Source organism: Lontra canadensis, unplaced genomic scaffold (assembly GCF_010015895.1).
Source record: "Lontra canadensis isolate GAN:19392208 unplaced genomic scaffold, GSC_riverotter_1.0 scaffold6, whole genome shotgun sequence".
In the NCBI taxonomy this organism is placed as follows: Eukaryota; Metazoa; Chordata; class Mammalia; order Carnivora; family Mustelidae; genus Lontra; species Lontra canadensis.
In genome coordinates this window covers 8,725,554-8,857,124 of record NW_022631000.1, presented here as the reverse complement: position 1 = coordinate 8,857,124, position 131,571 = coordinate 8,725,554, and the positions used below count along the sequence as shown (strand labels likewise).

Here is a 131,571-nt window from a genome sequence, read left to right as displayed (position 1 = left end):
ACAATTTATAGGAATGTTCCAAAGAGAATTGCATAAAAGAGGTTTGAACTTCTTAGTAAACAAAGAGATACAGATTATTTGGGGTAACTTTTTTTTAACCTAGAACAATGAAGATTAAAAAAAGTACTTAGTGCTGACAGTTCAGGTGAACAGGCATGAACAATGTTGACGTACAACCTTTTCCAGAAGCATTTTGGAGATAGGATTCAGAACCTCGAACAAAGCCCGGAATTTTCACCCAATGAGGTCCTGGAAACTTTTCAATAGAAAAGTCCAAAAGAAATAATTAGAAACCTAAAGACGTTCACAACATTATCTTTAACGGCAAACATTAGCCTAAATGCTGTACAACAGGAGAATGGTTAAATAAAGTATAGTGTCTCCTCAAAGGAAATAGGCAACGATTAGCAATGGTGTTTTCAGAAAGTATTTATTGTTATGAGAGAATGCTCACACTAAATTAAAATCAGGATACGGCAGGATCAGGATATGGCACAGTTTGGGATTTGTAAAATATATGTATACACACAGAAATCCAGAAAATTTCACAAAAGATGTTGAAATGTTGAAACAGTGACCTGTGCAATAGGACCTCACGTGTGGCTTTTCGTTTCTCCTTTATTTTCTTCCAAAATTTCTAAATTTTCTTATTTTATAAAAAAAAAAAGTAAGTATTTTTTGAGATAATAAAAATTATCTCCAATAGAGGGGCAGGCATTTCCTGTAACCCAGTGGTGCTGGGTCACAAAGGGTGCCCTGTGGGTTGCTCACGTCTCCCAGATTGCACGGGATCTCCCGGTTTCAGCACTGAAATGGCTACATCCTGGGAACCCTCTCAACCACAGGGAAAGCGGGGACCATTGGTCATTCCACCACTGGGCCTAAAAGAATCACTGAAGTGGAAAGATTTCCCAGCTGTAAATTGCAACAGTGGTCTCGAAATTTCTTCCGTCTCTCAGTAGAACTGGCTATTTTGACCTTGCAGATTCGTGAAGCTTTTTAAGTAAGTCACGTCTTAAAGAGCTTGTTGAAAGCAAAGTAGATCACATAAATGCTAAACGGACTGTTTAAGCGACCTTGTGCAAGCTCTGAATGTGTACTCAGATAGGTCGGGAAACACGAACTACCTCTTGTCTTAGGGAAGAGAAGCCTCTTCATCTCTCATTTCGTGTTCTGTGCTGTACATATTCTTTTCCCTTTGCAAGAGCGGGAGTGGCAGGTGTATCACGTCACCGGCGGAAAAGTGAGCTCTGGGGAATCAGCTTAGAGGGTGAAGCCAACTCCTGGTTCAGGCTAAAGCTCTGTGGAAGAGCAAAGAATCGGGCTGGAACTGCTTTTTTACCTGCCTTTCTTACCCCGTCAGGACTAATCCTCTCCCGGGCTAACTCTACAGGAAGTTCTTCTGTATCTTCGCTTAGGAAAATATTTTGGAAATGTAATAGAACTACAATACTGCTGAGCACGCTGACGGCAGTCTCTGTGTCACGGAGGAGAGCTGCGGGGACTTATCAGGAAGCGGCAGGGATGTCACAGGCCTGTGTCAAGCCTTGCCTCTCTGAGTATCGTTAGCCAGTCCTGTAGCCCCTCGCCGTGCCTCAGTTTCCTCACGTACAAAATGCAGACGCCAATAGCACCCACTGTGAGGATTCCATATGTTCATGGATAATAAGATCTTGGAGCAGTACTGGGCGATGGGCACACAGCTGGTGTACTGGGGAGCGCTCCTAAAATCAGCACCTGTGTAGCAGAAGGAAGGAGGAAGCACTAAGCAGAGGAAGAGGAGGAGCTGTGACAAAGTCTTGAGAGAGCCTCAGTGGGGACAGCCATGGATCTGCCCTGGCCTGCGGAGGGAGGGCCCTTGGCCCTGATAGCCTGCAATCAATCAGATGATGACCTCCCGGAGAAGGGGTCATGACCGTGATGTGGCAGCTGTGAGTCTCCTCTCAGGTGTCCTCCCACAGATCCAGGTGCTGGGATCTGAAATCCAGCCCTGTGTTTATGTCTCTAGGGATGCTATGTCCCTTCCTCAGAGGTTGGGGATGGATCTGAGAGCTGATCTCATCTGCAGACACCCCCCCTACCCCACAGCCTTGCTGAACCTTCTTTAGATTTTATGGCCATCTAGGATGCTTCCACGCAGGCTTCTGTTTCTTTCACTTTTACTTAGGATCAGATTCCTTAATATTTGCGGTGAACACCGTGATGTGCTCTAACTTCCCTTCAGGAGCAAATTTTAAAGTTTGCTTTTCCAATCCGCTTTATTTTATTTTTTGAATATGTAAAACTTTATGTGATTTAGAAGCCAAAACTCAAAATAGTAAACAAACACACAAAAATATTAAGAATATTCGGAGAATTCAGATGGCCACCCTGAAAGTCAAATACAGGATAGAAGACTTGTTCTAGGCTAAGAAACTAAAAAATCATAGTGACCAACTGGTTCAGGGGGAAAAAAATCTTATCAGCTATAGCTTGTTACAAAAAACCCAATATGCTAACAATTGTTGATCTGGATAAAGAACGCTGTACTATTCTTTGAGTCTTTCTGTGGATTTTAGAAGTTTTCAAAAATATAAGTTCTGGGGAAAGGAAGAAATCTCTCCTTGTTGAAATGTCTATTCCTTGGGTACTTATTTATTTGCAAACACATTAAAACAGAAAAGACAATCTACATGTCCTGAAGGGGAGCAAATAAGTCAGACACTAAACTATGCCCTAGTTTCTTATAGGTCAAGCAGGAATAAATAGAGGGAGATCTCTGGGTTTTAAAACACTCTTTAATTCTCAATGAAATTCTGGAGAGAAATCCATAATCTGTGTGCACTCAGAAAGGAAAGCAATGATCACTAGAAGACAACATATGTTCATGAAGAATAGGTCATGCATAATACACGTTTCCCAGTGGGGAACATCAAAAGATATAATTTAATTACAACAAAGTATTCAAAAAAGCCCATCAGACTGGCTGTGTGATTAAAATGGAGAAAAGTAAGCTGGGTTGTTACCTGAGCTTTCCTTCCCATCCATCATTCCTTCACCCCTTCCCTCACTCATTTAGTATCAATCATGTGTCCAGCACTGGGCTAGACAACCACCCTATTGAAATTAATGAAAACATTACTGTCAACTTAGACTCAAAGGACATTTCTAAAAATGCTTCTAAAGTTGACCTGGGACCAAATTCATCAGGAGCACATGGGGTGCCCATTAGAAATGCACATTCCTGGAGTCTCATCCCACACTTACTAAATCAAAATTTCTGGAAATGAGACTTGGGAATCTGCATGTTACATAAATGTCCCAGATAATTCTCTTGTACACTAAAGTTTGAGAACCACACTACAGTTCTCTACCCTCTGTTCTGAAATCTTAAACATTAATCAGCGAATTAGGTGAACTCCGATATAAATTTTGCCTATCTAATTTGTAGATGACACATAGTTGAGGGAAAATCTGATAAACCACATTAAAGAATCAAACTTGAAAAAGACCTTGACAAAGGAGAAGGATGGGATGAAATTAACAATATACAACTTAATAGGGTTAAATGTTAAGTTGTGCATCTAAGTTCAAAGAATCAACTACTTAAATACAAGGTAGGAAAGCTCTGGACTGACAGCAATTCACTTGAAAAAGATTTGAAGTTCAATGAGAGTCAAAAATGTGATATTATTTTTAAAAACTTGTACAAATTTTAGGGTGCATTAATAGAAACTGAAATTAAGGAATGGAGAAGCAAGGTTGCACCCATCATATTTTGCATTGGTAGAGCACATCTATTTTTAAAGTATTTAAATTTTTAAAAAGACATTGTCAAACTACAGTGTGTCCAAGGGAAGGTAACTAAAAGGTAGTCTAAAGGGAAGGTAGTAAATTGTTTTTGACCCACGTCCTATGAAGAATTAAGAACAGGATATGTTTCACATAGTAAAATGAACATTCCCAAGTCATGAGAGCTGACTTTATGAGACTGGAAAGCTACTGAGTTGTTGAGGAAGGAACTGATCATTCTGTGCAGTTCCCCAGGACTGACCTGAGAACATTGGGACAAAGTTATAGGAAAGTTCTTTTTAGTTTAATGCAAGAAAAAATTAATCTAAATATGGTATGGGCTGTTCCTTTTAGAGATGAATTCCAACAGTAAGTTAAAAGAGAGGATTCCAATTACTAAATCAATCAAGGGAGGTCTAGCATGGACCAGTGGTGGGGGTGGGCTAGGAAGTAAGGAGTATGTTTAACTCAACCCTCTGTAACTGAAATAAAAAAAAAAAATTAAGTTAAAGGAAAGTAAATAAGAAAGGATACTTGCCTTACACAGGTGACCCTTTCAAAGATTCCATTCTTTAAATTTCTATATAAGTTTACCAAGAACTTTGGTTGCCATGAAAAGCCTTCAGACTTTTATCTGGTTATATCAGTTATTCATCCTTCCAAAGGAATCTGTTTCTGACATCTTTTAGAGGGACTGGTTTGGAAAAGGCAAGAGTCAGAACGGCCATCTCACAGTTCCACAGTCCCACAGAGAAAACCCAACCACGGTGAATCCTTAGGCTGACATAATTTCACTCCTTATACTGTGTCATTCCACTGACACAACAACAGCCAGCCTCACCAGAAGTAGAAACTGAACTCCAGGGAAAACAACACGGAGGTTGGCTGGTGTTCTGGGAGGCAGCTTGTCCCAAAAATCTATGTCAAAATAGAGACCATGGTCATTAATTGAAGGGATTGTATTCCCTCTCTGGGGGAGTTTTATATTTAATACACAAACCAGTTTGGGCATTTGGAAGATGGAGCAGAGGCAAACGATACACAGAATGTAAGCCGTATAGGCTATGAAAGACCACCAGATAGACCTAAATTATCAGTAGGCAAAAGCCATGAGGAAGTAGAAACCAAAAGATATGGCAAGGAAGGAGGAGCACGGTTGGCTGGTGGGAGTAGGAACTGCCGAAACAGACATACTGACCCTTTGCCAGAGTGATACCTAAGAGCAGAAGTGGAAGCATTCAGTTGTTGGGGTAGGTCAAGGTCATTCATTTGCCAGAGCTGTCTGGGATGTTTTCAGCTAACTCTGTTCTTTGAACAACATTCCAATCTCGAACAACAACCATTGTGCAGCTCTTACTATTGCTCTTATTTCTATGTAAATCCTACACAATACCTCTCTGACTTTTCCATATAACAAAGAAACCGAAAAGAAAAGAATGTACTACTAGCAGTCTGGGACCCAGCCCAAGCAGTTTATCATCAGTTCAACATTCCTTTGCCGTCCCATGGTATTTTTATCTTTAAAATTTCATGAGAAATTTGCATTCTCCTCCTTTAGAGATCTGTACTAGTTCCTACAGCAAAATAAAGCTTAACCCATTGGTTTAAATTAACAACTTAGGGAGATACAGCACTTCTTATTTTCTTCGTTCCTTCCCATAACTCCTGGCCAATAACTCACATCATCTTCTGAGGTAGGACTACCTCAGTTTGAGAAACACGGTCTTATCATAGACTTATATTAGCTGAGGTTATCTGAATGTTCCCTGAGAGTCTAACTAATGCAGCAGTTTCAGGGAGATATAAGTGTGTGTACATGCATGCATATATGTGTGTGTCCCATTCCAGAATCGCTTCTTTAAAAAAAAAAAATCTTTATTTTTTTATTTAAATTCAATTGCCCATGATATCATACATCATTAGTTTTTTGATATAATGGTCAACGATTCATCAGTTGTATGTAAGACCCAGGGTTCATCACATCACATGCCCTCCTTAATGCCCATCACCAAGTTACCTCTTCCCCCACCGACCTCCCCCTTCACAACCCTCAGTTTGTTTCTGGGGGTCAAGAGTCTCTCATGGTTTGTCTCCCTCTCTGCTTGCTTCCCATTCAGTTTTCCCTCCCAACCCCTATGATCCTCTATGTTATTCCTTAGTCCACATGAGTGAAACCATATGATAATTGTCTTTTTCTGATTGACTTATTTCATTTAGCATAATACCCTCCACAACCCCTTCTTAATCACAAAAGCTAGAACAGACAGCATTCTAGATGTTTTAAACATTGGTTAATTTATAATAAATGCATGCTACACAGAAATGGAATTTCATATTCAAACCCAAATATGTTTATTTGTAGATATTTTTATATCTTTCTGTGTATTAAAAGTAACCATATTTTGCCTCTTTTTCTGAAGTCAATGATGATTTCCCTTGCTTTACCGTAGGCCTCAAGAAAGTCCACCTTCTTTCACAGAAACCTCACTGAAGAAATAACAGGAAGAAAAAGAAGAAAATCTGAGGATATGAGCAGGACAAAGAAAATCAAGGATAAAGAATAGACCTAAAACCTGATGAAAGTGTAGAGTTATAGGTAGAGTAATTTTTCCACCACAGTTTATTTATAGATTAATTATGTTAAAAAGTGCTCTTACATGAAGTGCCATTGGTAGATACTAAATGCTATTACTTATTTAAAAACTCTAATAAAAATTAGATTTTATATTAAATATTGGCTCCCAATAAACTAAATTCAAATTAAGCCTAAACTTTTTGAAGTTTATTTATTTATTTTTATAGTAATCTCTACACCCAATATGGGGCTTAAATTCAGGGACCCCAGATCAAGAGTGGCACACTCTTCTGACTGGACCAGCCAGGTACCCCTAAATAATTAAACCTAACGTTGATGGTGAGAGATTACAGGAGAGGAATAAGACCATTGGGAAACCCACTTTTCATAAAAACTTTTATACATAAATAATCTGTTAAGAGATTGTGATTTTCCAAGTCACCTTTTTGCCCATTGCTAGTGTCTACTTTCTTTAGAAACTGGTTTGTACTTCCCAGGTACTGTAACCATCCCATAAAATTTACCAAGAACCCACTAATAACTATACACACCACTTCAGTTCAAAAGCCCTTCCTGGACAGCAATGGGCACCACACAGAGAGGAGAGTGCTAAGATACAGGTCTGTCCTTCAGGAGTGCACAGCCTGCAGAGAGGGAGGGATGTATATACACATGATTGTAGTGCAACATGACACACGCACGAGGGGAAGTGTGTATGGGTCAACCAGTCAGGAGGCTCCGAAGAGTCTTCACAGATACAATGGGTAGGATTTTGACAGAAAACCAGGGAAGTCTTTGACAGCTAAGTATCCAAAAGGAAGGTTCCAAGCGGTACTACTCAGTGTGTGCAGGAAGGGTGGTACAGCATGGGGTGGTAGAGGGACAGCTGTTACTTCAGTGGGACTGGGAGAGGTTAAAGGAAATGAACTATAGCATGAATGAGAAAAGAAATGGGGGTATCAAGGCTAGATTTGTCATTTCTTCTCTCTGGGTGACCTTGGGCAAATTACTGGACCTCTATATGCTTCAGTTTTCCCATTTATAAAATTTCTTCCTAGGATTACTGTGAAAACAGAATGAGACAAATTGAAGACTGTACTCAAGGATGGGCCCCCAGTGCTCAATGAAGACTAGCTGTTCATAATGTTTACAGAGTTTGACACAATTAAATACAAGATGCCAGGCCCACGACCTCACAGGACCTCCTCAGACTCACTGCCATGCCAGTAAATATGAACTGTGGGGGGAGGGGATATATTAACCCTGGGAAGCAGGAAATTTATTCCACCTGTGTCTACTTCTCTCTGACACCCAGATGATTATAATATTTAAGTCACTTTCCATAATAAAATAAATATGTTCAAACTGCCCCCTTTCTTCTCATCTTGGTTTGGACAACCATGGAGCTTAGAGATACTGCCCATGTTTCTTGTCTACCTCGCTCAGAAATCCACTGGAGTATGGCAAATGAGCATAGCTGTCCAACTTAGGGTGAAATACAATCCACTGTTTTCCAAACCATTTTATTGTGGTGTGACGGACACACAAAGAGGTGTCCATAATTAATGTGTACTTCATGATGACTTTGGAGATATGTATATGTATCCATGAAACCATCTATGCCATAAACATATCCATTACCTCCAAAAGTTTTCTCCTGCCCTCTTATTATTATCTTTCTTTGTGATAAGAACAGTTAAGAGCTACCCTTTCAGCAAATTTTTAAATGTACAATTCAGTATCATTGCCAATAAGCCCTTGGCTGTACTGTATGTCTCCAGGACTTAGTCATCTTGCATAACCAAAACTTTATGTCCCTTAATATTACCTCTCTGTTTCAGCCTCTCCCCAGCTGGCAACTACCATTCTGCTCTCTGTTTTATGAGTTTGACTCTATCAGATTCCTCATATAAATGGTATTATGGATTATTTGTCTTCCATATCTGGCTTACTTGGCTTAGTAAAATGCCCTCCAGTTTCATCCATGCTGTCGCAATGAAAGCATTCCTTCCTTTTTAAGGCTGAAAAATATTCTATTGTCTGTTTATACCACATTTTTTACAATGTAGTCATCCGTCAACGGACACTTAGTTTGCATCATGCCTTGACTATTGCGAATAATGCTGCAATGAGCATGACGGTGCTGACATCTCTTTGAGCTCCTTATCTTAGTTTCTTTGAGATTATACTCAGAAGTGTGATGCTGGATCATATGGTAGTTCTATTTTCAATTTTTTGTGGAAACTCCAAACTGTTTTCCACAGTGGCTGCACAAATTTACATTCCCTCCAACAGTACACAAGGATTCTCTTTTAGCCACAACAAAATACACTCTTAAAAAAAGCCCTCACGTCAAAGTCCAGTTGGCCATCTTTCTGTTTTTTAATAGGATAGGCACCCTCATTTCATTTATCCAAAAGCCAATTTCCCTTAACCTTGGTCCTACACTTGCACTGCCTCCTTTGCTCCCTGTGCTGGTCCATGGCATTCCATATCCAGCATTCAGGCCAGGAACTTGCAAGTCTTCCTTGATCCCCCTGCTCCTTCGCTACCCACACTCAGTCAGCTCCTAAGGCCCAGTAGACCTAACTCCAAAGAGCAAGCCCGTCTTCCTCCTTCCACTTCTCCCATGGCTTCTTCAGTTCAGGTCCTCCTTATTTCTATGTTCAGGCAGCATAATTGCAAAGGCCTCCTCACAGACTCCCTGCAGCCAGCAGCGCTATCCCACATGGTGCCAGAGAGCTCTAACATTTTGTACCTCTACTTAAACTCCTTTCGAGGTGCTCTTTCATCTACAAAGTGAAGTATGAACAGGATGGATAAGGTCTTAACTGCTCTGACTGCCTTCCTCTCTAACCTCATCTCCTACCACATGACACTTTGCACTCTGTGCTTGACGATATCAAGTTACTGGTTGTTTCCCAGAAGAGCTCTTCCAAGGCTCCATACTGTTGTACCTACAAATCCCTTTGTTTAGAACTTTGTTACTCAAAGTGTGGTCCGTGGACCAACAACATCAGCATCACCTGGGAGCTTGCTAGACATGCAGGTTCTCAGGCTTCACCCAGACCTACTGATGCAGAATCCACATTTTAACAAGATAGCAGGTGACTCTTGCACTAAAGTTTTAGAGTACTGCATAGAAGCCTCTTTCTGCCTACTTTGTTCATCTCACTGGTTCTTAGGCTTAGAGACCCAATGCCCCCATTTTATGTATTGAAAAAAGTAACCTGCCCTTTTTAAATGTTGTGATAATGTATCTATGCTAATAATTTAAAAAATCCAATATAATACTTTAACAATAATGTAAAAAAAAGACAAGTAACATGGAATAAAACATATAGTTTTGTATGTTAATGGTGGGGCACAATTATTCTCAAAGACATAACAAAGTAAAGAAATGTTTGCCTAGAATCACTGGGGACTGACCCATATAAATGAAGACCAATTCAGGTGTATTGTGTTGGTATCACAAATACCATGAACAATGAGAGAGTCAGTGATGTGACTTTTCAGGATGGCGAACAAACTCTTGGCAAAGTTCCAAAGAGCCCAATCTTCCTTTGACGTATAAGGGAGTCATGTTTTTGGAAAATTCAGTTTTTATTAAAACCGTGCAAAACATACTTTGTGTTCACACATGACAAGAGTTAGGTTTTAGGCTCAGATAATTATAACCAGATTTTCATCTACATGACCGTCTGGTGGGACATTCAAATGTGATGTTGGATGCAGGCCAATTCTTTGTCATACAGGACCAACCCATGCACAGCAGGACATAGAGCATCTTTGGCCTCTGTCCACTAGGCCCTCCTCCTATCAGTAACCATCAGTAATCCCCCACCCCCACCCCTGAGATTTCTGAAGTTCCTGAGGGTACAACACCTCTCCTGCTGAGAGCTGCTGGTCTGCCAGATCCACTCCAAGCCTTCCTTCAAACCTCAGTTTACTCAGTCTTCCTCTCCATCACTGCCATTACCCTGGCTCTATCCTTCAACAGTGCTCTCTCGGCTCCCCTGAACATAGTTCTGGTCCAGTCCTTTGAAGTGCAGGAGGGCAGGTGTGTAGGGCAGAATTGTCTCTTAATCACCTTTTATGTCCTCCAGGGAATCACCCAATCTGAAACTGAGTAAATGCTCAGTAAAAGTTGTTAAGTAAATAACAAAAAACAAAATTAAAAAATGGCTCTGGGAGCAGCTAGATTCGAGACACTCCCATCCATAATAACTGAATGTTTTCTAATATACCTATCTCACCCTGTAGACAATAGGATAAAAATGGACATTTGGTAATCTTTCTTTTTTCTTCTTTATAACTGCAACTATTTCTATAGTCTTTATTCTTTCATTCGATGTATTCAGTTCCAATTGTATGTCAGGCATTAAACTGAACGTTCCTTTGAGTAATCTACAATGCGTCATGAGAAAGAGCTAAGTACAGAACTTGGTATATTTAAATGCGACACTATGTCTCCCTGGTGGCGCCAAAGGAAGGGGTGATTAATTCTTACCAGGTGATCTGGGACCCACATCTTCCATATATCATAGGGCAACAATGCACATTTTGGGACTCTCGTGTAAAGGCAATATGAAGAAATGTATGATTCATTCATTGATGACGCTTCTCAAAATCTCTCAAAAGAAACAAAACAAAACCCCACAAACCAAAAACTGAAGACTGGCATTTCCTCAAAGTTTCACTCTCAAGAGTACGCCTATCTGCCCCCTGTTGGGTGACTTGGGGCCCTTATACAGCCTACCTGACATCCCCCATTAAAATTGGCCTCTCCAAATGGGCTGACTTCATCATGGTACTCTGCTCAAACGGGCGATTTGGAATTAATGTGATTTTTTTCTCCACTAACATGCTGAATTTGGTACTTAGGCCCTGAGGAAATTTACCACTAAAAAATATACTTCTCCAGTACAAATAGTTAATAGAACAGGTCTTGCATATATTTGTATCTTTAAGGGTTGGTTGTAGGAATGGTGGTAAAAAATTAAGACTAAAATACTTTTGACAGTTCTAATAGTTAAGAATTACAACATATATATCTTCCTGGTTCTTCTCCATCCCAGAATATTCCACGACTCCTGGCATGTCTGAGGCATGTAACAAATGTTTGTAAAATGAATTAATCCATGCGTACATAAATGAATGGTCTCTCTTTCCATTTATTCTGAGCTTCAGAATTTTTTTTATTAAAATTACTCAGCTTTAGGGAAGTCACAAATGTTAGGGAAAGCAACTGCAAAGGTTTTTTCCTATTCCAGACTGAATGCAGACTTTGAGGCCCTGAAGATTCTTGGTCAGGGAAAGCTGTAACCTCTCAGACCTAGCTCAAAGGTGGCCTTTCTTTGTTTTCCTCCTTCTCTTTTCTGGTTTCACAAGCTGGTGCCAGCTGAGTCTAGGAGGCACGCGCTTTACACTTGAATGAAACACTCCCTGCCCTCAGTTCTGGGAGCTCCACTCTGCTGCCTCCATCTGCTGCTTCTGATAAATGCTCATATTCTAAATATATTACTATCAGCTCACTCCCAAAGTGGTTTGCCGGCTCTCCACGCAGCAAACAACCCCACTGGCACAGAGCCACTTCTTGGGTAGAAAGAATTTGGGCAGACAGAAGACATATCTCTCGGTGAGGAGAGATGAGAAAGAAGAGGGAGGAAATGGCCCGGAGAAGCCAATAACAAAGACCTTGTCTGTGTCCTGCAGGTCTCCGGGGGACCCTCCAGAACGGGCCTGCACCACCAGCTGGGGCTATCTACACGGAGGGGGGCGGTGAGCAGGTCTGAAGTGTAGTCATTCTGAGACAGCAGCGGAGGTGAAGTTGAAGACGATCCTTTGCTTTTTTTCCTGAAAATGAGCTGAACATTCTTAGCCTGGTCGGCTGACAACCCTCCATTATGAATAACCTCCAGGAAACTAAGATTCACAGGCATTTGCCTCCAGCCCTTTAACGCCTCCTCGGGCACATACACCATTTAAGCTGCTCTTCCAAGTCTCCCTGCTGGTTTCAGCTGCCAGTTGCCTCCCTTTCAGTGTTTCGTCCTTCCAGCAACTGATCTCTAGCCAGCATAATCACCAATTGCATTTGGGAAAGATGGAGTAATGCAGCGTGGAAGGTCTCCCTGAAGACCAGGTTCACAGCAGAAGCCACTGGGGTAGATGTTAATTCCCTCACAGTCATGGTATCATCGAACATTAGAGCTGGAAGGACTGTTAGGGAACAACTAGTTCAATTCCTTTATCCTAAAGGCATCTTCAATTTTCATGTTCCAAGGACTCCTGATACCCCTCCCCCACACCCCTCTTCCCCTACCAATCCTCCCTGTCAGTTAGCCCACTGTAGTAGTGGCACCTACGTTTCTCTAGTTGCTCAGGCCCAAACCCCTGGAGTCATCTGGCCACACCCAACAACTGGCCCCAAGGCAAATCCCCTGGGCTCTACCTTCCAAACAGAGTGGCCATCTTCCTCAACACCTCCATTGCCACAGCCCTGGTCTGAGCCACCTTTGTCTCTCCAGTGGACTCCTGCAGGAGCCCAAGGATCGGCTTGTGCCAAACCTGGCCTGCCATCTGCTTTTGTAAATAAGGTTTTTACAGGGACACAGCCATATTCGTCGGGTTACCTTGTGCTCCAACAGTAGTATCAAGGAGTTACAACAGAGATCTCATGGCCTGCTGAAGGCTTTTACGGTATCTGGAACAACCCCTGAAATAGCCTACTAAAGTGAAAGGTGGATAATACCATTGCCCTGCTCGAAAGTCTCTCACTCAGACTCCGAGACTTAGCCCCATGTGAACCGCCCCTGCCGTGATGTTCTGCCCTCATTCCCTGCTGGTCTGCCCTGTGTTCACTCTCCCATGGCCACACTCTCTGCTCCCCTGCTCTTATACCTCTCTTCTTCCCCCAGCCCCCACTCTTCCTCAAATAAGCCAGGCGGGCTCCTACAGCAGGACCTCACACACACTGTCCCCTCTGCCAGAAAGGATATCCATGTTGACATTTGCCTGGCTTGCTCGCTCTTTACTCACTCTTTATTCAAATATCACCTTCTAGTGAGCCTTCTCTGACCACCTTCTTTAAAATGGCACTGCCTCCCCAACCCTCCTCACCACTTAGCTTTCCCTCACAGCTTCTACCTCCACGTAACTTACCCCCGTCCCTTATTATTTTGCTTGTTGTCTCTCCCTGCCCTCCCGCTAAGATACAAGCTCTTTGAGGGCAGGGCTTTGTCTGGTTTGTTTTCCTGATACACCCACAGTGCCTAGGCATGTATTAGGTATTCAGCAGCTGTTTTTGAATAAATAAATAAATCCTTAGAAGGAGTGATGCCATGGCAAACGTGAAATGTATTGGTGTCTCAGCCAGGGTTTCTATAAACATGCCTGCTTAGGAGAGACTCACTAGGGAGGTCAGGCAGAAATGACCTCTGCACTTGTGGAGGGCACTTTATTTTCCACTAGCCCACTTTCTTTTTTCCACCTTATTTCTCACAATGTAACTAGAGGACTTCTGCTATTCCTTGAGTCTCTGGTTATAGTTTCTGTAGTATTTCAGATCTCACTTTTTTCTTTTCTGCCTATCATCATTAAAACATATCTCGCTGGCTTCTATTACCAAAAGGCTCTGGCCTGTTCTCTTCTAAGCTTATAAACTCATTAAAGCCCAAATATTAATGAATAATAATGTCTCTACCTCCTAGAAAATAATTTGCATTTAAACAACTTTCAGTGCCTCAATCCAAAGAGGCCAGTGATGTGGGAATTCCCAGCAGGCAAAAGGCCTGGGCCAGCTGGGGTAGTCATGGAAAGGTCCCTCCAGCAAAATCAAATCACAGCCCATCAGCAGCTGTCCACTTTGCCTCTATCGGAGGAATCCAGCCATGTATATCCCCTTCAGATTATGTGTGCACACAGATACACAGAGTGTCAATTAGAGGCAGTGAGAACATCTTAACTTGCATGGAAATGAGCCTGTCACTAGTGATATATGTACACACTTACATATATTACTATCAATTCCTTCCCTTAGTGCTTTGATAGCTTTTCATCTAGCTTGCAGTCCCACTGGCACAAAGCCACTGCTTGGGGAGGAAAAGGAAACTGGATAGGCCTAGTACTCAGTCCCCAAAGAGGCGAGACAGGGAAAGGAGATGACTGTTGGAGCACAGATTACAAGCATACTCCATTGGTCTTCTGGGGCCATATTTTCAATGCTCCAAAATACAGTGAAGTTTCAGAGAGAAGGAAAAGGTTGAGAAGGGCAAACTTTGCACCAAAAAATAATACCAACGACAACAAATGTCTGATTCATAAGAATCTGTGCTATGCAAGGGAAGCAGTAGACATTCTTAGGCCATCCAGGACAACCAGACACAATGAAGAGCATCTTCTCAACAACTCTTCCTTTAGCAAAGCTGACTGGCTTGTCCGTCAAGAGCCCTTCTTCCATCTCCAGAGGAAGGCGCGTTCATGCATACCCCAGGGGTAAGAATGCTGCTTATTTAACCTTTCTAGGATACAATAGATTAAGATGATTCCCTACCTCAGTGTATCAGAATCAGCTCCAGGTGGTCCAGCCCATATGGCTGTCAAAAATGAACAAATAAATTTCTTTTGAATGATGGTAGAGTAGGACTTGTTTCTCCCCTGCTCCACATACTGCTACGTAGCTGTCTCTGAATTTGTCATCTGGTGAAATGGATACTGATCTGTCATTCCTCCAGGGAATCCCCGACTTCATTTACTTCCGTCTCTAGACAAAGAGACACAATTATGTGACCACATGGAAGACTTCTATGTTTTATCAAAATGGCATCTCTTAAGTGGAAATTCACAAAGATTAGCCCAGATTTCAGATACTTAATACCCTGATGGACACACAAAAAGGCTTATAAACCTACCAAGAAACCAGTTTCTTATGCTACTTGTAAACCTGCCAACTATAGAACTAAGGTGACCCACAAGCCACTGTGAAGTTCATGTTGCTTTTGATCAGAACGGAGGTAGGATACGCTGTGAGATGTTAAGAGAAACCCTGCTTCCACAGGATATGCGTCTCTTGCAGCTGTTGGGTTGTCTTCCGGGCACAGCCACAGCCAAGGCCAGACCAACATGTGTGACCTGCAGCTAATACAAAATCCCCCGCAGGCCAGGAGATGACTGGGGTTCCCAGGGATTGTCTACTGTACTATGGGCAAGTCTTTCCCACCAAATCCAAGGAGAGAGAGCAGCTGATGTAATGTTACCAAGATGGATTACCTCCTAGGAGGACCACCTGACTTCCAAGGTCAGGCCCCGAGCCAGTGGCTCTCATTCTTTAGTATAAGCCAGAATGGCCTGAAAGACTCCCTGAAACGATGATTGCTAGACCCCACTCCAGAGTTTCTGGTTCAGTAGGTTTGGGATACAGCCTATGAACTTGCATTTCCAACAATTTCCCAGTGGCTGCAGCTGCTGCTGATCCAAATGCCACACTTTGAGAACTATCCCTATGAGCATAGTGTTTCTATAACTTTCTCCTTCCCTCCTCCTGTTTTGGTTCATGGGGCCTATGGTTGGGGAAGAGAGGGTAGAAGTCGCAGCTGCAAAAGCAGTACTTGGCACATGGGAGCCTTCAAGTCCAGGCTGCCATTCAAGACAGACAGATACGTGAGGTCACAGGCGCATGGAATCAGGCAACCTTTCTCAGGATTCCAAATATGTACATCTGTCTTGTCTGGCAGTTTGATCCTAGTTTATCCACTCCACTTTTAAAGCCCATCTGATGATAGTTTGAGTCCGCTGGCCCACACCCATAGCAATTAGGCCAGTATTAGAGAAGAGCAGATTGGCAGATGTACCCAGAGAACTCATGTAGCATCAATAAGCAAACTTCATGAGGCACGGCGTCTTGAGTGATATTGCACAAGTGGCCATAGACAGGCAAGGGAGGGCACACGTGGAGAGCCCTGGTTTAGACAGAGAACAAAGCTTTCTTAGCAGGCCTTCCTGGCTACTGCAGGTGGGGAACCCTTCTGAAACTGGAGATGAGACTATCAGCTTGAAATGCAGACAGAGACTCTGCAGCTCATTTCAAAGGACATTCACAGACCCTAGCCTTCACTCTCCCCTCCACTCCACCCCCCGAAAACTTGTCCCTCTAAGGATACAAAAGACAGTGTTTGAAATCCATTTCTTTCTATACCTTGCCCACAGAGGAATAATAGTGCATAAAATGTTGCCAGTGGAGTTGGGACTTGGAGTGTTTTGGTTAATGCCAGTGTTCAACAATGTTTTTATACGTAAAAAAGGAAGTGGGGAGGTACCTTAGCTGCTGGAAATATTTCTGAAGAGCTTGACTGTGTCATTAAATACTGTAGATGGTATCTATCAGGAGACAGGACACATTTATTTATATTCTTGTGTATTCTTTGTAGGTCAGCTAGGGCTCTGCTTTGCCTCATCCTTACTCGAGGACCCAGGCTGAGGGAGCAGCCACTGTCTGGAGCATTGCCGATTGCCATAGAGGAGGGAAAGAAAGAATGGCAAATTACATGCTAGGTTTTATGCTTTTGTCTGGAAGTGACACACTACGGGCAACAATGGGTTGAACAGTATCCCCCCCAAAAGTCATATCCACTCCTGGATCCTCAGACTGTGATCTTACTTTGAAAGAGGATCTTTGCAGATGTATTTGTTTAGCTGTTTGGAAATGATAGCGCACGGGATTTAGAGTGGGCCCTGAATCAAATGACTGGTATCCTTATAAGAAGAAGAGGGCCACAGTGATAGAGAAGGCCATGGGAAGACGGAGGCAGAGATTAGAATGTCCCAGGTCAAGCCAAGGAACCCCAGGGATTAGCAGTGACAAATTGAGGGCAAAGCACAAGCTGACACCTTACACATCCCTTCTCCCCCAGGTGGAATATGTGTGACATTCCTCAGGCCTTCCTAGCTGCTCTAAAACCAAGGGAAAGGTAAAAAGAAACCAAAGGGTTAACTGATAGAGATCACAGTGCTACAGGGGATTAGTCTCCATCAGTTTACAAACATCTTTTTTTTTTAAGTTTATTTATTTATTTATTTATTTATTTGACAGAGAGAGAGAGAGATCACAAGTAGGCAGAGTGGCAGGCAGAGAGAGGGGAGGAAGCAGGCTCCCTGCTGAACAGAAAACCTGATGCAAGCCTCGATCCCAGGACCCTGAGATCATAACCCGAGCCAAAGGCAGAAGATTTAACCCACTGAGCCACCCAGGTGCCCCACCATCAGTTTACAAATGTCTTAGGGATTTATAAGGCAAAAGCATTTTTATCAATAGCCTAACTTTCAGAAACCCATAGACTCAATTTCCTGGAGTCCTAACATCACCACCATCCCCTCCAGAGTGGTGTGGAAAACAGAGACTGAAAGGAAGGTAAATAAAATTAAATTTCTTTATAACCTGCAGCCCATTGACAAATAGTTGAAATAGACAGAGAATATAATATTCCCCAGAAGACTAACAACTGCTTAATGTTAATGCCTTACTAGTGGGAGGTGGGAGGGAACACTTTTGCTTGGCAGTAGCCAGGCCTCCAGTATCTCCAGAGTCTTCTTTAGCATATGAAAGTCCTTTTAGACACCTCCTTTTGTCCTTACCTCCCCTCAACTCTCAGGTATGTAATCAGTCACTCCTCAGAAGCCACATGCAGCAGCTGCTTCTGCCCATGGGGCCTGTCTCCACGCTTTAATAAAACCATCTTTTTCCATGCCAAAGATGTCTTAAGAATTTTTTCTTGGGCGTCAGCTCTGGACCCCAACAACACTCCATAACCACATCACCAGGATCCACCAAAACCTAGAAAGAGGCAAGAAAGGATTCTTAGCTAGGCCTTCAGAGGAAACATGGCTCTGTTGACACCTTATTTTCAGACTTCTAGCCTCCAGAACTATGAGAGAATAAATTTCCCCTGTTTTAAGTCCCCACGTTGTGTTTGTAGCCCAAGGATACTAGTACACTGGGCAAAGTAAGTGACATCCTCATACCCAACTGCAAGGGGATGGGGAGGGACAGTGCAGCAATGCTGGGTCCTCTCCCTCAGATCAGTTCTGCTCTGCTCTGCACCTGGAAAGCTAAGCTTTGAGAACCATACAAATGGCCTCCTTTCCCTCTGATTTCTGGTTGAACTCCAGCAGGAGCTCAGAGGGTAGGAGGAGAGTAAAGTTGAAGCACTTACTTTGTCCCCATTCCTCTCCGCAAGGCTGGTGGTAACTACGTTCCTCCACCAGGGGTGTCCTGCCAGGCAGCCCTCCTCCAAGTTCTCCTTCCTCTCAGGTAACCATTTCTTCCCCTTGCACCTCCAGACCAGGCACCTTGGGGGGCAGGGTACAGCTGTTGTTAGCTAATGGCATTTGGCCATTCCTTGAGCCCTGCCCACACTCTTGTATATTAATCTACTCTAAATCACTGTATTTGAGGATGCCATCAGTTTTCTTGGAGACCCAGTGACTACATGTCTCCTGTACCTGGGAGGAGAGCTGGAAATCTGGTGGACACCTTGGTGACACCGTAACTAGGCTGAGAAGCAGCACTCAATAGGGGGAAGTGCAGGGACAGCGACAGTCACACACCTGCTTTGCACTCTATACTCCCTCACTCCAGAGGAAGGAGCGTGAGCTCCGAAGAAAGATTCAAACCCCAGTCCACCATTTTTGCCTGTGATATCAATCTCTCCAAACTTCAGATTGTTCATGTACACAGTGGGTATGAACAATGCTTCTCTTACCGGGCTGTTACGAAGATTTCGGGAATAAATAGGAAAAGAACCTAACTGCGGTACAGAGCAATGCCTCCCAAAGGTTGCCAAGCCCTAATTCCCGCGACTCTGTGAATATGTTGCTTTACATGGCACAAGAGAGTTTGTGGATGTGATTAAGGTTACAGGCCTTAAAATAGCGAGATTATCCTGGATTACCCCTGAAGGCCCAATCTAATCACTCGAACACTTAAAAGTAGAAGAGGAAGGGAGAAGAGTCAGTTATAGAAACGTGGCACAAGAAGGGGAGGCAGAAGAGACATGACAGCATAAGAAGGATTTAACATACCGCTGCTTGCTCTGACCTGTTCAGAGACCACATGCGACTACACACAATGGCCCAAAAGAGGCCTCTAGATGCTAAGCAGCATCCCCAACCCCCAGACAGCAGCCAGCAAGAAAATGGGGACCGCACTGAATTCTGCCAACTGCCTGAATAAACCTGGAAATGGATTCTCCCCTAGAACCTCCAGAAGGGAAAGCAGCCCAGGCAACGCCTTGATTTTAGCCTTGTGAGACAAGAAGCAAAGAAACCTGCTGAGTCCGGTGGACTTCCGACCTACGGAACTGTAAGATAATAAATGGGTGTTGTTTTAAGCCCCTAAATTTGTGGTAATTTGTTCTGGTAGCAATAGAAAATAAATTCACTAGTACAGTAAGGTCTTGCTGCATAGTATGTGCCCACTATATGTTATCTGCCCTCAAAGAGGAGAGTTAGGCAAGATATGGAGGGGCCTTCCCAGGACCCCAAACATTACATGCTCTCAAAGAAATAAGCCTGCTGTGATTTTACAACCTAACCTAGAAGCTGGCTTTCTCTAGTGCTTTCCAGCTGTCATGAGTGTGGGCCCCCTACATGAGTAGCCTCCAGCAGCAACAGCAGGAGAAGGAGTAGGAGCAGGAAATGCTGTGTTTCCCCTGACTTAGGCAAAACAAGCCTGTGCACTTCTGACATCCAGAAGGAAATTTACACTAGAGCCGACCGTCATCTCTCTGGTAGGATATTTCTTACCTAGAACCCTCAGTCCTGCCGCCCTCCTACCTGGAAGCAGTTTCTATTTCTAATATTTGCTTCTAATTGAAGCACAGGCTAGGAAGAAGATCATTTCCTGCTGCTAAAGCCTTCCTTCTGTTTCTCTAAGCCAAATCCATCTCTCCAGCCACATGTCAGTATCTTCCAGTTGCCTAACCATCCAAACCTAGTCCTTAACCAGAGAGCACGGACCCTCCTTGTTACACTACTTTATTTGATGACTGGAGCTCCTATGCTTTAATAACTAGGTCAAGTTGAAATAACACCCTAGGACACTGGGCCTGGAGCCAGGTGTCAGAGATGTGGGCCACTCAGCATTCAGTCACTAACAAAGTGTGCAGAAAAGCAAGAGGATTAAGGGCTACCCACTGGGCACAGACATGTGCCTCTAGCTTGAATCAAACTGTAGACACTCCGCCAAGTCCCAGTACTTCTTTAAGGCTCCAGACCAGCAACTGGTGATCTTTTTGACAAAAATCTTCATTGCCGTTTCAGGAGAACCACCTCACTATAAAGAGATTGTAATAATAAGAGCTAATATTGTGCTCACTGTAGAGCAGACACTGCTCCATGTAACTGTAAAAGTGTTCACTTATACTCTCCAGGCAATTCAGAGTTAATTTCTATCATTTTTATCAGCTAGCTTTACAAAAGAGGGAACTAGGGCTTAGAAAGGTTAAATAACTTGTACAAGGTCACCTGGTAGTACATGGCTAGAGCTGTAATTCAAACTTAGGCTAAATTCTTTTATATGCTACATACCACACTGATTTCTCTTGATTGAGCCAACGTACACAGAACCTTTAGGTCTCAACCAGGAACTGTACCAGACCCTTGGAGATGCAAATACACCTAGGAAAAAATTCATTTTCTCCAAGCTGACATGATAGAAGAGGAGACAGTTTTGTAGAAAGAAATATGTATTGACACATTTTATTAGCAGCATGAACACAGTTTAATGGAAGAAGTAATTGGACCCTCTAAGTGGTGGAGAATTATAGGAAAGAGGAAAAGTAAGATTGAGAAAGGCTTCTTGGAGGATGTAAAAAACAGGACAAGGAAGATAGATGTAAGTGAAAGTCGGAGAAGTATCACATATAAGTGTGGGCAAAAAGCTCATTAACCCTCTTTCCCTTTGTTTCCTCATTGCTAAAATGGAGATCATAATACCCATTCCAAGGCTGTTACAAAGATTTACTTAGGTGATAAATCCAATGTGTATCACCTCTGTTCAAAACATTCTAATATATATTACTCTCTTGCCTTCTACCCTCCCTTACCCCACCAAAAAATAAAAAACAAAAAAACCCTTATATAAAGATCAGATGAACTCAAAATCCAAATTAAAATGCTTGGGAGCATTAAAGGGGAAACATAAATGTAAGGTGGTTATTAGATACTGGAGATAGGAGCCCAAGGTTGTCTAAGACAGATCTGGATTCTCTCTCCTGGAATAGGCCTCCTCTTGCTCCACCATCAAAACACATTCCCAAGAGTAGAGATGTTCACCCAGGTGGCCTCTCATTCACCTGACTTAAGCCTACTGCATTTTCTGCACAGAGCTACATTAAGCACACAGCCTCAGCGGCTCCCAGTATGAAACAGAGCATCCCTCCGTCTCTACCTCTGAAGACTGGGGATAGTCCTTCCAGTCACTCTTCAGCTTTAGGGGTTCGGTTGGTCCCAGGGACAGCTGACAGCCTTATTTAGGCAACCAGCTGCTCTGTGATACACAATGTCCTGAATGCTCAACGTCTGGTGGATGATTCTTTTGTATCCATATAAGCAGCAGTTGGAGGAGAATCCATCAGTCCCTTTGGTAGCCTCAGGGTGTCAAGGCTGCCATTCAAATGATTACCACCATAATTATTAACCATTGTTTTAGTGAGATATCTGCTAGGCGATTGTTTTTCTTTCTTTTTCTAATCATTAAAAAACAATCAAATTTCACTGGAACAACGGTTGCCTCAAGTCACATCCACACATTTATTAAACCCCTTCTGTTTTCACAGCTCAACAGGAAGTCTTAGAGGAGGGAATACTTAAAATGTTCTCTGATTTCAAAGAATTGAGGTTTACACAACAAAATAATTATAGGGAAAAGTCACACAAGTATACAACATACCAATACAGTGTCAGAGGGGGCAATTTTATTTCCTGGATTTTATTACACGGGGATGGGGTGCAATGGAGCCGTCACCACGGGCAGAGGATTTGGAGACTTGGGATATTGTGGTGGGACACTGCTTTCTTTTCCACCACGTAAGAGAAAACCAACCAAGGGAGCAGACAGATACGCACTCCATTAGAGTAGCCGCCGGAGCCTGACTTTTTGACAAGAGAGTTCATCATTTAGGCTAAGTGTTAAAAGTAGAGCTTTTGCTTCAGGAAGAATGATGTGTCCTGTGTGATTCAGGGAGACAAAGTCCCTGTCCACATTTCGAACCCATTTTTCAAGCATGCTAACCCCACACTGTAGAGGGCTGTGGAGCTGCTGTCACTCACTAGACTCCAGGAGGGTCCTGGAAGGGATGTCCTGAGTGTGTCCGTGTGTCGGCCAAGGTGTACAATCATGCCTGATTGCCCCCGGGGGCTCGGGAGCTCGGCGTTAACCACACCCAAAAATGTTTACCTCCACGGCCGAGCTGTTTGAGGAACCCGGTTCAAAGGAGGAAACTACTAACGGAAAAGGCGAGAAAGAGCGCTGGGAGCCCACAACCGCTGCGGAAACAACATCCCAGGGGGCGGCAGGAGCCCGCTGAACCGCGGACGGCAGCCCCGCCCCCCGCCCCCCGCCCGATGCCAAGCGGGAGCTCGCTGCGGACAGGCCCGGCCGCCGCCCGGCCCTCAACGAAGCCCCCGGGGCTCCCCGACCGCTGGGAGGCGTAGCGACGTCCCACGCGATATGCGCCCGGGGTCGAGGGACCGTGTTTAGGGGGCGCGGCCAGAGGTGGGGGCTCGGGCGCTGCAGGGTCCACGCGCGGGCGGACGTCGGACCCCGGAGGGGAGAGAGCGCGGGGACTCGCGCAGGCCGAGGCGCCCAAGTCGGAGGGAGCAGCACCGGGTGGCGCTCCTGAAGCGTGAGGGTGGGAGTGAAAGCGGGAGAGGACCGGCGCACGGAGGATACGGGCCCGGGACAGTGTGAGGGGCGGGAGGGATCCGCGGACAGGGCGGGTGCAAGGAAGTCCCCGGTGAGCGTTCGCACACACGCTCAGCCCTCAGCCTCCAGTGGCGGGCTGGCACACAGAGCGCAGGGCTGGAGGCTTGGGGGGGATGACGGGACGCTACCGGCGAGTCCGGCGCGTGCCACTGGGTGGGACTCGGATCCAGGCCTCGTCGGAGCGGACTGGAGCGGAGACTGGAGCCCGCAAGGCAGGAGGGCGTCGCGTCAACAGTCCCGGCGGCGGGGCGGGGGCGCGTGCGCGTGCGCGGCTCGCGCGGCGGGAGAAGCGGGGGGAGCGGGCGTGGGGTGGCAGGAGCGCGCGTGCGCGCGGCCAGGCAGCCTGGGCGGCGGGTCCTTCTTGTGACGGACGGCGGCGTCCGGTCCTGCCCGTGACGGCGGTGGCGGCCGATCCTGCCTGTAACAGCTGCGGCGGCTGCTCGAGACACCTGCGGCGGCGCCGGCGGCGACCCCGCGGCGGCCGCTGAGATGTTGCCCCTGGTGGTGCTGCTGCTGGGCTCGGCGAGCTGCGGTGAGTGGCCCCTCTCTCCTGGCTCGGAGGCTCGTCTTTCGCCGCCCCCGAGGCGCCCCCGCGGGTGTGTGGGCTGCGCCCCCGCTGGCCCGGCGGCGCTCTGGAGAGGGTCGTCAGAGCGCGGGACGCGCGGGCCCTGCTTGCTCCGGGTGCGAACGTAGGAGGGCCCGAGGGTAATCCTGCGCCCCCTTCCTTCCTTTCCCTCCTCTTCCTCTTCCCTCAGGGTGCGAGCGGGGTTTATCTCCTTCCCCCGTACTCCACCTCCAGATGCACACCGAGGAAGATTCTGAGCCGTGCATCTCACGCAGAAATTAACTGTAGAGAGAAAGGGCGCGATCAGAGGCGAGGGTTGGCAACTGTTAGGGGCCCCCCTCTTTTGCACCCCTCTTCCTCCTCGGTGCTCAAACGCATTTGGGGATGAAGGAGGGAGAGTGGGAGGGCCCGGGCCTCTTGCGATAGAAGTGCGCATTTTGGAGAAGTCTGCAAGACGGGATTTCTCCTGTTTGCCTTCCTACATGAATATAGAGTTAAAGAAACGTAAAGAAACAATTAAGTTGCAATTCCAACCAAGCATTTAATCAGAAGAATCTTCTGGCCGCTTTTTTTTTTTTTAAACCCTAGAAATAAGCTACATGGAAACTCAACTACCCCCACGCCCTATCAACCACTTTAATATAGTCCAAATGGTACGTTCAAATTTTTCCACTTTATTTGGGTGAACCGTTTTAATAGTAATCCAGATTTCGCTTGAAATATGAAGACTATACCTCCAGTCAAAACGTATTTGCAACAGAGTGGGATTTGGTGTCTTTCAATACCAAAGGCGGTTGGCCCCCCCATTTGGAATCCATTATGCTTCCCCCCCACCAACGTGTGCTTCGTCTGTAAAAAGTAAGGAATAGGAATTTTCGTGGTTCTACAGTGCTTGTCATGCTTTACATCTATACAGTCTTATGTGAACTTTTTGTAAGATTCAGTATTGAATTTGAGTAGCAGATGCAATTGTTACATTTAATTCTAAAATGCTTACTTAATTAGATTTTAAACTGATTATCAGCCTCACTGTGCCATTTATAAACGCTTGTGATTTCAAGCCATTTCCATTATGCCCTTAAATCTTTGCTTACCACTTTCTCCAATCTCTGAAACATCCTGGGTTGTTGGAGTTGTTGATGATATCTTTATTATAAAGAGCTGATCATTAAATAAGGTACTATTTCTTGTCATCATCATTAATGGCTTGTTGCCATTACTATTACTATAGCGAAAATACTGCTTTCAGAAACCTGTTGTATGATCAGAAAGTCTACGTATTGGACCAAATTACAAATTTGTAATAAAATATCACGAATTCAGACTGTTGGCATCAAAGCTAGTCTGAAGAATAAAAAATGTAAATCATATATTAAAAAACAGTGGTCCTGTTTTCAAGCAGATGGGAAAGAACTGCTATAATGGTACTTTTGGGGCTAGGCCTTATTTAATAATAGTTAAGTCACATATAATTGGCACTCATTTACATGCAGTATTAATGTGCTCAATTCCCTACATAGTCACAGAATTCACAATTTATAGTATTTCATTGTACTTAATAATAACCTGAAAAAAGCAAAATAGAAGCATTATACATTTGAGTTCTGTGAAGTGTTGACTATAAAACAGAAAGTGATTGCATTTGTTATAAGATACAGTGGATTTTGTGTGTTTAATATGTAGTTTTTAAAAAGGCAGGTATGAAAATACCATAACCGTCTCAGAACACAAGTCATTATCAACCAGGGTATTTGAGAGACTGAATTTAGAATTCAAAATGAGTAAAACAGTCACAGATGTGTGTTTATTTGTCCTGAAGTTTGATTTTGCTTTCAGTTTCATTTATAGATGATTGGTAATCAAAGGCATTTTTTGGAAGCCACTCAGTTTCAGTTGACCTTTGTGGCAAAAGAAGTTACCTGAAATGCTCCTTCCGTCTACTTACAGGCAAACTGCAACCCCCCCTATTGGTTTATAAGCTGCAGAATGAATTACTACGTTCCTTTCCTCTCCCATCCCCTATAAGTCCAATTATACTTTGTTTAAAAGCACATTGGTAGTTTCAGTAGTTTTTAGTAACTGGCAAATAAAACTTGACTTAAATAATGATGGTGACATGGACTGTTTTTTCACTGGTTGAATAATTTTTCTTTGTTGGAAGTGAGTTTTTAAAATCAAGAGTACACATAATTAGAAAATAGTTTTATTATATAAGCCCGGCAGTGATTTGTCTTGCTTAAACGAAAATGTTTTCTTTCCTCTTAAGGAATGTATTACTCTTAAACACAAGTTGCCATTTTAAGGAAGTGAATGCCTATTTAAAAGTATTTATTTATGGGGCCACCCCAGCAGTCTAGAGGCAGTGTGTTAAAGCATTACACTAAATGCCTACCATTAGGACACTTGCTCATGCTGTCATCTGTATTTTGGCAGATGTTTTATCTTTGCCACTGAGTTGTTAATGAAGATTTGAAAGGCCAGGTTCTAAAGAAGAAAAATAGGTGTTTTTCCTAAGTTTGATAAATATTCAAGTCCACAGTAATCACTCTTATTATTAAACCAGTTTGCATTTCCTATAGCCAAATAAGCATTGCTTTTAATACTCTAATGTTCTTTTTGTGATATAGTTTTCATATAATCATTTTAGCCATCTTTAAGGTTTTTGCTGTTAGCCTTTGTATAAAAAAGATATAAATTTTATATAAAAAAAGATAAAAATCTCCATATTTTGACACCTTGTATCTCAGCCTAATATAATGTACTCTTTCTTGCGTAGTCATAAAGTAACTTTTACATTGTGTCCTAGTGCGGATAGTTCTTCCATGATAAAAGAACAAGAATAATAGTGTAGAATCAATTTTGTTAAACTTATTGTAGTACTAAAGTAAAAAAATATGGAGCACCCAAGAAATTTGATCTTGATATTCCTAGACTGAGGCAAGAGAACCTGGATTCTTCTCCTTCATAGTTACATAGAGTTGAAACAGAAATTATTGTTATACCTTCCTCTGAATATTGCATTTGTTATCTATGGGACAGTTAGGTAAGACTCAGAATCTGATTAGCCCCAGGTTTTGAGATACAAATTAAGAGAATAAATGTGCATATTTGAATACATGTCACTCTTACCAAGGCAAAGCAGGGCATTTGGCAAGTGCAGGGTCTGTCGAAACTGCTTTTTCCGTTGCAAACTAGTATGAGCCTATGCTATGTTCTAAGCAGCGTGCAAGGCCCTCCTGGGCATAACAGATAAATTTCAGACCATATGCCTCTCAGTAACTTAAAATGTAGTTTACAAAGAGTAAGCATTTTTGTTTGTTTGTTTTTATCTCTTGGACATCTAGTATATTTTAAATGCATGGTAAGCCCATAATTCTGGATGTTACTGACTTGAAACTGCTGTCTCCCCTGTAATTCTAGGTTTATCACTTCTGTTCTTATAAGGCCACTTTAAATCTAGTAGGGAATTTGAGTCAGAACTAAACACCTTGTGGACATGCCTGCTTTACCCTAGACCTTATTTGGTCTCTATTGAGGAGAGAGCTGTCTGAATCTCCCTTTTTGACCCTCATTGTAACCCGATTCAGTTTAAGACTCTAGTTCTTCATAACAGGGGCTTAATCTGATGGCCAGAAGTGGTAGGATTCTCTTTCAGCAGGTATCTTTGTTCATGAGCTTTGCTTCATTTACCTCAGTGACTGTTGGGCTTCTTCCCCATTCCTGAACATCCATTTCAAGCAGCTAATTAACTTCCTACTCTACTGCAGAAAATAGTGATGTGTGGTGTGGACTCTCTCAGCTTCCCTCCCACCATTACTAAACTTATCTACAATTTCTTAAGCAACCTTCTCATTCTCTTTCCTCCCTCAGTTTCAGAAGTGTACCTATTCACCTTTCCAACAAAAGGTTCGCCTGTCTACAGCTCTTTCACTTTCACCATTTTGGAGACCTGCCCAACTCAGCTTAATTCTTCATTCTTTCATCTTAGATCTTTCCCTCTCCATGGGCTCCTTTACTTTAGCTTGCACACATGCTCAAGTTTTACCCCATATTACAAAACAAACTAGAAGAACTGAAAAACCTTGCCCTGGTGCCTATACTTTTGCTGCTGCCTTCTCCTCTGCTTTCTTACACTGCAAAATTAATTCAAAGAGAATGCCTCTTCATTCTTCCCTCCTATTCACTTCCCAAATGCAATCTGACTTTTGATCCCACCAGTCTATTGACATTGTTGTAGGTAAAAAAAGATAATGATGCAGTTTTCAATCTAGAGGCTCTTTTTACTCATACTCTTTAACATCTGTTTTGTCCACATGAAGACCCTTCTTTGATGTCCACAGTGGTATTTTTTGCTGCTCTCACTTCATTTTCTCACTTCCGTGGTTTATTCCTCTTTAACTGTTTTCCCATAAATATTGGTGCTCCTCAACATTTTATCTCTGGTTCCTGCTGTGTTTGCTTTGTAGGGACTCTCTGGGCAATCTTGTTTATGCTCACAGTTTCACCTGCCAGCTGTGATCTTGGTGATGCCCAAGTCTTCATAGCTCTGACCTTTCTTCTTAAATTCAGATCCGTATGTCCTGGGGTCTACTGGACATCCTTATTTCATCTTACCACAGGTAGTTTAATACTCAGCCTATTAAATATTGAAAGATTATTCCCCTGTAGATCTCCAAAAATCTCTTTTCTCTATAAAATCCACAATCTAACCAGTTACTCATACTTTAATAAACAACTTTAATTCTTTCCTCCTCTTCTCCCTTACTTCCCACATCCAACTTATGTTGATGTTCTTGGTTTTTTACTGTAATATTTTGGCCTTCTCTCCAGGTGTCAATTACCTGGACTATTACAGTGATCTCTTGATGGGTCTCCCTTTCCCATCTCCCTTCGTGCCCTTAGTTCACCCTTCATGCTGCTGTTTTTGTTTTGTTTTGTTTTGTTTTTGTTTTTCTTAAATGCAAGTAAATCCACATATTTTGCTCTTGCTTATATTATCAAGTCCCAGTTCTTCCGAATGGCATTCAGGGAAGCCTTTACACTATTTCTTAACCATCCCTTTTTCCTAAAGTTCACTTGAAGAATCTTCTGCCTCCAGTTACTCACTTTTTCTCATTCCTCTGCACATGTTATGTACTCTGCCTAGAAAGCCTTTCCTTTCCTATATAATTCCTACTCATCCTTCAAGACCTAGTTTAAACATCATTCTCTAGGAAGATCATTCTTAAACACATTCATGTAATTTTTAAGAAACTCTTCCATGCAATCTGCAACTGACGTGATAGAGATTTTCTATTAAAATATGTAGCTTCTCCATTCTATAATCAGGTCTATTGAAGTGAGAAGTAGTGGAGGATTTTCTTGGCATATGGAAGAAGAGTGAATCCTCTCTGACACAATTTTCCTTTCTTGGGATTCATACTTTAAATGTTTTACATTTATAAGGAATGTACTGATTTGTGCTTGCTAGACCCTGGATCCATAGGATACCAAATGAAGACATTATCCTTGTTTCTTTACCTTTTGAGCCTAATGGTGAGATCAGTTAAGTAAAACAGTAATTTCAAGATTCAGTAGTAGGTGCAGTGACAACACTTGAAAAGGGGACAATAGGAGCAATAAGGAGGAAATGAATATAATTGAGCAGTGGTAGGGAAGAGGAATAGGATTGAACATCTCCCTTGCATTCTAGCAGGAAGAACCAAAGTTAGCAAACTGTAGCTGCCATTTATTGAACATTTCCTATGTATGTGAAAATACTGCAATAAGAAGTTAATATTTATTATCTCATTAAGTCTTCAAAGAGTCTCTATGAGGTACACACTACTTCAATTCACACTTTGTGGATGAGGAAACTGAGCTACAGAGGATAAATAACTTGCCAGTGGTTATACAAAGAGAAAGTGCAAGTCTTGAGCCAGGTCTGATTCCACAGTGTGTGCTCTTACCTGGACACTGCATGAACAAGTGTTTGCCAGCATGTCCAAAGGCATGGATGGAGATGAAGGGCATTTGCATATTCATAGAATTGCAGGAAGTCATTATGATGGGAGCTTAGTTTGGAAAAGAAGGAGTACAGGAGGTGGGGCTGGACAGGATCTTGAAGGACCTAGTTTGTATTCCATGCTAATGCACTTAGAATTTAGCTTGAAACAGGGAGAGGGGTGTTGTTAAAAGTATATTAGGCAGGAGAGTTCACATTTGCATTTAGAACAGTTATTTTGAGAACTGTGGAAAATACATTGGGGCTGAGATGGGAAAACATTGAGGCTGGAGGTAGGGAGCTAGTTAAGAGGTTATGGCAATATCTCAAAAGAGAGATGATAAATGTCTAATACATACAGCAGACATTGGATTGAGGAATCATTAAATAGGTTGGGCCTACTACAAATTCTTTATAACTAAGGAGAGGGAGGAATCTAGCATGATTCTTATTAGGTCCAGGTCTGGTTGACTGATAGATAATAGAAAATACTTTGGATGGTGAGGTTTGGAGAGGAGGCTAGGAAGAGGGTAAATAGGTTTTTGGACATGTTGACTTTGAATTAACTGTAGTACCTCCCAGTGGAAGTACACAGCAGACAGTTGACTTTCCAGGTCTGCAGTTAAGGAGAAAGTGGGGCCTGGTTAAACAAAAAGTGTGTAGGTAGTTTAACTGTGGAGTAAGAGAGAATGCTGGGCGTCGGGGGTTGGGAAGAGGGCACTGCTGTATATGGAATTTTGAGAACACTAATATTTATTGTGAGTCAAGGACTAGATTTCAATGAAGAAAGAAAGCTGTTATGGGGTGGACAAAGCAGTAAGAGGAAATTCAGAATCAAGAGCTATCAGAGGCCAAGAGATAAGAGCAAGAATGGAGCTGCCTATTGGCCCAGGAGCTATAGAATATTTGAGATAGAGAGTAAACCGTGCACATTCAGTTTCTCACAAGGGATTATTGGCAGCTTTGGAAGGAACTGTTACAGCGAGGAAGAGGTAAAGGCCAGGTGGCAGAGACCTAAGAAGTGAATAGGAGGTGAAGAAATGCATTTAGATTATTGTTTTAGGATGCTCGGGAAGAGAGAGACAAGTACAAGTAATTTTTTTAAAGTTGACTAATATTTAAGCATTTTTTATATGTTAAAAAATAACCTGTGAATGGCATGGGGGATGTTAAGAAGCTAATAATCAACTAGGGAAAGTCCTTGGGGTGACTAGTGGGTGTGGAGGCAGAAATGTAAACTAATGGATGAAGGAATACAATTGTGACGAGGAGGAAGGTGAAGAGGGTGTGGATAGTTGGGGTTGCAGGTAAATATATAGGTAGGAAGTATTGGAAGCTTCTGGCTTCTCATTTACAGGGCTCAAGAAATATGGCTGCTTTGGAGAGTATAGGATAAGCTTTTGCAAAAGGGGAATGATTTAAGGGTTACAAAGGAGAGAGAAAGGTTTTGCATGGAACATACACAAAGATAAATGATTGAAGGCCCAGATGGGTGGGAGCTGTGACAGTCTTCTGTTGTTCCCCTAGTAGCAATGCAAATTTCCTTAGAATTCTGTAAGACTGATTACTCTCCTGCCCATCTATAGCACTTTGTTCATACGGAAGGATAGCACTTAGGACTTCCTGTTACAAAAAGTATGTATCATAGTTCCAAATGAGAATTGAAAGCTTCCAAAAGATAATTGCCTCTTTTTTCTGTCATTGTATCCCCTCGTCCTATCACAATGTTTCAGATCAGGTAATTCTCAATAAATCTTTTTTGCATTTGTACATTTCAGAGCTAGGCTTGTGTGCTGTGACTACAATGTATTGAGCCTTCTCTGCAACATATAATAGCTGTTTTCAGTTCTCTGGTCGGAGATGGTTTCAGTTGGTGGTCTGTATTTACAGAGGTTGTGAAGTCCAGTATTTTTGGCAGTTTATATAAAATAATTTCCCCATTTCATTTGTTAATTTATCTGTAGCTCTTGCATCACTGATGATTACTTATATTTATCTATTCCTATCTGATTTAGACTGCTAGAGGCATATCTTGATTATTCAGAGTTTCCTTATTCATGTTAATTATCTATGTGCTTTTATTTGCTCTCTATGTTTTAAATCTTTTTTTTTTTCACTTTGATGTTTCATCAGAAAGCATTAGGCAAAAGATAGAAAACCTAAATCAGATAATTTTACTGTTTAATAATTTGGGTTTTATTTTTTTAATAAATGTTTATAGAGGATGAAGCTGTCATTAACAGCTGGTGGAGTGGCATTTTTGGACAACCCTTATTTATTAATTAGCACAAGGGTTATCAAGTTATGGCTTATCTAGGTCAGTTTTACTTTGAGTTTTATTGATAGTATTTATTCTACTTAAATTGGTCAGCTATGATTGTTCTATTGCAACAAAAAAATGCAGTGCAATTAGTGCTTTCTGATTTTTTAGAAAATTCATTCTCTAAATGTAAGATGAAATTCTAGTTTTCACCAACCCCTTCTTACTTAGAGCCTTCTGAAAAAGTTTGCTAAGAAAACTGAGCTCTTCACTTGTATCTCTTTTATTAAAGGGTAATTTTTAGAAATAATTTTTTAAATCTTGACTCAAAACAAATACAAAATGACCACATATCAAAGGTTTTATTTCACATGTTAATTAACAAGTAAACCAGCAAGATGGTAAAACCATCTCAGTTTTAAAATAAAATTGAGAGAACAGACATATTTATAGGCTATCAGAAATGGTGAAATGAATTTTCAAATAGATGCAGTATTATCCTCAGGGCAATAAAACATGATTTTTTTGAAATCTCTTCTTCCACCAGGGAGAAGTGAATTGCAGAACAAAGTTTATTTGTATCTCTATGGATATGATTCATTTGCATTGCCATCAGTTTTGCCAAAATTATAAAATAGCTCAGACAGATAAGCACAGTGAAAGTCATAGGCCCCTACAGAATGAGATAGTCCCAAGGAATTTGTCACACAATTTCCAGTACTCCATTGAAAGGGCACTCAGGAATCTTTCTGTCCATTTCAAAACCTTTCACTATATATTCTCTTTTCTTTCTGATTCCAGCATCGTACTTTTTTCTTTCCTTTTTTAAAAAAAGATTTATTCATGGGTGCCTGGGTGGCTCAGTCATTAAGCATCTGCTTCAGCTCAGGTCAGGATCCCAGAGTCCTGGGATCGAGCCCTGCATCCGGCTCTCTGCTCAGCAGGAAGTCTGCTTCACTTTCTTGCTCTTCCCCTGCTGCTGCTCATGTGCGCTCGTGCACGTGCTCTGCCTCTCTTACTCAAATAAATAAATAAAATCTTTTTTTAAAAAAAGGATTTATTTACTTAAGAGAGAGGTGGAGGGGACAGAAGGAGAGAGAGAATCTCAAGCACACTCCCTCCTCGGTGCGGAGACCGCCATGGTGCTCGATCCCACAACTCTGAGTTCGTGACCTGAGCTGAAACCAAGAGTTAGGACACTCAACTGACTGAGCCACCCAGGTACCCAACTTCTCTCCTTTTCAAACACTATAGTTCCTCCCCTCTCCACGTCCAGCGCTTCTTGCTCAGGGATGACAACTCACAAGCCCAAGCTTTGAAGAAATAAAAGTTTGGACCTGCCAATCAGAGGAGGTCCAGATCATTACCTTAAAATGCTGTATCACCTAACTTGTATAGTATTGCCCCTCATGTTCATAGCATGCTATTGTTAGAGAGCCCTTGCCCAGGTCTTTTCTCCTTTGATGCTCACCACAATTCTGCGAAGTACCAGTGTTCGTTTTTGATCCTCTTACAGAGAGTAAACCAAGGCATAGAAAAGTTAAATGAACTGCTTAATTTGTCCTCAGGCTTTCTGATCATTGTCCACTTCATATTCCACTCTGCATCCTAGCATTCAACGCATGGGGCAGTTACTGAATAATAATTATGTTCCTGGGACAATAATACCTGATGCTCCTGATTTTTATTACCATTTTACAAATGTAGAAAGAAGAAATCTTAAAAATGAACTACGGCAGTTGATGTTTTATTTGCATTTGTTAGTGCTTTGTTTTTTGAGGGAGAAGCCTGCTAATTACTGAGGTAAAAGAGTTGATAAATGGCTGAACAGTGTGGAAGACAGCTATAATTTCTCCATATTCTCATACATGTTAGATGAAAGGTAAGTGATTGTGTGTCCTTTTCCAATCCCTCTTTTGTAAGGCAATGATAGTTTATTCTCCAGAGAAGGATAGAATACAGTAGTCCACATGACCTGTAGGGAATATATTCCAAGACTGCCAGTGAATGCCTAAAGCCACAGAGAGTACCAATCCTACATAATTTTTTTCTGTATGTATCTATGATTAAATTTAATTTATAAATTAGGTACAGTAAGAGATTGACATTAATAGCTAATAATAAAACAACAGTTATAACAATGTGCTATAATAAAATTTATGTGAATATGGTCTCTCGCTCTCTTTTTCAAAATATCTTATTGTACTATACTTACCCTTCTTCTTACGATGTTGTGAGATGACAACATGCCTACTTGATGAGATGAAGGCTGTAGGCAATGTGATGTGACCTAGAGTTAGGCCACTATAGATTGTCTGACCATGTGTTAGAAGGAAGATAATCTGCTTCTAGACTGTGGTTGACCAATGGTAACAGAAACCATAGAAAGCATAGCCATGGATAAGAGAAGACTAGTATATACCCTATTTATTAGCAGTATCTGCTCTTGGTATTAACTTGTTTCTTAGCTTTTTTTTTTTTTTTTTTTTTTAGTGGTTTATGGTTCCTAGGAGGAAAGAATACCTGTAATATATATTTGGAAATTGTTTTCCATGATTTCAGTGAAATATAGGGGTAGGAAAATGCTTTTCTGTTGGATATAATACTTCCTAATACTTACATACAAAATGACTATTGCTGTCTGTATTTTGCAGTGGGAAAGTAGCCATGGAGAATGTTTTTCTCCTTAGCATTCTGACTTTCCATCCTCGTGGAGAGATGTGAGGTGATTCATCTGGCTTACTTTTTTGTATTAAAGTATAGTAGACCCCATCATCTTTTTTGGAAATGCAAGACAAGCATAGAAATAAACTTTCTCTTAGTTTAGCAAGTTCTATATGGAGGAAGTATATACCAAATATAATATTTAGTTTGATTTTCTGTTAAAATTTTTTTCATGGTTTGGACAGTATTTTTCTACATATATCAGTAGGCAGTAATGATTACTTCAAAGCTTCCAAAGCTAGATACTACACCTGCATGTTCCAACAGGGTTGCTGAATTTATTCCCAAGATATATGGTAATGTATACTTTGTATTACTGAGATTGAGTAAGGAAAAGTTACAATGTTTTCTGCCAGCTGTGCACATTAATATTAAAATAATTTGGATTTTTTTCACCTTGCCTGTCTTCTCTGTAGTTGCACTGTTTGCTTAAATGAACAAGTGAAACATTGCTCTTTATCTGAAGGATTTGTAACAACTTGAAGTATAGAATTCTATAATGAAATGAAACAATTTTCTTTTTCTTTTTCAGGTTCAGCTCAGCTAATATTTAACATAACCAAATCTGTAGAATACACTGCTTGCAATGAAAGTGTTATCATCCCATGCTTTGTTAATAACGTGGAGGCAACAAACATTAATGAGATGTATGTAAAGTGGAAATTAAAAGGAAAAGACATTTTCACCTTTAATGGAGCTCTGCAGAAGACCACTCATGGTGATAAGTTTAAGAGTACAAAAATCATACCACAAAAATTACTAACTGGCATTGCATCTTTGGAGATGGATAAGGAAGAAGCTGTTGTAGGAAACTATACTTGTGAAGTAACCGAATTAAGCAGAGAAGGCGAAACCATCATAGAACTAAAATACCGAATTGGTAAGATTTCTACAAAAGCTTCCCATTTATTTGTCTTGTAGTATCCTGGTCTTGTTAGAAAGGGGGCAAATGGGCCTAGATACTCCTTTGAATCAAAAAGCTGGCTATTAATAATAAATGCTGATGTAATGTTTAATAGCTTTAAGATCATGCGTTTTGTATTATTTCCTTTTCTACTTTTTAGAGTGAACCTCCTTTGTGGTTGGTTAATTTGTATATTGTGTGCTTCTCAAACTTTTGGTCTGAGGACTATTCTGTTGGGGTGCAGTCCTGAGGTCACCTACTCTGCATTTCTGTTTGCTGCCATCAAGAGTACTTTCTTGCATGTGATTAATTTTCCAGTCTCTTTCCAACTGTTTGGCCTTTTTTTTTTTTTTTAACCTTACACTTCGATCAGAGGTTGACAAGTCTCAGCCATGTCCTGTTTGCAGACAATAGGTTAGAAGGAGAATCAGGAGATTAAAAAATCAGGTTATCATGGATGAGTCCTTGAGGTTTCCTGTGCTTAGCTTTGCTTTGGTGTTTTTTTCACTGGCCAAGATTTAGAAAAACTAGAGATCCAATTCAGTGTATTTGAATTCAGCCTTGATTATAGCACCATGATTCTGCTCTTTCTTCACAAACGTGGTTTGGTGAGTTGTATAAAGCAGTCATTAGCTGAAGTAAACAGACTGCTTTCTTTTCTATTCTTTCTAGTGCCAGTTGATTTCTTCAACTACATACAAGTGCATTATGACTTTCTGTTTTGAAATATCTGTTTACAATCACTAGACATATTACTGATTTTAGGATTAGACCATGCTTTGAGAACCTCTGCTTTAGATGGAACCAGAATAATTCAACTGGATCAGCTCTTTGCCTTCTATTCTTCTAGTGTTCATGGTTATAAAATGTCTGTTACCAGATTGAGAGTGGGCTGTTTAATTTGATGGAATATTTTGACATGGTTTAGGATTAGGAATCAGAGAGTCTGAATTCTGTACCCTATTCTGTAACTTAATTATTTGCCTATGTGATCTTGAGAAGTTTATTATCTGGGTTCAGGTTACCTTATTTATGGGATGGGGATGAAAATAGATCCCTGCTTTTATGTGTCCTGCAGTGTAATGAGCATCAACTAAGATCTCTTTCATGTAAGTTCTACGTCAGCCATAGTGCTTTGCAAATGTTGGTTGTGTTCCTGGGATGTTTATTTTGTGAAGTGAGATAACAAGTTGCTGAACCTGGCCTGGGGTATTGGGAGAGGGATTTCTGTACAGTGAGAAATAGGTAGGATGTAGCTTAGAGCAGGTTGGAAGAATTTGGAAAACATTTCTGCTAGAAAAATCTCTTACACTGTAACTTTTATTTTATATTTATTTGGACTAAGGAGCTTTTTTTTTAAAAAAATGCAAACCTTTCAGCAGGGTCTAATTATTCAAACACAGTGACTGGAATTATATAATCTGATACCTAGCTGAAATTTTTCTGAAGGAATATATACTTTTGTGGGAATGGATAAGTAAGACCAGGGAGAATCAGTAATTTTGGAGTGCAATGTCAGTCACTGAGAGGCAAACTGTTAAGCACTAGATATGAAATTTGAAAGACTTGATGCTGGAATGAAGATGGTTGGGGAAGAAGTACCAATATCTGGGATGAAGACAAAATTTATAATTTTATAAAAGTGTGATTATTTTATTTTATTTTTGTTTTCAAAGTACCCTGTAAAAAAATGAAAAAAGTACCCTGTAAAAAAATGGCCTTTTGGGCCATTAAAATGAGAAGATACTGTTTTGTCGCAGATAATGTAGAAAACTCTATCAGAGGTCTCAGACATTTGACTTTGCACTCAGTTTTATTTTTTGGAGTAATTAAAGGTTCATAGGAAATTACAAAGATAGAACAGAAAGGTGCTGTCTACTCTTTGCCCAGTTTCTGCCAGTGATTACTTCTTGTGTAACTATAGTAAAGTATCAAAACCAGCAGGTTCACAGTGGTACAATGTGTGTATGTTTGTCATTTTATCACATGTGTATGTTTAAATAACCATCAACACAATCAAGATTCAGAATTACTGCTGCATTGACACAAAGATCTCCCTCATGCAGTCTCTTCATAGTCACCTCCCTGCCCCCTCCCCAGCTACCCCCAGCCTGGCAAGCATTAACATGGTCTCTGTGGCTGGCTGTGATTTTGTCATTTTAAGTGGAATCATACAGTATTTTGAGACTGGCTTTTTTCAGTCAGCACAGTGCCCTTGAGAACTATACAAGTTGTGTGTATCAGTAGTTCGTTCTCTTTCTCTCTCTCTCTCTCTTTCTCTGTGTGTGTGTGTGTCTCTGTCTGTCTCTGTCTCTCTTTTGGCTAAGTAGTAGTAGTCCATGGTATGGGTATATCACAGCTTGTTTAACCATTCACCTATTGTAGGACATTTTGGTTGTTCCCAGCTTTTGGCTATTACAAATGAAACTGCTGTGAATAATCGTGTACAGGTTTCTGTGTGGACACAGTCTATTTCATTTCTCTGGATAAATGCCCAGAAGTACAATTACTGGGTTATACGTAAGTATACACTAGGTTTTTAAAGAAACTGCCAACTGTTTTCCAGAATGATTTTTTCATTTTACATTCTTATCAGCAGCACATGAGCAATCTAGTTTCCCTGCATCCTTGCCAGCATCTGGTGGTGTCTCTGTTTCATACCCATTTTTGACTAGAGAAAGAAAGAAACCTCCTCTGCTCAAAAATGTTAATTTGGGGCAGGACTCTTACTGTGGAATACAAAGTTACTGTAGTAGAGATACTTACCCATCATGTGGACTTTGGGGATTTAGGCAGTAGAAAACATTCTTACTATGTTGTGCTTTTTTTTGCAAATGTAGGCATAAAGGAGGAATAGAAATTACTTAATAGAGAATTCTATTTAGTGGAATGTGGGTAATGGTGACCATTGTGTTCTTTTTTTGAGCACTAGGATGGAATATGTAGAAGAACTGTATATGAATTAGAGCTGTATACGCCTGTGGTGTCTGTGTATAGTATCATACCATGGAAGGAGCATAGGACTTGAATTTAGAAAGCTTTTTCTATACTTCACCATTTTCTAGTTTAAGATAACTTGTTTGAGAAACTCAGCCTATGTGGTCCTCAGTTTTATCTGTAAAATGGGGATACTATCTTCATGACAGAATTGACATGTGTATAAGTTAGTATCTCTCTCTCTCTCTTTTTTTTTTAAAGATTTATTTATTTATTTATTTGACAGACAGAGATCACAAGTAGGCAGAGAGGCAGGCAGAAAGAGAGGAAGGGAAGCAGGCTCCTTGCTAAGCAGAGAGCCCGATGTGGGGCTCGATCCCAGGACCCTGAGATCATGACCTGAGCTGAAGGCAGAGGTTTTAACCCACTGAGCCACCCAGGCGCCCCTAAGTTAGTATCTTTTAAAAAGATTTATTGAGTACTTACCATGTGTCAGGCACTGTGCTAGACATTACGGATCTGACGATGACTAAGACACGATCTCTACTTTCTAGAAAATGAAAGCAGTATAAATAAGAACAGTAAAATAACAACATTTGTTTGAGAACATAGCAGATAATTCATATATGTTGTATCCTATGATCTTCTGAAGAACTCTAGCAGATAGACATAGGTCTTACCATTTAACAGATGAGAAAACAGGTGAGATTTAAACTATTTGTTAAATATTTAACCTAGATCTGTCTGTCTTCAAAACCCAAGATTTTTACCACCATGCTATATGGTTTCTTTGAAAACACCTTGAAAATAACCAAATACTAAATGTAAATAATAGTTACAAAATTTGTTATTAATATCTATATTGATACTAATAATACAAACACTTGGAGGCTTAAAATTTTACATTTCTCTAAGTAAGTTGTTGAATTTTTTTTTAAAAGGTTATTTCAAATTCAGTAGAGTTGCCATTTCCGTCATTGTCAACATGATATACATTATGCTTATGATGTTGGCATGAGGGTATTGGAAGATCTTGCAATAGGTCTCTAGTGCTGTGTAACAAATAACAAATGTAGTGGCTTAAAACAGCATCCATTTATTAGCTTACAGTTTTGTAGGCCACAGTTCTGGTCATGGTATAACTACGTTCTCCACATGAAGTTTTACAAGGCCAAAATCAAGGTGTCCACTAGGCTGTGTTCTCATATGGAGTTCAGGGTCCTGTTCCAAGCTTACATGATTGTGGCAGAATTCCCTTGCGACTGTAGGATGGAGGTCCCTGCTCCTTTGCTGCACGTCCACTAGGGGCTTCTCTCATATCCCAAAGGTTGCCTCATTCCTTGCCACACAGCCTCTTCCATATGTAAAGCCGGCAAAGAAGATCCTTCCTCTGGTAGAATCCCTCTCACGTATTGAATTCATTTCCAGGGAAAGCACAAATGTAATCATTTGATTACACCAGCCTTCTCTCTCTCAAAGGCAATTGCTCCTTTGTGAAGCCAACAGGTTGGGCACCTTAATCACATCATCAGAATCCCTTTTGGCATATGACACAACATAATCACGGGGATGAAAGCCATCATATTCACTGTTCCATCCCTTCTTCAAGGGGGAGGGAGTTACAAATGGCTGATTGCAGGGAGCAGGGATTTGGGGAGCTCCTTTAGAATTCTGGATTATGTAAGTAGCCTAAACAAGCCAAAACATCAGGAGAGTCATCACAATCCTGAAACATCAAGTAAAAATTTGGCTTGAATTTTAGTTTTGTAAATTTTATTGTGATCTTCTTTTGTGGAAACTGGTGTTCTTGAAGGTTTACCATGTATGTATTTGAAGGAAAAGCACACTTATGTTGATTAAAGTGATCTTTTCACTTTTTCCAGTGATATCCCATTTTGTACACAGTGATAAAAGAAATGAAGTACTTGGTTTTTATAACACTTAGGCTGGGAAGAATAATTCAAACACTCATTCATAGGCCACACCCTCATAATATCATTTCTTTGCTTTTCCACTAATGAGTTCATCTTCCTGAGAGCCTCACTACCTGAACAGGAATTGGGGAAGAGAGTAATGGGCAGAGTTGTCAGCCGTAGCGTGAATGGAATAACATTGCCTTGGGTTATCTTTCTTAATCCTAAAGTGGAAAAATATCTGATATTGTTCTTAGTCCATTTTAAGCTTTTTTCTTAGTGCCAAAGACATTCAAAATTGAGAAGGACCTTGGAGAAGTATCTTGTCTCTTTTCTCCCACTGAGGAACAAGAGTTAAAGTCATCTGACAGTAGTACCAAAACAAATCAATAGCTTAATGGGCATATAAGTGGTTTTATATAAAACATTGGCTTTCCCCCCCCCAGCATCTCATTTGGTTCTTGAATGTCCAATTTGGTGATCCTCAGATTCTCCGCCTTGACAAATTAAAGAGAGAGAACACATTCATGCCAGTGAGAGGAGATAAATTATGGCAGGTGTACAGCAGTGATTTTGAACTGAGAGAATGATGGAACATCCCCTCCATGAATGTGCACGTGCAAGCGCGAGTGCGTATACGCACACACACTCTTACTATGGAGAACATATTAAAATCTTGGGGTGGGGGCTGAGAGGGGAGAATGTGTGAAGTTTGAATAAACCTTCTGATAAGTTTCCATTAAGAATCACTTAGACGATGGTATTCTTTGTTTTATTATCCCACCTTCTGCATGTCACTGAAATATCTCTTAACACTTCTTATTTCCACAGAGAGGTTTGGAATCTTCCAGGAGTCATTTAGTCTCTCGCTGTCTAATTCATGAATTACTTCTATCACACCCCAGGAAGTTAGCATTCAAACTTCTTACCTGAACCCTTGACATGAGGAAACTCTCACTTCCCAATGGATCTCAGTCTCTTAGTAGGCAGTTCCAGTTCTAACTTAAGTCAGGCCAGACTTTGCAGTCCTACAATTTCTTTCTCACAAGAAGGGCTATGGTATTTCCCTCCCAAGCTTCTGTTTTTCCCTAAGGTTGAAATCTCCAGTTCTTCCAGCCATTGCTAATGGTTTCAGGATCCCTGTTCTAGTCACCTTCCTTTGGAACAATTTCCTGTGTGTCTTTAAGTGTTATGAGTGAAAATGTACTCGCGACTGTGTTTGTGGGTCACACAAGTTGCCTTCCTGCCACTACCCAATTGCTGCTACAACTTTCTGATTGATCCTCCTTCTGTAATCCATTCTGCACATTGCTGGAGAAGGTTTTAAATGAATCATGGTCATTTTTCTCCCATTTGAAGCTTTCCAATCAGTTAGCATTACTCTTAAAATAAAATCCAAACTCTCATAACAAGCTGTTAAGACCCAACATGATCTTGTCCCAGCAAGATTCCCATCTCCTCTTGTATCACTAAATTCTAGCCACCATTTATTTTCTTGAACTTGCTGTTCATTTGGTGTCTCTTCTTCCCTATCTTCATGTGGCTCAAATCCAGTTCCTCAAAAGTCTGATCTTCAATTCTTCCCTCTCCTTTAGCTCATGGTCCCACCTGCCATGTTCACTAGCAGACCTTACATGTCTAGAATACCCTATCCATGGTGTGATTTCAGTAAATATTCGTGAAATGAAAAATGAGTGATCAGACCATGGTCAGACACACCTCATATTAATAGGTTTCTATCAATATATCCTGAGATTGTTTTGTTGCATAGGGAGAGAGGTCAGTGAAAGAACATTTAATTGTCAGCTCATCTTAAACACCTACTGATTATTTTGATCAGATACTGGCTGTATTTTGAATGTAGAGCCCGTAAGATTTGCTGTGGGACTGGCTGTGGCATGTGAGAGAAACCAAGGAGTTATGGATGACTCTAAGGTTTTTGATCTGAATAATTGGGGAAGACAGCACTACTAAAATGGGGAAACCCAAGAGGGGAGGTTTGGTGAAGTAGGCAGAGGGGCATCAGAAGTCCATTTGGGGCATGAAAACTTCAGTACTTATAATCCTTGGTTCATTATAGATCTTGGATACCAGCCCAGGGAGGGAGGTGGGGGGATGAGGTAACTGGATGATGGTATTAAGGAGGGCATGTATGGTGATGAGCACTGGATGTTATATGAAATTAATGACTCATTGAACACTACACGAAAAACTCATGAGGTGCTATATACTGGCTAATTGAACATAATAAAAATATAAAATTAAAATTAAAAAAGATCCTTGGTTCACTGTGCCTCAGTTTCCTCAGCATTAAGGAGGGGTTAGTAATTCCTCATACAATAATTGTGAGGATTTGAGGAGTTAATATAGACAACTCAAAACAAAATAATAGAGAAAATGGCTAGGGAAAATAAATTGATTGGGAATAGTCCTCAGATCATAGAGCTTTTACCAAATCCTTTGGGCATTAGATTTGAAAACCTAAGCATAATTTAAAAGAATTTTTCCTGCTTAGATTTTAGGCCAAATTATAATAGGTTTTCTTTGGTGTAGGAAGATACTCAGTAATACAGTTTGAAATTAAGGTATTGATTCAGAATATCTGAAAAATCTCTCGCTGGGTAGGGATTTGTGAAAAAATGAAACGCAGTCCTCCATTCACTCACCAGCTTACCTCATGACTGTTAGAACCTTCAACAGCAAGCCTATTGAGTCTCTGCCCTGCTCAGGGCGAAATGCTAGGTTCTGAAAAGCTAACAGCTTTAAGACAGAATTTATAATGTTGTTATAGTCTGTATATTGGGAACATTTACCAGGTTTGAACATAAGGTTAATACAAGAAATATGTCTTTATGGTAGGAAAGTCCACCAGGTTCTTCACATGCCGATACGAAATGGCAGAGCCCCGGAGGATTTGAATGAATAGGGTCGATTGCAGAGGAACACCAGTGCTTGCTTTGGGCAGTGTTGAGGAACGCTCTTCAAACAGCAAATCCCCCATATGCAGGCAAACTTCGAAATTTCTTTGACGCGTTTATTTGGCTTTATTTTTAAAGAAGAAAGTTCATAGATAAAATCAGTGTTCTTAAGTGTTAAGATGAAATGAATCTTAATGTTTTAAAAGTTCCCAAGTTATTTGAAATCTTAAGGTTACAGTTTCCTTCAGATAGACTGTGTGGCTCTGTTTTTACTGCCTAGGTAACATGTGACCCACTTAACAGAAACTTCCTTAATACCTAACGTTACAGCCATCGTAGTGAAGGTTGACTAAGTATTTGGTACATAGCCAAGCTTTGTTTTAAGCCCTTTTCTTTTTTCTTTCTCTCTCCCTTTTTCAAAGATTTTATTTTTTTATTTGATAGAGTGAGAGGGAAAGCACAAGTTGGGGGGAGGGGCAAAGGGAGAGGGCGAAGTGGACTCCCCACTGAGCAGGGAAACAAGGGTGGGACTCCATCCCAGGACCCCGAGATCCCAGGAACCTGAGCAGAAGGCAGGTGCTTAACTGACTGAAGCACCCAGGTGCCCCCGTTTTAAGTCCTTTTCACGTAGTAGCTTTGTTAATAGTTGCAACAGTCCTTCAATGGGTAGGTGCTATGTTGTACTGGTTTAACAGTTGAGATCTATAAAGAACAGAGAGGTGTTAAGACTTTGTCCAAACCTCCAAAGCTCGTAACGTAGAGTTACGTTTCAAGCTAGGCAGTATGGCTGCAGAGCCCTATTCTCAGCTCCTGTGTCGTATTGTCTCTTTCCATAAATCATAGGTTAGGGAAAATGTGGGAAAAAACACTTAAACGAGCTTCTTGTTTCAGAAGTAGAATTTGCTGTATAAGTAAACTGTGTAATTTGTAATTATTTTAAGGCCACAGCTTTAATAAGTTATTTTTGTTCTCTGTCTTCACAATAAATATATTGTTGACTATCAGTGTCAGGACTTAACATGATTATAGTAAATATTAATTGTGATTTTTGTTTTCTTCCTAGTTTCATGGTTTTCTCCAAATGAAAATATCCTCATTGTTATTTTCCCAATTTTGGCTGTACTTCTGTCTTGGGGACAGTTTGGTATTGTGAGTAAGTATTTATCTTTGTTTTTCATGTATGTTTTAATGATGAAAATGTTATTTCCGGGAGGTAATATTAGTGAAATATTTTATCTAAGTTGTATTAGGAAATGTGATAATGTGATAAATAATAATGTATAGTCTTAATATTCTTCTTGAAGTGTGTATTTTCCCCCCACAATTTACTACAGTTCACTTTTAATTCCTAAGGTTTTTCTTTTTTAAACTTCTTAAGAACGAATAGCGGAAGTCCTAATAATAATACCTTTAACTCTCTCTACATAGGGTTTTCAGAGCCTTTACACACATCATTTTGGTAGAGATGGTCACAGCCCTGCATTAGTGTCATGGCAGGATATTGTACTTTTGAGCATTAAGACTGCCCTCTCTTTGTTTTCCTAGTTTGCACTCATCCATGTGCCTGTGTTCATCCTAGGAGAAGCCCCATCTGAACCATGTTTTTGTCATCCTTACCATGATTCTGCAACCCCTAAGGAAGTAGCCATGGATGAATTGTGGTTTTTAATCATGTTTTGCTGTGATAATCATGTGACCAAACTTCTCAGAGTTTTAAATCTTGTTGCTATTTCAGATTTAGCATCAACAATGTGGAATTGCCACTACTAGGTAAAAAGGTAATATGTATTCTGGTTGATACTTAGACTCAACCATATTTCCCTACCAGTTTGGTAAAAGAAATTTACTACAGTGATGAAGTTCTGAGGTGACAGTCTAAACAATTAAACTTCTAACATGTAAGATTTATTCCTTATCTCCCTATCGTGCAATGAAATGGTCAGTCATTGAAGGACAGTGAACATTTATACAAGGCAAGGTGTGAATACTGCTGATCTCGTTTATTTCATTCTGCAACCTTTAAAAAAACGAAAGCTAGTAAAATGTTGTAGTGGATTGGCCTATTGTATATTTCATGAATTTTACTTTTACTCAGAAATCTAAAGTGATGAAAATGGAGGAGAGATGACTGATTATATATTCTGTGGGCTCTGCTCAATGTGTGGCACTCTGGAAAATGCTCTGTGATTTCAAAGCTGTTCTCAGCTTTTGTCTAAAACAAACGAAAGGGAAGAAAGGGCTAACAGTGACAACTGTCAAGATATTTCACAACTTTTATTTTCAAAAAAGTGTCTAGACTTCTTGTGGAAATTTTCTTAGAATTTTGGTAAGCCTTTTATATCACAAAAAAGACTGATAGAGCATCAAGACCTATTCAATCTTTCCTGGTGTTGGAGAAAGCCTTTATCTCTATTGGCAGACCCAGGCCTTAAGCCCATGTCATATGATTGAGGTAGAGAATAGCTTTTTCTTAAGATTATGAAATTATTTCATAGTAGTGTGATTTGTTGCATTTAGATTGGTTGAAGTTTGCTGACCATGCTATTATCATTAGTGACATTGTTTTTATTGTCTGAACCAGAAAATATCAGCCATATTTTTACAAAATAAGCTTTATAATTTTTCTGACTTAAAGAATAAATATCACTTTAGAACCCCTTATACAATATAAGAAATTATGGAACAGAAACAAAAATCTGAAGTTCCCCAACATGGAAATAAATTATTGGTGTATTCTAGTGTGTTTCCTCCTTCCCTTTCATTTTTTTTCCTATGTATTTTCGTTATGTTTCTTTAAAAAAGAAAACTGTAAACGGACATATAGAACATATATGTGTGTGTATATATATATATATATATATATATATATATCTCCTGAATTTCCCCCTTGTTTTCAGAAATCTTTTTATAGCTGCCTATACTCTAATTTACTTAACTCTCATCTTGATAGATATTAAGGATGTTTCCAAATTTTTTGATACTATGGAAATAATTCTGCTAAAGATATGTAAGACTGGAAATGGCAGAGATATTTTAAGGCTCTTGATACATACTGCCAAAGTGTTTCTTGAAAGTTTGTATCAGTTACTGCAGATGAGAATATCTGTTTTTCACCTCATAATCCTGACATAATTCTAAAATCTTTGCTAATAACTTGATGGGAGAAAAAAAATCTTGTTTTAATTTTCAGTTTGTGTTAGGTTGAATGCTCTTTAATATTTATTCCACTGATCATATTTTAAAGAACATGCTTCTGAAGCCAAAAGAATATCTTGGTGGGAATTTTTTATTTCAGCTCTCCTTAGAACAAGTAAATGTGGGGAGGCAGGGTGGAGGCGGGCCTCTATGCTTGATTGACTCAGTTTGGACTCCCACTGGAAGGTGTTAATGATAAGAGTACCTACATAATTGTGGAACCCTTGCTCTTTATAATGGATGCTGGTAGCACTGACCTCTCCAGTCACATTTACAGCTCATAGGAACTCAGTGGGAGTAGGTGCCATCATTATCATTCCTGTTTTGTAGATAAAAACCTGAGGTAGGTTTGACAGTTTGCCCACAGTCTCCCAGCTCTTCTCTGGTAGTACTGGGATTTGAACCAGTGCTGTTTACCACTACATTGTACTACCTCCCTAGTTTATTTTGAATTTATTTTGAGAACTTTTTTTCCCATGAAGAGTGAACCTATATCTGGGTACACATTCTCAGTAGATGAAACTTACTGACAGAGCAGAATGTAGACTTACTTTGTTTAGTTTACTCAACAAGTATCTATTGACAGGGTGCCTGTGATTGTTAAGCACGGGCTTAGAGCCTCAAAATGTGGAAGTGAAATGCATATTGCCCCTGGCTTTGTAGCACTCGCATTTCAGTTGAGGAAACACGTAAGTGTGCATGTTCTGTGGCCTCTGTCCCATTTGGAGGATAGTCATGGATCTAAGTCTACCTTTTTGGGGGTACCCTTTCTAAGAGACCTCCTGTTTATGGCCTGGGATTCCACCAAACAGGAGAGCCCTTCTCTTTTCTACTTGTCATTCAGTGATGTGTTTTTTAGAGTGTAATTATCATAAAGCCCCTGAGTTATTAATAGTAACTTATACCCATGACTTTCACTTTCTGGATTTCTAGTTCTTCTTAACTGTTTCAGGTTACCAGATTACCATTTATGGTCTGTATTTGACCACAGGAGGCTTTTCTAGTTCTAGTTCTAATGTCAGTCTTTTGGTGGTTCAGGATTCAACTTGGACTTTCCATAGGCTAACCGTATAGTAAAGAACAGGTTATGCCTTTGTTTTTAGGAGAATGAGTTACTTTCTACCAGAAATATATTTTGAACTATATCTCAGGATGCCATTGATCCTACTGAAGCCCAAGAAGATTTTTAAACTCCTGAAGCCAAGGCAGGACTTGGTGAGCCCTAGACCATGTTTTGAAGACAAAGGTTTCTTACAGGGAAATGTTCCTAAACATCTTTGCCTTTATCTTCAACTTACAAATTTTTAAGCAGAATCTTAATGCTTAACAAACAACTCAGAGAGAACTTAGAACCAAACACTGAGTCTTAACCAAAGTCACAAATCTCTAGTAGTATTACATTTTGGGCACTTTCTTTTTGTTCTTAAAACTATACCAACTCACAGTTTCCCACATCAATGACAATTGAGTTACTGGCAGATTTCCAGGGTTCTTCTTCCTCAATCTTTGGTAGTACCCCAGGTAATTTCTGTCATTAAGATGTTTGATAAGTGATTTCATGTGTTGCCCACCAAGATCTCTAGTTCTTATAGTTTTAAGGGACTACAACATTCTGAAATTCTTTGAGTCAGGCATATCTATTTTACTTTTCTTCCTTTGAACTTGTCTTTACACAAAACTGTGAGACCATAAACATGACCAAGTAAGCGGAAATTCTGCAAAGCAATCTACAATAAATGCAAAAAAATTACTATTGCTCCATGACCTTTAAAATTTTGGTCAAAACATTAAAAACCCTCTTACTGTCAGTAATAACACTCTTAGGAAATGGGAAAAAAAAAAAGTAAAACCATTTAGTACATGGTAAATTAAAACATTAGAAACACTGAGAATTAAAGTGTTCCATCAAGAGTAGTTTGAATGGTGCTTGCCTCCTTCTTGTTACATAACTTGGAATACAGAGCAAGCATCATTTTTTATGCCTCAGTGAATTGTCATACTCCTTTTTAGGTTTGGATCAGCTTCCAACATTTTATCCTTTGCATTTATAGTGTTATACAATATCTCCAAGAATTTCTTTAAGTGAAGTTTTTTGCCAGAGTCACCACTTCTGGGACATCTGCATTCCTTTTGTCACAACCTACTCACTGTCCTCATTTATGCCAATAAGTTCACTTTTACTGAGTTTCTCTGACTATATATCTAGAATCTCTTGAATGGCAGTGTGTTGACATTCTCACAGTCAGCTATTTTGTGATGTCATTTACATTTTATTTGAATCTCACTTCCAAAATTATTACTTTATATTTCGTCATTCTTTAATCTTTGCTGACCCCGTTTCCTCCTTTGATAATCCATCATAAATGTCACATTGATTTATTACTGGGAGACCTGAAGGTCCCACCACATGTGCTCTGCTGTCTGTGCATGAACTGAGTAAGAGATGCTCAGTGGGTAGTAGTCACCCGCAGTCTTTGAAAGAAGTGACATGATTGGTCACTGATCATGTTTCACATCTGATATTAACAGGGTGATTTGTGGACTGAAGAGAGAGCAGTGAGGTTTGTGTCTCATGCAAGTACTCATGTAATTCATTGTGGCATCGTGGTAGCTGAAATTTGTGCTGTGATTTGGGGGCATCTGGGTTATTTAGCTAAACGATGGTAACTGAAATTCAGAAATACTGGAAGTGGACCAAGCGAGGACTGCTGTAATTTATTTCAAATTCATGCGTTCTAGGCATCCTTCCTGTCCTTTTCTAACTTTTGTAATCCTTTCTCAAGGTTATTCCACAAAGATTTTGGTTACTGCTCAGAGGCATTTGGTTTGTATGTTCATGTAGAAATCATTGTTGGGAAATTCAAGGGAAAAATTCCTCACAACAGCCTTGAGATCCTACTAGGTCCTTGAATCCAATTTTTAGGACTAGCTTTTAAGTACTGAAAGTAATTAGATCATGAGCACACATAAAGAGAATGTAAAGGGACAGGGAGTGTCTTTGTAGATTAGGAAAATCATTCTGAAGAAGTGAGGATGTATACTGACTTGCACCAGGAAAGTTCTATCCAGGAAGGTAAAATATCGTCACAATAAATAATATTACAAAGAGTCATTCTGTGGCCTGGTTGATGGATTCTATTAATAGGACTTTGTTATTAAGTTTACTCTGAATTCTGTTCAGTAATCTTGAACTTTCAGTGCTTTCCCTTGGTCCTCACCACATAATTATCACACTTATGTTATTAAATGTTGTTATGCCCTGGTGTTATTGTAGGAGGAACTGAACAAAACTAGAGCTTGGCAGTGTACTCTTGTAGGAATACAGTTGTTATTCCTTTGGGCTTTTCCAAATGCAAACGTACCAACTTCCTGCATACATTCTGAACTGATGGCACCATCCACAAGACCAAGTGTATATTTGGAACCAAGAAAAGGAAGTTAGTGTGTTGGACATCTTCTCCTTTAATCTTCTGTATTCAAAGTACTTACTGCATGGTGCCTGGGCTTTTTTTTTATTTCTGGGTCCTTTGACCAGGCATGTGTCATTATTCATATTTACACAATTGTTTCATCAAAGCCAGTTGGGTAGTGTATGGAGTTTATTGTAAGATTCTTTTACTTGTCTTTTGGCAAGTAATCAGCATTAATGTTCCTTTTTCTCCAGCACCAGATTTGCAAAGCCTTCATTGTTTTGTTTTGTTTTTTTAATGAGCATGTTAAATTTTATAAAACAGTAATATAAATTAAATCTTAATTTAATTTAATTTGAAATTAAATCTAAATTTAAAACTTTGAAATTGTAATTTCACTTTGAAAGTGACCAGATGAGATTTACTGATTGAAAAACAACATTGATTTGCAACTTAACAGATACCAAAGAGATCCGACAATTACTCTCCTAGAGTTGTCAGAAAATAGCACTATAATAATGAAATCAAACACATCTCCCTTTATGATTTATTCTTAATCTGGTATAAATAGACTGAGGTCTGTGTAGACCTATATGGGCATATTGAATCTCATCTTTAGGGATGAAAGGGCATGAAAACTAAGGTGGTAGATTTTATTTGATTTCCAGGTTGATCTGGTAATTTCACTAGATTTTGTCACCCACAAACCTACATTTTATTTTATATGTCTTTTATATCAGTTACAAGGAGACAAGAAAACTTAATGGAGTATCTATTTATAACATTAGCTGCTACTTCAGGTAGTAGACAGACTGTCATTTTTTTATTCACATGAATTTGAAGATTAAATACATAAAGGGGCTTTTTTAGGCTAGGTTAGACACATACTTTTTATTTATTGAATTGGGAAAGAACATCAGGGAATGTCATTCCATCCTCACTCCTGCTCCTTGCCAAAACACACACACACACACAAATGTAAGGGCCTTGAGGCAGGAGTATTTGGATTTGGTTATTTTGTTCAATGCCAGGATTTAGAATAGTGATTATCACATAGTAGGTGCATAATGAATTATTGTTACGTAATCCTCTGCTTGTGCCTTGATTTAGTTGGTATGATTTGGGCTAATAAAGTGGTCTGCCTCATTGTAGGTGCGTAGTAAGTATTTCTAAAATGAATGAATTAATCAACCTAGCTCATTTCTGAGAAGTAGCTTGCTATACTTAATTATTTTATAGAAGGTGTAAAAGGGGAAAATTTTAGAATTCCTAATTTGTTGTAAAAACTATGATTGTTTCCTTACATATTTGCTGTTCCTTTGTGGCAGCATTAGGGTTATAAGTTTGTGTCAAAAATATACATGCCACCAACACCAAATGCTGGCGAGGACGTGGAGCAGCAGGAAGTCTCACTCACCACTGATGCGAATGCAGAGTGGTGCGGCCACTTTGGAATACAGTTTGGCAGCTTATTACAAAACTAAGCATATTCTTTCTGTATGACCTGGCATTGTGCTCCTTGGTGTTTATCCACATGGAGTTGAAAACTTATGTCCATACAGAAACCTGCACACAGATATTTATAGCAGCTCTTCTGTTGGGCAGTAGGTGAATGGATAAATAAACTGCGGTACACCCATGCAGGGGACTGTTAGCAGTAAAAAGAAATGAGCTGTCAGGGCATGAAAAGGCATGGAGGAGACTTAAATACATATTAAAAGAAGTCAGTCTGAAAAGGCTACATGGGTGTCCTTATACACTTATTCAAACCCAAGAGCATACAACATGAAGGCTGAACCCTAAGGGAAACCAGGGATGTTGGATGATTATGATGTGTCAGTGTAGGCTCATGCTTGGTAGAAAATGTACCGTTCTGGTGAGTGATGGTAATAATGGGGAAAGCTATTGTATGTGTGGGGATAGGGGATGTAGCAGATTCCCTGTACCTTCCTCTCAGTTTTGTCAGAAACCTAAAACTACACTAAAAAAAATAAAGTCTTAAAAAAGTGTAAATAGTGTTATTGCTCATATTTTATTTGCATATCGATTTAAGTACTTTTGGCTGAAGATAAATCTTTTAAAGCGTTGCTGATTTTATTTAATTAATTAATTAATTTATTTATTTATTTTTACTAACTATCTATCTATCTATTTATTTATTTAAAAATTCTTTTTAGAGTGAGTGCAAGCAGGGGGTGGGGGCAGAATGAGAGGGAGAGAATCTTTAGCAGACTTCACACTGAGCATGGAGCCCAACGCTAGGCTTAATCTCACGATCCTGAGTTCAGGACCTGAGCCAAAATCAAGAGTGGATGCTTAGTCGACTGAAGCATCCAGGCACCCTAAAGCATACTGTTTTTTTAAAATTACATAGATTGTCTTGCCAAACAGCGAGGGGGTTTGATAAGAGCCAGCAGTGAAGGGCGTGTTATATTATCTTTATCTTAATGCTAAGTGTTTAGGAAATTACTTGAATTTATTTTCTTTGTTACATTTAAAGTTTTGATAGATTTGATAAATAAGGGTAGGTCTACTTAATAATGGACTAGAAAAAAAATCACCAATAACAGATTCTTGAGATTATTGAGTTCTCTGGCATCTGTATCAGATTTCTGACCCTTTAGCTATACTGAAAAATTGACAGCTGACTTAGCAACATGGTATCTTCTCCACACTTACTGGGGGACCTACATAAGCAAGAAAATGAGTTAGAAGAAACTCTTTTTAAAGGTTCACTAAAGAAAACGTGAAGATACTCTTTGATTGCCTATGGTTGCATAAGTTAGACCCAACTGATATATCTGATAGAAATGGTTGCTTAATATAAGGAAGAGGAAGGTAGCCTTGAGAAGAAATAGTAGTTGAACCAATGAACAAGAACAGCTACCTCCAACATGGAGTGTATTTATATGCCAGCATTTGGTAAAACACTGCCAATAGTAGCATTTGCTGGTGGTTTATTTTTGTGGCTATTGTTGTTTATTTTGTGGCATTATTTTTCTCCTACAGCTCTTCTAAGTCTGAAAAGGCAGAATTTTATATGAAGTTCACACTCTGATTTTTAAGAATGATATGTCTGCCTTTTTGCGTGAACGTCTACTATACTCCAAGGTGGAATTTTTGCTGCTTGATTTTAGTAGCTCTTCTGTGTGTTAAATTAAACCTGGAAGAGTCTCATAAATGTTTTATTGATTGTGAAGTACATTTGAAGCACAGCTTCTATTTTACAACCCCTTTGCAGAACTTTCAAATTCTATTTAGGTAATAGTATGCGTAGGTGTAAATGGAAAGCCTGACCTATGTCTAGAGAAAGTTTTTTGTTTTTTTTTAACTGTATTTGTGCCTTTTGTGACCTATACTTGGAATTTCATCCTAGACAGTGTTTGAGCTTAGAAAATAGGAAAGATGTGACAATCTGTGCCCTATAATAAGTCAGGAACATGACTGAGTCATAGTCATATAAGTTTCAAGCCCGGATGGATCAAATGAAAGTTTGGGGAACTTGCCAAATTGATTCTCACTCTTTTCTGATGAATGTGGATTCGGTTACTCCACTTCAGGGAGGATTATTGCTTAGTCCTCCATCTCCCCCTAAAGAGACTAAAGTTGAGGTTAGAATCTAAAGGATGATTGCCCCCTAAAATAGGTGGAGATGTAAAAAATCTCCAGGTGCCTGCATCTTACCTTAACATCTTTAACCATAGATTACAGTGGAACCTGAGGTTTTAATACCTTATATGTAGATTTTGTTAGGGTCATTTAGGGGTTTATTTATTCTTTTTAGTATTTTTGACCTATTTGTCATTTTAATGGAAACAAGTTAAATGCTAAATACAACAGTTAAAAATTCTCCCCCTCAGGACACTCATTGACTACTGGTGCAGAAAATATTGTGTATATGAAACAGCAGAATTTCAGTCATACACTCTGCTACTCAGTCTGCTTTTAGGTTGCTTTTATCAGCTTTCTTGGTGAAAGATTAATTTTAATATTAACTAAAACAAAACCTAGAAGATGATTATATAGGAAAAGGAATACAGTTAACTCCTGAATATGATTTTGAATTCTGTAGGTCCACTTATATGTGGATTTTTTATGGTTCAATACTATAGATGTATTTTCCCTTCTTTATGATTTTCTTAATAACATTTTCCTTTCTCTAGCTTACTTTATTATAAGAATACAGTATCTAATACATACACAAAATATGTGTTACTTTATGTTATTGGTAAAGCTTCTGGTCAACAGTGGCTGTTAAGTTGTGAAGTTTTGAGGGAGTCAAAAGTTATACTCAGATTTTAAGGGGCAACTATAATATAATATTTTTAAGCTTATCTATTATATTGTTTCAGGGAAGGTACCAGATACTTGACAGTAGAGCTAGCATCAGAAATAGTAACATGTATGACTAGTGCTATTATTTGTGGTTTATTTTCAAGAAATTATTTTAATTGAACAATTAAGCATCTTTTACCATCAGGATATCAAGAGGGTATGATTTGTCCAGTGTTTATTCTGCTTTTTCAAAACAAAATTATCTAGAATTCCAAATGCTTTCCTAATTTTATAAAGGTGAAATAAAGTTCTCTTTTTCTCAGTATTATTAAATAGCCAGTTATTTCTCATCAGTGTTATGTATATCAGTTGTAAACCTGAGACAGTTTTCCTCATCAGGGAACATTTAATAATATCTGGAGATTTTTTTGATTGACAGCACTGGGGCGCTGTTGATGGCATATAGTGAGTAGAAGCCAGCGATATTACTAAACATTGTATAATACACAGAACGGCCCCCCTCCCCCTCATGCCCAAGGAGTTATCTGGCCCAAAATATTAATAATACCTTAATTGAGAAAGCCTGATATATATAACTTCATTCCTTAAAGTGTAGGAGAATAAAGTGTCACCTTTAAATTCAGTTTCCATATGTATACTACCATGACAATATTTAGACATTGACTTATTATGAAAAGGATTTGAGGTGGCTTGACATGATATGAAGGAGTTGTTCCTGAAAGATTATTCAGTTATAGTAAGTTATCATCTTGTCGCTGCACTTTATAAGTTACAGAAGTGGCTTTACTTTTTGTGATTTGGTTCATGTAATTCTTTGTTTTCTTTTTAAGCAATTAAATATAAATCCAGTCTTGTGAAGGAGAAAACCATTCTTTTATTTGTTGGTGGACTAGTGCTCACTATAGTTGTCATTGTTGGAGCCATTCTTTTTGTCCCAGGTAAGAAACGCGGTTATCTGAGGGAGACAGGATTAATGGAGATGGCCAGGTTGGGGGCGGGGAGGTGTTAGTTTCCTAGGGCTGCTGTAACACATAACCACCAAGTGAGTGTCCTAAAACAGTGGAAATTTTCTCACAGTTCTGGAGTCCATAAATCTGAAATAAAGATGTCATCAGTGCCATAATCCCTCCTGAGGCTCTAGGGGAGAATCCATTTTTTGTCTCTTCTAGCTTCTGGTGTTTGCTGGCAGTCTGCAACTCCTTGGCTTGTGTTGCCATAATTCCAGTTTCTGCCTCCATGGTGTCTTTGTCAAATCTCGCTCCGCTTCTGTCTTACAAAGACACTTGTCATTGCATTAGGGCCAACCTGGATAAACCAGGGTAAACAACTCCTTTCGGGATCCATAACTTAATCATCCTTTGCTATATAATGTAATATTACTCTTTTGCCACATAAGTTAATATTCACACATTCTGGGGATTTGGAGGTAGACATATCTTTAGGGCCATCATTCAACCCACTGTAGAGGCAAACTTCATTTGCCAAGACATGGAAGTGGGAATGAATGTGGGAAGTCTGTCCGAAACCACTTGTGTTCAGAGGATGGGAAAGGGAGTGGAAAGAAAGGGTATGTTGCACATGGAGAGATGGCAAAGATAGAGTGGGACCCACAATGTAGACTGAAGATAGCCATTGTCATTTTTTAAAAAAATATTTTATTTATTTATTTGACAGAGAGAGATCACAAGTAGGCAGAGAGGCAGGCAGAGAGAGAAGAGGAAGCAGGCTCCCTGCAGAGCAGAGAGCCCGACGTGGGGCTCGATCCCAGGACCCTGAGATCATAACCTGAGCCAAAGGCAGAGACTTTAACCCACTGAGCCACCCAGGCGCCCCGCCATTGTCATTTTTGAGCTAAATAGAGTATAGATATAAGGTTTAGGCACATAAGTTTGGCAGCTCTGTTTGCCTCTGCAGTTAGAACACAGGGAGGAAGGAGATGAATTCAGAAGATCACTTGAGAGAACAACTGTTTTGACTTTGGGACAGATTGAGCCCAGAAAGTGAAGGGAGTGGCAAGAGGTGACTTGAGAGTTTCTCCCTGGAATTCTGTAAGGTAGTTGAAGAGGCAGAGCCAATTCAAGATTTTGACATGTTGAGACTTAGATGTTGGTGTTCACATGTTTTAAGTTTGGTCTTAATCTGAAAATAGTGATTTTGTGTGAAGTTTTGGGAGAAATATATTTTTAAAACTTTTTAGTTTGTAAGAGAAGTATTGGGACTAATACATTTAGTAAGTTTAAGTAATTTAACTTCCTGCAGAGTAGGAAGTATGTAGGATAATATTTTAAATATTATTTTTATTAACAGGTGAATATTCAACAAAGAATTCTTGTGGACTTGGTTTAATTGTAATTCCTACAGTGATATTAATATTACTTCAGTACTGTGTGTTTATAATAGGTGAGTATTTGTTATAGCATGATTTTGTCTGCCTTTTTCATTTTAAAATACTTCGGTTGAAATAGTTCTTATATATTTTTTTTTACACCTCAATTAAAAATTGGCTTATTAAAACATTTTCCAAGCTATTCTTAGTGACATTTTCCCTGTATGGATTAAATTTAAGGTTAGCTTTGGTTTTCAAAGCATTCTGTTATTTTGTAAAAAGTAATTTTCATGTATCTTTGATGCTAGGCAGTGGATTTATCAAATTATGTTATATAATTTCTTAATGATTATCTTCATATATTTATTTCTGCTTTTTCAAATTATAAGTAGATATTCAACATATTTTTTTCTTTTTTGCTAAGCCTCTCTGTTAAAAAAAATTAGTTCTATAAAATAAGGCTATTAATTGAAAATAGTAGAAATATATTTCTTTTTTAGTTATTGGCAAATCTTAACATTGTAATTTTAAAAGATGATACAGATATCCAACCTATAGTTGATAATAATCTTCATTGCTTTTTTGGAGTCAATCACGAACATATTTTTGTCATTATTACAGTCCGTTTTTTTCTATTTGTACATTTAACTCTTGGTCTTAGAGTTTATCCCTGGCTTGATTAAAATTTATTAATTTGTTACAAAATTGAAGATCTAGCACAAAGACAGAAGTTGTGATGTTTACAATGGCCTGTTTGCAGAACAGTTCTCTCCAGCAGAGCAATTTATGTGCATGTGGCAAAGTCATCCATAATAGCCATTCATACTGTAAAATGCCCAAACGTGGTAAAAGCAGCACTGTTCTAAGATTTTGGGTAAAAAGTACCAATCCAGCTGAGCTCAGTGTGAAAATAAAAGACTGCTGAACGTATGAATCTGTAACTAACTACTTGTGTGAAAAGGCGAAGTTTAGACCATTGGGAAAGAAGCTACCATCTGACAAGGAAATCCAGAGTCAGTCTTTGGTCACTGGATGTTATTTCTGACTGTACAGAATGCAAGGAGGTGTGATTGCTTCTTACATGCTCTCAACCCATTCTTTTCTCCTCCAGGTGTTTGGATGTCTCCCTTCACCATTGCCATACTAATACTCCAGGTACTGGGCTATGTGCTTTCTGTGGTTGGACTAAGCCTCTGTGTCTCAGGTAAGGGTTACGTTCTTCTCTAGTCCCAGTTTGTCTTACTGGGAATTTCTCTTAGCGCTCTTCTTCCTCGTCTTCTTTATCCATTCACCTGCTGAAGGACATCCTGGCTGCTTTTCTCTTTTTTGATTATTAAGAATAAAGCTACTTAAAACATGTGGGCATGTTTCAGTGTGGACATAAGTTTTCAACTTCATTTAAGTAAAAACCAAGGAGTGTGATTGCTGGATTGTTAAGAGTATATTTAGTTTTGTAACAAATCACCAAACTGTCTTCCAAAGTGGCTGTGCCATTTCGCATTCCCACCAGCAGTGAATGAGAGTTCCTGTTGCTCCACATACTTGCCAGCATTTGGTGTTGTAAGCTTTTCTTTTTTTAACTCTCATTTTTTCCCCCACTGAGAATATAGTGTTTTCCATATTGCCATGAGAATACTGGCTGTATATGGCTTGTGGGCTGATTAGACTAGCAGCCAAACTGCTATGCCTATATTTGTGGGAGAATTTTTTTTAAATGACCAAGCTCCAGTTGGTTAGAACATCTAAGTTTTATACACTATTTTCCATTAGTCTTGGTACGATAAGGTACATGTTAGGCAAATGAAAAATTTTTTCTTTTAATAATTTGGAGTCATTTCACTGACTGAGTTAATAATGAATTTATAGAGATAATTTTTGTTTCTTAATAATTAGAAAAAGAATTATTCTCCTTAAAACTTGATATATTACTGTTATTGCTGGGTCTTTTTAAAAGTTCACTTATTGGGGTGCCTGGGTGGCTCAGTGGGTTAAGCCTCTGCCTTTGGCTTGGGTCATGATCCCAGCGTCCTGAGATTGAGCCCCACATTGAAATCTCTGCTCAGCAGGGAGCCTGCTTCCCCCTCTCTCTCTCTGCCTGCCTCTCTGCCTACTTGTGATCTCTGTCAAATAAATAAAATCTTTTAAAAACATTAGAAAAAATAAAAGTTCACTTATTTCATGTAGGTTTCTAACATGAAATTTCACTTATTTTTACAGAGTGCACCCCAGTGCATGGCCCTCTTCTGATTTCAGGTTTGGGTATTATAGCTCTAGCAGAATTACTTGGATTAGTTTATATGAAACTTGTTGGTAAGTCAATCTTATTTTTGTTCACCTATGCCAAGAATTTCAAATATATAATTTGGAAAATTCTTTTGATTTGATCTTATAATTTATGACTAAGGAAATTCATCACTGTTTCCAAAAATGAGAAAATACCATGAATGCAGCTGTATTTTTTAAATAATAAAATTGGAATGATGTGGGGGTGATGAAAGAGGATAGAAGTAATAAGAATTAATGAAAAGTTTACATTATAAACTAGTTTAAAAGAAAATGGCTTTTGTTTAGAATGTATAGACTTTTTTATACCAACTAAAAAGAGAGAATGTTGAGGATTCAATAGGAAAGAAATTTTAGTTGACCCATTGTTTTTATGAAAGCTAGCTCTTTCACAGAGACCTGTTTGTTACTTGCTGTTCTTGCACACTCTTTACAGACCTTGACACCCCTACGTAGACAGGTTGAAATTCAAAATCTGTCACTTTTGTTAAAGAACAGTGTCTTCTGAGTTTACTTGACTTTAAAACATTTTTAGTTAAAACTAATATAATAAAGATATGGAGTTGTAAAATTTAGGGGCTTACTACCTTTTTAAAATTTTATTTATTTAATTGTTTTTAAAAACCAGTATAATTAACATGCAGTGTTATGTTAGTTTCAGGTGTACAATATAGTGATTCAGCAGTTCTATACATTGTGCTCATCATGATGTGTGTCCTTTTTAACTTTCATCCCCATCACCTGTTTTACCCATCCCCCCCACCCCCCTCCCCTCTGGCAACCACCAGTTTGTTTTCTATAGTTAAGAATATTATTTTTTGTCTCTTTTTCCTTTGTTTGTTTTATTTCTTAAGTTCTGCATATGAGTGAAATCATATGGTATTTGTCTTTCTCAGACTAACGGACTTCATTTAGCATTATACCCCCTAGATCCATCCATGTTGTTTTTACTACTTTTAAAATCAGTTATTAAGAAGTGGGGAATTAGCATATTGTTTCTGAACTTTATATTTAATCTGTCAGTTTTCAAATAACAGATTTCTATATAAATTCTTATTTTATATATATAGAAGCAGGTGCTAGTATGTTTTCTTCTTTAAGCTAAAAATGTTTCCTATAATTGGTTTACATTAGTATCCCTTTAAAAAATTGTTTTTGTATTTAACAAGTAAAGCAAACTCTTAAGCATTTGTCAAAATAATCTAAAGTTGCCAAATAATGGAGTAAAAAAAATCAGTGTTTCTGCTTTAGGTGGACTTTACTGTGTTTCCAAAAATTAATATAAACCTTGAATTGTTTTGGTCAAATAATTTTCCATACGACTTATGTAATACTCTCAAAGATATTTTACCTTTGTTTCTGAACTTTAGCTTTTGCTGATTGATAATATGTAATTTTGTTACATATTCTTTGTCCCTATTTAGTTAGTGCTTACTAGATAAAAAATTAAAATACTTAACTAAAATCTCCCTATCTTTGGTTCATGTGTTTCATAAGTCAGAGTTGTTACTTCAATGAAATTTTCTTAGTTCTTAACTCCTAAGTCCATAAATCACAGTGAAGACTTCTCAGCAGAATAGTGTTCATTTGGAGCTGTCAGAAGCATCACATTATGAATGTTGATACATACTCTTTTTGTTGAGTTTTCAGATCACTGTTTGTGTGGTTCTTAAAGATGACGCTCTGGTTATGTTGCTTCTTAAGAATGAGTGCTTGAGAACAGTATGTGTCCTGGAGCGTGATGTCATATTAGGTGTCTTTGAGTGATAGCTCATTGTTCTTTTTATTCCTCATTATGTGGATCGAACTCCCTTACTCCCACGCTCCCCCCAAGCCTTCCATGTCTAAAGAATGATGCTCAGTAGAGTTGCCAACAGGTGTGGAATGCTGACTCAGGTGGAAATAGGCATCGTCTAACTGCCACCTCCTTGGCCCTGCTCTCTCCCTTCTCCATTGTTTATATCCCAAAGAAGGCTGTGAAACCACTGTAGTTATACACATACTGTTCTCACCTTAAAAACCAAACTGAAAGTGAAATCTTGAAAAGTTCCCAAGATTACTTTTTCTTTACCATAGTTTAGCATATAAACATATCATATGTAAGTTAAGTTAGTCCAATTTTATTGACATTTTGAGAATATTCTAAGTTAACTTTCCAAATCAACTTGTCTGATGCCAGAATTCAGAGGCACACCTTCGGTCAGTTGAAGGGCAAGAAGAGAAAAGGTACAGAAAACTTGCTCTTTAGATAATGTGGTAGAATGGGAAAATTGATGTGTTTTTCTTAAAATAATTTTAATGTATAAGTGTGAGTATAACATTAAGGTTTCAAATTTTAGCATTTTTATCAAGAGGTAAAAATTGTAAATGTTTCCAAAATAAATTTTACTCATTGCTGATGCTCTGTTTTGGAAAAGCTTAATGAATGTGTCTTGACTTAAATGCAGTAAAATCCTCAGGGTTTTTTTTTTGTTGTTGTTGTCTTTGTTAAAATCCAAGCTAACTTTAAGAGTAAGTTAATGACCCTATGAGAAATTTTACTTTTCTTGTTTTTATGATTTCCAAGCGTAAATTTGTAGCCTTAATGGTTGCTCTAGAAGTAAGATTTCTAAATTTCATTTCCTGTGGTCTTTTTAAACCATGTTGCATTTCATTTTGTTTCTGGAAGCATCTAAGTTTTGCAAAATGAAATTCAGGCTAGAAACAATAACAGTGTGAGATCATACAGAAAATTAAGTAGAACTTACTAAACTCGCGCTAGGCTTGTTGTTTATACGTGACATCAGTATTCATTATTTATAAGTCAGTGCTTGTTCATTTTTTTTTAAAGCCATTACCACTTAGTTCAATAGAAGTGCATCTATATATGTTTTGATACAAATCAACTTAGTAGTATACAGAAGCCACATTTACCACAACATCATAGTTGTTTTAGAATGTCATGGAATATATATATATATATATATATATAATCCAGTGATAGTTTATAGCCCATTGTTAAGGAAAGGTGAGTCTGATATCAGTAGGAAAAATATTCCTGAAAATTCAAAACCTAGAAATACATTTATACTGTGTGGTCAGGTGTTTCAGGAAGAGAAGAATAAATCAAGAAGAAACTTTGCAAGGGAGCTTATATGGAATCCGTAAGGCTTGTGGTTTAAAAATAAATAAATAAATAATATAAATATATATATATATTATATACAATAAACAACTTATATATGATACATGTATTTATATTTAATAAATATATTATGTATATATAATATAAATATACATTATAGAAAGTATGTTATATAATGTGTATTTATAAATATGTATAAAATAGTTTACATATGTATTTATATATATTTAGTATATGTTTAACTACATACATATGTGTAGCTGTCAGTGCCTTAGAACCATGATAGTAGCAAGTAAACCACAATAATTTTGTCACAATGATCATATGTCTATGGAAGAAGATTAACTCAAATGAAATGAACTTCGGCACTTTTGGATCTTACAGTATTGGAGGAAGCACAGCTGACTCTTTTCCCTCTTCATCACTGTTCTTTAGGGAGGTCTTTTTCAGAATGGTCTAGACAAACTGATATTCCTTGGACCTGAGAATTGGGACTCAGAAACTATTCTTTACATATTATTAGACAGAAAAGGAGTTACTTGGAAGTTCTTAATAATAATTCTGATAAATAAATTTATGATCTCAAAAATGTAGATCTAGAATCTTAACCTCTGACCCTTCACACGACCAATCAGAAATTTTCGCAGCTGTTTTCTTTTCCTTGATAGAGCATAGAGGGCATGGTTTAGTTGAAGTAAGTTGTATATACACGTAGCTACAATGATGATCCTTAACGAAGTTCTGTAATTCTTCCTGGCTTCTTCGGGAGGATGCTAAATGTGACTCACCCACATTCCCAACCTATTTCACTCCCTACTACTATTTTTTTTTAAAGATTTTATTTCTTAAGTAATCTCTACACCCATCATGGGGCTCGAACTCAGAACCCTGAGATCAGGAGTCACATGCTCTACTGACTGAGCCAGTCAGGCATCCCACTCCATACTACTTTAAAAAGTGGTTTTCTTGTTTGGCTGCCAGGATCATAACACTCCCCAGGGGCATCTAGCAAGGGAGCTTTATTTTAAGGCAACACGTGATACTAACAGAGAAGGGAATCTCCTGAGAGCTGGGACACAAGCAGGCTTCACCGGGACTAGAACAGGAAGCAGTTTAGGAATTGGAAGGATCAAATGCAGTTCTAAGAACTGAGCCATCATGTCGCCCTCTAAGTAACAGGAGTTAGTGCCCATCTGTCGGTTTTATTATCATGTTCCTCTGATTCTTTCCCTACAAGCTTATCCTCCTCTTTATGGCCTTATCTTGTATTTTATTCTTGTCTTCTCACTGATAGTTTCTGTTACCTTTGTCTTTAAGCCTTGAGCTCCTCTCCTGGCTTGCTGTCTCCTTGTCACCTTTCTTTCCATCTCCAGCTTTCTGGTCTTCTTTCTGTTTCTTCTCTTCGGGCTCCAGTGGGAGAGAGAAGGTTTTCGGGCTAGTCAGTTGCTGTGGTCTCTGAGAGAGTGTCTCAGCTTCTGGCTAGTTTGTACACTGGCTGCCCTTGGGTAGGGTCTCACTTCCATTGCCCATCAGTTTTGGAAGCTGGGTAGGGGTGGGCATGGAGGAGGAGGAGCCATAAGTAGGGAGCACAGAACCCTGGAGCAATCCCTGGGGCTTGCCTGAGTCTGCCCACAATCAAACCCAGGCTTCCCTCCAACCCCCAGGATAGTATAATTGACTTCCCATAGCCCTCACCCTCCTACCGACTGGCTCACAGGATGTTGCTGGTTGATGCTTTTGATTACGTAGGACTCATTCTGTATTTAAGACTGGCTTGAGCTGCTCTGGGACCTTCTCACTTGGCTTTTGTAATGAAGTTCTTTTCCCCTATTCATCTAGAGTAATATTTTTTTCCGTTTGTCACTTTCTTCATGCCCTGTATTCCTTCATCTCCATTAACCAGTCTGTTCAGAAGCAGTGCCAAGGGTAACTTGGAAAGCTGAGTAGGAATACATAGAGAAGAAGTTGATTGTGGCTAAAACTAGCTGCTTAGAATAATTCGTTAAAATCGGAAGGATCTGAATATTTTCTTTAGTTTGTTAGCTATTTGGAGCTTTGAAAATGGAAAGCTGGAAGCAGAAGAAAAGACTGGGCTACAAGGAACAAGAACAGTGAGCTAAGGGCAGGCAATGAAGTAGCCGGTGGAGATTGGTCATTGCCACGTTCTGTCTACTTTCTGGCTGGGCTGAGTAGGGAAGGGTGTAGAGTCCACAGTGGGGGCAAACAGATGATAGCATTTTTCAACAAGAAGCGTAACAAGTGGCTGATTTGGGAGAAAGACAACATGTACAAATGAAAGAAGGTAGATAGATGTTCATTCTTTGATGTAGATGAATCATTTGATCATTTTATTCTATCAATGCATATAATCATTTGAAATTAATCATTATATGGTCATTGAAATGAAACATTATATTGCCTTCATTTGTATAATTTATTCAGTTTATTTTCTCAATTTTTAATTACATCAGCTTCCAATCAGAAGACTATACAACCTCCTAGGGTAAGTTAAACTTTCTTAAGTGAATTGGGAATGATCACTTGATGGTTTTGACTGAGGAATGGTCATAGAGATGTTGAAGACTTCTGCTCTCTGTTTAGTTATAACATCGGAATAAGAGAATATAGAAGTCATTTCATGACTTTGCATGAATAGATCCAACTCTGTTTTAAAACGTGTTTGGTCACGACAGTTGCAATAGACTAGAATCAGTGATTCCTTGAGACTGTGCTGACTATTCAAGTGACTTCTCACTTCTCAGAACTGGAAAGTTCATGTGTAAGAATAATGGTTATTATCTCTGCTGAAGGAAGCTGACTGCAGTATCCTGCTCACCCATTGGCTCCATTTGATGTGCATATACAACATGATATTTCAGGCTTTAACATGAGGGAGAGAGATTTGTTTGAAATTGATTTCATTAAAAATAATCTATAAAATAAATGTAGATATTTCTGGAACAAATCTGTTCTGAATTGTAATTTATTTCCCTTCTTCTCTCATTTTGTAAGTATTTTTTTTCTTCCTCTGTACTGTACTGTAATTTTCACTATGTCTTGGATACCTTTAAAGCTAAGAAAATTCCAAGAAAAGGAGCAAATTTAAGAGATAAACTGAAATAGATAAATGAGCATGTGAAAACAAACAAACAAACAACAACAACAACCTGTAGAGACTGGTCATCGGACAGGCCCAAGAACTATTTTCTTGAAAGAAGGTGTGGAGAGGTCACCTTCTAGAAAGCAGTAATAGCTCTATCTGGAAGGCCAAAATCAAGACTCCTGTCTGTGGCAGGAAGTGGAGATTACATATACTCCTTAGGCCTGATAAGCCTCAAAAGTCATGCCTGAGAGGCAAGGGGGGCCTAGAGGTGAATCTTAACCACAGGTGTTTCCGCTAAAAAGATGGGTGCTGTGGCTACATTGGTCACCAACAGCCAGCAGTATTTAAAGTGCCTCTGTTGGAGATAATCCAACCATTGGACCCTTAAATCTTAACACATTTTCTTTCCTCGTTACTGAATTCAGTTTGCATGATTTGAAAATGATTTTGTTTTGGTATCACCTCTTATTTAACTCTTTCATTTATTTTTGTATTGCTATTTATGTTTGCACTTTTTGGGAAGTTAGAATTTCTTAAACTAAAAGAAGCAGAATGGGTGGGAAATTCTGCATAAGATTAATACAGTTATTATTAAACTATTAAATAAACTTGGCAAGCTTTGTTTTTTTAACTTTTATTGCCTTATTCTGTTTTCAGACTGTAAGATTCACTCTTTACTATAGTTTAAATGTTAGCATATATAAATTTTAGTATAAAAGGACATGAAATAAATTCCATTTTTACGTAAATATATTTTAAATATTTTCCAGAAAGCTGTAGAGGAGCCCCTTAATGGTATGTGGTTATTACAAACTTGTATATTTTTCTTGATCTACCCAATCATAATTTGATTAGCCTCCCAAAGCAGTTAGAATGCCCCATCTATGCCTTGGGAGAAATCTAGGTTTGTTTTGTTTTGTTGTGTTTTTGCCTTGACCCCTCTTTTCTTGATTATTCAGAGTACCGTGTTGTACTTCTGAGAAAATGCACTGTTCATTATCTCTCCAGAGTTGCTTGCTCTGGCCAAGCAATATTTGGGCGAGGGGACATTTGTCTTATATTAGCCAAGATGAAGCATAACACAACAGAGAAGAATCTCAATTAATTTCACTTTCGGATTTATAAGTTTCAGATTCAGGCTGTTACCAGGGAATGAGACCAAGCATCTCACTTTCTTTCTCCCTAAATCTAGATCTGTGTTCCCAACTGACTTTGTTTCCTTTGTGGAGTCTGTGGGTATGATCCACAGAAAGGCTTTTGTAATAAAGTAATAAACTTAAAATTAATTTGACTTTATAGCTGTGGAATAGTTAGCATGATATTACTGCATATTTACTTATTTAGAAATGATTTCTAATTGTGGAATCTTACTAACTGCCTGCTTGGCTTGTTACTAATTCTTAGCATTTAAAGAATCAAAAGGAATGATGAATGATGGTAAGTATAAAATGCACCTACAATTATAGATTGGTTAAAATAAGAACACTGAAAAGAAATAAAGTGGCTTCTTGAAAGTATGCTCTTTCTTACATGTAAAAGGGACACTGTCAAATCATAAAGGTCTGCATGTCTTGATTTGTAAAACTTAAATCTCTTCAAAGTTGTAAGACAAGTGCAGGAAAAGCTGTCGGATGTCACTCATCCGACCCTCCAGTCATACTGTTTAGACAGCAAAGAGGAATTACTGCTTTTTCAAAAAACATTTTTCACCGGCAGTATCTGGTGCCTGTAACTTTTAAATGCTTTTTAGAAGACGAATAGATAATCTGGCACAAATCTTTATCATCTTGACAGAGTTTCTTTTGTGCTTGTGTCCGCGACCTGTTGCATTTAATTCATGGGGACTTAGCATCTCTGCTTTTGTAGGCAGGACTCAGTTCTGTCCTTTCGGGAGAGGATTTAGGAGAGAAATGTTGGGTCACTAGAGCTTTTGCTTCTTGTTTTGGAACTCTGGGCTAATAAAGTGTAATTTTTGTTGACTATTTCAAGGGCATATTTGTTAGTTTTTAAAAATAATAATTAAGTCTGAGCTATTGAGTGCTAGAAGTATTTATTTTGATTGTCCCTTAAGATTCTGTGATACTTCAGTTCTGTTAACATTTTAATAACTTTATGTTTTTACCTTATCAAAAATGTCTTCATACCTTTGATATTTGTCAATCATGTAAATAGTTTGCTATTTTACTGCTGTAACATCCATGACCTACCTCTTCACATCTGGGGCAAAGTGCAGCCTTTAACATGAGGGGCTGCGTTCCCCTGAGAGCAGTTAGTTTTTGCATAAGATTAAAAACATGCGGATTGTGTGTTGGTGGACAGAGTTTAAAACAAGGCTTAGTCCGTGTCCAACGGGGAATCACAGAGTGATTCCACTTTTGTAAGTTTGTGTCACAGCCGTAGCCTTTATTAACAAAGATGTATGTTTTGTTTGCCGACCACCACCCTCTGAAAAAAAAAAACAAAAAATTGGAGTTGGTAAGAATAAACTAAGTGATATTTAAAAAAAGAACTGGTCCCTGGAATTATGGCATGGTTTATCCATGTTTACATTCCCGTGGTTTATTTTTTAATTTCCTTGCTCTCTTCCTGCTGTGGTGTCACCCTTCTGCAGCTGTATGAGGAAATGAAACTCCTCTTCTCTGTTTTCAGAAAACTAGTACAAGAGCCTCAAGTATCTCTTCCTTTCTTTAGAACCACTGTAGCATAGAGTAGTTCTTTTGTGTTCATAGCACACAAAATCTGTGATGGCCTTTGAAACTCCCTTAATTTTGCTAATATTTAGCTGTTTAGAATTTGTTGGTTTAAAAAAACAAGCAAACAAACAAACCTGTGTTTCTGGTGGGCTTGAAGCTCACAGTGTGTCTGCCTGGTCAGTAAGTGAGTTTCAAACTAACATTCTATTGACCACAGTACCACTTTCTCTTCCTCCTGGCCCAAATCAACATTTTATTTCACTTATATGATATAGGTCTGAAATGAATGGGATAGAACATTACTCTGTGATCAATATATTTTGCTTTGAAAAATCAACATCTCTTGGCTTTTCAGCTAACCCAGCAAACTGAGATTACCAGACTTTGTTGATTTTTATTTTCATTTGGCATTGACTGGCCTTTTACTTACTACAACTAAAAAGGCTGATGATTTGCCAGGTTTATGTCTGTGACCTTTGCAAATCTAAGATTAAATACTTTTCCTTTATTTTTAGATATCGTATATGTGACAATTCCAGTTTTTTAAAAATACATCAACTTGTTAATGCATAGAAAATAGACATGAGTCGTGATTACATGTTCATTTTTCAATTTTCCAGAGTAACTGAAATGAAGTGATGGACTCTGATTTGGAAAGTAGTAAGACGTGAAAGGAATACAATTGTGTTTGAGCACCATGGCCTTGATTCACTGTTCAGGAGAAGAAAACAAGAAAAATAACTGGTTCTCATCTGTGGAAAAAAATTAATCATTGACCCTTAAATGATTATTGTTACAGTTACGTTTTTATTCAAAGCATTTGTAATGTAGTTAATAAAAGAATTATTATCTGTGTTGTGTGCCCAATTGAGATCCAGTTTTTTGTTGTTATTTTTACTCAGTTAGGGGCAAGAGTAGAGTGGCCAACTTCCAAGAATGATGCCTTTCAGATCCTCGGGCCTCTTGACTTTAGGTCACCAGTTTAAATTGGTTCAAGGTGAGAATTACCTGGCGCGACCCTCGTGGTTTCCCAGAGAGGCTTATGAAGAACAGTGGCTTCCATAGAACCTTAGCAATCCCAGGTTCACAGCCAGGTTGGCAGTTATGGCTGGTGTTAGCCGGATACCGTTTGTACCACTTCTGGGTCGAGGGAATTGAAGTACAGATAGGAGCTCGCTTGGGAATGTCTTGAAGGCTGCCTCTGTGTGCCGCGATCCGGCAGGAGATCACGGTCTTCATTCTTGGGGGTTGCCATTCACACATTCTTCTCCGACATACAGTGTAACGAATCCTTTCTAGGTTTAGGGTAATTTTATTGATGGATGTGTTTTTCTTTTATTCACACAACCCTTTAAATCCTCTCTTGTCCTCCTGGTATTTGCTTCTGCTGTGCAAGATGTGGCACTTTTTCTCCTCTTTGAACATGGTCCAGTGACACGGTAGCATCATTGCAGAAAGGAGCCAGACTTATTCTCAGAGAACTATGGTCACACTTTTCAGCAAAAATAGCGATGGTTGTAACATATGTATTTCCTTCCTCGGATTTGAAGGCACAATCTACAGTGTTTCTTCACTTCTTTTCTGATCTGGGGCATGAAAAACCAAGATTGAGATTTGAACTATCAGTCTCCTGCATGGCAACATAATGTGTGTCCCCGTCAGGCTGACAAGCCCACCCGATACAGGGTGGTTTTGTTACTGTTGTGTCTGTGTTGCATGATAAACACTCATCATCTTCCTTGTGTAGTCCTGCCTCCGTAAGCCCCTCACTCTGAGATCAGAAAGTAAGGCAAACCCTCCACATTTCCTACCCCCATTAGAAGATTAACGTTCTGACAGTCGTGATCGCCTGGAGTACTTTTAGCTTCTTAGCACTCATTTTCTTCCTTTGTGTGGGTGTGTGTGTGTGTGCGCGTGCACGTGCTCACGCACATGTATAAGATAGGCACAAGCATCTTCTGTATGGACAACAGTGGGGTACCTACAGGAGAGCACATGTTAATTTCATGCTTTTAGTAACAACATTAAAAAAGATCTTTATTGGGTGGGATTATATTGGATGCGACTCTGTGATCACTTAAAACTTCAAAAACTTCTAGGTAATTTGCCAAGCTTTTTGACTGCTCACAATACCCTCTAAAAATACTAGTAATTCTTCCTGTCTGTATAATAATAAGACATTCATATCTGTAGTTACATAACTAATAGTTATTTCTTAGTCCACTGAATGTTCCCATGTGCCTCTTTTATGCCAAATTGTCATATTTCATGTTGGGACCAAGTGGTTTGCCTCTGGCAAACCTTCTGACCTGCTGATGCTTCTCAGAAAACTGAGCAGACTATGAAGACAGCTCTTCTTGGAAAAAAAAAAAAAAAAAAGTATTTTCTTCCCTAATTGTGTTGCTGTCCAAAATATCATCATATGTAGAGGGAGCTGTATTCCTTTATATAAATCTGATGGCTCTTGCTGCTCTTTTTCCCTCTGACAATATATTTTACTAATACTGTTTGTTACTTTAGAAATCAATTTTGATGAAAGGGGGAGAAAAGCAGATGGACTTGAAAAAAAATCCAGATACCTATTCTCTATTAAGAAAAAGTAGGGCATGAAAATCTTTATAGCAAACTTTTTTATAAACTCAAAGTTGTACCTTTTAATATGCAGTAAGGTCTCATTTATTTGGGGTTCAGCCTTGGGACCCATCCACCACCCTTTGTGTTCTCTTAAACACTGCCTGTCTTTGGAGGCACTCACTGCCCTAGACAACGCACAGGGAAAGCAGGAGAGAGATGCCAGGTGACATCAACTCTTGCTCGTACTAGTTGTCAGCTTCTCTGGAAAAGGGACCACAGCAGCAGGAACTCTCTTGCTTGGGCATCATTGGGCCAGTTCATTCCCTTTAAATCGGACTTGCAGTGGCTCCCAATTTTTTGTTACGCCAAAGGAGAATTGTTAACAGTTTTGAGCATCATGTATCCGTCCTCCACCCCGACAACCTGCTTTTTACTCAGTGATCCCAATTTGTGCCATTGACTCTTTCGCTCGATTTTATTTAGTGTGCACCCTCTGGTGCCACTTGTCATTTTTGCAACAACTTTTCCAATGTTGTTGGTCAAATCCAATTTTCTGTCTCCTTTAAAACATTGTCTTCCGCCCCTCCCTCCCCTCCTGGCTCTCATCTGTAGCGTAGCCCCATCCGTGTCACTGCCGCTTTCATCTCTTACACACCTTTCTTAGTACTTCATGTGTGTCTGCTGAGTTCTGTCCATTTTTTTGTCTTGCTTCTCTCAATTTTGAAACTCTATTATGGCGAGAGCCTCCCCTTTCTCTTCCTGCAGTGTTTTGCATACATTAGATGTTCAGTGCATAAGTTGGATGATTGGAAGTTGGCTATATGCAGATTCCCCACTATTTTCAGTAGGGTGATCTAGATAGTTCTCTTTTTTTGACAAATTTCACGTGCCCTGAAAACCTTAAAAGAGGATGACTTTTCTCCTGGAAATTCCACATCTGTTTTGTTTAAATTTCTGAGAATGTCAAAATGAAAAAATGGGGCCATCCCAAGAAATGACAATATTGCTCATGCCAGGATGCTATAATCAATTTAGTAAATGACCAAACAAATTGTGATTTGAGTTAATAAAGCTCAAAAAGTGGTAAGTTTACTCCTCCATCTCATTAATTAAGAATCAAGCTCTATATCACCTTCTAGATATTTTTTGTCCTAAAAGAGATATTCAAAAACAGATCTGTGGGATGTGTATGGAAATACATACTCCTTTACTTACCTGCCATTGGAAACCGGAGAAATGATTGTTGGATGACCCTTTCTCTTTTTATTACATTTCATTTAATGGAGAGTTTGTTTAGAAACCTTAGTTTCACATGTGTCATATTTTCAAAATCACTAACTGCCATCACCCACTGGGGTCCTTTGTTAAGTCATTTTCTGTAGCTAATAGGGATAATCCAGGTAACTTTTAAGAGATAAGCAGTGAACAGGAAGTTTTCCTGCCTTTGGCTTTTGACAGCTCTTACTTATCATTTAAGACCAGCTTTCCCATAAATTTAGCCTTTTCGAAAAGAGAGAGTATTTGTAATAAGCTTCTCTGCAAGGCAACATCAGTGGAATCTTAAAAGTGTTGTCATCAGGGCTGGTGAGAGAAGGAAACATTTCTGTTTTATTAAATGGAGCATTATTTACAAAAAGCCATTGTTAAGATTTAGATCCTACATCATATAAATATCCATTAACCATTCTAAATAAAGAAAACTCCAGTGTTGCTATGTGCAAGATCCTCTCTTGGGGCTTTTTTCCATAGCAATTAAAGGTGTGCTATTTGTCAGTAGCCATTTTTTGCAGTGATTTAAAGACCAAAGTTGTTTTACAGCTGTGTTACCGTTAAAGGTTTTTTTTATATGTATTAAATCAATTTATCACTGTTTGAAGCTTTGAATATCTGCAGTCTTTGCCAAGATACTTTTTTTATTTAAAAACATAACTTTGTAAATATTACCCTGTAATATTATATATACTTAATAAAACATTTTAAGCTATTTTGTTGGACTGTTTCTATTGCTGTTAAAGCAGACCACAAACACATTCCAAAAAAAGTTCATTCATTGGATCTTCAAGTTGTCCATATTCTAGGTAACAATGCAAAGGATCACTTAAAATATTAATTTATAGATTCCTCTTTAAAGTACATTAGCCAATAAGCAAACTTTTAATTGGAGCAAAGTTTTAAACAAGTTTTAAGCAAGTCTGTCACATTGAATTCTCCCACGGTCTGGTGTGAACGTCCCTTGGGAAAGCAGGAGCCCTGGGTTCCGGTCCTGGCTGTCCTGCGGACCAGCAGAGAACCTCAGCAGGCCGCCTCCCGACATCTCCGTGCCCCTCCTCACCTGCGAGAGAAACCTCTTCCAACACTGAGCTGTACATTTAAAAAGTTCTCCCTTTTAACTGGTCACTTGGGACTATTTCAATTACTAGTGAAAGAAAACCTGTATCTAAGAAAAATGGGATTTTTCAGCTACCGTAATTGAAAACCCAGGTGCACAAACTGGATATGGGCCTCAAAACGGAGTCCTATGGATCCACGGTCTCCCCAGCTCTCAAGCTAGGTCTTGCCGGCCTTCAGAGGTTGCATGCGGTAGGAAAAGAGACCATTGCCGTCCCAGCCCCACCTACTACCAAGGTCAGGGAACATGGGAGGAAGAAAGAGGGCATCTCTCGCTCAGTAGTCCTGTCCGGCCCCATATTCCATCTCCGTGCTGCGACTGGGTCCCCAGCCTCCCACTCTCACTCAGCGACGCCAGGCACCCCTGATGCTCCCAGCAGGCTGGCCCAACTCCCTCGGCTAGCTGTAATGGAGACTGTGGGTGCCCTCTGGGGTGCAGGTGGGGATTGAGGGGAAGTGAACTTGCAGCCCGAGTTGGGAGGTTGGTACTAGATGATGAGATGACGTTAGACTTTGGAGCACAGCCTTCCTAGTCGGCACTGCGTGCCTTGCCCGTACTCCACGAATCTGCATTGTAGGTGTGATTGTCAACTGTTGGGATGGAAAATAATACTTTGCAGCAAGGTACCATCTCATGTCTTACCTCATAGGCAATTTAAATTTTTTTATGCATGTATGAGTACTTTTTCACTCTCAGCAGGAGTAACTAATGGAGTTGAGAAAGCATTTAAATGGCCTACCTCCTGCACTGAGGGACGCTCCCTGTAGCAGGAACTGTACTCAACCTGATTAGGACTCCCACGGAGGTGGCTTGCAGATGCAACCTGGTTTCGTTTCTGAGAGGCGCCTCTCCAGCTCAAGGCCTCAAGTCTGATAGCTTTAGAAAGTGCCGGATTATGGTAACACCATTCATATAGGACGTGATTTCACCAGTAGCTCAGAGGTTTGAGCACAATTTACTGTGGTGGTGTGAGCAATGAGGTTGTGCCAGAACTCTACACCCTGTGTTTATTTTGTGTGTGCAAGCTTCATGCTCAGGCACCCATCCACCAAACCCGGGGGGCCGGGGGAGGGGAGAGGGGAATGAAGTATTTAACCCTGAGTTATGGATAATTGGGTTATTTAATGTTGAAGACAGCACCAATGACTGCATAGAAGTGACTGTACCTAATCATGAGAACCCCACTCACTGAGCACTCATTCCTGTAGTTAGTCATTTGCCTAGAACGCGGGCGCCTTTCAACTCTGATAATAGCCAGTTGTGGAGGACCGCTGAGTGAGAAATGCTTGCTAAGGAAGTCCAATTTGAAGAGAAATAATGGAGAAGTCTGAAAATTGCCGTCTGATGTCCGTCTCGATGCCAAGGAGCATGCTGGATTTGCAGATCTGCAGAACGGCTGCTCTTCTCTTCTAGATGTTGTCCTACACATGGCGCGGCACAAGGCTCTGGGCTCCTCCCCCCAGCATACTCTTATTTGATCATAGACCTGCCTTCCAGAAAAGACAACAATTGTTTCACTTCCTGATTTTCTTTGAATTGCCTGCAAAATTCCTCAAGATTAAACCGACAACATACAGAAGCTGATCGATATCCTAAACAAATGGACTGTTGGCAAAATTTAAGTGTCATTTGCTTAAAATATGGAATATATCTTCCATGGAAGCTCTCTACTTATTTACTTTTTAAATATATAGCAATTTAGCAATTTCAGCACATGTACCAGATTGTGTGGGGAGATATCTTTCACGCTGAGGACAACTGGAAAGTACTAGAATCTTTGCCCTTCCTCTGCTACACCTCATTCCCTACTGGTTGTAGGACTGGTTTCCCACTGCCTTGGGTGCAAGTCCTGTGGTGGCAGGACAACCACTCCCCACCCTCAGTAATACTTCTCACTCTCCAGGGAATTTCCACCCCCTCTGCAGCCAGACATTTTTAGAATGTAGTGTTCATAAACCCCATATTTGCAAGCTAGAGAATGCATGTATTTGGTTACCTGAAAAAAAAAAATTTTATTGCGATGTTATCAGGTGTTTAATTCTCGCAGTTGAATTGGTTCGGTATATATCTTGGATTTTTAAAAATTTGATTATCCTGGATTCAGCAGAGTCCATATCTCCTCAGATCTTTAGCTGTATGCCTGGGTATCCACAGGGATTGTTCTGGTAACAACTGTTACTAAATGGAGTAGAAAATGCTACTCTGGATCCTCTGTGGGGATATATTTGAGAGCATCAACACATATCAGTTGTTCCCATTTTCACTCAGAGAAAGTTATCAGAAAATCATGGAATTTTTTGTTAGGCTTTAAGCTGATTGTGGGGCATTTAGTCATTGCCTAAAAGAATTGTGAATGAAATCACACCAAAAAATTTTCTTAATTATCTTTTCAAAAGCATCACACTTGGTAACATTAAATCCTCTCGAACTATTTTTATGTTTCTGGCAAAGTATTAAATACAGTCTCCTGGAAGACATTTAGTCAAAAGATTTGACCAGAAGAATTACCAAACCTCATCCTTGGGACTTCTGGCAAGAATCGTTTTTCTTTGCTGAGTGAACTGACTACACTTGGGAGAGAGACCCAACAAGGTCCCTCCCCCAAAGAACTTGGGAGCTTCTGAAAGAGCTATGATATAGTGATAGGAAGGTCTCAGAACAGACTTTTCCTGAGCGACCAGATCCCCTGGGAGGCCACTCAGTTGATTTAACTCGTGTTAATGAGCCAGTTACTGACTTACAGAACTGGGTCCTGTTCCTCAAAGGACTCCAAGGGCCTGCTCGGGTCAGGTACCCTTGCACCGAGAGGAGCTGCGTTTGTGACCACAAGCACTGCTCCTGTGGACGCAAACTCTGTGAGAGCCGGATGTGGGTAAACAGCTCTATGCAAAACCCTGCCTCGAAATGCCTTGCTCAAAGCAACTGGGTGCAGGGCTGAGAGAGTCATTCATTCATATAGAGAACAGTGCGTTAGTCTTCCCCTGAGAAACAAAGCCACCACGATCATTTGTACTATACGCAAAGGACAAGTTTATTAAAAAAAAAAAAAAAAAAAAAAAAAAACCCACAACAGGAAAAAAAAACCCCAATTCCCAAGTCGACAGATTCCAAGGGCCTGGATGCCATCCAGAGGAGCCTGGCGGTGACACAGACGCGGATGAAAGCCGGATTTGAGGAACCGGCCTTCTCTGGTCCTCCCGGGGGTTTTCATTCTTCAACTTGGAGATGAAAATAAGGGCCGACATCTCAAGGTGAGGAGAGAGAGAGCAGCATGTGTTCTTCCAAAGACCCGACAAGATAATAGATTTTTTTTTCCTTAAAGCTGTTGCTGAGTGTAACTTACTTATCATTTCAAAGGGCTTTTTTCTAAAATGAAATCTATGTAAGCAATTGTAAAGAAATCTAGAACACCCCCAGGGTGACTGGCGTTAGAGTCCTGTCAGGGATTTAAATCCGATTATTAGTCTGAGAGTAAGGAAAGAGAACCGGCCTAGGGTCAGCCTGGGAAACAGTACTGGCCACACTGGCCACATTCATCAACCAAGTCATTAGTGCCCTACAGCACAGTTCAGCACATGTATTCTGACTCTTGAAAGAAGGCCACAGAAGTTTCAGTTTTCCTGATAGTTTCTTTTTCTCTGGAGTCAAGATACTTCCTCCCCTTCTATATGCCATCTCGTCTGAGCCCCCGGTAGAACCTGGAGCCGGCTGTCAGGGCAGAAACTTAGAGGAGAGGCAACGATGCAGAGTCAGAGCACCCCACGCCCCTGCATGGCCCCCAGCTGTGTGACCCTGGGCAAGTGAACTGACTTCTCTGTGCCTCTGTGTCTTCATTCGTCAAAAGAAGATTCAATGTGAACACTGAAAGACATCAGGCACATGAGGTACTAAGCACAGTGCCTGACCCAACGTAAGCACTCAGGAACGGTAAGCTATTTCTCTTTTTCCTCTTCTTATTAAACATGGGCTAAGGAGGGGGGGAAAAACCTGGCATGACAGTCTAGAGATGAGCATAACATATAGTAGAGTATGTATTTTCCTAGGCAGGGTTATTGCCAAAGAAACAAATAGAACATGACTGGGAGTCTAAAAGGATGTGACAAGGGCAGCTACACTGCAGACGTGGGCACTCCAAGCAAAATTTCTTGTCAGGACACCCTCTGGGTCCATTCATGAAACCAGAGTACAGGAGGGGACATTCGAGAAGGGGAGTGGGCAATCCTATTTACCCTCTCCCAGAATGCACAGAGGACGGAAGAGAAGGAGCTCCTCCTTGTAGCACAAGGAGGGTCTTTGGAGCCCCGCTTCTGCCAGTTTTCCTCAGCTCATCCATTTATGCATTCCTGTCAGTGGCTGATTCTCAAGACGTCTCAAAATGCGTTAAGAGCAGGCCCTCCAATCACGCTAGATGGAATACTTAGGTGAAGAACTTAGAGCAGCCTTCAGGCTAATAACCAGTAGAAACTAAATCCAAGTATATAGGAGTGAAGATAGATGTGGAAAATATTGAGGCCTGGTAAATAGTATTTCACAAATGGAATAGTATTTCACAAGACTTCACAATTTGCAGTCAGGGGATTTTGATAAGGCTTAGGTTATACTGTAATCAGCCCATTCTCTAAAATGATCAGAGCCTTTGCGCCATCCTGGGTGGCTGTAGAAAGCAAAAAAGGCAGCTGGAGACATCCGCGAATTGGAAGTAACTTCCATTTCCTTCTCCCCCGCCTACTCATATGGCCACGGACGATGCCCAGTTCAAGGGGGAATCAAATGCCAAGTGAGGCACGTGGCCTGTCCTGTGTGCAGAGTGTGGAAACCTGCTTTGGAGAGGGCTTGATTAAAGGCCCCCAGTGAATTGGAAGGCCTGGTTTTCTATTAAGCCTTTAATGCTTACAATATTATACACTCCCCATAGAGAGGGAATCCGAGCTGTCCTATGTCGATGTTTTAGCTCCTGACTCCTAACTTGGCAAGAGATGGATGGTGAATCAATATGTCACAGTCTGTTAAAAGATGCTTCGCTGTTTATGTTTGTTGAGTGTTTAGAAATGCAGTAACTACACTGGAGTCTTTTCTTGGTCTGTCATCTGTTTCCGAGGGAACAGAAAGGGATGCAGAGAGCCAACCACAGCGCCATATTCACACCCAAAAGTGGGTGCCCATGCCTTCCATTAGGGACAGAGCCATTCCACGCTACCGGATGAAGAGCATTTTATAGACGCCCCCTGTCTCGTTTCTTCCTCTAAACCAATCCCTCACTTCCTTCCACCCCGAATAAAAGTATAACGTGGATCGTGGCACGGTCAATGAGTTTTCAGTAGAAAGGATGTTCTGAGCAGTGAAAAGTATAAATAAATTGATTCTACGCTGAAATTAACTGTGAAGCCAGGAAAATAAACACAGCACAACTAATTGCATCCAAGCAAGATTAACAAGAATGCTCTTCTATGGAAAGAAAAAAAAATCTACAGCATTAACAGAAATTAAACAATATCTCAGTGAAACTAGTAAATATATATTGGTATGTTTAATTAAAAACAAGACTCTCTTTTGTCTTGTTTCTTACTGAGCTGCTTAAATTAAAGAAGTCTAATATTAAATGAGAAAACTCAACTCAGGACCCCTTGTCGCCTGCGTTTAATCAAGACTTCTGTGTCTCATCCAAACTCATAAGACAGGTAGCGGCAAGGGTGGATGTAGGAGTCTGGTGTGAACTTCCCAAGGCTTGCCTTTTACAGGTCTTTAGTTCTCCAGCTTGGAGATAGAGATCTCCAGGGAGCCTTGTGACTGGAAAGCCACTTCTCCGATTTTCACCCCATGATTTTGATGAAAAGATAACCGTATTGGGCTAATAATAAGCAAAGCTTTTCTCTCTAGCGATAGCTAAAATTATTCATTTGTTGTTTTTCTGATAATAAAAGTTTTAGAGAAATGTTGAGCAAAGCATTTACCTGAGATTTTGCTTCTTTTCAGCTCAATTTCCTGAGTGTTCTAGAAAACACGGGATCCATTAAAGGTCAGATTTTGAGTGGAAGACAGTTTTGGGGAATTGTTCCCTCATGCTTTGTCTAAATGCCTTATCACGGTCCATTGTAAGCTGTTTTCTCTCCGCCTACTGAGAACCCAAGGTGACATTTGAGTTAACCCTCCTTGTCGAGTTCAGTCATGGCCGCTCCTAGGGGGCAGAATGGGGAAGGTGGAGGCCCTCTCCCTCAAGGCACCCAAAGACTCCAGCAGCACAGGAGCAAACAGGGGGCAGGAGGCCACTGCACTGAGACCCCTTGAGCTGTGCATTGGCTTGTGTCTCCCCACGTGCCAGGAATGTTGCCCGGATCGGTGGATGGATATGCCAGGTAACTGTCGGACACCTCAAAGCCTTTGGAAGACAGAAGTTGTGACATGTGAACCTTTCTGATTTCATGATTATCAGGCAGACCTCTTTCTTCTTTATCCCGTGAGGTCTTTGTTCATCTTTTGGAAAAGTCTCGTCCCCCACTCATTGTGCCACCCTGGGCATAACAGATTAGCAGCTATTTATTGAGGACCTGCTCTTGGCAGGCACCATGCGAGGGTCTGAGCATCCGGCCAGAATCAGACAGACAGACCCTCTGAGCCTCAGTGGATGGTTTGGTACGTGTCTGACTGCTTCCCAGCCTTGATTCCCCCAGTGGTTACATAGGAAAAGAACAAAAACAAAAATAAGAATCCCTCCTTCTGGACATGGTTTGAGGACTCCATGAGTTAAGGTAGACAAAGGTGTTGAGTGGAATACAACTAGGGTTTAGTTAATGTTAGTCAGTGAAAGAAAAAAATCTAAATCCATACAACTCCCTCTTTCTTCAAAATTTGTACCTTTTTTAAAAGATTATTTCTGGGTAGAGTTGAAGCTCTTGGATTTTTTCCCCTTCTTTTTTTTTTTTTTCTTTTAAAGATTTATTCATTTATTTGTGGAGGGGGTGAGGAGGGGCAGAGGGGGAGAGCCTCCAACCTGGGACTCCACCTCATGATGCGGAGATCAGGACTTGAGCCGAAACCAAAAGTTAGACTTTTAATAACCTGTGCCAGCCAGGCACCCCTACACTCTTGATTTTTTAAAAAGTGAGTGATTTGGGAGATGCCTGGATGGCAGTTGGCTAAAAGCTTCTGCCTGAGGCTCAGATCATGATCCCAGAGCCCTGGGATCAAGCCCAGCATTGGCTCCCTGCTCCGCAGGGAGACTGCTTCTCCCTCTACCTGCAGCTCCTCCTGCTTGTGCTCTCTCTCCATGTCTCTGTGATAAATAAATAAATAAAGAGTGATTTAGGATCAAACAGCAGATCACAGGTTAGGAATCCCAGGAAGAGCCATTCTCTAGGCCATATACCGTCTTCAGGAAACCTGCCGTCAGAGTAGCAAACCCTGGGCGGGAGTGTGAAGTGTGCAGGCTTCAAGCCCTCTGAGCGAAGGATGGGGGCAGCCAAAGACCCTGCACAGCCTGACCTTGCCTCTCTGACCCGCCTGCGGGAACCGCTTGTGCAAACCCGTGCAGACCCCAGGAAACGCCTTGGCTAGGCTGTCCTCGGGCCAAATTTGCTTGGCATGGTCTAATAGGCTCAGGGGGCACGGGTGACTCCAGACGCTGGTGACAAAATAAGCAACATACCTTTCTTCCTGGATGGATATGGGGCGAATTCCACTCACATGTGGAGAGCAACAAAAGAGTGTTCCCAAAGCCCCCACCTGTTTTCCTTCGGGCCTTCCCCAGCTTCCCCAGCCTCAGCTCTGAGCGTTTGGCCCTATACTCCGTTCCAGGGCCCACTTAGCCTGTAGAGAAGGCTGGGAGGAGTGACGTGTGCCCAGTGGGGGCAGAAGTGTCTGGCTGTAGGAGACAGCGTTTGGCGGTGAGACGGGAAGCCTAGACTCCCGCTCCTCAACTCTCACCAAGGAGCTGGGGACTCTGGCAAGGTGGCTGGGTTTTCTGCATCTCAGCTTCTACATGTGTTAGATGAGGGGCTTGGCCTAGGGGCTGCAAGGGCTCACCCCTGCACTACGGGCCCATCATCTCTGCCATGAGGCTGGTCAGGACAATAGGAAAGTGTTTCTTCTCTAATCTCTACCCAAGGGGAAGTCAGGACGTGGTTTATAGAAGGAGCCGGTGCCCCACCAACTACCTCGGGGTGACTTAAAGACCCCAGGAAAGAAATGCTGCTGAGACAAGGAGATCGCCATCTGTCCAGCCTGCGCCAGTGCCCTGGAATCCCCTGAGACCTAATACCCTTGGTCAACACCTTGACCAAGACCCAAGTCGAGGTCAAAGACATGGCTCTCCCAGTTACTGAGATTCCCAAGGCTCCCTGCTACATTGGGAGGGCTACCTGGAAGGCCAAATTTGGAGTAATTTGTTGAGAAATCTTCAACCTTCAGGTCCTCCCAGAGGACCATGTGCTTTACCAGCAAGTAGAGAACAACGCATCTTCTATGGAAGGACAGGGCAGGGCCAGTGTTTTCCACCCAAATCCCCAGCATGCTCCACTCACTGGCGTTACCTGGCCTGGCTCTTAAAAGCATTTTATTCTCATCCTCTCCCTGGAAAACCAGGAGGATGGAAATCAGCAGATAGCCTGCAACTTCTCTCCCCTTCCAGAATTATCGAAGGTCAGGGCAGGATTGCCTTGGCACCTCGTCTTGGCAGGAGTTCAGTTGTCTTCAGCCCTTGCTTGCTTCATCACCTGTAGCTGACATCGATCCCATCCAGCAGTCTTAAAGCAGGTGGGAATTTGGTAAACTAATTGAGCCTGTTTGCTGGAAGTACTAACAACGTGAATTTCTATTATGATCTTCTCTGTCTTTCACACAGATAAGGAAACTCAGGCTCAGACAGGTAGTGAACTCACTGACAGGATGGGATACTAGCACCAGCAGGGCTAGAGGGGGTGTTGATAAGGCGTGTTTCCTTGTTCTTCCCCGCCCCCCCGTACCCCCTCAGGGAGCACAAGATGCCCTTCCCCACATCCCCCTTCCCTTCTCTCCACCCTGTGTGCAGGATGCACCCACACTAGCCCTCGGGCTGTAAGCTGGCCAGCTCCTCCCTGCCTCTCCCCAGAGTCCCCCTCCTCTAGCAGATGGGGCGATGCAGGGAGGGGAGCCAGCTGGTGTCTGCCCGCTGTGGGCCTGCTGCCTGTGGGGTGGCCGCTGCCAGCCACTGCCAAGTGAGCCTGACGAGGAGGCGCAGCGTCCACGGATGGGCCAGGTCTCTTGGTTTTCTATGTAGGGCTGCCCAGTGCTACCTGGTTCCCAGCAGGGAGAGCCTGGGGAAATGGATAAACACTCATCCGAGCTCTGAAATGGAAGGGAGACCACTCGGCCAGGGTGAAGAGAAGCCAGATCGGTAATATCACGAGGCACAGAAGAGGTCCAGACGTCTTAGTAAAAGAGCAGCCCATCACATGGGCATAGATGGGGCAAATGGCCTGCCCAGGATGTGCGGTCTGGGGGTCCATTCTCCAGTCACACTGGCTCCGTCGCTATTTGGTAAGCACAGACTACATGCTGGGTATCTAGACAGGCACGAAGTTTCCCCAGCATCCCTGGACAAGGCCACAGGATCCACAGAGGATCCCCTTTGCTGAGCCTGAGTCAAACCTGCAGAAAATCCTGAGAATGTTCTGAGGCTTCTGTGTCAAGTTCCAAGTCCATGTGGAAGCAGCCAGTTCAGCTGCTATGGCAAAATGTGAGCCCGCTGTGCTGGGATCGGAGGCAGGGCCTTTGGGATATGACTGGGGTTGCATAAGGTAATGGGGGTGGGGCCCTTGGGATGGGAGTAATGCCCTTTATAAAAAGAGAAGAGAAAATTCTGGAAGAAGACTTTCACCAGATGCCTAATCTGCCAGAACATTGCGGTAGGACTTCCCAGCCTCCAGAACTGTGAGAAATCAATGTTTGTTGTGTAAGCCACCCAATCTGTGGTGAGTCATCACCCAAACTCAGTTCTTTGGCAACATATCCACCAGATGACAGCTCTGCAGAATGACCAGTTAACTCCAGGTACCCGTCCCAAGACGGCAAAACTTCCACCTGTCGTGTGTGCCGGTGGAGCCTGAACTGGGTTCTAGAAAAATGGTGGAAACTTCAGTTCCTACTGCATCCTAACACTGCATTAGGTGCTTTTGTATATGTTGTTCTTTCACTTAAATCTTGAAACCTCCAGCAGAGGTTTTCTCCTGCTTATTTTATTGATGAGGAGCGTGAGGCTCAGAGAGGGTAAGAAACACATCCAAGGTCACCCAGCTGGGAACTGATAGAGCCAGGTTTCAACCCAGTTCTTTCTGGCCCAAAGCCCAGGCTCTGTTCTCTGCAGCTGTGCATGGGAAGGTCGTGCCAGAGAAAACTTTTTTGGTCTCAGACTGTTGAATTCACCTTGAATCTCTAGAAGCCTTTAAACAAGCTGCATAGTTTCTAAAGACTGTACCCATACTTGACTTCTTCTGTCAGTATCTTCTTCCAGATGACTGAGACACACTTGCTGGTGATAAGACCAGATTAACCTATTTCAATTTGATGGCTGGACTCTGACACACTTAAAAAAAAGAAGAAAAGGTCCATCAAAGACCACAGTTACATGGAACACAATATATCCTGTCTTGGGAAACGTTCAGGTTTTACGACCAAATATTTACTCTAAATCCAAAAGAAAATAAGAATCACCATTCTTCCTTTATTCTAAAATACAGAGTTTAGATACTCTGAAATCAAGGTGTGTCTTAAAAATCGATGTGCAATTTTAACACGGCAATCTTTTCTCTTCTTCTCCCTCACCCTACATGATTGACCTTCAAGTCAGGAGAATTCCAAAGCTGCAATTCAAACAATTGTGTGTCTTCAAAGCAATGGCATCTTAGAAAAAAGAAATATGAAGTAATGATAAGAAGTGTGTTCAGAAGAGCACTGATTTGTTCTCACATCCTCGATATTCTGTGTGCAACATGATCTCAATGTATGTTGTTAGAAGAACAAATACCTCAGTAAAAGAGGCACTGAACTTCTGTCATAGGAGAAATTTCAAGCATACACCAAAGCACAGCATATTATAATGAACTCCCATCACCCGGCTGCAGGATTTTCAGCTTCTGATCCATCTTGTTTCCTGCTCTACTCCTTTTCAGCTCCAGATCATTCTGAAGCAAATCGCAGATGCCAGGGTATTTCACTGCTGAATGTTCCCATGTATGTAAAAGACAAAGAGCATCCGTTTTGAAAACGATGAAGACAGCATTATCACACCTCCCTAAAAATCATTGGATCCCCTTCGAATCAATACGAATATGTCCCTCATATGATCTTATATCTACTGAGGATTTACATTTCCCTGATTACCCTATAAATAGTCTCTCATGTACTCTCGCTCTGTTACTTCTTCTTACTTCCTTCGCTGAGGTTCCAAATCTTCTTACTCTCCTTCCCTGTTTGCTGTGGTGGTGGTGTTGAAGGGACCAGGTCTCTTTGGTTGTTTCCCGCGGTTTGGGTTTTGCTGATGATACCCTCATGACATTGTTGAATTCGTTTGCCTTTCATCTGTATTGCATGTAAAGAGGTACAGAGAGCTGGAAGTTTGTGCAAACTTAGTTTGGGTTTTTTGGGGGGGTTTTTTTGGTTTTTGTTTTTGGTGCTTGCCTTAGGAAGTACATAATGCCTGGTTGTCTCGATCTTTGGATATTACTAACTATTGATGACGCTTGCTTAGGTCAAAATCAGCACTTCTGAAATGACTGCACCATTTACTGAAACGACTTCAAAAATAGTACATAAAAAATAATGAATCTGAGATGCTGGATATGCTGTGGTTCCGTTTTAGGTCCTTCTGATTACACGGAAGAGCAATTCCTTTGCGTTGGACCCAATAACCGGAGCACGGTCGTCTGGGGTCATGTGAGAGTCGGGGACCCGGGCAAATTTCCCTTAATAAAACAGCGTTATGGAAACTTGTGTTTCCGTTGAGAAAAAATGGGGAGGGGGGAATGGGGACTCCAAGAACCACTGCAACAAAAATCATTATTTATAGTGCTAAGTGGAGAGCTAGAATACTTAACTGGACACATACGAATGCAGCATGGGATTCCATCGAGCTCTTGGTCAGCAAGCATGCCATAGGCCATCACCAGCGCGGTGCTCACACATTTCCATCACTGTATCACCTGAGCCCAACAGGTCCTTTTCTGTGCCCACACGATCTACTTCTGTATTGGTCATGAGAGTCTGTACACATCCCCGAGTTAATCAAATCATGTTATGTTCCGTATATCGTAGGAAACTCATCTGTGCACACACATAGCAGTAAGAAACAGAAGGCTCTTACAGGCATTTAGGGAAAGAGCCAAGCATATGAGCAGACCTCCCGGGGGCATCACCTGGGTCTGAGGCCACTGCCAGGACCAGAGTAGCCACTCCTAGCACACCTCTGTGTGTTCCGTTCTTTTTGGCTCTGTGTGCTTCTCTTCCTAGTATAGACTAGGTTCGTTATGCCTTACTTTGCATACCTCTGTGGGCAAGACAGGCATTAAAATGGCCAATACATATAACAGACACTTTCAGACTCTTCTGATCACCGTTTAATAAATTTTCAGCATAACCCATACACACACATGTAGTTGTGCAGGTGAGTGCATATGTTGTGATAATGATACAGAGATGCACAAAAGTCCACACACATACCATCATTCAGACTCAAGTTTCACACACTATCACCCTTGCTTTGTGTGAGATATTCTTGATTTTTAAAATTCTGTTCCTTTGTTTAAAAACTGTTGGGTGTGGCCCACTAAATTGATTTCAAAACCCACTGATGGATCATAACTTTCATCTTGAAAAACTATACCTTACAGTGAAGGTAGAAATCAAAGGACGTCATGAATAAAGTTCTTGGGAGCTAGGCTGATTCCAAATGTAAGAACTAAGATTCTTAGGAGACTGGCGTATCATTACACCAGGAATCTGATCAGAAGCCAGAACATGTTTATGTCTGTCCCATAACGGGGCACTGCTATTTCAAACCAAAGAGATCAGACAGCTCTTTGGTTGTCATTTGTCATCAGGTTGATCCAGGGAGTGAGTCAATAAGGAAGAGCAACCCACCGCCCCTGCCAGCGTCTGGAGCTCGGCTTCTCCCATCGCTTCTGTGACGGATCTGTGGATCTGCGCTTCTCAACACTGGTCCCAGTGCTGTTGTTCTAGCTTAGCAGGACACATTGTGCCCTCTGGAGCCACAAAGGGGAGAAAATATTCCCTCCACTATTTCTGTGTGATGAAGGCTTCCACCTCTACATGAAACCCTGCTTATAAGGCTTGTCTCTTCTGCTTTTTTCATGCCCCAGCCACGACAAGGGGACTGACTTGAAGAGCAATAACACTGCTGTGCAGCCAACTCACATTGCCTTACATTTTCCACCTCTTTTCTCACAAAGAATTCCCAGCCAGAGGGGGTGGGGAGGAGGATAAGAGGAAAGAAAAACCCACATGGCATCAATAAGTTTACCCCCGAGATTTGGTCAATTTCTTAGATGATGTTTTCACAACATAAATTTTTTAGGCATTCTGCTCAGATCTTAAGATGTTTGGGCAGAAATCAAACATCCCCCTGGCTTTTATTCAGTACCATCTTCCAACACACACATACACACAAATGTAGGAAGTGATTTCTATGATGGGGTTAATTTCCCATTTACTACGAGCAGGGAGCCCTTTCTCTAGAATATGCTCAACTTAGAGGTGTTAGTGTATGAGTTTAATAATATTTTCAGTAACTAGAAAGGAGGAAATAACCCATGAGTCATGAAAAACCTGAAAAGATTATTCTGGTGTTTGTTTATCTTGACCTAAATTTGCAGGGAAATAAAATCACTCTGGCAGCTAAAACTGCACACTCACATTCTTTTGTATGAATTAATTATACTTAACTGCTCTGTAATGTCCTGATTAATTATTTCCTGTTCTAGTCGGTTGATTGTGCATTTTTGATACAAAACCTGCATCATGATGAGAATCTTGGACCTATTTCTCATGTTGCTTGAGGCCCCTGTAGAGTTGATTTGAAAAAGTAGTTGCAAAGGAAGCCAGGGTCTTCATCAGCACCCGAGGAGGGCCGAGTCAGCATAGGCAGGAACAGCACAGCTGTATTTTGGACCCAGGGCACAGGACTATCACTTACACACAGGCAGCAGGGAGATGGAGGATTTAATGCTTCACTATTTGTGAGAAACCTAACTGTCACCCTGCGCAAACACTGAGTACTTGTCTTTCACCAACAGGCTCTCTGATGTGTCTGGATTGATGGAGCCGTAGGGGAGGAAACTTTTTCCTTCTTCCCTTCTATGTTCTTTGGCTGGTCTTATAATTAAATTGGCAGATTAGCAGAAGGGGGAAAAAGTTAATTTCATAGGTATGGGAATCCCAAAGATATGAGGCTCTCAGACGGTCAAGCAACTGAGATTCTTATACAATCTGAGCTAAGGAGAAGGGGTTAGGGTTCTGGGACTTCAAAGGGGAGGAAGACAATTCACAGAAAGCTGGGAAGAGCAAGTGCTTGGTACATACATATTTGCATGTCATGCAGATGTCATACATATTTGCATGTTTGCAAGTTGTCTCTGGGAATCGGGAGTAGCTGTCTTCCTGGTACAAGCCCTCTACTTAAATTCTCTTAAGCAATCAAGGGGGAGGGAAAGGAAGAAAAGAAAGATGGAAGAAAGGAAGGAAAGAAGAGAGAGAGGAGGGAGGGAGGGAGAGAGGGAGGGAGGGAGGAAAGGAGAAAGAGAGGAAAAAAAAAACAACTCTTTCCAAGTCTGTTAGGACATGATTGCCTTCAGCCAAAATGCTGTATTTTGGAGTCCCATAGTCCACTCCATCTCAGGGCTCTAGAAAGCAGGCTGGATTGCCAGGTAAGTCCTGGAGACAGAAAAAGCTGAGTGTATCCGTTTCTTATTGCTGCCACAACAAATGATCCCAGCCTTAGTGGTGTCACACAACACAAGTTGATTATCTTATAGTTCTATACTTCAGAAATCCTAATATCAAGATGTCAGCAGAGCTGTGTTTCTTTTAAAGACCTCATAGGACATTCTGTTTCCTTGCCTTTTCCAGCTTCCAGAGGCTACTGCCCACCTTGGCTAGTGTGTCCTTCCTCCATCTTCAAAACCAGCTGAGCCACGTCTTCCACCTCTCTCATTCTCTGACTTCTTGCTTCTGTCCATGCATCTCTCTCTCTCACTTCCCTGACCTTCCATTTCCCCCAGAAGGACTCTTGTGATTACACTGGGTTCTGATAACCCACGGCAACCACACCATCACCCCCTGTCTCAAAATTATCCATCGTGTCAGTCCCTTAGCTGTGTAAGGTACATGGTTGCATGGACATCTTTGGGGCTGTTATTCTGCCTTTTGCACTGAGTATCCGGACTCAGAAGGAGCCCATGTAGGTCAGGCTGGAGCTTGTCATGGTAGGGCAGCATTAGCCAGATGGCACAGGCACCAACCAACAAAAGGGTGGACCGGAAGTCAGCAGGTATGAGTTCTTATCTTGGAGGGCTGACTTAAACAATACACCTAAGCCACCCTGCTATTTACCTGATGAAAGGTTGATTTTCATTCAGCTTGCCCTAAAACCATAGAGCTGTTACTACAACAATTCAAGATACTGAATTAGCTTGTAAATGTGAACTGAGGACAGCAGAAAGGTGACACCAAGAACCTGAACAATGGGAACACTATAGAGGTAAATTACCGAAATCAGCCAAAATGGTTGATTATTTTTTAAATATTTTATTTATTTATTTGACAGACAGAGATCACAAGTAGGCAAAGAGGCAGGCAGAGAGAGAGGAGGAAGCAGGCTCCCTGCTGAGCAGAGAGCCCTATGCGGGGCTCAATCCCAGGACCCTGGGACCATGACCCGAGCCGAAGGCAGAGGCTTTAACCCACTGAGCCACCCAGGTGCCCCAATGGTTGATTTTTTTGAACTATGCAGTAAATGGGTTAATCCCAAGTTACAGTGAGCATTCACACACTTGAAGGAAGAGTATGAGGGTCAGGAAGGTTAATAAGCTTTGGTGCCGAGAGGCACAAAGAGGTCAGGGTAGGCTGAGCCCCCACCTTGCCCCTCTCCCCGACAAACCCACTGAGCCTGTCCCCAACAAGAGATGGATACTTCAGACACAGGCCCAAGGTCCCTTAAGTCCTCAAGTTGTGTAACTTCACTGCTCTTTCCTCTGATCCCAGGCTCTCCATGAAAGCCTGGGATAATTAGGCTTCCCAGGGGGCCCCCCACGAAGGGAGAGGATGAGCTGTCAATCTCTGGTCTGCTTGCCAGATCAACTCTGTTTCTTATAGAAAATTAACAAACTGGCATGCTGGCTTGCATATATTAATGCCTTGGGAGTTTAGCTAGCTTGAATCAGCACCTGAAAGCTGTCAATCTCCAGGCCGCATGACAGGCAGACACTCTAATTTCTCATGGAAATAAGTAAATGGGTCTGCTGGTTTATATTTATTAATGCCTTGTGAGTTTAGTTAGCATGAGTCAGTACCTCAACTCTGATCAGCTCAGGGGTCCCTGCAAGAGCTGAGCTGCAGTAAATTCCCCAGGATTTTCCTCCAACCTAAAAAGTGCCACACTACCACCTGCCCCCACCCTCATCACATCTCCCAACCCTCATCCTGGGCTGTTTCCTTGCCCATCTCCATGGGCTCCGCTTACACAGAGTACAATGGGAAAGGCGGCCCTTGGGGGTTGTGCAGTCCTGCCCTGAAGAATTCCCAAGGTCCTTCTGAGGTTTTGCTTCAATGCTGCTCCTTTAAGGCCTCTCAGAATCCCTCAGTGCTCTTCAGGCCTTCCTGGTTTACTTCAAAGAATCCTGTAATTCCCTTCTGGTACTCATCACCCTTGTTTACCCTCTGTCTTCGCCACCAGGAAGTGGACCAGGTTCCCTTTCCTCCTCTTAGACGCCCAGGGCCCAGCATAGCGCCTGGTACAGAGGATGTGCTCAACAAGTAACTGTTGGCTGAATCAATAGGTGCTGCCCCAACCACCCTTCTTACGCCTCTTTTCAGCCACCGCAGAGTGGAAAACGGATGCTCACACACCAAGAGATTCAGGAGATACGATAAATCAAGGGAAAGGTCACATTCAAAATAAGACAGAGAATGACTCTGTGGCGTTAACAGAAGGCTGTCTTCCAAGGAGCAATGGAGAGACAGCCCCTGAGGACAGACTGTGACAGGACAATACTGTGGCAGTGACAGGGCAGCAATGAGGCATCTCTAACAAACAGCCGGACATTTCTCTTTGAATGTCCTGACAGTACCATAACTCAGCATGTCCCAAAGCAAGCTCAGAGTCTTTCCAATCTAGATGCCCTCATCCCACAGTGCTCCTATTTCTGGGTGTTTCCCAGAATCTTCACTTTGGAATTGTTTAAGATTCCTGGCTCTTCAAAGTTCATACCCATTTCTAAACCAACAACTCATTTGGGCTGCTAATAGTATTGTGGCCTTAATTCCAAATCCACCGTGTCACACACCTGGGGAACCACAACCGTGTCTTGTGTTGGCTTCCAGTGTCTGGTCTCTCACAATTTCTCCATCCATCCTGCGTCTTGAATTCATAAAAGAAAAACAAAACAAAAAACCACTTTTCTAATCTCAACTCTTCTCTTTTCTGAAACTGCTCAATGGCTCTCAGACTCCACACTGGCAGCAGACTGGCCTTTGAGGCCCTGCCCAGGGTACTCCCTTCCCCCATCCTTGTGGCCCGGTGTCTCACCTCCTAAGCCCTGATCTGTCATTCTCAGGTCACATTTGCTCCTCCACTAGGGCGTGCATGGTCCGCCCCTGTCCGCATAGATGCCCATGCTTCTCCTGCCCACATCCTTCCATTCGTCCTGGGCTGTCCTCCCTTCACTGCCTCTTGCTCTAAACCCCACCTACTGTTGACAGCCCTGCTGAAGTCCCAAGGCCCTTATGAAACTCTCTTCAATTATTTCAACCCACATGCAGAGACTCACAGAGCAGAAGCACATGTTGAGAGGACTTAGACCTCAGGGTGCATCTCTCTGTAGGGCTCAGGAAACTGAGGCTGGCAGAGCCCAACCTTGCTCCCTCTCTGAAGCCACGCTTTTTCTTGACCATTCCTCATGGCACCTACTCATCAGCTGCCTGTGTTCTCACAGCTTCTTTATGGGGAGGTCGGCTTCAGGAAGGGAAGAAATTTCTATTAGGAGCCACCTCTGAACAACCTCAGAATCAGTGTCTCATTCTGTGGTGGGTTTAGAAGGCTTTCAACAAGTACTTATATAGAAAGAAATTCAGAGAAAGTCGATTGTGGCGAGTATAGGTGCAACAGCCTCTATTATCTGCAGGGGATACGTTCCAAGGCCCCCAGTGGAGACCTGAAACCACAGGTAGTGCAAATCCTATATACACTATGTTTTTTTCTTGTACATACACACCTATGATTTTATAGATTAGGCACAGCAAGAGATTGACAACAATAACTAATAAAACAGTTATAACAATATACTGTAATAAGTTATGTGAACATGTGGTCTTTCTCTCTATCAAAATACCTTATTGTACTATACTCATTGTCCTCGAGATGATGTGATATGACAAGGTACCCACATAATGCGATGAAGTGAGGTGAGTGACATAGACATCGTGACGTAGTGTTAGGCTACTACTGACTTTCTGATGATACGTCAGAAGAAAATCATGTACTTTGGGACTGCGGTGACCAGGGTAACTGACACCACAGAAAACCAAACTGTGGGAGGGTGGGTATGTGTGTGGGGTGGGGGGACTACTCTATAAGGAAATTAAAGTAAAGAAGAAAGAATTTCATTATGGGTATTTCCAATCAGTGCTAAGTGACAAGGTGGCCTAACTCTCAGGGATCCAGCCCACTTCTGAATTATCAGGTAGCCTAGTCTGACATATGTCTCCTGCGGAGCTGATCCCTCAGGTCCTGAAAAAGCTGACAACTGGAGGCTATTTCCTGAATAAACTTCTCACAAGTTGGACAGTGTAGTAGGTTAAATAATGGCTCCCCCAAAAGGTATGTCACCTCCTAACCCCATAAAATGTGGTTATGACCTTCTTTGGAAAAAGAGTCTTTGCAAATGTAATTAAGGACCTTGAGATGAGATCATCCTGGATTACCCAGGTAGACCCTACATCCAATGACAGGTGTCCCCTTAAGGGACAAAAGAGAAGAGGAGAAGGCCATGTGAAGATAGAAGCAGAGCCTGGAGTGATGCAGTCACTGTCCAAGGAACGCCTGGAGCCACCCAAAGCTGGAAGAGGCAAAGGATTCTCCCCGAGAGCCTTTGGAAGGAGTCTGGTCCTGCTCCCATCTTGATTTCTGACTTCTGGCCTTCGGTAATCTGAGAGAACAAATAAATGTCTCTTGCTTTAAGCTAGCTGGTCCTCGGGAAATTTGTTTAGCAGCCTTAGGACACAAATATAAGGGAACCTGGAAAGTGCATCTGTCTTTCCACCCCAACCACAAAAGTATTAGTGGAGCTATTAAGCATAAAAAGGTCTTTGTAGCTGGAAATGATGAAGGTTAGGATAGTTTTCCCAGAGTGTGCAGTGTACTCAAAGGAGAAGCATTTGTCCATTCGGTACTGGAATGGGGGTGGGGCAAAAGGAAGGGGCAAAGAGAGACAAAGCAAAGGAAGATATTCACAGGAGGCTTCTGAAAGGAGGGGACCCTTAACCGAGTCTTGAAGAATGAGGAGTTAGCTGGGTGAGGAAGCTGGAGATGTCACACAGGTGACACAGCACAGTGGTCACTATCAGAGAACCCACTGCACAGTAGACGTGCAGACGTCAGACTTCTAGGTCCTTGAGGGGTCAGGTCTCTGAGGGCTTTCTAGATCACATGAAGAAGGACAGACCTTTCTCTGACAGGTGATTTCACCTGGGCAGTACCAGGGCTTGTCTGAGTAGGCGTGTACATTTCTTTGTTGTCACAACGACTAGGGAGTTTCTTTTGGCATCCAGTAGCGTGCATCCAGGGACATTTAACATCCTGCAGTGTCGGTGGACTGTCCAGTACAACGAAGAATTTCTCGTCCCTTGAAAACTTTTTAGAAGAGTCACATCATCTTGAGAAAAACTACTGGTAATAATACAAAACCACTGAAGGGGTTTGAACAGGATGACCTGACGGGGACATGCAGACAGGTCATGTGGCGCAAAAGGAGGGTCAAATTCAGAAGGATGGGAGTGACGGCCTGAAAAAAATTAGGAGGCCACGGTGCAAGAACAGTGAAGGCCTGTGAAGAGATGAAGACCGGAGCCAGCAGCAGCAGCAGGAGGGATGGTGGAAGTGGAAGGAAGGAGGGCACTGGGAGGCAAATTCAAGAGACATTTAGGTAAAAAAATGAAGAATTTGTATTTGAATAAAAGACTGAATCTCAGATTTCTAGTTCAGAGGTGTCATAAACAGATACTAAGAATAAAAGAGAGTTACTGGATCACAATTCAATCTGGGACTTGTTGATACTTAGTTGCCTGTGAGATAGTGAAGCAGAAATGCCCATTGGGTAATCGAAACGTAGCATTCAAAGGATGGTGTGAATGTTGTAATCTCTAAGTAGAATAATTTCAAGCAGACTAGCAGAAGGTGGTTTCCGTAAGTGGACAATTCGAAGCCTGGAAAATTACTAGTCTCACCCTAAATGGATTGGGTGCTTATAGTTCCATGGCATTTCACAAGAATTTGTTTCTCTTTTTATTTAAAGGACAAAAGAAACTCTTGACCTCAAATGAAGGGCTTTGTTTGCACTCAGATTAGTTTACAAAGGAAGATAACCACTCAGGTGCTCAGGGTTCATGCCTCTTATATAACAAGGAACTAGCTGGTTTTAAGAAAAAAACAGTTGGAAGAAACCAAGCATTAGAGTGGTTTAGACAACTAAGCCTGGAGTAAATATTGACTCGTGGCCTTTGAAAGAGGATTCTAGACTAAAGAAGGTGGTATTTCATTTTCCAAAACATTGTTCTTTGTTGCGCTACTTGCAACACTTGAGATGCTTCTATTAGCTTATGTTTGAGTGTAAAAATAATTTCACTCTTTTGCTTCAGGTTAGTGGGGGTAAAATTTGTAGTGCTGTTCATTTTCTTTAGCTACTTGTAGTCCGTGAGAGCTCCTCAAAGTTCTAGAAGCTCATTTTACCTCTCAGCCTGGTAGCTTTATATAAGGGTTTTATATAAAGGTTACTTTATATAAAATTCATGAAGGCAGGGACCAAATATTTCTGGTTCATCACTGAATCTCCAATAGCCAGCATACTACCATGCACATAGTAGGCACCCAACAAATACAAACACAAAAGCTTTCATTCCAGGGAGTGAGGAAGATGGACATTAAATCACTAAAAACAGCAGTGATTCCTGAATTGCTTTCTTTTTTTTTTTTTTAAGATTTTGCATATTTATTTATTTGAGAGAGAGCAGGAGAGGAGTAGAGGAAAAGGGACAAGCAGACTCCTCACTGAGCTCAGAGCCTGATGCATAACCTGAGCTGAAATCAAGAGTCCAACGCTTAACCGACTGAGCCACCCAGGCGCCCCCTGAATTGCTTTCTGATGAAGACCTCCCAAGGGAAGAACAGACAGCTCTGGAAAAGGACAATCAGTGAAATTGATCAATTCTGTGGAGAAAGCTAAGGAAGAAAAGCCAGGAAGCCGGAGGAGCAGAGGAAGTGGATGCTGAAGTCCTAGGACTATGGATGGCAGAGATGAGTGATGTAAATAGGAAATTAGGAAAGAGAGAGATTGGGCACTGCCAGCCTCAATTTCCTGAGCTGTGAAGAGAGGCTGCACTCTGAGGTCTAAATCCTTGCAACACTCAGTTCTGCTCTATGAGTTTCCATATGTGAGTTGAAATTATCAAGAAATTCTTATAAAGGCCTTGGGTCTTCTGCTTGTCTGTGAAGATAGATGTCTTAGTGGAAATATTCTGAGCAAAATTATAGGATCAGAAAAGGGTATGGGCCTTCTGGACAGAGAAGGATATGATTTGCCTGTCCAAGAAGGGAAGGAGAAATGTAGAAATAAAAGAAGAGAAAAACTTATGGTAGAAAATACTATGCCTAATTATTTACCAGGAAGAGATGACCTCATATAATCTCACAGAAATCTCTGAGATTGGGACAGTATTCTTATTGTCCTAATTTTTCCATTGAGAACCTCGAGGCACAGAGAAGTAGAAGAACATGCCCAAAGACACATGACAATCAAGTGATGGGGCCAGGAATGTGGTATGGACAATCTGACTCCCCTACGACCACTGGGAGTGTAGGGGCGTGGGGTCACCAGTAACCAGTGAGGAGCATTTCTTATCACAGTCCTGTAAGGTGCCTCACAACATGATCTAAGTGTTTCATTTTGTTCTGTGTTTTAAGGTTCATATACTTACTTGAGAAAGAGAGAGAGAACATGAATGGGGGAGGGGCAGAAGGAGAGGGAGAGAATCTGAAGCAGAATCTGAATGTGGAGCCTGATGCAGGGCTTAATCCCATGACCGTAACTGAAATCAAGAGTCACACCCATAGCCAACTAAGCCACCCAGGTGTCCTGATCTAGGTTTTTCCTTCCTTTCCCTCCAATAAGTTTATAAGCCCTGTGAGGGCAGGAAGAGAGACTCTATCATGGTTCCTACAATTCTTTATCATTCTAGATCCTGGACAAGGACTCACCCTACATTTTGATTGGAGAGGAATCTATTATATACTTGTGCCTGCCCTACACAGGACTCGACTCCCTGCTGCCTTGTGTCAATGCCAGCCTGACCAGAAGTGGACACCTGAGTCAAGGTCAGCCTATGAGCTTGAGATTAATTACTGATGGACCTCTTCCCAACAAAAACAACCTCTACTAGATAGTATCTAGTACATAGTCAGAGAAAATCATCAGTGAATAACAGGAAAGAGGCCAAATGATATATTGAAAGAACATAGCAAGCAGGAACTATACAGCAGAAAATAAAACAGAGTGCAGTCAAGAAAGAGTCAAAGAAGAAATTGAAAGAGGAAGTAGTTGAATTCCCATCATAGAAAATACTAGGATAGAGAAGGTGTGACTCCTAGCATGGCCAGCTTCACAGATGTGTGACCTGTACAGTCTCATAGCCCTGGGCTCAAAAAAGCACCCAGCTTGTTTGTTTTTTGTTTTTTGTTTTTTGTTTTTTGTTTTTTTTTTGTCTTAAAATTCTTAATAACTTTTAAACAAGGGACTCTGCATTTTTATTTTATACTGGACCATTCCAGTTATGATAATGAAGGTGATCGTAATGACAACAATATCTACTATTAAGAAAAGAAAAAGTAACAGAGTAGGGGACTTGGGCAGACTTGAGATCAAGAGGTGCTAATCTTGTCCCCTCCAGTTGTCTCCGTCCTCTCTCTTCCAGGCCTACCAAGCATACCCTGTGCAGGATTCTGTCCACTGTCTCCAGGGTAGTCTGCTTAGAACACAGCCATTTCATTCTATTTGAAACCCTCCAATACTCCCAACACCCTAAGGACAATGCCCCATGGGATCATGAACTTGACACCCCAGTCCATCTATCCTCATCTCAGACACAAGGACAGGCTTGGAGCAATTCCATTGGAGCACCCTCTATAAGAGACAACAAAATATAACCAGGCACCATATTGTTACCAGAGAAATATCTCTTCTCAGAGATTGTTGCATGTGTTTGGAAAGTTTTGGATATGCAAACAGACAGGAGCTGATGAGGGGGATCACTAACCCTCTGGGCTAGTGGGGAGAGGAAGAGACCTCTGAGGGGTACACTAGAGGAATAACAGGTGATGGCTAGAATGAGATCTGAGTTTGGTCGAGAAGGACAATATGGAGTAGGAATCCTAGTTACCGTAAAACCTCTGTTTCGCTGAGTTAGATGTGATGTTTGGGGTCAGAGCTAAATTGTGACGGGAGCAAATGAGCACAGCCTCTTCTTCTGCCCTTTTCCCAGGCAAAGCTCAGCTTCTCATATAAACAAATGTTGAGTAAATATTTAAAGAACAAAGTTTTAAAGTGTGTCAAGTATTAGACTGTGGGGCTAGACAGCACATTTCAGTCTGTCTGTCTGCCTTGCCTCTCTCTGTCTTCCTCTATTTCCCACCCTTTTCTCAGCTCCTGGAAAATTCTATGTCGGGGATTTCACAGAGGCTCTTTTCTCTGCCTAGAAAGAGGTTTCCTTCCTTTGCATTTGTGTTCTGATCAGCTGTGGGCACGGTGGCAGGATCAGGTGGACAGAGGCAGTTGTATGGAAGGTAGGTCCAATGCAAAATAGACTTCTCTCCAAAAGGAAGACTTTAGGACTACAAAGAAGTATTAAAAAAAAAAAAAAAAAAAGATGGAATCCAGGTTTTTCTTCTGAGGCATCTTGATGGACTGCAGGCCTCTCAGTGATTGAGAGTGTGTCTTCTCCTAATATTTCTGCCCTCTGGAGGGGAGCAAACTTTGCCACCCCAAAATGTGTCTCCTTGGTGCAGATTATTTGTAAAAAACAGAAGGCTCAGGAAGACTCTTTGACATTCCCAATAACTGCTTAAAAGAATTTAGTTAAAGGACCTACTCCAGGAAGAGAGCTATCACCATAGATACCTACCTTATGATAGGAATGAGGGGCGGTAGGGAGAAACCTCACAAGGCCCCTCTATATTTCATTGTTTCTGAGTGGCCCAGCAAGCATTTGTTTCCCATTTACTCTTTTTCATCTTCTTGCCATGGTCTTCCTTCTCTTTGAAGTTCTAGACCCCTCACCCCATCTCCTTAGCTCTGGATGACATACAAGACTCATTTGCATGACTATCTGTGGGCTTCATAATCTTATGGACTCTGTGCATATGTACTTAAATTTGATTTTTGTTAGTTTGTCTCATGCCAACTTAATTCTTAGACCAGTCAAAAGAACATTGAAGGGTAGAGTGAAATCTTTCCTCCCCCACACTTTCATTCACACCCTGCCCCCGCCCCTTCCCATAGTGGTGAAGAACACAGACTGGGGAATTAACTGTCCCTGTTGAATTCCTGGCCTCACCCCTGAGTGTTTATGTGTCCCTGGGGGTGTGTGTGTGTATGGATATATATTTATCTCTAAAGTTGGGATAACAGTAGTACAGTACCAACTATAGAGCCAATAGGATTAAATGAGATAACCTGATACCATAATTGCATAAGACATTTTAATTATCAGTACAGTGTCTGACACTTGGTATTATTTTGAACACTCAACCCAGTAAGTACTTAATAGATGTTCCTTGCATTGACTTGAATGCTAAATCCCCCTGCTAAGCTCTTATCACTGCACACGTACCTCTCTCTAACACGACTCTCGTCATCAGAATCCTGTCTGAAGTCAACATGAGAATGAAAGGAATAATCCAAACTTTCCATTCCTATGCCCCATAAAATATTTTGAATTGCAAACAGAAGCAAAATGTTTTCTGATGGGATACTCTATTGTATTTTCTTGAAAGACTCTTAAAATATTCATCCTCTATACTTAAAAAGAGGTCCAGTTTGCAAAGCGGGTGTAAGATATTACAAAGTTCTCTGCTGAGCCGTGGAGGAGTGTCAGTTCATGGGAATTGATCGTGTGCAACTCATGAGGCCCCAGGGTCGTGATGCTGGCATTTAAACATTAGCAAGAATAGCACTGAAAGCAAAGCTGACATATGTAAGAATGAGTGGACCCCAGTGCTGCCTTTCGTTCTCTCAGAAAGATCATAGCATATTAATGGTTCCTCAGTGGCTGCCACATCAGTCTGAACACAACCTCCTTTGGGCCTCTAGATGGCTTATTTGATTATAATGGTATGAATTTTAACAGGACCCTCCTCCCCTCCCTCCTTCCCTTTCCTTCCTTCTTTCCTTGTCTTGCCTTCCCTTTCCTTCCTTCCTCCTTTCTTCCCTTCCTTCCTTCTTTCCTTTTCCCTTTCATTTATTAATTCACTCAAGAATATTTAAGGCCATCTACCATGGGCCAGGCAGTACCATTCTGATCTGATACTTCACCTCATGAATCTTCCAGTTAAGCAAGGAATGTGGACGCCACATGTTAGTGAATTAAAAGTTGCCATGAGCATGACAAAAGACTGAGTCTGGAAGATGAGAGAAAGCTTCCTGGAGAAGTAACTTTCCTCTGACATCTGAAAGATGACTAGTCCAGCTAGGAGACAGTGGCTAGGAAAAGAAGGGTGTGGGAGTCAATGAGGCAGTGGGAGAGCGCTACGGGAGCTCTTCAGAGGTCCCCGAGACCTACATCTGCAGCTCTTCTGGGGACTCCCTCAACCCCTCACTTCTGCTGCACCTGTACTAGGAATAACTTTGCTGTTATGATTTGCAGGGATGTTGTCCCCACACTCTGGACTTGAGAATAGCCATCGATCACTCCCAATGTGCACATGTAGAAGTCCAGTCTCTGAGGAGCAGAGCAGTCTGCTCCAGACTCAACATTCCAAGAGGCACAGCTGGAATTGAAACACAGGGCTTTCTGTCTCTAATGTAACCCCCTGAGGGGCCATTTTGGGTAAATCTTCCCACCTGAAAATACCATCTCCATACAGATGCCTGAAATTCTTCCACCAGAGGAAAGATAATACCTTACAACAAAAGTGATTCTTTCCCCATCCTCCTCCTTTAAAAACAAACACTGAGCCAACTTCGGAATGTTGGAAATGTCCACAATAAAGGAGAGGGGACCTGAATCTTCTTAAAGTTGTCCTTACTGTTTAAATCATGAAGAACTTCCCTATCCTGAGTTCAGAAGAATACCTTCAACAAATACATCATAAAATAATAAAAGTATTTTAAAGAGTAAATATTCCTTGGGAGGGGTAACCCATTACTTCAGGAACACTTAAGAGTATATATGTTAATTGGGAAATTTTCATCCTTAGAGGAGAAATGAGAGCAGTAGACAGTTTATGGCTGCCCACCAAAGTTTGAGATGGAGAGGCAGAGAATATAGCACTAAATATAAATATCATTTTCTTTAGGACTTAATCTTGTACCAACCCTTCCAAGTTATTATAAAACATTTTGTGTTCCTCAAGCCTAGTTCCCATTTCCATTGGACATTCGTTAAGATGTTCTGTGTGAAGTATCTTCTTAATTATTTCACCTTCTCTAAGAAACCTTTGTAGATCCCCTTTGTCAGAAACCATTTGTGCCCCCTCTCTGACCATACTATGTGGTGATATTTCTATTATTAAGCCCTTATTGCATTAATACCTGTCCTAAAGTTAATTAGGCATTCATCTGTTTCCTCTTTGAAATGATAAATTCTCAGGAATCCTGGCTCAGCAGTTTGTGTATCTCCCACAGGGCCCAACCTAGTGCTGTGTACGTAGTAGGGGCTTAATAAATGTTTAAAGACTTGGAATGAAAGTATGTTCTTCCTAGCTCAAGTAAATCTTTGTGCGGAATTTCTCCATAAATAGCCATGATAAAGAGTTTTTCAGCTTAAGCCATTTGCAAGATTGCTTTGGCCTCCATGAATTTTCTTTGATAGAAAAAAAAAAAGTAACCCAAATGCTCTTTCCTATGATAAGAGTCATAATTTCAAGAGACAGAGCTGTTCGTAGGCAAACATTTTGAATTCTGTACTATGTTCGGAGCCAATTAGAAGCAATTGGATTTATGAATTTTTTATTTTCCTGATTGATTTTCTATTTAGTTTCTCCTGAATAACTACTTAAAAATCTTTCCATAACATTCACCCTTTTCGTTGATTTCTAGCCCTCGAGAACCAACCTTTCAGCAATTATACAAGCCCTTCACACAGATTTTTTTTTTTTGGCTCCCACTTCTTTTAAAGTAGTTTATTGAAATCCTCTCCAGATAAAAACCTTGAAATCATTAAGCAGATCACTGTTCAGAACCATGTTAATTCTTCTATTTTTCTCCTTAAAGGAGATGACTAGTGGACAGCTTGGAATAGCAATGAGGTATGGTATTTATCTATAATACCTCTTCCATGATGAATAACTAATTTATCCAAAATCCTATTACTCAGAACATTTCATATGAGAGAAGAGGTCTCTGATTTGGATCCTTGTTAATTTAGGAATGGCCTCCTTCCCTGGGGACCCTCAGAGCTTCTGAGGCTAGCTGGTGAGGAGACCTGAATTTGAACACTGCAAAGATAGGAATGTGAGCAAGAGCTTTTTAATTCCCGTTTTAAAGCAGCCTGTGATGTCTAGGACTCGGCCCCACCTTCATTTTCTCCAGGGATTTCAGCACCTGTCCGGAGGATCTTCCCCTACCCCTAAACACTGCCACAACTGTCTTGTCTCAGTGTCCACAGGGAACTGGACTTGGCTGACACTTAGAGGTATTACACTGCGGAGAGCTAGGACTCTGGGAATCCCTTCTGACCACAACCTCTCCTGGCCAGGTCTTGGCTCCCAAAAGTCCTCACCACAGCATCCACTATTACTTTCTTACTCATGGAGGAAGGGCTGTAGGGTCCTTGTGCTGGCCAGGCCCTTGCAGAATATCCTGCTCAGGGATTTGAGCTTAGGAACTCTTCTCTCAAATGAAACCATACATGAAGGCCCCATAAAAAAGAACAGAGCAGCTCTGACCAAAGCATGTGCGTAGACCCCAACCACTCATTATGTCTTAGGCTCTGGTTTTATAGATCACACAATGGAGGCTTAAACATGTGGAGTTTTGAATAAATTTGGGTTTTTATTCCTATTGGTAAGGCAGAGCCTTGGCCCCTAGCCAAATCCCTCTTCACCAGCACCCCTTCCCCAATATTCTTGGAAGGCTTTGGAGACTTCTTCTCTCATATGATCAAGACTGAAATTGTTCATCTCCCCAGTGGGTCCATTGTGCTGTCTCCACTTTGTCGTCTTCTCCTCCTGCCTCCAGTGCCCTCCTGGGCTCCAGGCAGGGCGCTCCTAACTCCCACAGGCATCGCTTACAGCCCCTGCCGTGCACTCTTGCCACCCCCCGCAGGCACTGCTCAGCTTCTGGGGAGAACCCCTGCTGGGGCAGCAGGGATAGGGACACCCTGAGGCTGACCTCCTCCTTTATGCCTTCCGTTCTGTGGAAAGGGTACCTAAGCAAGTTCATTTCTCAGAGAATAATTCATGAAAACAGCTTTTCGGATTTGCTCCCGGGCTTCTCTCTCTGGTGACCTGAAAACGGAGTCAGTAGAAAGCTGGAAGGAAGATCCATCTGTGTTACTGAGAACTAGGGTTTGGGTTCTGCCTCTGCCTTATCAGCTGGTTCTGCCCTCTGAGATGAGTTACCATCTTCAGGCTCTTCCGTTTCTCAGGCAAATCATTTTCCCCAACAGTTTGCTAGATGCACTGACTTGCAGTGGTGGGTGAGGCAGAGACAGAAGCTGGGCCATCTTCTCTGGTCCCATCTCTGGACTCTTCCCTACCCACTCTTGCCCCTAAAACATGCAGTAGAAACAAAATCTGTAAGGAACTTACTTTAAATTTGATGGATTTTTACCCAAATGAGAGATCAGGATATTTTAAAAGAAATTTCTTAAAGTGAAATTTTATCACGGGTATGAATCCATGAGAGATAAATTGAACTGAACAGTTAATTTTAAAACTTTGATCAAACAAACCAATCATGGGGCAGGATCTAAAGGGAGCACAAAGATGTACCTAATGACTAGAGTGCCACACTCCCAGCTTCCCAGGAACAGAAACTCTTGCCCTCCAGAAGCTCTCAGACCTCACCCTCTATATCCCTTCATCTGGCTGTTCCTTCATATCCTTTAGCTCATCCTTTAATAAACTGGTAAACATAAGTAAGTGTCTCCTTGAGTTCCATGAGCTGCCCTAGCAAAATGTTGAATCCAAAGGGGAGGAGGTCATGGGAATCTGCGGTTTGTAGCCAAGTTGGACAAGTTAACCAAGTTGTGGTTAACCTAGGAACCCACTGTTTGTGACTGGCACATCAAGTGGGGAGAGGGGACAGTCCTGTGGGACTGAGCTCTGAACCTGATAGCTCTGACACTATCTTCAGGTAGACAGTGTTAGAATTGAGTTCAACCATAGGACACACAGCCAGTGTCACAGAATCATGTGGTTGTGTGGGGGGAACCCACACAGCTGGTGTCAGAAGCATTGTCAGTGTGGTAGTCACATCAGAGTAAGGGAAAAACATGGGAAGAGGACTGGAGGTTTTTTCCTACATGTTACTCGAAGTATGGTCCACAGACCAGCCACATCGGCATCATCAGAAGCTGGTTAGAATGTACAGTCTCAGAGCCCACTCCGGAGCTGCTGTGCCCGACCCCACACGTGAACAGTGTGGGAGATCTGTACACACTTTAAAGTTGTGAACATTTCTCTGGACAATATCATCCACTTGCGCATACAGAAACTGGGCCTCAGACCCTTTCAGAGTCCACGTGTGGGTGAGGGGCAAGAGGAACAAAGTCCTGGGAACTTGGAAAGGAACCGGGGAAAGGGGGAGGAAGAGGGAGGCTGGGAGTGTTTGAGGGAGAAACAAACTTCGTATTTCTCTCTTCTGCCAAAGATTGGCTCTGGGCACCAGCCTTTAGAGTTGCAGCCAAGAAAAACATCATCCAACTATCCAGTTTCAAATAGGAACTGCGGGTTTGCTCCAACTCCAGAGTGAGGCTGAGATCAGGGACCCTGGCCTGGTCGACCAGGACACCAGTCTCCTGATTCCTGGCAGATCACAGCCCCGGAAGTCCTGTTAAGAAACCGGCAACTGGCTTGTGAAAGAATAAGACATATTCACTGTTGTTCTCCCTTGAATGGAATCAGTGAATGCTCTGCCTCAAGATTTATTTCCAGCCTGAGAACAACATTCAAGACATGTAGGTGGGGGAAGAAAATCCTAACTTTAGTAGGTGACGATGACACAGCCCAAGATTTTTTCTGTTTAAACCTCCTTATGCTAAGGCAGTTAGAGATGTGCAGAGGAAAAGCAGGTAAGTACCTGGCTTGGCAAAATAATGCTAGCTCATTTGCAGAAGATGGGTAAAGGTCAGGAGCTAGAACGTCTGAAAAAGAGTCATATCTCTGGGCTCTTCCATTCCTAGGCATGCTTTCTTAATGATGAATTTCTCACTGGGAGAGCGTAAGATAATGGCACCGCAGGAATGGGGGCAAAGCCTGCACATGCGTGGCTCTGCTACGCCTTCTCTGGCTCACACTTTGTCCAGCAAGGAGATCAGTCAGGGAAGACAGACCGGCTGCCCATGCTCCCTGCCTTCATACCCTACTTTGGAGAAAAACCGCTACCCCCTATCTTTTTCTTCTCCACTCAGAGAATCTGTCTTGGTGACCCAGGAAATCCAGGGCTTACAGCCAGATGCTGTGCTGTGGACACAGGGCCTCCACTTGGTCAAAGAGACGCCAGTGACAACACAGAATTAGAAGTGGAGTCAGGGCAATGCATCCCACTCGCCCCTCTCAGAGCTCTGGAGACAGGCTGCTCCTGACTAGTCCAGTCACATCTATCAGGCGACTCTCATAAGGCCACAGCTCGTGGTCACAGATGCTCAGCCAGGGTCTCCTGTTAAATCAAGTCCAAACAGCTCTATAATAAGGAATACACAGGTGAATGGGAGACAACAGTGTACAATCTTAGCCATATGCCCACACTATTGGAAAAGTGGAGAAAGGAAATGTCTGCTGACTACCAACCAAGTGCCAGATTATTCATTTCTCTCTCTTTCTCAGTCTCGATATATATATATCACATGGCAGTAGGGAAGTTAGTAGAGAAACTCAGGTCTAGGAGAATGGCAGAAATAATCAGAATAGAGAGGAAGATGAACAGTAGGGAACAGAGGGCATAGAGAAGATGAAATGAGAAAGAAGGAAAAAGAGAGGGAAAAAAAGAATAAGAGGGAAAGGCCAGGAGCAGAAAGCAAACTGCCTTCCTCACCGGAGTCCCTAGGCTGGGGACCCACTTCCAGGCCACTTCGCCATTTATAGGTTGGTGAGCTGGTACCAGTCACATAACCACAGTCTCTTAATCTGTGAATCGAGGACAGCAATTTCCAGCTAACTGCTTCGCTGGCTTGCTGTCAGGATCAGATAAGAATCTCTGTTCAAAGTTCTGTAAAATGAGAAGCGCCGTATGAACGGAAAGCTCTTCCAGTGGTGTTCAAAGGCTGGACAAGAACCAGAAGGCCAGGTCCCCAGTATCAAGTGAAGGACAATGTCTACCAAATGGTGAACAGAGTAAGAAACCTGCTTCAGCCTGGGAGCTAACCTGGGAGAACCTGCAAGTCTTGCTTGTTCCACATGCCATCAACCCCACGGAGGGAGAGGTAAGCCCACTGACTCCTGTCCTTTGCTCCAGGTGGTCACAGCAAAGAGCTGAGCCCGCCGGCCATCTTTCCACTGAGGCTTCATTCCCCCCTCCCAAATCCCATGTGGGAAGTAAGAGGACTCGCCTCCTTTTTTCCTGGGCCGTGAGGGTATCACTGAGTTGTCTCATGTTTGCATTTTATGCTTTAATTAATGACAGCCTGGGAAACCAGCACCAAGTGAAATTGCAGTGAGTGTTGGGGGCCACATGCCCTGGGATAAGGAACAGACACGTAAAACAGGAGAGGTACATGCCTCATCTCCTCAAATCCCCAGCAAGCCCGAGAGACAGCAACGGGAGCTCCAAGAGTTCACCGTGAGAGGGGTCGCTCCCAGCCCGGTTTGAATCCCAGCGGCCCTGTTCCTTGGCTGTGTAAGCGGCCCCTCCCCCCCCCCCAGTCCAGTTTCTTCATCCGTAGAACAGATGTGAGCAAACCTACCTCACAGGCTTGTGGATGAGAGGCTTCAGGCAGTTCACAAAGCCCTTGGCTTCCTGAAGGGGCTTGGCAAATGGCTGTTGCTATCACCGCCCCAGATCTCAGAGCGGTAAGACAGGTCTGACCTGGGGAGACTTGATCCTTCTGGATCCGGAGGCTACCGCACAACGCAGGGCGCAGTCTGTTTGTGTGAAGGTGCTCACTTCGCACAATCCCACATCTGTGCCGGGTCTTGCCTGCTAGGGCAAGGCATACCTTGCCAAGGGCCTACCTTTCTACGCTCCCCAAACCACAAGGGCTTGAAACCTGGGAACTCTTTTTCAGACTTCCTTGCCAGCATGGCTCCAGTTTAGATGCCACTCATGGGAGGCACGGGACTGAGAGCAGGGATTCTTTTTTTGGCTCCAGGTTTCATGGTAGGAATCTAATAGCAGTGGTGGAGGCAGGCCTGGGCCGCGGAGGACTCCCTCAAGGGCAGCAGAGCACAGGGACAAAAGGCATGTAAGGCTCGGGGGCATAGGGGCTGTGGGGCTGGCGATTTGACTACAGTGCGGGCCTCTGGGGTACATGATTCCTCCCATCCTCGCTTTGGCTCCTTCCCTTCCAACAACTTGGCATCTTTGCTCCGTGTATGAGATCCCTCTTCCCACGAAACACCTACAATGATTTCCATTTTTCTGACTGAATCTGTTTCCAGAACATCAGTCCTCTGCAGGGGCATAGGTGCCCAAGCATGGAGATGTTAGGGCCCCCAGAAGGCTTTCTCTACAGGAAACCCCACCGAACATGTTTGATTAGAGATAAGCCTTAAAATGAAAATATGCCAGGGAAAGCTACCCTATGGGCTCAAATACCTTCAGGGGATCATGGGTTGTATTAGAATCTCTCATTAGAGAAAGTTCTGCAAATGAGGATGATGGAAAAGAGTGCAAACACCACAAAGGCAGAGAGAGAAAGCTGAGTGAAAGGGGAAAAGAGAGAAAAATCCCTCAGAATGAGGAAAAAAGTACCGCAGGGGAAAAGTGTATGTTTGCCCAGGTAGTTCTATCTACCATTTGACTTTTCTTCATTTTTAAAATTATAGCAAAATATACGTCACACTCACTATACCATCTGAGCCATTTTCAAGTGCATAGTTCACTGGCGTTAAATACATTCACATGGTTGTAACAAGCACGCTGCCATCCATCTCCAGAACTAGCACATCTTACCAAACTGAAACTCCATCCTATATCATAACAATGACTCTCTATTTTCTCCTTTCCCAGGCCCTGGCTGTCACTATTCTACTCTCTGTATGAACTTTACTACTCTTCAAACCACATACAAGTTGAATCATATAACATTTGCTCTTTTGTGTCTGGTTGTTGCCACTTAGCACGATGTCTTCCAGGGTTTATCCATGTCCTAACATGTATCAGAGTTGCATTCCTTGTTAAGGCTGAATAATACTCCATTATATGTGTGAAACCACCTCGTGCTTATCAAAACATTTGTCAATGGACACTTGGTTGCTTCCATCTTCGGCTACTTCAAATAATCCTGCTGTGAACATTGAAGTACAAATGTCTCTTCAATCTGCTTCCAATTCTTTCCGGTAGAAAAATTCTCCCTAAAAGTAGACATGTTGGATCACATGGTTATTCTAGGCTAAATTTTTTTTTTTTTCTTGAAGAACCACCATACTGTTTTCCACAGCACCTGCAACATTTTACATTCCTACCAGCAATGCACAAAGTTTCCAACCTCTCTACAACTTTGCTAACATGTTATTTTCTATATTTTTTTAAAAAAATAATAGCTATCCAATTGGATGTGAAGTGGTATCTCATTGTGCTTTCAATTTGCATTTCCCTGATGATTAGTGATGTTGAACATCTGTTCATGTGCTTATTAGCTATTTGTATATCTTCTTTGAAGAATGTAACACGACTTTTTACAGGAATTAAAAGGAGAAGAAAGAGACTTATGTCTGCAGAAAGAAAAAAAAAATGTGGACCCCTCTCCCCATATGAGCTTCAGAGACTATGAAAAACAATTTTTTAAAGAATGTGTGAGATCACATTCCTTACATATACTGAGTGCAAATGAATGCAGATGGGACTTTTCTGCCTAGTCAAATAAACTTAATCCGAAAGCAGATTCCAATATAAATTCAAACAAGTTGTAAAACAAAATGCATAAAAGCACGTCAATTTCTATTGAAGGAAGCATAAAACCTTCTATAAAAATAAAATTTCCCTTGTCATTCAAATTGCGATTTATATGTCTGGTCTTCAGATAATAGGAAGTTGCATTTTTAGGCTCATGGACTAGGGAGGAGGAGCAAATGTGAAGGGAACAGCAAATCACTGAAAAGAAGAAAAAGAACTGCTTACTGGTCTCTTTCACATCACACTTGATGCCCACAAGAGTGATTCTCAGAACTGTGCAGGATAGAATGTTCTCTGGGCACGGTGAGGAGGTGGGTCACTCTCTCCTGTTCACTAAGGGCATTTGTCTGAAATGGGCACGTGGGTGAGAGTCTGTCTACAAACCTAGACACAAAAGGGATCTTATTCGCTTTCATAACTCCTTTTCCCTTCCCTCTTCATATTTTTACGCTAAAGCGTGTGCAAATTATTCAAACATCTGGGGCATGATTCACCATTACTGTCTACAGCTCTTCTTAAGTTTTGTGCCATTCACAAAAGAATAGCAATGAAGTTAATTAATGACCAAGTTTATTGGAATCTATACTGATTACATCAAGTTTCTACCTCAATGTTTTTGACGAAAAAAAAAAAAAGGGAATAATGCTAACAGCCAATGGAGTGGTGGATACTTAGCAGATGCTCAATATGTATGAATGAATGAACACTTGGAAATCTGAGCCCCCATCATTTCTTCCCTGAATTATTATAATTGCTTCCTAATTGATTTCCTTGCATACTCCCCGGTTGCTGTCCACCAGATCATTTAACTGGGAATCATCTTTACCAACACTAGCTCATGCTTCGCTAGCTGACCACAGTCAGGGGCTGTTGTATGGCCTTTAAACTAAGTCTACAACATTTCTGCCCCCTCCAAACTCCCTGCCACATTTGAGCAGTTGAATTCCAGCTCTGATAACTGTTTTTTTTTTAAATAGCCTTCTTTCCAACAAACTCTCTTCATTTTAATACATCCACTAACATTCCAACACAGTGATCTTCCTTTCTAAATCCAATGACATCAGGAATAACGTTTCTAGAAACATAGGTAATAGCGATTAGAAGCCAATGTAACAGAAACAGTAGGCATGAATATATGAAAAGTATATGAACAAGGATGTTGCTTCATAATTTGTAATATTAAGAACTGCAAACAGGGGCACTTGGGTGGCTCAGTCAGTTGAGCATCTGACTCTTGATTTCAGGTCAGGTCATGATCTCAGGGTGGTGAGCTTGAGCCCAGCCTCAGGCTCCACGCTGTGCGTGGAGCCTGCTTGGGATTCTCTCTCTCTCTCTCTCTCACTCTCTCTGCCCCTCCCCCATTCAAACTCTCTCTCTTCTCTCCAACAAAAAGAATTGCCAACAAACCAAATATCAACCTATATAAGAATTAAAGAAATTGTCTCTAAAATGGAATACTACGACAAAGAAATGGGTAGACCTACGTGAACTGGTATAGGAAGGTGTCTACAATAGCATTATCTTCAAAAGAAAAGCTGCAGACAGCAAGACAGACAGTAGAATAGAAAGAGATGGAACATTTTGTACAGTGTAAATGCAAATTGTGTAGGAAAGAGTTAACAAAGCTGGCTTGACTATAATACTCTGAAAGTTCTGCTTATCAGGTTGGGCCTTGGCTGCCATCTGGGAGTTTGGAATTTAGGAGAGTTCCTGCTATTCCCAACCAATAAAGCAGCTTCCTATACCTAAACAGCTTGTACAACCAATGTGGTTTCCTTCTGGGAGTCAGAAATTGTGGTACATATCAGTTAGAGGTTACCCCTGTGAGCAGCCCCATAAATACCCTGGACCCTGAGTCTCTACAGAGCTTCCCCCACAGACAACATTTCACATGAGCCATTGTTAACTCCTCGCTGGCAGAATTCAGCATATCCTGTGTGAGCATGCTGGGAGAGACCCCGGGAAGCTTATGCCTGGCTTCTCTCGGACTTTGCCCTCTATGCCTTCTCCCTGTGTTGATCTCACTCTAAATCTTTTCACTGTAAATAAATCTTGTCACTATGATTATATGCTAAGTCCCATGAGTCCTCCTGGCAACTCATAGAACTTGGTGTTGGTCGTGGGACCCCTTTGCCACACACACACAAATACATAGCTTTATTTATATATGTGTAGGGAAAAGTCTAGAATCACTGGGGACTTTTATTTTTAGTAGGAGGTTGAAATTGTCATTTTATCTCTTACTGTATAACATATTGAATGCTGTGGGACTACAACTGAGTTTTAATCACATGTAGGTGTGTCTTCAGTGATGGGTTATGTTGTAATGATTGCTTACACGTATGAGTCCTTTTGGGGCTGGGGGCCAGTCTCCATTTTTGGAACATCTTCCATGACTAGCAGTGGGCAAACAACACGGTAGGTGACAAAAATGAGATGATGCTAACTACATTTGAAAGAAAAGCAAACAGAGGGACTTGGAGATGATTTAGAAATAAACTAAAAAGAGTATTTACATGTAGAACCTCCTTTCAAGTTTCAGATTTTCAGTACCTTTGATTTCCCAGGTTACTTTAAGCCTCCCCAATTTTTATTCCTATTTGAAAGAGATAGGGAAAAGCCAAACATAAAGGGGAGGGGAAGAGGTGAGATATAGTTGGATGAGAATAGAAAAATAACTACAATTTAAATTTCTTCGCTCTGGAGGCAAGCAGCTAGCCCTTTCATTTAGCATAGTTTATCCAAAAGAGGACAGTATGACTTCTTCCTCAAAGATTCTCTGTTGGCAGCATGGCTGCTGTATCAGAGAAGGACATCAGACGTGCCATTGTTAGGAAATGAAACACGGTAAAAACATTTTACATTTTTCTCCTCTTGAATGTGCAGTTTTGTAAGAACAATTAAATACCGGAGTGACTGTGGGGCACCCCTGTGTGAGGATAAGCTAGCTCAAGGGTTTATTCATTGTCTCCGGCTTTCCTCATACACAATCGGTTTGTTTTGTTTTGTTTTGTTTTTAATTTCACCTGGTACATAAATGTAAACCATCATGGATTCAAGTTTTGGCGCCAGTTTCTGAACACGTGTCAGGGTGTAGCTGTCGAGGGGATATAAACAATTAAAGAAACATACAGAAATATTCAGCTACTGAGTAAAAAGTAGTTTGGGTCCAAGATTCTATGTTTTGCGTTTTAAACTCTGTCTTTACTTGGTGTCTATAATTCAAGCTGGCACTGAGTTAGCATTTTCTTTTCTTTTTCTTTTTTTTTTAAAGATTTTATTTATTTATTTGACAGAGAGAGACACAGCAAGAGGGAACACAAGCAGGGGGAGTGGGAGAGGGAGAAGCAGGCTTCCCTGCCGAGTAGGGAGCCTGATGTAAGGCTCGATCCCAGGACACTGCGATCATGGCAGATGCTTAATGACTGAGCCACCCAGGCACCCCTGAGTTAGTATTTTCTAAACTTTTTTTCTTGCTTATACCATGTATTATATAGACTGTCACAAACTGAGAAGGCTCAGAAATGCATACTTCACATGTTTATGAATATTTTCTCCATGTTACAGCCAACCTGTGAAACTATCCCACTTGAAAATGAGTATATTCAAGCGGTCAGGCTGGCTCTGTCCAGGATCGGAGAATAATTTAGAGGTACCCAAAACCATAATTTAAAAATCATTTAATTCCTCTCTGAGCTATTGCTACTATGGGCTTCCAGCCATAGCCTTGAATAGGTTTTTATCCTGGTAAAAGATCAGAGCCTGTTTTACATGCTGAAGCTTTGTAAAAAGGTGAATCCATCTACTCTGGTTATAGAAAGTCAGAGTTCCCTTGACATTTTCATTACTAATAGCCATTTTTCAAACTAAATTCCCACTTCAATTGATTCTCAGTGGTCATAAATGGTTGTCAGAACTTGCCCAGGGTTCATCTAGATATTCCTTTGAGATATTCTTATTAGCAAGTAGACAGATTTCTTCCATATGCCATAATATATAGCCCACATGTGCTCAGATACAAAATTGTGTGTGTGTGTGTGTGTGTGTGTATACATGAAATCATGTCAGATCTCAGTGACAGGTGCCTTTTTTTTTTTTTTTTTAAGGGGCATAAGAAATTTGCCTGGGCAGATTTTGGCCATTTTCCCCCTGTCTTTTACATATAGAGAAACAAAGGCTTGAAGTCAAACAGCTGGATTTAGAACTTAATGCGATGCAAAGTCATTGAATTAACAATTTGAGTAAAGCTCAACAAGCAGTGAATAATGCATATATTCTGGGGAATAACATTCCAAACAAAGGGAATAACAAGTGCAAATGCCCTGTGGCCAGAGTGGAAGAAAATAGCAGACAAATTATACAGAAAGGTCTCCCACAGGCCAGATTTCATAAGACTGTGAAGCCATTGTGAAGACTTAGGCTTTACTCCACATGAGGTGGAAAGTCGTTGGAAGGAGGCCTTTAAGCAAAGGAGAGACATGATCTGATTTAACTTTAGCTGCATCACTTTGCTGTACTGATTTGACCACAGAGCAGCATAGGTGGAAGAGGAAAGAGGTCAGGAGCTCCCACAAGAGATGCCGGTGTCTTCTCTCAGTGTGGAAGCTGGAGAGGTAGCAGGATGGCTGGTAGAATGAGGGGTGGGAGAGAGGAAGAAGTTTTGGTCAAGAACAGCTGGAAAAATGAAACCAGCATTACTAAGTCTTTTTCATCTAATGTATTTTCAGTGAACTCTATAGCTTTTCATTTCCCTAGAATTAAAGAGACACAGCCTCAGTGACCAATGGGCTGACTAGTCCTACAAAGGGCAATTCCAAGGGTGTGTCTAGGGACTGGCCCAGAACCACCAAGTTCCAATCAATCTGAGCCTCGTCCTGTGGTAGACCCAAGACACCAAGGATGGGAGAGGCAGATGGGAGTCTCGTTACTAATAAGGAACTGAGGCATTGCCCAGAGGAGCAGTTTCCCTAAGAGAAAAGAGAGCATGAGTCACCCGACCAATGACAACACTCCAACAGAATGGGAGGGGAACTTTCAGAATCAGCAGAGGCAGTGTCTAACCTCCCAGGTTCTTCCCCTGCCTGGACCGACACTGACTTCTGCCTGGGCCCCAGAGAGAGAGAAAGAGGTGAATAAAGGTCAATGAGTTTCCACTAAATCTCTGTAGAGATCCTGGCTTGGGCTATACCCAACTGGGGCCCTCCTGTCAAAGTGTGACTCTGGCCTGTGCCTCCTCCTCTCCACCACCCCACAGGGCTACCGTGGGTCCAATGAGAAGAAGACAAACAAGTCAGACTGGACTATTTATGAGTGAATCCAGGGCATCCCCAGGAACTCCCAGAAACCCATGATGTAGGCAGGGAGCCTACATTTGGCGCTAGAAATAACAACAATGAAGCATAGACATTGTAAGTCTCCAATTCTGTGGTGATTTCTTGGACTGGGAAAGGCTTTTGTCTGCCTCCACTCAGACCCTGGGAGAGGACTGACAGCCCACCCCCAGCTGAGAGACCCCCTGGCATGGCCAGGGTAGCTATTGCCAGAGGCCGAATTTTAGAACCAAAGATATAGAGGAGATCCACACCCAGGGGGTGTCTTCAAAAGATCAAACACTGAGTGTTTTTACTTTTTTTTGAAAAGTGCAACTCTACTGGAATTAAATTAATTTTTTTTTTCCTCCTGAGTAAGGATTAAGTTGCAAAGTGAGAGCAACAATGATGTTGGAATGAGATGAGCAGAAAGTGGGCTCAGGGCACACTGAGTCTCTGCTCTGGTCCTAGCTGCCATGGGACACCCAAGCCTTAAGATTCATGACCTCAGTGATATGCATAAATATGGGATGCGAGAGTTAGTAGATAGGACTCCTGTGTCCCAAAACCTCCAAAATGTTTCCACCTGCCCCCAGAATCATAAAATGCTTCTTATGGAATGTGCTATTTTCCCTTCTTCAAATAGATAAAGGGAGGTGTAAACTGCTTCTAGAAAACATCCATCTGGAGGTGTAAATAACAAATGGCTCCCTACTGGATGTTAGAATGGTCCATGAAAGGAAGAGGTGTAACCCTCCTTGGGAACAAACTGGGGTCAGCCATTTAAAGTTCCAACTTCAACCCCAAACGTCTTTTTTTTATTATTTATCTCAGTGAAAGAGGGGTGAGGAGGTGCGGAGGGAAGGGAGAGAGAGAATCTCAAGATGAGTCCCCCACTGAATGCACAGCCTGACACAGGGCTTGATTTCACGACCCTGAGATCACAACCTGAGCTGAAATCAAGAGTCAGATGCTTAACCGACTGAGCCACCCAGGAGCCCCTTCAACCCCCAACTTCTGAAGATCTTGACCAAAGTATTCAATCCAGCACAGGGGATCTTAACTGTACGTTAAATTCACCTGGGGAACTTTTAAAAATCCCAGTACCTAGGCATCACGCCAGACCAACCAAATCAGAATCTATAGGGGTGGGACCAAGGATCAGTATATTTTTAAAGCTCTCTGGGAGATCTCAATGCAGACCACTGTCAAGAGCCATTAGCCCTCAGGCTCCCCCACCCAGGCAACTAAAACAAATTTCCATGGGGCCACATTTTACAAAAACTCCTGAGTGCTTACCATATGCAGCTACAGCTGACAAACATAGACTCATTAGTAATGAGGTTATCATGCTTGACTCCATTAAGCTGTTGTTGGGATTATGCAAGATAACATATGTAATGCTCTAGGCATAGTGCTTGATTCTTAATGAGCATTTAATAAATGATAAGTATTATTATTTTAATTATCATTATTGTTGCTATTATTATTAGATACCAGACGGGGAGAAAAGAATGCAGGGAAAGAGACTGGAGGTCATAAATACAAACTTAGAGACATTCTAGGATGGCCAAATCTAACTCCACTGACTTTGGTGTTAGGCTTCGCATGGCCCAGTAGACCAGAACCATGACCTGGAGGCTTGTCTAGAAACCTTGCCAATTTGAGATCCAGGCCCTGATCTTTGACAATAGGCTCCACCCATTCTGCCACCTTGTGTGACCTGGTTCTAGAAGAGGAGGTCAAGGAAGGGAGCACACTACCTGGGTCTAGCCGGAACAAGAAAGAGACATTTGAGAAGCCTAACCAGAATGGCCACTCTCCGGCTCTGCAAACATACTTCCACACAGGACGCTGGGTACAGCCGTGCAACTGAATTTAAGGAGACAGTTGATTCATAAAAGGCTGAGACACCTGTGATAGCAGGCTCTGCCTAGTGCTAGAAGTGATCCCTAAGTGGAATTTATAAGAGTCCTGAGAGCAGAGGTCACCTGGGAGAGGCTGGGTCTACAGGGACCTCCTCCTTCCTCCCTGGAAAGGCAGAGGCCAGGGTCTAATTTTTTTTTTTTTTTAAGATTTTATTTATTTATTCGACAGAAAGAAAGATCACAAGCAGGCAGAGAGGCAGGAAGAGAGAGGGGGAAACAGGCTCCCCGCCGAGCAGAGAGCCCGAAGTGGGGCTCGATCCCAGGACGCTGAGATCATGACCCGATCCGAAGGCAGAGACTTAACCCACTGAGCCACCCAGGCGCCCCCAGGGTCTAATTTTGACTCCCAGTCCCTGTAACCAGCGTGCCATCTTTCTAAAGTTCTCCTTGAAATAAGACAGAGCAACCACCTACTCACTATTCTTTGCCCAGATGACGTCTCTGAACCCCATATACCTCATCCAAATATTGGGCCAATAAAACGTTCTTTGACATCAGTGACACAAATGAGGGACTCCTTCAGCAACTGCATCAAATTCAGTGGAAGGAGGTAAGGCAGCAGCCAGGCCACAGAAGAAACTCCCAGAACACCGCCTCTTCTGAGGCTGGACTGTGTTCAACAGGCCAGTGTTTCGATGTGGGAAGGGGTCTTCTAGTGCCATTGGCTCACTTAGAAGAATTTTTTTTTTAAGATTTTATTTATTTATTTGACACAGAGAGAGAGAGAGAGAGAGAGAGAGCAAGCACACGCACAAGCAGGGGAAGCAGCAGACAGAGGAAGAAGCAGGCTCCGGGCTGAGCAGGGAGACGGATTTGGGACTCATCCCAGGACCCTAGAACCATGACCTGAGCCAAAGGCAGACTCTTAACTGGCCGAGCCACCCAGGTGCCCCAGGAAAGACTCTTAAGGAAAGAACGGAACTGTCCTGTGTGGGACCCCTGTAAATAAAGCCTTTCTGCAGTGAAGACACCAGCTTATTCTCAAGGCCTCTGTTTATGAAGTGTGCCCGACTCAGACTATGGTGGGGGTAGGGGCGGGGGGGTATAGTGGGGGGAGGGGCAAAGCTGCTCACATACGAAAGGCCCACGCAGGCCCCTGGTCCCAGCTGGGCACTCACAGGAGGCACTCCGTTTAATGACTGTTCACTAGGCGATTACTAGGAATTAATTCAGTAGAGAAGATAATCAATAGACGGTCCACTGAGAGTAGTCCATTAAGGTAGAACGGCTCATCTCTTCAGGTGTGATAAATAGTGCATTTAAAGATTCAATACCATAATAAACGTTGCAATTAAATGAGACAACTTAGCATCTTAATAACCCCATGCTTGCGAAGATTGAAACTTCGGACAGAGACACAGAGTAACATTCATAATCCCTCGAATGGGTTTCCTTTCTAGAGTAGAGAAAATAATATTGAACTCTTCTTCTGGGAAGCTGACAGGACAGATCTGTCCCCAGATCTTTACAGAGTTAAAAAAGGAAGAGGTGACTTTGAGTGCCTGCCACTGCAGTCTTTTGTTCTCAGCGGTCCCGCGCGAGCTTAATTATTAGCATCGTCCTAATGGGAAGAAGGCAGGCCAGAAAGGGCCTGGGGGACCACAGCACAGGGACCCGGTGGCCCCAGCAGTATGCAAATCAGCATATATCCAAATGACTTCGCAGAAGTACAGTAAGGTTTCCCAGACCAAATCATCTCCATTTCTGTGGCTTATTATGAAAAGAGAAGCACTAGCTGCCACCGTTTGTCCTTTCGCCCTCCCTCATCTTTTCTAGAGTTTCGCTCGTTCCTGCACACGCACATGCATTTAAAATCCAATTTTTCCCTTTCCCGGTAGGTTCTGAATAAAAATTTTTCAATGCAAATTTCAGATACATATTATAATCACAAGTCGTCTGTTTGGCAGCTTGCAAAACAGATGCATTTTGTTCATTTCCATTCCATCCAGGAGATGTGTGTCAACTGCTGGCCATGGGGACGTGGCTGCTGACTTTGTCCGACATCCCCCAGGGTGGAGGATTATGAGTCTAAGAAGAGATTCAGTAACAGGAAGAAGGAAAATGCTTTCCTGTTCACACTTCCTTGTGGAAGTGCACACTGCCTTTGATCCTAATTTAGGGACCGTGTTTATGGATGACCACAGGCTTATCAGTCCTGTCCTGGGAAACATCTCAACCCTGTGTACACACAGTAGACCTGTCCAAATCCAGCCACGCCCATCTCTGCCATCCTGCCCCGCCCCCAATCCCAGTGTGCCCCTCGTCGCTGCTACTCTGCATTTGGAATGTTATATTTAGCAATCTCTAGTAGAGATCACAGATTTCGTGAGTGAAACAAAATGCTTATGGAGACCATAAGGGAGGCTTTTAACAACGGTTATTAAGTTTAACTTGACGTTAGATGAAAATATCTTGCTTTGTGGGCTGGTGAGAGGACATATATATTCGTACGGGCACAGTTCTCCTCTTAGCCTTTGGATCCAGCGCTGTCCCAAGACTCAGAGGGGAGAGGAACCTTCCCAGGCCTTCTCTCTGCTTCCCCTGGCTCCTGGGTTGAGCCAGGAAGAAAAGCTTTAACCACGCCAATGGACGGTTGACCCAACAGCAGAGGTCAAGGCCAGTCTTCTGCAGTTTACATAAAGATCAAATCCCTCCCTTGTATGTAACATAGAGTGACCGACCAGTGTCTTCAGGACATTTAGCTCTTCAGAAGTGGAAAAAAAAAAAAAAAAAAAAAAAAAACAGAAAAGTATGCTAATGAGAGAGCTGCCTTTGTCCCAAGTATCGAAAATCTACTCCTCAGGGCCATGTCTTGGTCTCACCACATTCCTCAAGGTGGACAAAACCCCATGCCAGGAAGGGCTCTCTGGTGGTGCAGGGAACTGGGGCAGGATGGCAGACCCCATGTGTCCCCTGGGCTAGATGCCCCCATGGGGGCTCTGACTCCCGGAGCTGCACTGGGTTGGAACTGAGCATACCCAGCACTGGGAAGAGGAGGGTGAGCCCCGGGAGTCAGGGTTGGTCGGGCAGGTCTGAACCAGACTGGAGAGGCGAGAGGCAGGCCTCTAAGTCGTCGGCCCACTGAGAATCTCTGCAGGAAGAGCCCACTCAAGCCTAGAGCGTCATGGCTGATGTGCCCCTCTCTCCACCCCAGACTGTGAGGTCACAGCGAGGCAGATTTTAGGGATTGAGGACTGCAGGTTTCACAGCCTCTGCTGTCAGAAGAGGTCCCACATGATGATCACAGATGTCCCAAAGCTTCTCCTGCCTTTGAGGTCAGAGCAGTTCAGGAAGCTTGCCCCACTCCACCCTCACCCGTCGGCCCCATTCCTCACTGCCACTGTCAAGGATGTCAGAATCCAAGCCCCCCAGTGCCCTCACTCATTCATTCAGCAAGTATTTACTGAGTGCCTAGAATGTACCAGGCCCTGTGTTCGGTGCTGGGGAGATAGTGCTAAGTGAGAAAGATAGTAACTCCTGCACTTTAATGTCCAGCCAGGGAGACCAGACCCTAGATAAATAATTATACAAGTAATAGACCGCTTTAATTCGGTAATTGGATCAAGTGCCATGTCACTGTCCTCTAAGGGCTCAGCCAGGCACAGGACTGTTGACAAGCTTTCCGAAGGAACTCTGACTTCATTTAGAGAATTGCAAATGTACATGTAGAAGAGGCAGGAGGACTTGAAAGGCCATCTGGTTTCCCTATTCCTAGTGCACAGATGAGTTCATTGACATACAGAGTCAAGAGGAAACTTGCCCAGGTTCACATGGCTTATTGAGCTTGCGAATTAGTTTGAGAACTGAACCATGTGCGAGAGAATACAAATGCGGAGCCTAACATGCACTTTAGGATTACACTAGTAGATAGCAAGAACCAGAGGGTTGGAAAGTCCGGAGTCACATGCTCGTGTTTCTCATTCTGGAGTGCATTTCTGCAAAACCATAAGAATCTTGAGCTCAGTTGGTTGGAGTCCTGGGAATTCCCTTCAAACAAATGACGAATCTGTTTTGTAATACAGGCATGACTCACAGGTTGCCGAGAAGCTGTCTAATGTCTCCACCCAGGTCTTTGTTCCACTCTTCCATTAAGGCTACACCTTCCTGGTAAAGTGGATTTCTGGGTGTCAGAATGATAAAAGAATTCTTCCTTTCCCCACCTTTTTCTTGGAAACGCAGGACTCACATTCAAGCCAAGTATACAGGAGTGTTCTATTTCAATCAAGCTAGACTTGAACCAGCTTAGAGGGAATTCCTAGTGAGTATCCAGGGGATCTCCAAAACAAATACCTAGTGTACTTTTTGAGGACTCTGCCCCCGTCCAAGAGGTCTGATATTACCAAGCGGGCTGGGAAATCCCCCGGAGGGCTGCTTTGCTGGAGCCAACAGGAAATTTCTCAACACTTCCCGCTTCAATGGTTTCTGGAGACCACTTATTGGGGCTGAGTACTTCTGTGAACCCATTATTTTCACAAGATGATTTAAATTGGGCATTGGTAGGACTGTTTGAAGATACTTTTAATGTAGTGGTTGAAATTGGATGATGTTACAATCCCAGTGAAGCTTATACCGGCAGGAGTGATTTAAATATTGAAAGTATTTAAATTGTTTAGGCTGTAAACATTGAAATGGTGTGAATCTGGTCGATTTCCCCTTGCAGTCGCCCTCTGTTTCGGTCTCATAGATCACCCTGATGTCACAGTTTCACTCCATCAAAAAAAACCCGAACCCTGGGGCTGTTGGAACAAGAGGATCAAAGGGACGCGTTTCAGATTTCTGTCTCCTGAGTTCTCTGGGGCCCAAGTGAATACTCAGATATTTTGCTGCCACTTTGGGAACTCATCCAAGAAGCCAACCTCTTTTATTTCTTCCCCCGAGTCACCCATGGAATAGTTGACTATCTAGGGGAATGCAATTCTGCATGAGGCCAGCTTCCGCACTGAGCACCAACATTGCCTAATAGCTCATAACTAGAGTGAAACAAACCTTGCAGCTAAGGTAGGGGATACAGACTCCAATTAGAAATGTAAAAGATTTTGAAACGGGCAAAATTACCGGGTGTCCTGTCTAGGGGTCATCTCCATCTGTCATTGTCCTTGAGCTATTAGAAAACTAATGATACTGCAAATGATTCTCCTCCACAGAAACGCAAACAAATTGTGTCTGCTTGAATGCAACTGATTATTTCCCTGGTGGATATTCACCAATTTTTCAGGTATTTATTTCAGTATTCCTGATTGCTTATGTATGTGTCTGTTCTGGATTCCTCTTTGAAACCATATGTAACATCTTTTTGACTTTCTCATTAATTGATGAGTTAAATGAAATCTTTGACATGTGTTCATTCTTTATTTGTATGTGTCATGATTTAAACTACCTAAAAAATATTAACCTTTAAGATAAAGGTAAGCTCAGTCTCATACAATAATGCTGTGGAAATATTTCTTAACATGAACTGCAATGATTATAAAGTAAAAAATAATAACAAGTTCACTTCTATAAACTGCCCAAGACAATAGCAGAAAAGAATATTAAAATGACAGAAATACTAAAAAAGTTCTGTCAGTTTTGGATTCCAACAGACAGAAAAGGCAAGCTCAAGTGGCCATTGGTCTAGAGATTGGGATCTACATTGTGGCTGAAGCTTCTGGTCATCCTTTCCCATGTCATAACCATACCCATCCAAAAAAGGTACTTTTGCAAGTGTTTGCAAGTCCAAAATAGGTACTCCAACATGAGGCAACTTTATGGACCACTTCCTCTCTCAGAATGACATCACCATTAACCATTGCTTGACCAAGAACTCATAGCTACTATAGGAGAACAAAATTTGCCACTCCCAAATGTGTGTCCTTGTCATTTTGATTATTTTAGGCTGAATATTTTTAAGAAATAGAAGGCTCAGAAAGAACCTTTGACTTTCCTCTAACTGCTTAAAAGAATTTACATAGAAGACCTGCTACAATATGGGAACCAACACCATAGATAACTGCAGTACAATATGAATGAGAGGTACTAGACAGGGAGAGACTTAGCAAAGTCTGTTTGTTAAAATTACTCTCTGTGTCCCATTGATTCTGGATGGCCCAGGAAATATTTGTTTACCAAACATTATTCTCTTTCAATTTCTTGTGAATTGTTCTCCTTCTCTTTGAAGTTCCAGACCCCTCCCCTCTATTCTTTTTTTTTTAAAGACTTATTTATTTATTTTAGAGAGGGAGAGAGAGAGAGAGAGAGAGAGAGAGCACACAAGCAAACAGGAGGGGAAGGGAGAGGGAGAGAAAATCTCAAGTAGACTCTGTGCTTAAGGCCCAACATAGGGCTCCATCTCACAACCCTGAGATTACAACCTGAGCTAAGACCAAGAGGCAAATGCTTAACCAACTGTGTCACCCAGGCCTGCCCCTTCCGTCTTCTCTTTAGCTCTAGATAGCATATAAGCCTCAATTGCCTGACTGCCTGTGGACTTCACGTTCTTATGTATGTCCCCACCAGATACACAATTAAATTTGTTTTTCTCTTCTTAATCTACTTCCTGTCATCTTAATTATTCAACCAGGCAAAAGAACTAAGAGGGGCAGGGGAATTTTTAACCTTCCCCAACACTACATAAAAGACTTGTCATGCTACTCAGAGGAAGCACCTTCTTTGATAAAAATAAATAACCCAAGACCTATGTGAGAGACAACACAATGATTTGATCAGACATCAGTCCCTCTTTTTTCTCTGTCATCTCATGTTCACTTTTGTTTACCAAAATGAGAAAAATAAGGAAAGGAAGAAGTGCAACAAGCACACAACCTGGGCTGTAAGCTATGGCATTTATTCTTGGTTTGTTCTCTCCTGACTTTAGGAAAAATCTATTTACTGTGGAGAAAATTTAAGGACTCTCACCTTGAGGCTTGATGTTCAGATCCAAGGAAGACATTATTCATTCCACAAAAGAGAAAGGATTACCAAACAGCAGCATCCTATTTTTATTTAAACACCTAAATATATATTATATACTTATGATATATATTTATATAATATATACTTAAATGTCTGCAAGAATATATGAAAAAATCAAATATCTCTGGTAAATGTCAGGTAATTTTTATTTATTATTATTATTTATTAATTGATTGACTTTTCTGCTAACTCATTTCTTTAATTTCCTACAATAAACCTAAATTACAGTTGTAACATGAGGAAAAAAACCAGATATACTGAATTTAGTATGCAGGCCTTTTGATTTAGCAAGAAAGAGACTTATGTGGGTTACTTGCAGTAATGGGCTGTTTTTTTTTCCCCAAAAGGAGGACACCCCATCAAGTTGTCTCATCAGCTGGACTGTCATCACTCTAGATCTAGAGTTTTGAAGATCAGGGTACAGAGCATGTCTCCCTGAGACTTATTTCAGTTAAACAGGAAAATCCTCAGGGAGCTGCAGCCCTGGGAAATGACTGATGTTATGACTCAGAATTTGTCACAGATCTATAATTTTTGAGCAGTAGGGAAACTCTTTTCAGGTTGTATTCAGCCTTAAAAGTTGCTCTTTGTTGGTCAATGAAGGAGGAGCTTCAAAACCTTTCACATTCTGCAAAGTTCAGAGAGAGCTCAGAGACAGATTGAGAATTTCTTGCAATTAATGTAAAAATTTCTGGGATTAGGGAAATGAACAATTTGCAACAGATTGATATCTGAGTGAAAATACAAGAGGACTGGCAAAAGATAGGAAATCAGCATGGCAATCCCCAAAAAAGAACAGGGACAGAGCTATTTTACTGCACTTTAGGAGGAAGGGATTGGATTTTAACATCATAATCACACCGTATACTTTATGTTGAATGGTCCATAACTGGGTCCCCAGTAAGAGCTTATGTTCTAGACAAGCTGAAACTTTTGGAATGCCTAGTGGGCCCATGGACAACCATTAATCTGTCATTCATATGTGGAACCAAGGAGCCTCATGACATGGAAAATTAATTAGACATTTTGAGGAGGACCTCTAGACTCTGGATCTAAAAATCCCTAAGCCAGAAGAAACAAAGGTTACCTCTTAACACCCTCCTCCCATCTGGCCCAGGCTGTGTACAGGATGGTGCAAAATTCTCTACAAGCAAAACAGAAGAGTTGGAGGCAGAGCTCACTCAGGCATGAAAGTTCAATGGCTGATGCCAGATTGGCCTCCAAGCCAGCCCTGGCTGGACCAGTTCCATAAGGGAGGGAAGGCTGTGAGACAAAAAGCCATCCTAATAATAAGGAAACACGCAAACAAAATGTCTAACAGCCCAAGACAGCACAGTTGTGAAAACGTAAAGAATACTTTGGAGGAAGGATGCCTGGCTGGCTCAGTCTGAAAAGCATGTGACTCTCGATCTCAGGGTGATGAGTTTCAGCCCCATGTTTTGTGTAGAGATTATTTAAGTAAGTAAATCTTTTTTTTTTTTTTTTTTTTTGAGGAATACTTTGGAGGGAATATCTTCCCTTTCATTTCAGAAAGAGAAGTTTGCTGTGGAAAAGAGAAAAGACAATGATGACACATTGCAGAACGAGAGAGAATTTGTAACAAAACAGGCCGTAGAGGAAAATGGGCCCCCATGGGCTCTACAGGGGACTTCTGTGGCAGTGAAGTGAGGAACTTTTTCCTCTGGCCTGTAGTATGGTGGGCAGTCACAGGGAACATGTTATGTCTTTCACTGTCACATGTGTGGCATGCTGTAGGCCTGTCCTAGGATCCAAGAGGCAATTAGCAAAGGGTGAAGGTCCTGGAGCTTTATGTGGGGACAATCCAGGGAGTTACTCTTTTATTTCTCTGTGACAGACTGAATTGTGGTGTGGTCTGGGCAAATATCTTTTCAGCTACTGTCTTTGATTACTCTCAAATGATATATTCTGTTGACACTCAGAAATTATATAGCAAAATAATTTCTTCGTGTAGTATTGGACATCTTAGCTAGATGTAACCAATGGAACATTTCTGTGAGCTTTCTAGTGCCACATTCAAATGGGAATGTCGGGAAGATAAAGTAGAATCACCTTTAGGAAAGCAATTTAACAATGTACAACTCATGAATTTTAAAGTATTTTTACTCCTTGCCCAGTAATTCTATTGTTTGAAACATTCTAAAGAAATAATGCTAAATGCAAAGATAAATGCACAAAGATGTTTATTATCATATTACTTATAAAAGTCAAATACTTCTATCAGTCTAAATGTTTAAGAATTAGAGATTGGTGAAGTAAATTATGAAAATCCACACTATGGATGCAATAGAACTATTAAAACAATGGTTATAAAGATGTTTTTCTATCATTAGGCTATGTCTATAATTTTAAGAGGGAAAAAACAAGCTAGTGAGTTTTAACATACGATGTTAATTCTCAGCTATAGTAATGATATACATTATGTATGGGAATAAGAAATAGATGATTAAAAATTATCTGAGTGATAAGATTACATTTGATTTTTATTACTTTCCCTTTCTTTTTTATACTTAATTTTTCAAGTTTCTACATAAGCAAATAGTTAATTTATAATCACAAGTGCATGTGTGTGTGTGTGTGGGGGCATGTGCAGATATACTCCTATGTACACATGCACACACACATATATTTGGTGCCTTGACAGGAAAGTAGCTCACCCTTGCAAAATGGCAGTCACAAGTTTTCCAGGCTTCACATTCTTATGGCTTTCCCTTTTCTAGCTTGAATTATAGTTGTAGATCTATTTTTTCTATTCCTTTCATTCCTCCTCCCCATGAAAAACCATACATACACCACATACACAATTCACACAAACACAAACACGCTGTTGGAGCAGAAACATTTTTATCGCCCCTTCAAGGTTCTGTTGGCTGATCTAAGAATTAAGTTGGAATGAGACAGATTAACAGGAGAAAACCAAATTTAATTACAAGGTCCATAAGAACATGAGGTCCACAGGCGGTCAGACAATTGAGACTCGTATGCCATCCAGAGCTAAGGAGAAGCGGGCAGGGAGTTAGGACTTCAAAGGAAAGGAAAGTAACTCACAGGAAGATGAAAAAGAGTAAATGTTTGGTAAAAAAAAAAAAAAAAGAGAGAGAGAGATTGAGAGAGAGAGGAAAAAAGAAGAAGTTTGCTGGGCTCTACAGAATCAGTGGAACATAGGGAGGAATTTCAACAGATTTGTTAGGTTCCTCCCTGTCTCGCACTTCCTGTTCATACTACAGTGTAGTCATCTATGGCCATAGCTCCCTTCCTGGAGCAGATCCTCCATGTAAATTCTTTTAGGCATTTAGGTGTGAGTCATGGGGTCTTCCGTTCCTTAAAATTATTCAGCCTAAAATAATTCACGTGTCAAAGAGACACATTTTGGGGTGGCCATTTTGCTCCCCTACAGCACCCACACACATGACCAAAATCTTTGTGGACAGGGACCTGAGATTAAATAGTAGTGAGTATATACAATGCCTTCTCTAAATGCTTTCTCTCTCTCTCCTTCCCTTACTTTCTTCCTTCCTCCTTTTTAAAAAAACTTTCCTCCCGAGTCTCATTTCTCCACTCAGTGATGCCCAGAGAGAAGGAGTAAGACAGGCATGGGGGAGGGGACAGAGAGGCAAGCAGATTTCCTTGGCAGGAGGATTAGAGTGGTTCGTGTCAGCGAGCAATGAGCCAAAAAACTGCTGAGATGGGGTCCAGGGTGTGTTGGAGAAGAGCCTGGAGGCAGATAGCTTGGATTCGATGAGACAGGCCATTTGGATCTCCAGTAGTTTCCCCAGCAGGGAACACCAACATTCCAGAGAAGACTGTAAGAAAGGCCCATGGCCAAGGTGCAGGGTCAGCCTGCGAGCCTGTCCTCACCTTCAGAGTGCCAGGAAACCCAGGACTGGCACACAGTTCTTCTTTTACTGTGGGGTCGAGTGGGCTATTTTTTGTCGCCTTTCCCAATATACTGCCTTCATGTAAAACTGTTCAGATTCAAATGCCTCCAGCTTCGGCTATTATGTAAGTGAGGCAGGCCACATGTGATGAAACACAGAGTGACAGGATCTGTGGCCCCCCCAGGGGAATGTTTGCTCCCTGAAGTGGCCGGGCACACTCTCATGCCAGCGCTTTTGCCCAGCAGGTATGAGGCTCAGGGTTGCAAGTCTTCTCATTTTTCCAGGGAAGCTGAAAATCCAGAGAAGCTTGGAGTTCTCAGTGCATGTGAGTATGTGTGTGTGTGTGTGTGTGTGTGTGTGTGTGTGTGTGAGAGAGAGAGAGAGAGAGAGAGAGAGAGAGAGAGAAAGATCTCAATTTTTTTTTAATGTTGGCTCAATTAAAAAAAAACAACAACAAAAAACAAAAACATAACATGGTGTAGACCAAATATAACATGTTTGCTGACTGGATTTAATCTATGGGCCATTGGTTTGGGAGTCTCTGAAATAAAACCATGTAAGTCTGCCTCCTTCCTTCCCTTATGACTGGTGAGAAATATTGTGTCTCTTGTAAAAAGACAAATATTTAGTTCCTGTTGTGTGCACAGCATACCGTGAGATACCATGAGAAATATTAAGCTGTTCTCTGGCTTCTAGGAGCTTAAAATATTGTTGAGGCAAAAAGATATTCACTCAGCAAAGTCAGGTAATAGTGCTATGCAGAGTTCTGATATCAAGGTCTATATTGGTGAGATAAGATATAACAAAGTCACCTTAAAAAGAAAGAATGGCTTGTAGATCTATATCACAACTTGCCTATAGTAAAACCAGCGTGTGAAGGTATCTAGCACATTGTTCACTTTCATATTCTCAGCACTTGGCACTTAGTAAACGACATTCAACAAATATTTCTTGAATAAAAGGATAAAATTAATGAGTCATAGAAGGGGAAAAATCAGTCTTGTGACCTGAAAGAAGTGGGGGAAAAGGGAAGCAAATATTTTTACCATTGATGACAATATCCAGTGGAGAGACATTGACTTTGGGGACCAGAGCATGTGGTTGCTAAGGTCCCCATTCCTGTTGGGGAGAAGGGGTCTATAACCACTTCTCACTATAAGCCGTGTTAAACAATTCACACGGCTGTTTTTCTTCTTTGCCGAAGTGACAAGGTAAGCTTCCCTGACGTGTCGACGCAGGGAGCAAGGAGATCCTGGAGAGAGGATCCACGGGGCTTGCTCTGGTGAACGGCTGTGATTCTCTGTAACAAGCCTTCTGATTTATAGACGACTGAAGAGTTTGGTTAGTGGTACTGTCTTCCTGGGCCAGATGCCACTCTTTGGGATCCTGTCTTAGCAGCTACAACCGAGCTTCCTTGCTGGTGCCTCTAATTCATCCTCCCTTTACTGCTAGAACCGGCATCAAGGAATAAGGGCCTCAATGAACAAAGCAGACAAAACACACAGTTGGAGATCAAAGAAAGGAGCAAGAATTTTGTTTTGGGTTATGAAGGGAAGGCTCAGAATAGGGAATGGGCTTCGGGAATGGGTCTTAAAAAATGATTCTGTTTCAGAAAGGGGAAAGGGATAGGGAAAAGATAATATGGCAGGTGGTGATAAAACCTGCATGCTCTCTCAGAACGCTTGTTTTGGAAGAGTATGAGAGAAAGTTGGTTGGGTCCACCCAAAAGCCACACCAGAGTGCTTCAACTTTACCCAACAGATTTACAGGGCAGAAACTAAAGTTTGGAGGAAAGGAACAATGGGTAAAACTGGTGTTTGTTTAGATCTTTCCCAACCCTTCCCAAGAATGTACACTGATGGCAAATGCCTGATGCTGGTCTCCGGGAGGCAGGTGGACAATGCGAGTACACAATGGGCCCTGGTGTCTAGAACGAGCTCAGACATGATGAAGGCCACATGAGGAACACTACAGTGAACTCAGACCCCATTGTTATGTTTTTTAAAGATGGGATTTTTAAGCAATCTCTACACCCAATATGGGGCTTGAACTCGCAACTCTGAGATTAAGAGCTTCACACTCCACCGACTGAGCCAGCCAGGCACCTCAGACCTCCCTGTTATTAACAGCTCATCTCTGCTGGTGAAGCTGATGGTCCTGAGGGAGGTTCTGTTTTCCTCGTGGGCAGCATTTCCGCTGCAGCCTCATACAAGCCCTTGGGAGCACTCCTAGCCTTTGGCCATGCCAGGACATCAACGTGGCTGCCATACGACTCCCGAAAAAGTAAAAGAAAACTTTAGAGGGCCTCGTGACCACAGTCTCATGATGGACTCTGGACAAGCAGCAGGGACAAGTGCTCCTGGGGCTGCTGACATTAGCTGGGGTGGAGCTGCAGTTTTCCATCTGTTTTGAGACAAGAACTGAGTCTTTAATGAAAACTCTATACGGAATTCCAATGGGGAATTCCAAAATGATGAAAGTATCAAGGCTCTGGCTAAAGAACTTGGAAAGTCCTTTCTGACAAGACTTTGGCCAGTGTGCTTCCCACAGCTAACCCACTTCCCCCTCTGGGGAAACTGAGGCACCGTGGCTCAAGCCTGATGCTCCCTAGAACACGGCATGAAACCAGCTGGGCTAGACCATAAACCTGCAGAATGGAGACTTGGTGCAGCTGTGGCCGAAGGTAATAGTGACCATAGTTCTAAGTAATTTATTTTGTACTCCTTACGTGCCCAAGATCAGTCTAAGAACTTTATATATGTTAATTCGTCAAATCCCCATCCCCCAACAAACCCAGGAGGCTAGGAACTATTATTCACTGCATTTCACAGATGAGGAAACTGATGTCTAAGAAAAGTTAGCATCTTGTTCAAGCTGGTAGGTGATAAAGCCAGGCTTTGGTTGCAGGAAGTCTGATTTCAGAACCAGCCCTCTGAGTATTTCAGTCTTACCGGTTCTGTCTCGATACCCTGGGAAAGTCTTTAATCTTGTGGGATTTCCGCACAGGTGTCTAGCTTTGGTTTTCTTTCCCTTCCCTTAGAAGAATTGAATGGGCAGAGGAGCCAATCAAGGCCCGAGGGGGCCTGGACTGGGGGCCAGCTCTGTTCCGCCCCTCTTTGCAACACTGGGAAACAAACAACTCCCCTAACAGCATCAGGGACATAGGCCATCCCTGCTCTGTGCTGCACAGGAGGAGGGACTGAAGCATCCAAGCCATGCCTATAAATATCCGAGTTAATGAGGGAGGACTCCTGGAGACCTAAATGAATCCATTTTATGGGTTTGTCATACATCAGGTTAATGTGATTCTGACAAATAATTATATTCAAAACTGGACAGGGACGGAGAATGGTGTTGTTTCTTTTGATTGTTACAGCAGAGCCTTGTGGCCAAGGAAAGGGTGATGACGCCAACCCTGAAGCGTAGAGTGAAACTTTAACGATTTGTGGCATTTAGACAAAGGAGCTCGCTGCTCTGTGCCCACCCTGGCTCTGGCAACAGGATTGTCATTGTTTGATTCCTTAATGAGCAGAGAAGTTCATCGATAACTGTACAGTTAGACCTGGTGTGGATACAGGAGGACGGGGATGGGGACAGAATGGAATCCTAATGTGGCTGTTGTTTTTTTCCCGTAGACTAAGCGTTTTCACAGGGAAGGGCATAAACATCGGGTGAGCCCTGAAAACAGGGGTTTGGTTTGCAGATGTCAAACCGTGATGGCTGCTTCTTGTTTGACTAGAAGGACGGTTATTCTCTCTTGGGTTAATTACAGTGGCCTCTGAGGGGAAAGGGCTTCTTACTGAAGAAGGGGAAAAAGAGACAGCGGGTGGCTGTGACATTTGTCATCCTCTAGTTGTGTCACCTGGAAGTCCTGGCGCTGTGTTCTGGGCTGGCGGACTGGGACTCCCAGGAAGAATGACTTCAAGAAAGACACTCATATTCAGGGGCGTTTCCTCAGCCAGGGGAGCTTCTTTCCACCACAATGGGCTGTTCACTGCCTGAGGGCACCATCCCCCCACCCCCCACCCCCGCCCCAGGGAGGCGGGCAGAGAGGCTGACCTTCACCCCGCTGAGCTCGGCTCACCCGGCTTTGTACCTGGAGGGAGGAGCATTTTCTAATTTGAGCAGAGCAGCACAGTCAAGAACCCACTGCCAGGGCTAAGGGGGCAGCCTTGATTTGCCTTTCTGTTGCTCCAAAACAACTACCCTTTGCCTTCCAGAGTCTCGTTCCTTGTCACGCTCAGCTTCCTCCCCTGTGGCATCAAGAAAGAGGAAAAACAAGCTCACAGATACAGAAAACAGATTGGTGTTTGCCAGAGGTGCTGGGGTAGAGAGGTAGGGGGAATGGGTGAAGAGTCAAAAGTACACACTTCAGATCATAAGAGAAACAAGTCCTGGGGGTACAATGTTCAGCATGGTGACTGGAGATAACAATACTGTGTCACTTTGAGGCCTTTGGGCTAAGATCAAGGGTGTAGTTAACAATATTATATTGTTTGTTGTTGTTGTTGTTTAAGATTTTATTTACTTATTTGACAGAGAGAGAGAGACAGCGAGAGCAGGAACACAAGCAGGGGGAGTGGGAGAGGGAGAAGCGGGCTTCCCACTGAACAGGGAGCCACATGCAGGGCTCGATCCCAGGACCCTAGGATCATGACCTGAGTCAAAGGCAGATGCTCGCAACTGAGCCACAAAGGCACCCCTATTCATTCATTCATTCATTCATTCATTCATTTATAAATAGAATTTTAGAGATTGTATTCATTTATTTGACAGAGAGAGAGATCACAGGTAGGCAGAGAAGCAGGCAGAGAGGTGGGGGAAGCTCCCTGCTGAGCAGAGAACGCAGGGCTCGATCCCAGGACCCTAAGATCATGACCTGAGCCGAAGGCAGAGACTTAACCCTCTGAGCCTCCCAGGTGCACCTATTTTTAAATAGACTATTTAGCGAGTGAGAAACAGTGTATGCATGAGTGGGGGGAGGGGCAGGGGGAGAGAGAGAGACAGCATTTCAAGCACACTCTTCACTGAGCATGGAGCCAGACATGAGGCTCAATCCCACGACCCTGAGATCATGACCTGACCCCAAATCAAGAGTTGTACACTTAGCCGACTGAGCCACCCAGGTGCAAAATATTGTATATTTTAAAGTTACTGTAGGAGCTGATCTTAAAAGTTCTTATCACAAGAAAAAAAAAAAATCAGTGACTGTATAGAGTGCTGTCTGTTAACTAAACTTCCTGTGGGGATCATTTTGCAACGTACACATACGTCAAATAACGGCACCACACACTAAAAATTAATACCATGTTATATATAAATTATGTGTTGATAAAAAATTTTTACAAATTTTAAAAAGAGAGTGAGAAAGAAGATGTACCGGCATGACTATGCTAAGAACAGAATTTCATCTGGCCCTGAGCTGGTTCTGTTGGCACTGTTGGTTTTCACCATTAAGAATGTTGCCTCACTAATGTCTCTTCCCTCTGCTTCTCTCTCCTCCCTGGTAGCTCGTCAGCCAGGAACTGGCAGTGAGTTGTTTCTTTGAACGTCCACACCAGAGTCCTCTTCCCACAGCAAGGTCAACCTGGACTCTGTACAGACTGGA

At 41.7% G+C, this 131,571-nt stretch overlaps 1 protein-coding gene across 7 annotated transcripts; it reads left to right on the top strand.

Moving 5' to 3' along the window:
• The first annotated feature begins 23,690 nt into the window (after positions 1-23,690).
• CD47 (CD47 molecule) lies at positions 23,691-68,829 on the top strand. 7 transcript variants are annotated; one of them, XR_004382034.1, is made up of 11 exons: positions 23,691-23,856; positions 35,389-35,736; positions 44,592-44,681; positions 55,260-55,367; positions 56,737-56,829; positions 57,867-57,959; positions 58,973-59,065; positions 61,218-61,264; positions 64,634-64,665; positions 66,036-66,060; positions 68,579-68,829. XR_004382034.1 is itself a non-coding variant. In XM_032852116.1 (11 exons), the coding sequence occupies exons 1-11, from the start codon at positions 23,814-23,816 to the stop codon at positions 68,581-68,583; spliced, it is 963 nt and encodes a 320-aa protein (XP_032708007.1). In that variant the 5' UTR covers positions 23,691-23,813; the 3' UTR covers positions 68,584-68,829. The 7 variants fall into 7 exon arrangements, 5 of the variants coding, with proteins under 5 accessions (XP_032708007.1, XP_032708008.1, XP_032708011.1 ...); XM_032852116.1 differs by lacking the exon at positions 61,218-61,264 and adding an exon at positions 66,670-66,702; XM_032852118.1 differs by lacking the exons at positions 23,691-23,856; positions 61,218-61,264 and adding exons at positions 33,993-34,014; positions 66,670-66,702.
• The last annotated feature ends 62,742 nt before the right edge of the window (positions 68,830-131,571 follow it).

Excerpts from the sequence above, each read along its gene's own strand:
- CD47 (XM_032852116.1), top strand. The coding sequence starts at position 23,814 with ATGTTGCCCCTGGTGGTGCTGCTGCTGGGCTCGGCGAGCTGCG. Across the intron at positions 64,666-66,035 it reads AGACTATACAACCTCCTAGG|AAAGCTGTAGAGGAGCCCCT; the intron begins GTAAGTTAAACT and ends AATATTTTCCAG. Across the intron at positions 66,061-66,669 it reads TGTAGAGGAGCCCCTTAATG|CATTTAAAGAATCAAAAGGA; the intron begins GTATGTGGTTAT and ends ACTAATTCTTAG.